The sequence below is a fragment of the Balaenoptera acutorostrata genome, chromosome 2, assembly GCF_949987535.1.
Source record: "Balaenoptera acutorostrata chromosome 2, mBalAcu1.1, whole genome shotgun sequence".
Taxonomy (NCBI): domain Eukaryota; kingdom Metazoa; phylum Chordata; class Mammalia; order Artiodactyla; family Balaenopteridae; genus Balaenoptera; species Balaenoptera acutorostrata.
Window position 1 is genome coordinate 174,185,269 of NC_080065.1, and position 141,456 is coordinate 174,326,724.

Below are 141,456 nucleotides of genomic sequence, written 5' to 3' on the forward strand. Positions count from 1 at the left end.
CCAGGGTGGACGGCCCCATCAGTTGACATTTAAGCCCCGGCTGGGGAGAGGCTAGGTGTGACAAGAGGCAGCTCCCAGGACAGCAGGCTCTCCTCACTGAATGTGGCTCTGCCAAGAGCTGCCTGCTTTCCCAGCTTTCTGGATCAATAAAAAGAACTTCCAGCAAAGCCCACGTCCCTTGTGTGAAAACTATGTGTGAAATTCCAGTAACAAACAGCAAAGTCAGTTGGAGGAACAAGGCAGCTCCTTCCAGGCAAGGGGCCCAATCCCTGCCCTGTACCCCTCTTGGCTGAGGCCACAGGGCTGACCCCCACCCGCCAACCCCTGCTCTTTCAGCCTGGAGCTGGCCTGAGTAGGAACTGCATGCAGACACCTCTCAGGCACTTTTTTTTTTTTTAATTTCACACGGCCTGTGGGTGCCTTTTGTTCCAGACCTGGGGCCATGTGTCCAGAGAGTGGGCTGAGCCTAAGAGGGGAGCCCCGCTCCGGAGATGCCAGATGTCCAGGCTGTCACTGTAGACTTGTAGGGACATACAACCCCAGGCCTTGCCCTCCCCACCCATGAGCGGTCCTGAGTTGCGGGCTCCTGTTCTGCCACATGGGGCGGGCAGTGCCAAGGGTGGCCGCCTCCAGCCTCCTGTGTCCAGGGCACAGTGGACCAAGGAGTGATGGCCACCTTCGAGTCTCCCTGGGATGTGAGGTCTGTGGTGCCTGGAGTGGAGGCTGCCTACAACCTCGTGTCCTGTCTCCAGCCAACAGTCTTGATCACCACGGAAGGCTCACTGTTCCCTCGAATGCACGTCGGCCAGGTGGCCACTGGCCGGGCCAGAATACGAGTCCAAGACAGACTTGGGGCAGTCAGGGGCCACAAGTGTTCAAACCCCTCGTGCAGGGTCCTAGCCCTCAGACTGTCCCCCGAGCTGTCCCTCAGCGTGGGTCTGAGCCTCCAAAGCTTCGCGGCTGTGTGGCCTTTACTCTGAAGACTCATGTCCAGGTTATAAGGGAGATGAAGGGCGTTAATATAAAAGTTTGTACATACACATATAAAAAAACAATTTGGTCTTCTGTTAAGGCTGTTACAGTTTAAAGTTATGTAAACCACGCCCAAAGAAACAGTGACCAGAAAAACGTACAAAAGGGGAGATGGGAGATGCCAGGCTGCCCGCCATGATTCGGTGCTCTGGGCGGGCGACTCCGTGCGATGTAGGGGCTCAGCAAGGGCAGCCGGGCCTCAGCCGGCCTCTCCCTGCCTGCACTCACTTGGAGTCGGTGCCCACCTCACATCGCTCTTGGAGCTTTTCATTCCGGATCCTTCTCAGACCACTGAATGCTGGCTCTGGAGCTCTGGCACCCAGCTCTGGCCCCGGGCCGTCCTTGGATATGCGGACTCTGACAGCTGTGGGCCCTCAGCCATTGGCCTGGCCCGAGGCAGGGGGCAGGCAGTAGGTTGGGGGATCCGAGTACCTCCGCTTGGTCCCGGGTGGCCGGTCGTCCTTGTCCAGGGGCTCCTGAGGGCCCTGAGTGGGCAGGTGGGTGCCGGGTGTGATATACACAGAGTGTACCTGGTCTGGGCGGCGAGCAGGTGGCTCTCGGCGCCTCACCGGGGTGGCAGCTTCCTGGGCACCTGGCGCCCGGCCAGGGAGATAGGAGGGCAGGCCGGGCGGGAGCTTGATGTTGGCCGTGGGCATGATGGGGGTCCGCCGGGGGGTCTTCACTCTAACCGTCATGAAGGACGACGGCCTTCGTCGAGGAGGGGCGGCCGCCTCGGGGAGGGGGCTCGGGGTGGGTGCGCTGGGGCAGGGGAGAGCAGGCGCGAGGGGCCCTTTTGAGAGACAGATGGCAGGGTTACTGCAGCTTCAGGGCCGGCAGATGGACCCTCGCCCGGGGGCCTGCTGGGTGTGGACATGGGAAGGAAAAAAGCAGATGCTACCTTAATACTGACCTTCCGAGGCCCCCCGCCCAGCCCGCTCTTCCAACAGGCTCTCGGTGCTAGCTGATGTCTCTGAGTCCAGGTTCTCCTCATCGGAGCCTCGAGGGTCCAGCTCTGGCAGCCGGTACGTGATGTCCTCCCTGGGGATGAGAGGGTCACAGTGTCCAAGGCTGTTCCATGGTGGAAGACCGCCCCACGGAAAAGTGCCAGGCCAGTAGGGGACAGAGTAGGTCATCCTGGTCCTGGAGGGGACTCCCTGCCCCCAGCACCCCAAACCCAACCCCCAAAGCACACCTGGCCCAAAATGCCCCTGACTCAGTGAAGCTCATGTGAGGAAGGTGTCAGGCTGCTGAGGGAAGCCAGGCATCTGGCCTAGTTAGTACTCAGCTAGTGAGGGGCTCCTGCCTCAGGACCTTTGCACATGTTGTTCCCTCTGCCTGGAGTGCCCTACCCTACTCCTAAGACTAGGATGCCCAGGGGGCCTGGATTACACCTGTTCTCCTGGCATAATTTTTAAACAGCATCTCCCTTCATACTTCCATCTTGACCGGACAACAAACTGGTGGATCGCCCTAGCTAAGGCCAACTTTAAGACAAAGCTCAGGCATCACCCCTCTGTTTCCCTTCTCTCCCTATGGGCCACCGTGATTCCCTGTGGTCAAGCAGGGGGTTTAACGAGCTTAGGCTGTGTTTTAGGACAGCAGCACCCCGTGAGGTGGGCACTGGACCACGGGACTGAGCCTAGCCCATCAGCTTCCTAACAGCCAGATCCCCTATAGTGGGGGGGCCAGTGGATGGGGGCTGGACAGGGCGGCCGAGTGTGGCAAGGGTTCGGAGAGACACTTGCTTCTCCTCCTTGATGGACTGGATCCGCTCAATTAGGATCTCTTTCTCGCGATCCTCTTCACCGCCGGCCACTTCCTCCTCTGGCAGCACCCCCAGCTCCTCCAGGCCACCGCTGCTGCTCATCCGGGACTTGGGGTTCTTGATCTACAAAGAGAAGCGGCAGGTCTGGCCAGCCCCTCTGGGTGGGTGGGGGTCAGTGCTTGTGGATGGAGAGAGGGTGGTGCGAGCAGCTCCGGGGGAGGTTAGTTCTGACATGGATGGCTAGGCTTAGAGAGGCTTCTCCGGGGATCATGCAGGGACCGAGTGGCCGGCACGTGGCTCATTAGTCATCTTCAGCACAGGCAATCAGCAGGCAATGGGTTTCCCCCAGCATGCACTTCCAGAAGGTTAGGACACGCTCGCTCTATCCTACGAGGACCCTAGGGGTTGAGAGGAACCCCAGCATGCACCGCACTGGGAGACATGCGAGGAGGACCCACCATACGTGTACATACCAGGACCCCCTCATAAGGAGACGAAAACCCCAGTTTGAGAGGCCAGGGCTGGGGGAGAGATGAAGAGTGGGTGATCACACAGGGCCATGACCAGGGCACAGGCGCTAGTCATGGGCATAAGGCCACGTCTGACTGTCGGGACAAGGACAGGACCCTCCCACAGGAGCCTGGGACTGGCCTCTTATCCCTCTACCCCCCCACTGTGAGGCCACTTCTGCTGCGGCAACGTTTCCCTGTGGGGGGGCCCAGGGCAGCCAGGGACATGGCTGGAGGATGACCAGGACCACCACCAAGTAGGTGACAGGACCCCCACTGCTGAGAGCGGCAGCTGGCCTTGAGGCTGAGCTAGGATGGTGGTCTTTTGGCCGAGGTGAGGAATCAGCCCCTAAACATGCTGCCGCGAGACCTCAGGTCAGGCTGTCGGTGGCCCAGGGTGTGCTGGGAGAGTGTGCTGGACGGATAAGTGAGACCCCGCCCAATGTCCAAACCCCGCCCACCGGTCCCCACTCCCACAAGGCCCCGCCCCCACCGAAGCCCCGCCCTGCGTTGCTCACAGCGTTTTGTCGCAGGAGAGAGAGCCTCCGGAAGGCGATGCTCTCGGCGGCCTCCAGCTGGGTGATCTCCTCCATCTTCACTTTGTACTTCCTCATCTGTTCTTTGATCAGCATCTCCACGCACCTGTGGAGAAGGCGACTCAGCTACCGCCTCGGGGGGTATGGTCAACATGGGGGCCTGCATCTAGGGAGATGCTGGCCCGAGACTCGGGGCATGGTGGCTGAGACAGAGACCCAGAGACCAGGCAGGGCCACGGACATGGCTGTGGCTCCCATCGTGGCCCCAGTTCACTCACTGTGTGACCTCGTGTAGCTCACCCCACCTCTCTGAGCCTGAATCCTTGTCTTAATAAGCCTCCTCGTTTGAAGGAGGAAGTACAGTACCATGGAGGTTGGGTGATTTGTCCCAGGGGCTGCAGGCAGCTGCCCCAAGGGCTCTAGAACTGTGCTGTGACCCAAGGCACATCTGCTCAGTGGTCAGGGCCAGCCTCAGTGGTCAGTACCGAGGCAGGGAGGGTGTGGTGGGACCGGACAGACTCAGCCTGGATGGAGAAGCAGTCATGACTCAGGTTTCCCATTGTCATGACCACATAAGAAAAAAAAAAAACGCAAGGAACATGCTGGAAGCAAATCCGTCAACAGCATACCGCTGCCCAGGTAGTGTCAGGGCCACACTGGACTCTCCTCCACTCTGCCTACCAGCAGCTGTTCATTGATCTCTTGAGTGTGGCCCGGGGTGTGGGGTGTGCAGTCAGGCGTAGCCCTCAGGCCTTCCTGTGTTTTGCCTCCTGAAACCGCCTTGGGTGACAGGTTCTTATTATTTTTTTTTAAAATTTATTTATTTTATTTATTATTTATTTTTGGCTGCGTTGGGTCTTCATTGCTGCGCGTGGGCTTTCTCTAGTTGCGGCGAGCGGGGGCTACTCTTTGTTGCGGTGTGTGGGCTTCAGTAGTTGTGGCTCGCGGGCTCCAGAGCGCAGACTCAGTAGTTGTGGCGCACGGGCCTAGTTGCTCCGCGGCATGTGGGATCTTCCCGGACCAGGGCTCGAACCTGTGTCCCCTGCATTGGCAGGCGGATTCTTAACCACTGCGCCACCAGGGAAGTCCCCAGGTTATTTTTACAACTCGAAGTCTAAACAATGTCCTTTTAGTGATGGATGTCTGCTGACCTCCTTCTGAGTTTTTTTTTTCCTCTTAATTAATTTTTATATTTCGGCTGTGCTGCGAGGCATGTGGGATCTTCATTTCCCAACCAGGGATCGAACCCGTGCCCCCTGCAGTGGACGCGTGGAGTCTTAACCACTGGACCACCAGGGAAGTCCCTTTCTGAGTTCTTTTGAGGCACTTTCTTTTTTTCGTGTGTGTGTTTTTAAAAAAAATATTTATTTATTTATTTGGCTGCGTCGGGTCTCAGTTGTGGCACGTGGGATCTTAGTTGTGGCATGCATGTGGGATCTAGTTCCCGGACCAGGGATCGAACCTGGGCCCCCTGCATTGGGAGCACTGAGTCCTAACCGCTGGACCACCAGGGAAGTCCTTTGAGGCGCTTTCTGAGAACTTTTTTTTTTTTTTGAAGCACTTTCTGAGAACTTTCGAAGATCGTTTGCAGGGAAGAAGGAACCTCGAGAAAACCGCTTCTGTTTGCTGCAGGCTCTCACTGCTCCCAGAGGCTGGGAATGTGGGGCTTCACCACCTGCCCCTCACCCTGGACAGAGGATGAGGGGTTTCGCCCCTTTTTTGGTTTTTCACCCTCAAGAGAACTCAGAAGTGATGCTCTTGCTGCTTGAGGAGATGCTGCCAGGTCTCCACCCGGGTCTGGGCACGTGTGAGCCCTACGATGCCACCATGAGGCCAGGCTGCTTCTTGTCCCTCGTCTGTCAGGAGAGCCCTGCTCGCCGCTCACAGCAGCCAGCACACACGCAGACTTTGTTAGAAGTTCGGTTTTAGTACAAAAGTCACGTGTGTTCGTTAGCAAAGAAAGAAGGGTGGACAGACCAAACGAAGTTTACCCAGGACCCCAGTGCTCAGGACACCTCCCGGGGCCGTTGTGATCGGGCTGTGTTCTTCTAGACTTTCCTCTGCAGGCACATTTACACACTACCGAGGCCAGGCCAGTCCTAGGATTCTGGAGAGGGCTCTCGTCTTTAGTTGTGGGATCCCTGGCTCGGCTGCCCTGAGCGCATGTTGGGGGGTGGGGGCCAGCCGGTCCTGGTACTCACGTGGTGATTTTGAGGACATCCTTCATGCTGGTCAGCGGGTCCGAGTTGTCGGGGCAGCGCAGGAGGCAGGGCGCAAAGATGATGGCCAGTGCGCTGGGTGACATTCGGTTCACGTCCTCAAGCAGGGCTACCCTGTGCAGCAAGCGGCAGTTAGGGGGTGGCCACAGGGAGCCCCAAGCCCAGAGTCCAGATGCCGGGAAAGTGCTGCCGCAGCCGGCAGGTGAGAAATGCTCGCCCCTGCAGGGTGGAGAGGCGCCACAAAGAAGCCGGGGGCCCCCCTCCTGGACCCCCCAGTATGGGCTCACATCCTGGTGTGGAGGCACCAGAGAACGCCAGCCCGGGGAACGCCGTGGCGGGGCTCTTGCTGGGACCCCACCCCCCAGAGGGCGGGGCAACAGGAGGGCAGGCACTTGCTTGACCAGGTGGAAGATGAGCCTCTCCAAGGAGTTGTGGTTGGCTTCTGGCAGGTGCTCCAGGACGGCGTAGATGGCGGCCAGCTGCTCCTGCTTCTCTGGCAGCTCTAGGAGGGTCCCGGGTGTCAGCTCCCTGCGGCCCTCACCCGACAGGCCCCAGGGCGCCGGGGAGCCTCCCACTGTCTGGGGCCCGGTTTCTCAGCTGGGGGCACAGGGGTCCCTCCTCCCTGACAGGCCACAGCACATGCTCGAGGCTCTGACCCCCGACCTCGACCACCTGCCGGCTCTCGCCACGGTGGGACTCACCGACGGCGCGGAGGAAGTCGCCGTACTGGGCGAAGGTCATGAGGGGCTCGGGCAGCTCCCGCAGCCACTGCTTGAGCACCCCGGTGATGGCGTGGATGGGAAAGTTCTCCAGTTTGACCGCCGTGGGGTCTGCGGGGAGGGCGCGGCGGCCGGTGAGCTCGGGGAAGGCAGGAGGGCTGAGCCTGGAGCCCCACGCGGCGCCCTCCTGCCCTTGACACCTACCCGTCCGCAGCACCCACCTGTCTGCAGCGCCTGCCGGAGCTCCCTCGTGCGGTTGGCGGCACCTGACTTGCGGTAGAGGCCCTCGGTGTACAAGCCGTGCATCTCCACGTGTTCCAGAAGCTTCTCCAGCACGACGGGCACTGAGACCTTGTCGCTGGTCAGGCTGTCCACGCACACGCCAAAGTGGCCCGGCTCAGTGCCTGGCTCGATCTGCGACGACGGGGATGGGGGTGAGGGTCGGGCCTGGGCTGGTTGTCCTCCCTGTCACCCACCGCCAGCCCGGCTTCCTCTGTGGCCGCCGTGCCCCCCTGCTCCTCGTCCTCTCTTGCACGGCTGCCAGAGGCGCCGGGCTGTGGAGGTCCCCGGATGGCTGCTGGCAGGGGGTCCCTGTGTGAGGTGCCACAGTCCCCTCCGCCCTGCTGATCCTGGCTTGTGCCAGCCCGTAGGACCCCGCCTCCCTCGTGCAGGGTAGGGGTTTCCTTCCACCTGGAGGAGGGAGGAGCAGGGCCAAGGCTTGGGGTGCACACACAAGCCTGGCCCCAGCTTTGGGGGGCCCTCTGGGGGCTCTGACAGGACCGGGTGCACTCCGCTTCGGGGCCAGCCCCTCCCACCAGCTCCGTGCTCCCACCTGACACCCAGCCTTGGCCTGGCACCTCGCACACCCTCTCCTCCACATCTCTCAGAACGGCCTCCCCCAGGTGTTCTGGTAAGTTCCCGGCCCCAGCGGGCTCACCTTCTTCCCACTTGTGTAAGAGCAGTAGGTCTGAATCTTGTGCACACACTTCTTGTGGCAGGTCATCTTGCACACTAGGAGGTCATGGTGGGGGAGGGGGAGAGGGTAGTCACTGACAGCGCATCAGGGACCCATGGGTCCCGTGGCCGCCTGTCCCCGTGTCTCAGGACAGTGACAACTGCTTGGGTGTTTACGATGGACACGGAGTGGCGGGCTGCTCCTCACAGGGGCCAAGGGGAGAGGTTACCCTGGCCCAAAAAGAAAGCCAACCCTGACTGGTCCTGGCAGGAAAACAGCAGTGCGAGAGGCCTGCCTGACCCAGCCTGGGCCCGGGGGGCTGACTGGCTTCCCACCCGGCCTTGGCCACCTCCTGGCTGCCTGACTGTGGGCCAGCTGGGTCACCCTGGGCTGCACCTGTCTCTCAGGGTCCCTGTGGGGACTGACTGGCCTCACCTGGCACATGGGGGAGGGGCCAGCACTTCAGGCAGCGAGAGCAGCATGAACAAAGACCCGGAGATAGGGCCCAGGGTGACTCGCCCAGGTAGGCGTGCAGAGGGGAGGCTGCGGAGTTGCGGGGGGGGGGCCTGGGGGTCAGTTGAGGACCGGCCTCTGCCCCAGCGTGACAGCGGGGGGTTTGAGTGGGTGAGGTGCGGCCTTACTGCCCCTGTGGTGAGGGGCAGTGCTCTGGGAGGATCGGCCCTGTAGCTGGGGTGAAGGCCTGGGTGCACCGTGAGGGGTTGGGGACATGGTGGGGGGTCAGGGGTTGTGCGGTGGGAGTCGGGGGGCCTCGGGGGGGTCAGGGGCGCAGTGGGCGAGGGGCACTCACCGCTGCAGAGCAGGGCCTTGTCCATGAGCCAGATGTAGGAGAGGCACTGCTCGCAGGACTGGGGGATGCTCACTTGGTAGCTGGCGAACACGTGCCCGTTGTGCTGCTGGACCTGGAGCAGTGGGGGTGGGGGGCCGAGTGGGAAGGTGGACCCCCAACGGGGTCGCCACGGGGCTGCACAGCGGGGATGCTGCCTGTGGCATCTCAGGACCGGGGTCCCTTAGGGCCGGGTAGAAAAACACACGCCCGCCCGCGTGCACATGCGCACACACAGACACACGCACACCCGTGCGCGTGCACGTGAGAACACACATACTCACAGCACGCTCCTGCTTCCGCTTCTTCTTCTGAGCTTTGCTCTGCTGTGAGGGAGCACAAAGGCCAGCTCTGTGTGGGGTCCCCTGGGGACACCCCGACCCCAGCAATGTCCTGGCGCCGGGACCCTCCCTCGCCCGGAGTGGTAGCACCCACCTTGGGAGGCTCGAAGTCGTTCTTGGTGTGCCCGCGGGTGAACTCGTCCAGCAGCGACTGGAAGAGATTGAGGACCAGGTTGGTGTCCTTCTCGCCGCGCTCGGCCGCCAGGTTGCTCACGACGATCTGGTAGTTCTCCATCAGGTCCTTGTAGCCGACATGGATCTTCCCGTTCTGCGGCAATGCAGGGTGTGACCCTCTGTGAGACAGACGGACGGGGGTGCCCGGGGGAGGGCATGGGGTCTGCCGCAGGGGCCCTCCCTGGGGCTGGGGGCTCCACGTACAGGGACGGAATACATGGTCTTGAGGTTGCTTCGGAACTTCTCGGTGGCTTCGATGAATAAGCTCTCGATGGGAGTCTTCTGGGAACGCAGGTCATTTATCTGGAGAGGAAGGGAGAGATGTGCTGACCCCACGTTTCCTCAGGCCGGGCATCTGGGCGGCCATAGCTCTGCCCTGTCCCAAGTCCTTCCCTGGCTCCCCTGGGCTTGCAGGGAAACATCCCGGCCCTCTTGGCAGCCCTGATGTCTCGGGGATCACTCACTGTGGGGGCTGAGCAGCACCCCTGGCCTCCCCCACCAGATGCCGGTAGCTCCTGGGGACCAAAAACATCTGCCGATGTTGCCAGGTGTCCCCTGGGGGCAGACTCACCCCTGGTTGAGAAACACTGGTTTAACTGGGGCCCTTCCTGCCGCCCCGCCCCGGCGCTCAATGCCCGGCTGTGCTCCAGGACGGGGGCTGCCTCAAATGGCCCGGTCATTTCACCATGCCTCCACCCCTCAACTGTCCCTGTCAGCTTGCTGTCTCCCTCTGAAGCTCTCAAATACCACACTGTTTGCTGTGGGATTGCCTGCAGCTGGGGCCATGAATACCCTGAGTGCAGGCTGTGATTTCTTCACCTCTGTCTCACACGCTAAGTGCTCAATCACTGCCTGGAACTGCATGCATTTTGTAAAAGTGGGTTCTAAATAAAATAATTTGTTCGCGGTCAGCTGCAGCTGAGCGGCAGGACAAAGAAAGGTTACATGACCTAGGAGCAGCCTGGCAGGACTCGGGTGTGTCAGGTGCCTTGCCTGGAAGATTATTCTGGATGCTAGTGCTTCCCTTTTCTCACATGTGTGAGAAAGTGGGCCACCGTCCCCAAGGGGCGCTCTGAGACAGCAAACCAAGTGTCTTTAAGCAGCGGATCTCAAACTTCCTGGGCAGGAACTGCAGGACAGAGTGCCTCTGCTGGGCGCCCAACCCATGTGTGCACATGCACGTGTGCTCTAGATGATTCCGGCAGGGGCGGGGGTCCCAGAATCAGATGATTCAGGTGTGACTCGCTTCCACACGTTCTGTGTAGCCCCCCATAGTAAGACACACATTTTGTAGCAAAATGTAAGCATCCCCACCAAGCAGGATGAATGTAGGCTATAAGCGATCTCTCGGGAACCCCTGCCAGGTTTTACAGAAAAGCAGCTGATGCCAAACTTAGGAACAAGCGTGTGGTTTCCAGAACTTTCTGTGTGTTGGAACCGTGGACCTGGACTTTCCAGTCCCGCCTGATAAAGGCTTTGGTGTGACGGTTTGCAAAACTGCCAGGTGGAGACGGCCTTCTGGGGAGGCCCAGGGCCCTGGCTGGCCCACCTTGTTGAGCAGGAACTCATCCAGGTACTTGAGCTCGTTGGCGTTGGTGATCTTGCGGAACACTGACTCTCGCCACTTCTCCGACACCGTGATTTTGCCAATCTTGAGGTTTCGGTTCTTCTTCCCTTTGCCTCCTGGCTCCTTGGCGTGCTTCTCGCCGGTGGCGTGGCGGTGCTGGTGGCTGGAGGGGGCTGGGGAGGGGGACGGGAGGCAGGAGAGGCTGGTAAGGGCAGTGGGTTCCTGGGGAGGACTGAGGTTGGCCTCTGGGGCATGGTCACGAGTGCAGAGAACCAGGGCCCTGTGCTGTCGCATACTGAGGTCCGCGGCCAGAGAGTGCCTCTGGGGATGGGGACCAGTCCCAAAGCCCCGCAACCAGGGCTTGGCCCACAGCTGACTCAAGGCCCCATCTGGGGACGGTCCTCAGGGGCCCCAGTGGCTCTGCTGTCCGTCCCTGAGGCTGCGGGAGACCAACCTTCTAGATTCTTCTTCATGGCGGCGGCTTCCAGTACGACTTGCCCGGGTACTGTGTTCTCTGTCTCCTCTGTGCCCTCCAGGTTGTATTTCTTATCCTTGTTCTTATGCAGGAAAAGTCTCTTAAACGTGGATCTGTAGGACAAAGTAAGGGATTCCGCTTAAGCCTCAGGAAATGAAGGCAGATGTGAGGCCAAAGCAAGGGTCCACTTACTGTAATGAGAAATAGCCCTTTTCTTGGTTATCATTGGAAGGGGATGCCACTAAAAATACGGTTGATCTGTGTGAACTGACAGGGGACTCGGGCAAAAGAGCGAGATGCTGAGCAGATGTCACAGCGTGACCCCATTTTCATATTAAAAAAAAATTACCCCCATCCCCTCCCCCAAGATTATTTTATAGGCACAAGGTTAGGGGAAAAAAACCTTAAAGAATAAATACCAAATCATGTACTATGGATACTGGGTACGTGATGGGATGAATGGTGGCCCCACCCAAGAGATATGTCCATGTGCTAACCCTCGGGGCCTATGAGCGTGATCTTATCTGGGAACATGGTCTTTGCAGATGTGACTAAATGCCATGGACTGAATATTTGTGTCCCCCCATATCTGTATGCTGAAGCCTAACTCCCAGTGTGATGGTTATCGGGAGGTGGGGCCTTTGGGAGCTGATTAGGTCACGAGGGTGGAGCCCTCATGAATGGGATTCATGCCCTTATAAGAGACACCAGAGAGCTCCCTCGCCACTTCCGCCATGTGAGGACACAGCAAGAAGAAGGTGTCTATGAACCAGATACCAAATCTGCTGGCACCTTGATCTTGGACTTCCAGGCTCCAGGTCAGTCTGTGGTGTTTTGTTACAGCAGCCCGAATGGACTAAGACACTAAATGAAGGATCTCAAGATTCTGAGTCATCCTGGATTACCCAGATGCGCTCTAAAGCCAATGACAAGTGTCTTTATAAGAGACAGAAAAAGAGAAGACACAGGGGAGAGACGAATGTCATGTGAAGACAGAGGCTGAGATTGGAGGGGGTGGTGATGCAGCCACAAGCCAACGAATGCCTGGAGCCCCCAGAAGCTGGAAGAGGCAAGGAAGGATCCTCCCCGAGATCCTTTGGAGGGAGACATGGCCCTGCCCACACCTTGATTTCACACTTCTGGCCTCCAGAACCACGAAGAGAGTAAACTCCTATTGTTTGAAGACACCCTGTTTGTGGTACTTTGTTTTGGTGGTGGGGTCTCCTGAAAGCAGGGGGCTCTCTCCTCCCACTGCAGCCCGTTCCTCACCGTCCTCAGGCTCCCGTCCTGAGTTTGGGTCAAAGCTCCCCTGACCCAGGGCCCATCCCCTCTGCTCTGTGAACCGCCTAGAGCACTGTGGCAGAGGCTTTCTGGGGACAGAGCCTTGGCCCAGTTTTTGCTATCTAAGGACCAAGGAGGGGTTCCCGGATGTGGGGACGGAGGAGCTGGGAGCTGGTTCTCATTCCATAAACAGCCAAATGGACACTGTCTGTCTGTGGCCTCAGAGGAGGTGACCCACACTGGCTCTAGGTTTCAACGGGAATCATTTCACCCCAATGTGGCCACAACCCGAGCTCCCGCATGGGTTTCTCCTCACGGAACTGCTAAGCGAACGTCTCCCCAAAAGAGCTTCATATAAGGTGCAATCGGCTTATGGGAATTTCCTGGTGGTTCAGTGGTTAGGACTCTGCGCTTTCACTGCCAGGGCCCAGGTTCAATCCTGGTCAGGGAACTAAGATCCTTCAAGCCATGTGGCCAAAAAAAAAAAAAAAAGTGAGAAAAGTGTGATCAGCTTAGGAGATCAGACTGCTCTGGGACTGGAGGACCCGGACACCCTGGGTGTCCTCTGGTGGCCTGAGCCCACCCCCAAAACCCCACACTTACTTAGAATCGACGGAGCCTGGGGACAGCCCAGCATCTGTCCCCAAGGATGCGTCACCCGACTTCTTCTTCTGGATGGCCAGCTTCTTCGTGCTGGGCTCCCCGTCCACGGTTTCTGCAGAAGGCTGTAGGGGAGGGGGGCTGGGTAAGCAAAGGCAGGCGGCCTCTCCGGAGGGAAGTTGGGGGTGCCAGTGCTCCCATGCATTCTATCCACCGTTCCCTTCTGGTGGCGCTTGGACCCTCAGGGGTGAGAGCTGCCGCCTAAAGCTTTACCTGAGTCTTGGTCTGGGACGGGGACGAGAGGAGCTTGGAGACGTCGCTCGTGGATAAGGAAATGCGCCTCTCCCTGCGAGATCACAGAAATGTGGCTTTTACTGATGAGGGTGAGTAGGAGACATTTGGGGTTGTCATGACTGAGACGGAGAGGGTAGTGCTACTGGCATCTGGTGGGCGAAAACCAGGGATGCTGCTCTGCCCCCCACGGTGCCCAGGACGGCCCCCACCACAGAGATCGAGACGGCCCCAGGGGTCCACTGTGCCAAGGCCGAAAAAGCCTGTCCTAGCAAAAGGCCTGCATCTTCCTGCATCTCTGTATTCCTTTGGACAGGCAGCCCTCTGGGACAAGGGGCTGGTGATTCGGAGTCACCGATATTTAGCCAACTGGGGTCCAAGTGTGTCGAGAGCTGCTCTTTCAGCCTCTGGGTGTGTGTAATCACTCCCACTGTTGATGAGGGAACTGAGGTCCAGGCAGGCTGGGGAGGGGGGTGGACCTCAACCCAAGGGGCCACCTTCCACAAGGCTGGAGGCTTTCTGTGTGAACTGGGCCCATTTGGACAGGGGCTTCAGGGTCCCCGGAAGGTGCCTCGTCTTCCCCGAGCCTTTCCCCGCCCCCTGGGCCCTTCTTCCTTGGGGCTCCCACCCACCTGGCGTCAGCTCTCAGGCACAGAGCCTCACACATTTCTGGGACGCATGGTGCTGCCCTGGTCCTGCTCCAGGCTTTGGCTATGTATCCCCCGACCCTGCCCGCCCACCCCAGCCCTTGGAGAAAGGAGGGTACAGGGCTTACTCTGTGGGCGTGAGGGCAACCCCCTCGGCCCGGTGCCGCTCGCTGAGGTCCAGGGACTGGCTCAGCATGGTGCTGGGGCCAGCTGTCATCAGCTTCTTGCCCCGCCACAGCTCCACGGCGCTGGCCAGCCGCTCGGCGTCCGGGTCCCTGTACCGCTGAATCTGGGTGGAGCCTCCTGGGCTCTCGGGCCTGTCCTGGGCCCTCGGGCCAACCCCAGGCTTGCTCTTGTCCTTGGGAGTCTCTGGGGTGGCACCGGGGGCCAGCAGGCCGACCCTGCTGTCCAGGGCCAGGCTGGTGGGTCGTTCCACGTGGCCGGGCCTGGGGCTCCCGCCCTGGGCTTCAGCTGAGACCGGGCTGCCCGGCGCGGGCTGCGGGGGCTCCTCGGGCTGCTTTTCAGGAGCCATCCCTGTGTCCGTCCTTGCGTCCCGAGGGCTTTCATCTTCTCTGTCCTCCTTTCTGTCTTCTGGGAGGTTCTCTTCTGGCTCTGGGACGGCCCTTCTGGAAGGTTCTCTGAGGGCGTGCTCTTCCTTACAGGACTGGATGTGCTTGTTCTGGAGTTTCACGTGCTCCAGCCCCCTTTGCCGGCGCGACTCGCGCTTCTCCCGGCTGCTGGGCACTTTCTCGTGACTTTCGGCTGCGTTTTTCTGGGCTGGGGGCGCCTTCTCCGGTTGGGAGCTCTCCACGGGGGACCCGTCACTGGGCCACACCTCGGGCTCCAGCTCCAAATGCTCGCCGTCCTTGGATGGTTCTGGGCCCTGCGCGGGTTCCTGCCCAGCTGCCCAGCCCAGCCCGGCCTCTGCGGTTTCCTCTCGGGCGGCTCGCTGGGCTTCCCTCTCCTTCTCCGCCGCCTTGTGCTTCTCTGCCACCATCTGGCTGAAGCTGGTGGGGGGAAAGTGAAGGCGGTGGTTTCAGGAACAAATCCACCCAGGGCGTCGGGGACCCCTTTTCTACCTGCAGGTGCACGGGTGGGGGGCCAGGTGGCATGTGGCGAGACCCTGGCCCTCAGAGATGCTTCTGGAAAGGCAGAGCCTCCTCAGCCAGGGAAGGGGGAGACACGGAGTGGCCTCTTGTTGTCATGGCCACGTCTGCCTGGCTGGTTCAGGGGGACCTTTATTAGGTCTGTTGTGGGAGGGATCTGAATTCCTTTGGAGTCCCTGGCCTGGTGGATTCCCAGGCTTCGTGTGTGAGCGGGGGTGAGGGGAGCCCCCGATGGCTGGTCCTGGTGGCCTGAACCCTCCAGCTCTGAATCCAGGTGCTCTGCCAACCTGCCTGGGGTGGGCAGGTGCAGTGGTGGTGTGGGGGTCCCTGGCAGAGACTGAGTACCGCCAATGGTGACCTGGGGTTTTGCCAGTAGGTGCCACCTACCAGCCCTGGAGCGTCTCTCTAGGGTCCTGTGTGCCCAGATGGCTAGATGCCTGCCAGCCTCTCCTCAGCCTCCCTGTGTCCAGACAGCTCCACTGGCCAGACGGTGTCTCAGGCAACCCTTGGGTGAGTGGCATGTTCTGGTGGGGGGTGCAGGGGGCTTGGTCCCATTCCGCTCACCTCCTGCGCTGTAGGTGCCCCCGGCAGAGGCTCTGCAGGCGGATGATGCTCTGTCTCTGCAATTGGTAGGCTGCCCGCTGCCGGCAGCCCCTCCACGCGGCCTGGAGGGACACCGCTGCCTGCGTCCTCTCCAGTGCCCGGCGGACGCGGTAGGACCGCCAGCAGGCCTGAGAGTGGAGGGGGCGTTCAGGGGCTGGGAGGGCGAGACCCCGGCCACCCCCGCCCCCGGCCCCACGGGCCCCCTCAGGACCTGGATGGTGACGGCCGCCCGCCTCATCTGTAGGAAGTGCCTGCGCTCCAGCACCATCCGGAACCAGCTCTGCAGGAGCAGGATCTTCCGCACGACCTCCCGGTGCAGTGTCTCCTGCAGGGCCTGCCGCTCCGTCTCCTTCAGGAAAACCTAGCAGGCACAGGAGGGGTCAACATGGCCTCCAGAACCCCTGTACCCGGCAGGTCTGCTTGGCCCACCCCGGGAGTGCGTGAGACCAAGCTGGTGTGCTGACTGACCTGACCAAGGGGAGTTTTTTGTAAAAAAAAAATATTGAGATAGAATTCCCGGAACATAAAATTAACCATTTAAAGTGAACGATTCAGTGACATTTAGTACATTCACAAGATTGTGCAGCCATCACCTCTATCTAGCTCTGAAACATTTCCATCACCCCAAAGGGAAACTCCGTGCCCATTAGCAGTCATTTCCTAATCCCCCTCCCCTAGCCCCTGGCAACCACTAATCTGCTTTCTGTCTCTATGGATTTACATGTTCTGGACATTTCATATTAATGAGATCACACAATCTGTGGCCTTTTGTGTCTGACTTCTTTCACTCAGCATGATGTTTTCAAGGTTCATCCACGTAAGCGTGTATCAGGGCTGAATAATACTCCACTAAGGGAATGACCCACGTTTTGTTTCTCTATCATCTGTTGATGGATACATGAATTATTTCTACCTTTTGGCAAGTGACTAGTGCCGCTATGAACATACATGTACAAGGATTTGTTTGCACATCTATTTTTAGTTCTTTTGGGTTGATACCTAGGAGCGGAATTGCCGGGCTACATGGTAACTCTATATGATTAACTCGTTGGGGCGCTGTGAGGGGACTTGTCACATCTGGTAGAGCCCTGTTGGGGAGCTGCCAGACATTAAAAAGTTCCTGAACATCCTGTTCTATGGTGTGATGGTCTGATGCCTGAGCCCCACACCTTAGGTCTGCCCCTCTGCCTTCCAGGAAGAAATAACGTGCTGGGCCCCAAAAAACGCACTTCCTCAGCAGAGCCCCTTATTTTTCAGTGAGTGGCTTGGGCCGTGGGAGGACCCTGTGTGTGGCAGAAGGTGGGGGACAGTTTGCAGCCACCCTGAGGGGTGCAAACACTGACCTTGGTCTTGCCGATCTGGTAGCTCCTCTTGTCTATGTCCATCTTCTCCAGCAGGGCAGAGATAACCTCCCTGCAGGGCTGGGCATTCTTGGGCAACAGTACCTGGAACTGCTCCGTGAAATCCTGGGTGGTTTTGGCCGAGAAAGGAGAATCTGCGTGAGTGTTTCTGCCACCCGACAAGAAGAGGGGGCTCCAGCAATTCCCTGGTCAAGCCGAGTTTCCGAAGGCAAAACTTGGTTTGATGTGAACAGTACTGACAAAGCTAAAATCTTGGACTTTCTGAAACAGTCTAAAGCTTAAGAAAGACTGTCGCAGACATAGAGCACCGATCTTTCAGTCAGTCGGCCAGTGACCATTGAGGACCTGCTGGGTGCTGGCGTTGTTGGGGGGCAGCCAGGAGATGGAGCTGCTCTTGGGGGGCCCACAGTCTGGCTCATTATAAGGCTGAATCGTAGCTGGAGGCATGTCCCCCCACTGCCCCAGTTTTTCTGGCCGCGTTGCACGGCATGCGGGATCTTAGTTCCCCAACCAGGGATAGAACCCTTGCCCTCTGCAGTGGAAGCACGGCATCCTAACCACTGCACCACCAGGGAAGTCCCAAGGTATGCCCTTTTTAAGTAAACAATTACGCCAAATTTTTAAGAGCCAAGCCATTAATGAGACACACCAGCATTTTCTTCCTTTTCGGTAATCTGCCTTTCCTATTTATGCAGGCTCAGAAAAATGATATTCCCATTCTGTGGATGAAAAGGGGAGGCATGCCACAATGAAGCCATGTCCCTGAGGCCATATGGGTAAAGCCTGAATGGGGACCAGGCGCTGCCACCTCTGGTTTCAGGCCCAGGGCTCACTCGAGCGCCACACAGCTGCTGCCAGCTCCCAGCATGAGCCAGGGGTTCTCAACCTGGGCCATGTTGACCCCTGGGGACATTCAGTGATACATGGAGACATCTTGGGTTGTCAGAACTCAGGGGAATAGTGTTCCTGGCATCTTGTGGGTGGAGGCCAGGGATGCTGCTCAACGCCCAATGGTGCACAGGGCGGCCCTCACCACAGAGAATGACCCAGCCCCAAGTGTCCATGGTGACGTGGTTGAGAAACTGCTGTAATTTGGTCTTCACCAGTTTGAGGTTACTGGTGATCTTCTGTGTTTCTAGAAAGCCCAGGGAGTAATCTCTGAAGTCATCACCTCCTTGGGCCTCAGTTTCCATACTGGGAAAATAGGAACCAGGGCCCCCTTGCTGCTGGTTGACAGAATAAAAGAGCTGGGTATAAAAGTGTGTATTACAGAAGATGCTAAATAAAGGGCCGAGCTGCACAGGGATCTGCTTGTGCAGTTCCCTTTTACCCACTTGGTTTAACACACCTCTTGCGAGGAACTATGTCCCCCACCGTGAGAATGATCTGGTACAAATGCCAACAGTGCCAGCCAGCATGGAGAAACCCTAATGGAAAGTAACCTGCCAGGCTCATGCTCCATAGAAGCACTCTTTCTGGAGGTGGTTAGTGTCCCAGGCAGCCACGCATGTGCAGGAGAGCATCCTACCTGGAACGTGTACTTGGCGCTGTAGCCCGACCTCCGGATCCGCACGGTCTCCAGCATGCCTGTGTAGCGCAGCTGCTGCAGCACCAGCTCATCATCGAAACACAGCTCTTTCTGAAACAGGATCGAGCAATCAGGGCAGATGCCTGCAGGTGGCTGGGGACGGGATCCCTGGGAAGAGGTGTCTATTCCCACGTGACTGCCTTCCCTCAGGACTCCAGATACGGATGCAGTCAGGGCACACCTGTGGGCTGGGGCTGATCCGGGAATGTCCCCAACCTGGCAGCCGTGGGCACCTGGAGGATCTGTTTTTTTTTTTCCTTGCTCCAGACATTTTTTTTTGGAATAAAGACATGGGGCCACTCAGCAGTGATGCCTAAGGCATTCATCTCTTCTAGAAAACTTGGCCATCTGATCTGCTCTATTCCCTGCTGTCCGGGAGACAGATGCCACTTCTCACTGCCTCACTCAAGATAATTTGCTGCAAAGAGTTATTTCCTAAAGGCCCCTTCCCAAACCTATTAAACTCATACCCTGTGCCACGTATCAGGGTGAGCAGTGGGGATTTGGCAGACAGAACACACTGCTGGGCCCCCTGTGGGAGGTGTCATAGGAGAGGGGACCCTGGGCTGAGTCCTGAGGGCCGAGTAGAGGACGGGCAGGGAGCATCTGGGTGAAGGCCCGAAGGAGGAAGGGGAAGCCGAGGGGTGGACAGGGATGCAGGGAGACGCTTGCTGCTGGAGGGGTGGGGGTGAGGGGGAGGAGGGGCTGAAAGGAGGCTGGATCAGTGAGCTTCCAGCCCAGAGCTCAGGGGCCTGGACTCCATGTTGGTGGGGGTTATTTTAAGTGGATGGAGGGGAGGGAATGGCATGAGGGGAGGGATGTCATGATTGGGTTGTGGGGGGGGGCTTCTGGTACGTGGTGGGCTCTTGGAGACTAGGGATTCTACTCAATACACTAAAAAGCATAGCATAGCGCCCCCTACAGCAAAGAATGATCTGCAGGCATGGCCCTTGTCCAAAGCAGGTGCTGATGGAGTGTTTCCCGAGTTGCCCAAAGCTGAGGCAAAATCCAAATGGGTGGAGAAGACAGGCCCGATTCTGCTGCTGGTGGAAGGTAGGGAAGGGGGACAGAAATCTCTGAGACGCCACTGGGGGACCAGGAATGGGAAGGGAGGGGAGACAGGGTGAGTCCAGGTCCTTGCCTGGGGACGGAAAGCCGTGGCACCTGGCAGGGCCAAGCTGGGCTCTGGACGTTAGCAGAGCGTCCCAGGAGCAGGGGAGAGGCAGGGAAACAGGAGGAGTGGAGACAGAGAGCGTGGGTGAACAGAGTGGCCAGGAGGCACTTGCTCGGAGATCGGTTTGTGCCTGGGAGGGAGCCCAGGTCCCAAATGGCCTCCAGCAAAGTCCCTGAGGGGATGGAGTGGCCAGTGGACCCCTGGGGAGAACGAAGCCTGGCTGCAAGGGCTGAGTCCGCCACTGTGGGCCCCCACTGGTGCTCTGTCTTTCCAGAAAGTTCAGGATGAGCAGCAGGCTCTGTGCTCCTGTTGCCTGACTTCAGCCTCTCCCTTCCAGCACATTCTCTGCACATATTGCCTTTGGGATATATCTGAAGAGCACCCCCGACCTGTCCCTCTTCAAACAAACTTTCTCTGGGGCCCCACCATGTTCCAGACGACGTCTCTATTCTTGGCTGGTCACCAGGTTGCCCTTGCTGCCTCCTGCTGACCCCCCTCTACCCCCAGCCGGCTACAGCACACGTTTACAGTTCCCGAAACCTGTGTGGACACTTGCTTCCTTGAGGATTCTCCTGACCAACCCTCCCCCCTCTCAGCACCGCCCCCCCCAACAGGAACACCCCCTGCCGAGCCACCAGACCTCGGCTTGGCTTTCACCTCCCCGGAGACGTGGGAGCCCCTCACCTTCTCGGCGTTGGAGCGGATGCAGCGGATGAAGAAGGGCTCTGCCTTCCCCAGTGCCTCCAGGAGCTTATTAAGGGACGTCTGGGGAGAGAGGGGGAAGGTGCTGAGCTGGGACCCCCAGGGGCACACTCCTCGGTGGGGGGGGAGCCAGGTTACCTGCCTGTATCGGCGGGGGGGCATCTGTGCTGATGTGGGACATGGGAGGTTGCAGCGGGACGTTCTGACCAGAGGCTGTGCTACCCCGGGGAGCCCCCAAGGGAGCTGAGGGGTCCCCATGGCTGAGAGCCACCATCTTCCCAGGGCCATCCAGCTCCTGTTTCTGCCTCAGGTGAAAAGTGAGGGGAAGGTGGTGGAACCAGATAGACTCTTTGTAGGGATTTAAAATACGGGTCAGCCTCAGAAGGGACCATGGATGCAGTGGTTTTAGTCTCTGGCCTGCGGTTTCCAAAAAGGATTTGTGGAAGTTCCTACATGAGGTAATTACAAAAAAAAAAAAAAAAAAAAGGGCCAGCGGCCATTGGACCCCACTGAAAAAAAGAAAGAAAGTGTCCCTGAGCTTCCTGGCAACCAGGTAAAAAAAAGGGAAACATGACCTAAGGACACAGTTCGGTGGTCACATCAACTCATGTGCTGATTCATGACTCTTTTAACTTGGTGGTTCTCAACCAGGGGTGATTCTGTTACCCCAGGGGAATTTGGCAAGATCCGGAGACTTTTTGGTTGTCATGACTGGATGACGCTACTGGCATCTGGTGGGTGGAGGCTAGAGACGCTGCTCAGCACCCCACAACTCACAGGACGGCCCCCACCACGGAGGATGACCCAACCCCAAATGTCGACCTGCGACGAGGTCAGGAGCCCCCGGGATAACAGTAGGCTGCCTGTGTTGGGTTCGTCTTGACCCAGCCACGTGAGTGTCAGGCTGAGTTCAGCACCGGCTCCTGCCCCCTTGGGCCACTTACCTGGAACTGGGCGCTGATGCTGGGCGGCTTCTTCTTCTTGTGCAGGTGCAGCAGGGACTTGGTGGTGCGGTCGTGCAGGGTCATACTGATGATGAGCTTCAGGGATTTGCAGTCCAGCAGGTTCTAGGATAGACACACAGGGTCCGGCCTGCCCTCCCAAAGCCCCAGTGGGCACTGGGAGAGGCCTCTCGGACGTCCCCGGAGCTACAACAATGCCCCTCCCGGGTGGCAGCTCTGAGGCTCAGTCTTGGGGCTGTGCTGTCAGAGACAGGGTGGGGGCAGGTGGGCCTGGTGGGGGTGACAGGGGGACTGAGCCTGGGCTGTGTCCTGTGGATGGCGCTGCCTCCGGGTGGGCTGATTACAGCCTCTTGTGGCCCGAGTGCCCAGAAGCCAAGAGCTACGGAGTGCTGGCTTCCTTCCTCGCAGCTCAAGGAATGCCAAGCACCCTGTGTTTCCACGTGCGCTTATCCGGCCAGCCCTCCCTCATGGGCCAACCCTTACTGTCGCTGACGAGGGGGACTAGCGCTGTCCCACCTGTTGGCCAGACTGAGGGGTTGCTTTTACTCTCCGTCTGCACGCTGTACGTAGAGGCTAGACAGAGCGTCTGGGTGCACTTGACCCAAGGCCGGCTGCTGGGGTCTTGGCTGCCAGCGGTGCACAGCTGCCCCCTTCCTGACAGGACCACCCTGGCTGAAGGGCCTCCTCTCCCTGGACGCCCACGAGGCGCTGCAGCCATCCCGCCCTCTGGAGGTGGCTCGCAGCTAAAGAGCCCTGATGTGGGGATATGACAGAAAGGTCCCATCGCCTCTTGGCGAGCTAAGCTCTGTGGTAAACACTCCTGGGCCCCCCGGGGGATCAGGCTGAGCCCACCTTCTGGCTCAGTCCAGACCCTGCCCAGACTGCTTCCCCCCTCCCTCCCTCCCCCACCTCGGGTTTCTCTTGGGAGCTCCCCCTTATAGACCACTTGTGCAAAGATCCCCATCACAGGCCCTGCCTCTAGGAAACCCAAAGACACCTCTGTATCATTTCAACAGGAGACACTGTTTTCTAGAGGGGACGGGGGAGATGATAGGAAAGGGAAGGAATCAAAGAAGCTTGAGATGTTAAAAGCCACCTCCCGCCCCCTGCCCCAGTTTTCCAGAAAAACTTGAGCCAGGCGCTCGCAAGGCGGTGTCGGACGGTGTCGCACGTGTTTACCTTTGGAATGATCTGCTTTTGTTTGATACCTTTACTTTTCCTGTCAAAATATTAAAAATGGTTTTGTGAACGGAAGGAACACGATGTCTGGATCTGGGTTAGTTCAGCAAGCCACACCTTGCGGGTTAGATGGAGCGAGAACAGAGGGAGGAAGAGAGTCCGGAGGCACAAGTGCAACGAGGCCGCCGCCTCGCCGGGGACCTGGTGGGCCGCCCTACACACGTGTGGGGGGCTGAGGCTCCTGTGACCGTGCACACCGGCCTCACTGGGCCAGCGGCTGCCCCTGGGGTGGCAGGAGCACCTGGTCTGGGGCCACTTGGACGTCTGGGAGAAGGGGCGGCTGGTCATCTACAGGGCAGAGCACAGGGCCGGCAATGGGGGAGCTGGGATCTCACAGAACGATGGTGGGATGCCCCAAATGGGGCTTCGGGGGATCCCGCGAAGCTCTGACGCCTACCAGGTGTCCCGGCTCTATTTGCTACACGTTGGCAAACATCAAGCCGGTCCACAGAGACCCTTCCGGACCCCCGCCCCGGCAGCAGGGCAGGGGTCTGTCTCGCAAAGAACTGAGATGGGGCCTGGGTAGCGGAGCCTTTGCACTCGAACTGGCAGAAGGTTAAAAATGAAAGCTGATCTTTTGGCCAAGGGAGGGGGGATGAACCCCACACTCTTAGACATTTATGGAATCTTGCAGAGGAGAGGAAGAGTTTTTAAAAAATTGCAGCTTGGCCTGTTTTTAAGACCTGCTGAGGAAATGGTTCCCCACAGATTTGCAAGATGCTCGGCTGTGAGGTTATGTGTGTGTCAGGTTTCATGTTAATCCCGGTGGGGTGGAATAAGGCATAATAAAAATGACTTTGCAAACAGGCTCCACGGCAGGCACAAGCTTTGCTCTCTGCTGGCCTGAGCCCCGAGCGGTTGCTTGTGCCCATCGGTTGAGGCTGCTGCCCACCTGGTATGTGGGTATGAAAATCATCACCCCTGCTTTGCAGACAGAGGCCAAATGCTCAGAGCACTCAGGTCATGCAGTGAGTTAGTGGGAGGTCCAAACCTAGTCTGTGTGGCTTCTGGCCCTTTTTATCACATCACGCCCACAAAACAGGGTCACGGGATGCGCGGAGGCCCGCAAAATCGCACACCCTGCTTCTGACGGCTTCTTTATAAGCTCACAGTGGCAAAGGCGGGGGTGGGGCGAGGGGAAGCAAGCCTTGCTCTGCACATTTGGGGGCAGAAAATCAGATGCTTCGTGGGGGACCATTCCTGTGAAGCTGTGCTGGGCACTGGGGAGCTGGCAAGGATTTGGGTCACAGCGCAGACACCGGGGAGGGAGTTACGAGGACCACTTAGCGACGGCCGGTGTGAGAACAGAACCACAAGGCAGCGCAGCGTTTAGAGCGGCTGATTCAGTGTTACAGGAAGCCCACGTGGGCCGGGCCGGGGGTCCGGAGCGGGGAGGCGGTCGTTGCACTTGTGGGGGAGCGGGGGGTGCCCACAGCCTCAGGGGGGACTCACAGGATGAAGGTGCGGGGTTTCTGGAGCCGACTGAGGGACTGGAGAAGCCTACGGGGGTCGTCACCCTGCCAGGGCAATCCTTTGATGGTCTTGATGATTTGGTCATGCAAATCGCTGGGTGGGGGGGAGGGGTGCAGTGATAGAGAGAAGACCAAGTTAGAGCAGCGGGCCCGCCACCTCGGGGTCCCTGGCACGGTCGGGACCGTCCCCAGGCCACTGGAGCCAAAACATGCAGCTGGGGGAAGCCTGAACACTGCTGCCACTCCCTCCTGCACCAAGAAGAGGGGTTCAGCCCTCCCGGGAGGCAGGGGGCTGGGGCCACTTCCGGCTGAACAGAGTTTGCAACATGGCATCTCGGATCGCTGGAAAAGGCCTCACGTTTAAGAGCCTCTTGGAGTCTGTAAAAAGTATCAAGGGGCTACTGAAAACAGAAGACCGGGGAGGTCTCTGTGGGAAGCAGCAGATTAGTTTCTCTTGGTGGTTCTGTGGGCTGCCTCCTTGTGGGCTTCAAGAAATGCCTTGGGAAGAATAAATTGGAATTCACACGCGGATTATCAACCGGGGGCCATGCCGCCCCCTGCCCCCATCCCCCACGCTTGGCTGTCCTGACTGGGGGAGGGGGCGCTACTGGCATCTGGAGGGTGGAGGCCAGGGGTGCCTCTCAATTCCTTGCAGTGCACAGGACGGCCCTACCACCGGGTGACCCGGCCGAGTGCCAAGGGTGAGAAACCCTAGCTGAAGATCCTTACCCCCCAAAATTCAACCTTATTAGCTTTCCTTTGTTCAGTCGCCGTGGGTTCAGGGCTGAGCATACGTTTTAGGTGTGAGGATGAGAATGGCTTAGAGACAAAAATTGAATGCTCTGAAAATGGACATTCGCCAAAAATGTCTAGATGACAAATGTTTTGGATAGAACGTCTAGAAATGAGGTAGGTAGTGATGGCTGCAGGATGAGCTGGGACTTTCTCTCTTTTGTAAAAATTCCTCGTTCCAGTTATTTTAAATACATGTTTAAGCTCTGAGCAGTTGGCCTGGGAAGACCCCGATCGGCAGCCCCTTGTCTGTGTTCCATGCACCATGCCCAGGGCCGGACTGGCCACACTTACCTCTGCTCCCTCACCCTCCAGGGAGGCACAGAGCAAAGACAACAGAGGGGTCACGTTTCACCTCCACACCCTGAGCGGTCAGTGCAGCGGCCAGAGCTCCTGATGACAACGAGGCCCTTGGCTTCAGCCCACACCTCCCCGACATGGCCAGAGCTGGCGAGAGTGCCCCTCGGCTCGTCGATCCCCTCTCTTGCTCTGGATGCTGCGCTGAGCACTTCGGATGACGGCTCCTCTGGGCGTGCCTCCCTGGTCTTGGGTTCGAAGGCCCTTGCTTCTACTTACTTCTTGCTTTCATAGAAAGCAATGATGTCCTCAAAAGCGTTAATATCGAACTCCTCAGAGCCGTCAAATGAGAAATCTAGCATTGAGCAGCTGAAAGGGAGAATCTGTATAAACTAAATGCGCTCTTGGGGCAGGACTCGCAGCCCGGGGGCCAGGCCCTGGGGAGACCAAGTGGGTCAGGGGCCACTTTCAAATACTGGGAAGTGGTTTTTTTTTCTCTCTTGCCTCCTTTTGGGTGAAAAAGCTGATTTAAAAATGCACCTTTTTAAAAGCAGGAAAATGACATGCTGCTTTCAGACAAACGACATGGGGTCACTTACCTAGGTGCTAGCTCTACCTCCACACATATGCGTTTGTGAATCTCCTGAGGGAGTTTTTATTATAAAGTGTTCAAAAATAAAATGACTTTTTCATGTTTCGAAATTTAGTGACTCGCTCCTGGGGAATTTGTTGAGTCTTGAGAAAGAGGTTGGGGACTCAGCTGCCCCAGGGCCTTTGCACATGCTGCCCCCACGGCTAGCACACCCTGCCTGCCTTGTCTGGCCCAAGTGGTCCCTTCTCAATGTAGCCTGCCTCTCTCAGGCTGCCAGAAGGTCCCTCCCCTGGCTTTGTCATGGCCTCAGATGTCTGTCCAGTGTAGCCTTTTTTAATCCTGGAAGCACAAGCCCGCTCACTTTTACACTCAGTAGCAACTGGGGTACGTGCAGGACCCTTGGCCATTGCTAGGTGGCCACAAGACACCCTGTGTCACCTTATAGGCAATGGTGCATCTGTGTTTCTGACTGAGAGTGAAGTAACTTAGCCGATCGGCTTTCGGGACACCCCAGGCAGGCTAAGGGCGGAAGTGCTCTTAAATCAAGCTTGTTGCTCTGTGAGACAAGCAGCCCTTTGGCCCCACCCGCCAACGGTCACGACCGGCCATGAAAAGATCCTTTGTAAACTGAGCCGCCCACATCCCCCTAACGCAGATGATGCACGAGGCCTGCCTCGCAGAAATGCGGCCACCAGATGCCGTTACTTCTGGGTCTTTCTGGTTCAAGCGGCTGCTGTGTTCCTTATTCTGGTCAGCCCCGACCTGGGTTCAGAGTGTCGGGTTTCTGGCGCCATTTTAAACAATGCCGCTGCCTACTGGCTTCACTTGGGATAAATCAAGGTCTCGCTCACCGGTACAGTTTTTCCGATGGGGTGCTGGCTCCTCTCTGCAGCTCTCCCAGGTGACCTCGGGCACCAGAGCTGCCCAGACCTGCTGGGGACACAGAGCAGATGAAGTTTGGGGGGTGGGGGTCGCCTGCAGCTGAAGGGCTTTGTAACTTTTCCATGGAGGCTGTGATCCTGACTTGAGCCCGTTTCAAAAAAAAAAAAAAAAAGGGCCTGACACTCAAATTTGGGCAGAACGGGGAACCGTGAAATGTTTCATTCCCCACAAAACAGCACCATCTATTTCCTGCTTCTCATAAAGGCTTTAACCTTTTGGTCCTCCTTTAGTCGACACCCTTCCTAAAACGGCATGCCGTGGCTGGTATCTGGAGCCGAGTGACCCTGGGGGAGGCACTCAGCTCTTCTGGGCCTCAGGTTATCCTCACAGAAAAGTGGTGACACACCTTCCTGCCTTGTGCGGATGAGGAGGTTAAATTATACACCCCGCTACAGACTTTCCATTTGGGACGATAAAAGACCTTGGGAGCTACTTTACAACAGCCAAGGCATGAAAGCAACCTAAATGTCCATCAACAGATGAATGGATAAAGAAGATGTGGTATATTTACACAATGGAATATTACTCAGCCATAAAAAAGAACGAAACAGGGGGCTTCCCTGGTGGCGCAGTGGTTGAGAATCTGCCTGCCAATGCAGGGGACACGGGTTCGAGCCCTGGTCTGGGAAGATCCCACATGCCGCGGAGCAACTAGGCCCGTGAGCCACAACTGCTGAGCCTGCGCGTCTGGAGCCTGTGCTCCGCAACAAGAGAGGCCGCGTGGGCTTCCCTGGTGGTGCAGTGGTTGAGAATCTGCCTGCTAATGCAGGGGACACGGGTTCGAGCCCTGGTCTGGGAAGATCCCACATGCCACGGAGCAGCTGGGCCCGTGAGCCACAACTACTGAGCCTGCGCGTCTGGAGCCTGTGCCCCGCAACGGGAGGGGCCGCGATAGTGAAAGGCCCGCGCACCGCGATGAAGAGCGGTCCCCGCACCGCGATGAAGAGTGGCCCCCACTTGCCGCAACTAGAGAAAGCCCTCGCACGAACCGAAGACCCAACACAGCCAAAAATAAATAAATAAATAAATAAAGTAGCTATACAATTAAAAAAAAAAAAAAAGAGAGGCCGCGATGGTGAAGAGGCCCGTGCACCGCGATGAAGAGTGGCCCCCGCTTGCCGCAACTAGAGAAAGCCCTCGCACAGAAACGAAGATCTAACACTGCCAAAAGTAAATACAAAAATAAATAAATAAATAAATAAAAGATTACCAAAAAAAAAAGAATGAAACAATGCCATTTGCAGAACATGGATGGACCTAGAAATTATCATACTAAATGAAGTGAGTCAGACAAAGACAAATTTTATATGCTATCACTTATATGTCGCATCTGAAAAATAGTACAAATGAACTTATTTACTAAACAGACTCATAGATACAGAAAACAAACCTATGGTTAACCGAAGGAAAAGGGTGGCGGGAGGGATAAATTAGGAGTTTGGGATTAGCAGATACAAACTATTATATATAAAATAAACAACAAAGTCCTACTGTATAGCACTGGGAACTATAGTCAATATCTTGCAAAAAACTATAATGGAAAAGAAAAAAAAGAGTTTGGGGAGCCAGACAGAAGTGCTGGTTGTACAACCTTGGGAATGTGCTAAAGGCAATGAAATTTTACACTTTGCAATGGACTATAAGCGTTCTCTTCTCAACAGTGACCTGGGGACCCTCCTACCTGCAGCCTTTTCAGCCCTCTCGGCCCGCAGACGCCCGGCCTCCCGGAGCACGGCCATGGCCTGGATGGCAGCCCGGAGCACCGCCCAGCGGAATACGGCCACGGGGTCCATGCCGATGAGCTCCCGCACGTAGGAGCTGTCGCTGCCCCGCAGGAGGGCCACTATGTCCGGCCGCATGTAGTCCATGTTCTTCTCCCGGAAGTCCTGGTGGGGGGGGGGGGGGTGGCAGGAGGGATGATGGAGGCGGGTGGTCCCTTGCCAGTGCCGGCCGAGGCCCTGGGGGCCAGCACGGGAAGGGCTAGTGGGCGGTGCATCTCAACAACAGAGAGGTGGTTCCTGCCCGTGGAGCCCTCGACAGTAGAGCCAGGGGTTTGACACTGGGTCCGAGAGCCCTGGAACCTCGCCCAGCAAAAGCAATAAAGAGGAGGGACGGAGCAAGTGCCAGAGGGAAGGGGCCTCCAGGGTACCCACGCGGTCCCCTTCCCGCCTCCCGGGCAGAGCGTGACTTGACTGATGATGGCAGCGGATGGCTGCGTACCTTGATCTGATATTTCACTTTCCCTGCGAAGTGCTGAATGATGAACGCCGGCTCCATGACGGGGGTGCCGAGGAAGTATCTGTTGTCCTCATGCTGCTGTTTGAACTTGGCCAGCAGGGTCTGGCTCGTGGCGTGGGGAAAGCTGGGAAGAGGATGTAAGACCTTTAACTGCAGGAACTGCGGCCGGTCACCCGCTCTGTGTTGCAGGTCGCGGGCCCTCCGTGGATGAGGGGGGCGGGTGCTTGGGCTGAGCACGGGGCCGAGGGCCGGGAACCTGCCACCTGGCTTGAAGAGGCCGCGAGCAAAGTGATGCACTTGGGGCTGCGGAGCAAACTTGGAACAGGCAGAGCAGCCCAGGGCTCACGCGAACGTGCGGTCCAGGCAAGACTGGGACCTGGGCCTACCAGGGGCAGCTCCTGGAATAATCCCAGGATGGGGTGACTTCTGGTCTCAGGCCCATCTGCACCTGGGTGCTGTGTCTTGGAGTGGGTCTTGCCCATGCTCCTCTGTTAGAGGGAGGGGCCGGGAGACCGGGATGAAGCAGGGAGGGGGGCTGGGGGCAGAATAAGGGAGCCGTTGTACCTGGCTATTTTGGCCTCCCTGGAAGGAAATGCCACAGCCAGCTCTGGCATCCCCAGCCTCTGCCCAGCCTCACCGCAAAACACGGGCAGCAAGACGTGCCTCCAAATCCCCGATGCTTGGCTCCATGGCTTAACAGGGGGCAGAGGAGGAGATTCTGTAGCTACAAGGCATGTCATTGCCAGGGCCAGGGTGTGGAGAGGGAGAGATCCATTCACTCAGTTGTGGAAATAAATAACATTTTAACGCACTATTTTAGAAAATTCAATTCAATGCCTTCTCCGCCCCTGCCCCCATTCCCCCAACTCCATGATGAACTAAAAGAGCAAGATTTTCTTTTTTTTTTTCTTTAAATAGCAAGATTTTAAACAAAGACAAATCCGACCCTGCTCAGCCCGGCCCTGTCTTGCACGCTTCCCCCAGGTTCGGCTCTGGGAGTTTCCTGGGAGTGATGATTTAGCCCTTCCTAGCACCCTGCCTCTTCCCGTGTCTAAACATTCTCTCCCCAGATCCCGGCCTAGGATGGATGTGTCCTGTCCTGGACGGGACTTGGTCTGAGACAAGAGGTACGCCTGATTCACACCAGCCCTGAGGGGACTTCTGCAGCAAACAAGGGGCCTGATAAAGTGGTTGATAAAAAGACTGTCCACATCCGGACCCCCAGAACCTGTGAATGTGACCTTAGATGTAATCAAGTTAAGATGAGGTCATCAGGGGGAAATTCCCTGGCAGTCCAGTGGTTGGGTCTCAGAGCTTTCACTACTGAGGGCCCAGGGTTCAACCCCTGGTCGGGGAACTAAGATCCCACAAGCTGCGTGGTGGTATGACCAAAAAAAAAAAAAAAAAAAGGGAGGTCATTAGGGTTGGCACTAATCTAATAGGACTGGAGTCCTTATAAGAGGGGATGAGACAGAAAGAGAGAAGATGATGTAACTACAGAGGCAGAGATTGATTGGAGTGATATGGCCACAAGCCAAGAACACCTGGACCCCCAGAAGCTGGAAGATGCAAAGAAACATCCTCCCCTAGAGCCTTTGGAGGGAGGGTGGCCCTTCCCACACTTTGATTTCAGCCCACCAATACTGATTTTGGACTTCTCCAAAACTGTGAGAGAATACATTTCTGTTGGTTTAGGCTGTCTGCGATTTCAGGAACTCTGGCTGGGTGACCAAGCATGAAGCACCTTAAAAATACCTTCAGCCTTCATCGTGTCCTGCAGACGAGGGGCGGCAGGCTTGGTGGAGAGTCTCGCATTTGGGCCCCTGATTCCATGCCCTGCCCTTTGCAAGGACGCACCAAGCCCGTGCCCAGTTTCTAGAGTCAGGTCCCACAATACTTTCCCGAGGACTCCCAGGAGGGTGTGTTTCCAAGTTTATAGCTATCTCGAGTGTTAATACTTCTGTGGTGGATGGTACTGTATTTTGCAAACGTGAGGTCAGGATTTGTGGCCGCATGAGTCTGAGCAACTTGGAAGTTCTTGGGATGGTATGGATTTGGGGTAAGGCTCTGGGGCTGCAGAGCCGGAATGAGTGCCAGCGGACGCACTGGGCCGTGGACACTCACTTGCTCTCTTCATCCAGGAGATAGAAGAGGCCAGTGGGCTTCTTGCTGATCAGATGGATGCAGCCAACGTTGTCCGTGTAGTCGATGTTGTGCCACGAGATCCCTTCGCTCTGGTACTCCTCCTGCAGGGTTCGAGGGGTATCCGGTAAGTTCATCATTTCATGGACAGGTTAATATTTACGTAGCACACGTCGCATAAAAAACATGTTTTATTTACGCATGCCTGTACATATTTAAATATAAATGTGCAAGTAACACAGAATGCACATTAATGTACCAACAGGAATATAACAATAAAAATAGAAAATTATTCAATAAATGAACAGTTAGCCACAGGGACGCACATTCTCAAACATCTACAGTAAGTCCACTACATACGAACCTTCAAGTTGCGAACTTGCAAAGATGCAAATGTGCATTTGCATGTCCAATCACTTAAGTTAGTTCACGTGTCTGGCGTACATTGTCACATGCGTGTGTCCTCTACAAGTGGTTGTGCAGCTTGCCCTCTGTCTCCTATTGCTGACGATCCTTCAGCTCTACCATCGCCCACCTCCTCTCCCTCCTCCAGTCACCCTTCTTTCCTGTTCACTCGATGCCAGTCTCTGTATGCCAGCTGTTGTACTGTACTACTGTACTTTTCAAGGTACTGTATTGTAAGATTAAAAATGTTTTCTTTATTTTTTGTGTTTGTTTGTTATTTTTTTTAAAATTAATTAATTAATTAATTTTTGGCTGCATTGGGTCTTTGTTGCTGTGTGCGGGCTTTCTCTAGTTGCAATGAGCAGGGGCTACTCTTCGGTGCAGTGCGCAGGCGTCTCATTGCGGTGGCTTCTCTTGTTGTGGAGCACGGGCTCTAGGCGCGTGGGCTTCAGTAGTTGTGGCACGTGGGCTCAGTAGTTGTGGCTCGTGGGCTCCAGAGCACAGGCTCGGTAGTTGTGGCGCACAGGCCTAGTTGCTCCGCGGCATGTGGGATCTTCCCAGACCAGGGCTCGAACCCGTGTCCCCTGCATTGGCAGGTGGATTCTTAACCACTGTGCCACCAGGGAAGTCCCTGTTTGTTTGTTTTTTATGTATTATTTGTGTGAAAAATATTATAAAACTATTACAGTACAGTACTATATAGCCAATGGTGTTAGTTGCATACCTAGGCTAACTTTGTTGGACTTACGAACAAATTGTACTTACAAATGCGCCCTTGGAACGGAACTCATTTGTAATGTAGGGGATTTACTGTATCACAGTAAAGTGCTGAAAATCACACGTAAAACCCCCCAGGGGTCAGCAAGCTTTCTTTGTAAAGGGCCAGATGGTAAATATGTTAGGCTTTACAAGTTAGATGGTGTCTACACGATGACTCAGCTTTGCTGTTGTATCGTGAAAGCAGCCACAGATGCTATGTCAACAAATGGGCGTGGCCATGTGCCAATAACTTTGGGCGGCCCCTGCTCTGGAACTGCAATGTCCGATAGTCATATAATGTGAGAGACCCATGTCACTTCGAATTTCTAACAGCCATGTTTAAAAATGTGAAAAGAAACAGGTGAAGTTAACTTTACCAATATACTTAATTTAACCCAACATACCCAAGGTGTATGATGTATGTCAACACGTAATTGACATAAAAAATTACCAATAAGGCATTTTACATTCGCTTTTTGCCCCCAAGCTATGTCTTTGCAATCTGCTATGTATTTTGCATTTCCTGCACAACTCAATTCGGACCAGCCATATTTCAAGTGAGAAATGTGAGTTTCAGCCAAAAGGCGTAATAGTAAAACTAGCTAAACATCTCTATAAACCCATCAGTTTTCTTTCCCCATCAGAATCAATCATGGGAAGGATGATACTTGGGTAAAGACGGCTGGTTATTTCTCAGTGAGAAGATGCGTAAGACGGTATATCTTTATTGTTGACTGAAGCAAATCCTTACAAGGCAACTCAGTTTCTCTCCCACCAAAAGGACTTTCATATCTGAGCAGACAGAAGGTACAAAATTGACCTGTGGCCCCAAATATTCCTGCCGTTTGCCTCATCCTGGGCTGGGTGGGAATGTTCCCAGACTGTCCCTTTTCTTGCAGAGAAAAATTCTGGGGTGGGTTTGATGACAAACCAGGTCCCAAGGGAGATCCTGGTTCTGGCTCATTCTGTTCCTCCTTGGGTGGAATGGGCAAATAAGATGGTATTTCCTTACCTGCTCCAGTTTGAAAATGTGCTGGTTGAAGTAATACTGGAGCTGCTCGTTGGCGTAGTTGATGCAGAACTGTTCAAAACTGTTCCTCTCAAAGTCTTCAAACCCAAAGATGTCGAGGACCCCGATGGACAAGCACTGGGGGAGACAGAGAGGATGGTTATTACTGGTGGGCCCTCCCTCAGGAGCAACCTGTCTGGTGGTGGGGGCCTTAGAACCTGTAATATTAAACAAGGAGCCCTATGGTTTTTTGGTTTTTGGTTTCTGTTTTGTTTTGGGCCACGCTGCATGGCATGCAGGATATTAGTTCCTCGACCAGGGATTGAACCGGTACCCCCTGCAGTGGAAGCCTGGAGTCCTGTGTTTTCATTCTGTGCTGGGCCCTGAGAATCACATCTCGTTGGTTCCCTGGCCCTGGCCTGGGAGGAACTGGCCCATGCCCGACTGACTGCAGCTGATGTCATGGGTTGCCTGCCGAGGGTGTGTAGTCCTCACCGAGACGGACTCTTCCATGTCCTTCTTGTTGAGGAGGGCGTGGTTGATCCGCAGCACGATCCAATCGAACAGGGCGCTGTATAGTGACTTGGCCATGGAGTCGCGGGCGGTGATGGCCTGTGGGCACAGAGGGGGTGTCACACCTTGGCAGGGCAGGCCCTGAGGTCTGTATGCACAGGGAGATTGAAGTGGTGACTTGAAACACCCAACTCATCTGACAAGCCCCCTTCTCACTTTGCATGCTGTCCTGTCAGCTTGGATGCCCTGGCCCACCCAAGCATGAAGCGTGAAGCCCTGACCTGGCAGCCTGCGGTTTGGCCAAGTCTTTCTCATGGGCCGGCTGGCCTCAAAGCACCCTGGGGACTGCTGGGGTGGGAACGCAGGCTCAGGGAGGGCACCGTGGGAGAACGAACCAGGAGGCTGGGCTGGGTTCAAAGCCAGGTCCCTTGTGGTTCTGGGAGCACCATGGGCCCCACCACTGGGTGCCTAAAAGCAGTGACGGTCTTTACCATTTTTTAAAAAGGCTTGTTGGGGTCTAATTTACAAACAAGGAATTCCTTCTCTGTGTGTTCTCAGATCTAAGTTGTGACGAGACTCACTTGGCCTGCTATCAAGATCTAGAGCGAGTCCCTCTGGTTTTGTGGAAATGGAGCCGTGTAGGACGCAGCCCTGTACCTGGTCTTTTTCTGCTCAGCTTGGCGCCTCTGGGGAGCAGCCGTGCTGCAGGCTCAGGTGACCTGCGGCACCTTTCACGTACCACGGCTGGGTGCCTTTGCCCACGGGGGCTCCAGCTGTCTGCAGTACCCATTTCAGATGCCTGAGCAGCTTCCACCACCAGCTAAAAATCCTTCCCCGCCCCCCGCCACCGTGGCTAGGTACTTTCCTGCTGCTCCCCAAGCTACAAGTCTAGAGGTGTAAAAACATAAGAAAAACACATCACAGAGAAAACATCGAGGCTGGGGCAAAGGCCAGGGAGAGGTGCCTTATCAAGATTTAGGGACCCACACAACGGTTGTAAAGGTCATGCTCAAGCCCTGGGGTCGGCAAGCTTTTTTGGGCAAGGGCCAGTGGGTCAATAGGATCAGCTTTGCAGGCCAGCTCTGTCGCTGCAGCAGGAGAGCAGCATGTGAATGAATGGGCGTGGCTGTATGAAAATAAAGCTTTATTGACAGAAGCAGGCAGTGGGCCGAGTTTGGCCTGTGGGCCGCAGGTGGCTATCCTCTGCTGGTGAGAACCAGCGTGCCCGCTGAGCAGCTGGACGTAGACACCAACACACGTGGCCCCGGCTCTGGCCTTCGAGCTGTATAGGCTGCTTTGCGCCACACCTGAGCTCACGTGAAAACCAGAGTGCCGCCAGGGTTCTCCTCTGTCACTTTAGGGACAGGAAAAAGACTACCCATGCCAGCTGTTCCCAAAGGACTCCCCCTCTGCCCTGAGCACTCATATTTCTGGGCCTGGGAAGCCCAGGGCAGCACTCACCTCGCTGAGACTATAGGGAAGGATGAGTTTGTCATTGGAGGTCACCGTTTTTCTTTTGGTCAGAACTTCCACTAAGATTTCTCGCTTCACCTGTTTCAGGGTCAAGGGGTGGGGGGGAGGGATAAATTAGAAGCTTGGGATTAACAGATACACACTACTTATTTTTATATAAAATAGATAAACAACGAGGTCCTACTGTATAGCACAGTGAACTATATTCAATATCTTGGAATAACCTATAATGGAAAAGAATCTAAAAAAGAATATATATATATATATATTCATACGCACACACAAACACATATATATGAATCACTTCGCTATACACCAGAAACTAACGCAGCATTGTAAACCAACTATGCTTCAATTAAAATAATTAATTAATTAATTTAAAAAAAAATGAGAGAGAGAGAGAAGGGGAGGAAAGTTGGAGAGCTCATGGACTGGATCCTTGTGTCACTGAAGCAAGGCGTGGGGAGGGAGGGAGAAGGACACCCAGCAGCTGGGCCGGGAAGTGGGCCCAAAGCCCACCCTCAGGGCTGCCAATCCACAGTGTGTGCTACGCCTGGTGTGTCTCAAAATTATCCCCACCCACAGGCTTGCTCAATGGCCCTGACAGTGTGGTCACACAGGCCTGGGTGTCACTGCGGGCCTCGGGCCCAGGTGCTGCCTGGCGACCTGTGTTAAAGCTGTCGCTGTTGGAGTGGGTTCCTGGCCTGGGTGCAGGGGCTGAGCAAGGGGCCTGGCTCTCCCTGACTGCCGAGTCCCATCCATGAGAAGTCAAGTGTTGGGGCAGCAGAGCAGCCCCCGGTCTCCCAGCAGACGTGCTCACTCATCCTCATGAGCACAACAGGAGCTGGGGCTCCCTGACGCAGGTGCACTTTAAGAGCCACAGATGGAATGCATGCTTAGAAGACAGACTCAGCACCACAGGTATTTGGGGCTGGGTCATTCTTTGCTGTAGGGGGACTGTCTTGTGCATTCCATTATGTCAAACAGCATCCCTGGCCTCCATCCACCAGATGACAGTAGTACCCCCCAAACGACTGCCCAGTGCTCCTGGGGTTGAGGACAAGCGGACGAGGGGATGGTCCAATCACAAAATGACCTCGCTGATCAAAAGATGATCGTTTTGGGCTTCCCTGGTGGCGCAGTGGTTGAGAATCTGCCTGCCAATGCAGGGGACACGGGTTCGAGCCCTGGTCTGGGAAGATCCCACATGCCGCGGAGCGGCTGGGCCCGTGAGCCATGATTACTGAGCCTGCGCGTCTGGAGCCTGTGCTCCGCAACAAGAGAGGCCGCGATAATAAGAGGCCCGCGCACCGCAATGAAGAGTGGTCCCCACTTGCCACAACTAGAGAAAGCCCTCGCACAGAAACGAAGACCCAACACAGCCAAAAATAAATAAATTAATTAAAACAAAACAAAACAAAACAAAAAAAACCCCCTCTACTTGTAAACTGCCTTCACTGATTAAGTCCCCTTAAAAAAAAAAAAAAAAAAAAGATGATCGTTTTAAGAAAATGAAGTATAGTTGATTTACAATATTATGTTAGTTACAGGTGTACAGCAAAGTGATTCAGTTTTATGCATATATATAAACGATAATTTTGAAGAGCCTTTCAAGTGAGGGGCTGAGATGGGAGAGCCCCAGAGGGAGTCCTTCTGAAATGAGGAAGGGTCAAAAAGATACCTGTACCCCAATGTTCGCAGCAGCACTATTTACAATAGCTGAGACACGGAAGCAATCCAAGTGTCTGTCAACAGATGAATGGATAAAGATGTGGCACATATATACAACTGAATATTACTCAGCCATAAAAAAGAATGAAATAATGCCATTTGCAGCAACATGGATGGACTTAGAGACTATCATTCTAAGTGAAGTAAGTCAGACAGAGAAAGATAAATATCATATGATATCGCTTATATGTGGAATCTAAAAAAAAAGGATACAGGGACTTCCCTGGTGGTCCAGTGGTAAAGAATCCGCCTTCCAATGCAGGAGATGCGGGTTCGATCCCTGGTCAGGGAACTAAGATCCCACATGCCATGGGGCAACTAAGCCCGTGAGCCACAACTAGAGAGAGAAAACCCACACGCCACAACTAGAGAGAAGCCCATGCGCCACAAGGAAGAACCCGCATGCCGCAATGAAGATCCCACGTGCCGCAACTAAAAACCGATGCAACCAAAAATAAAAAAACTTTTAAAATAATTTAAAAAATGATACAAACTTATTTACAAGAGAGAAACAGAATCACAGACATAGAAAACAAACTTATGGTTACCAAAGGGGAAAGGGTGGGGCGAGGGATAAATTAGGTGTTTGGGATTAAAGTATACACACTATGGGGCTTCCCTGGTGGTGCAGTGGTTCAGAATTCGCCTGCCAATGCAGGGGACACAGGTTCGAGCCCTGGTCTGGGAAAAGCCTACATGCTGCAGAACAACTAAGCCCGTGCACTACAACTACTGAGCCTGCGCTCTAGAGCCCACGAGCCACAACTAAAGCCCACGCGCCTAGAGCCCGTGCTCCGCAACAAGAGAAGCCACCGCAATGAGAAGCCCGTGCACCGCAACGAAGAGTAGCCCCCGCTCTCCGCAACCAGAGAAAAGCCCGTGTGCAGCAACGAAGACCCAACGCAGCCAAAATAAAAAAATAATAATAATAATGAAAAAATAAATTTATATAAAAAAATAAAGTATACACACTACTATATATAAAATACACAACCAACTGTACAGCATATAGCAAAGGGAACTATACTCAATGTCTTTTAATAAACTATAATGGAAAAAAATCTCTCACTTATATATGGAATTTTAAAAAACGAAAAGCAGCCCCCAACTCCCCCCCAAGCTCCTAGATACAGAGAAGAGAATGGTGGCTGCCAGAGATGGAGGATGGGCAAAATGTGTGAAGGTGGTCAAAAGGCACAAACTTCTGGTTATAAAATAAGTCATGGGGATGTAGTGTACAGCATGGCGACTGTGGCTAACATTACCGTATTGCATAATTGAAAGTTGCTAAGAGAGTAGACCTTAGAAGTTCTCATCACAAGAGAAAAGAAAACCCTGTTGCCACCTAGGGTGACAAATGTAACTAGACTTACTGCGGTGACCATTTTGCAACATATACAGATACCGAATCATTATGTTGTATACCTGAAACTAAAATAATGTCGTATGTTAATTATACCTTAATTAAAAAAAAAAAAAAAAAAAGAAATGAGGAAGGGACACAGCAGTGATGGTGGGGGGAGGAAGCAGGCAGACAGGCCCCAGTTTACAGAAGCGCAGTCCGTGAAGGAAGTTCTGGGCCTCGGTGGCCGCTGTGGCTGAGGACAGGGGGCAGTACCTTCAGGAGCTGTGACAGTGTGTCCAGCACCGCAGGGGGCCCCACCTCCAAGCCTTCGTCTCGGCCCGTGGCTTTCTTCTTGTAAGTGACGTTGCCCAGGTACAGGATGGCCGAGAGGATGGAAAAGATCCTGGAAGAGAAAAGGAACCTAGGTCGGGGTACCTTCCCCAATCATGAGACAGCAATAGTTTCCAGTGAACTGGGCCCAAGTTTCCAGTGAACAAGGCTGAATTCGTAAAACCAGCAATTCCAGTCAGAACACACGAAATCCGAAAGATGTCCAATTCTCCACTGGGGGCTCTTTGTGGAATAGGACTTGGGAGGCACATATCTCTATTTTTTTTTTTGGTGATAGTGGTGTTGGGGGGAGCTTAAAATTTTTCTTTTTATGGAGGCATAACATGCATACAAAAAAAAATATCCAAAAAAAAAAAAAAAAAGCACACAATTCCCCAAGTATAGAATTTTGATGAAGTGTCACAAAATGTACAGATACCTGTAACTGGCACTCAGAACAAGGAATAACACATTTTGGGCCCTGGAACCATCCCCCCGGCCCCACCAAGCCCACACAGAGGAACCACTGTCCTGACATCTGACACCGTCTGTGAACCTGACTTCGGTGAAATCATGTGTACTTGCATCTGGCCTCTTACTGAAAAGGTGTGAGATGGGAGCCAGGCGTGTTACCGTGTGTAGCACTGTCCCTTCTTAATGCTGCCGACCAGCACTTCTCAGCCTCCGCACTGCTGGCACCTGGCTTCTACCTACCCGGCCCCCCTCCCACCCCTGCAGTGTGACACTCTAAAATGTCTCCAGGCAAGCCCAAGTGTCCCCTGGGGGCGGAATTGGGGCCCCAGTGAGAACCACTGCTGTGTGTGGGGTTGTCCAGGTAGTCGGCAAACTGGGGTCCCATTTTTGTACAGCCCCTTAGCTAAGAACGGTTCTTAAGGGAATTCCTGGTGGTCTGCACTTTCACTGCCGAGGGCGCGAGTTCAATCCCTGGTCAGGGAACTAAGATCCCGCTGGGTGGGGTGGTGGGGCGGAACGGTTCTTCAATTTTTAAAGGGTCGTTAAGAAAGAAAACAGAACGCAAAGAAGAACATGCCACAGAGACCATGTGGCCCACGAAGCTGAGAATATTTACTATCTGCCTCTCTCCAGAAAGTTTGCTGACCCTCGCAGGGATATATCACAATGTGTTTTATTTAATCTCTGGTTGGTGGGCATTTGGGAGGGTTTCCAGGTTTGGGGGCCGTTATAAACAAGGCTGCTGTGTGCCTTCATGTGCGCGTCTCTGGGTGAGCAAATGTATGCATTTGGTTGTGTACATGCATCCGTAGTAGAAACTGCCAAATGGTTGTCCACAGCAGTTGGCCCCATTCGTGCCCCCCTAGCACCATGCTCGGCAGAGATGTTCCCTCTGGGTATCCTGGTCGCCCGGGCAGGTGTGGAGAACACCCTGTGTGGTTTTGAAGAATTAAAACAATTTTTAATTGTGCTCAAATACATATCATATAAAATTTGCTTTCTTGACCGTTTTTAAGTGTATGGCTCTGTACCGTGAAGTATACCCACACTGTTGGGCAAAAGCCCTGTGGTTTTTTGTTTTTTGGGTAAATATACCTGAGTAAATTTTATTTTATTAGATTTCTTTCTTCATCTACTGAGATAGTGTAGCTTTCTGCTAATTAACAGAATCTGTTAATTAGTCTGTTAATGTGGGGCTTAAGATTTTTAAATGATGGAGGAATTCCCTGGCGGTCCAGTGGTTAGGAGTCTGTGCTTTCACTGCCGAGGGCCCGGATTCAATCCCTGGTCGGGGAACTAAGATCCCACAAGCCAAGTGATGCAGCCAAAAAAAAAAAAAAGATTTTAAAATGATGAATGACCTTTGAAAAGCCCTGTGGTTTTAATTGGCGTCTCCCAATGGCTAATGACGAGCATCCCCTGTCACTGCGCTACTCTCCTTAGTGAGGCTCCTAAGAGGGGGTGGGTCACATCTCAGAGGGACTGGTAAGCCCCAGGGGTGCCTGTGTGGGAGATGGCAGAGCAGCTGGGCCCGCCCACTTACTGCTTCTTGGTGGCAGGGAGGAAGCCCACCATCTCCATGGCCTGCTTGAGTCTTTCAAAGTCGTGCTTGAGGTCCTCCCCATCTTCAATCTTCAAGTTATGCTGAAAAACAAAGTCGGCAGTGCTCTGGGTACTTCTGGGCTGGTGAGGGTGGTGCACGAGGATGATTTTGGCTGGAACTGATGGGGTATGGCCCAGGACGTGGGGAATGAATGGGGTCCTTTATGCCGCCCCCCTCTGGGCCTCCTTGGAGTCGGCTTGGGGGCTAGAGAGGGCCAAGGCGGACGGCCTCTGACCCCCCAGCAGCGCGTAAAGAGCCCGTGGGGAACAGAGGCTGCATTTGTGGTTGGGTCTCGGGGCTGTTTACCTGGTTGAGGTAGAAATAATCTTCAGGCTGCTTGAGCTGAAATTCCTGACGCTCTTCCTCGCTGACGCCAAGTAACAAATAATAAAACACATGGTAGTTCCTGTAGGTCAAAATTAGGAGAAAAAAGTTGTTTTTGGAGGCCGAGTGACAGCTACTCTTCAAACCACTACTAATATTGCTTTGGAGACCAGGCCAGGGAGGAAACAGCAGCTCGACTATGTACAAATTTGAGACAATAAGTCGATTCTTATAATGTCTTAAGAAAAAAAAAAAACAAAAACAAACCCAAAAATCAAACCAGGAGCTTCTCCAGCGAGTGGATTCCTCAGACGGTGGGCATATGTCTTGCTCACTGGTGGGTCAGAGGTGCTCCTAATCTAACCACATTCTGGCAGACATCTGAGCACCTACTCCAGTAAAAGCCCCGCGGAGGCACAAGAAGGTGGCAAAGCTCACACTCCCAGGAGATCCGCCATGGTCTCCTGTAGATTTCCCCCATCTCAGGACATCTGCTTCTCTCCTTCATAGGGAAGAAGGCAGATGTGATGGATCACCAAGGAAATATCCCCCTACCTCTCATCCTTCTCTTGAGAGACCAGGCGAGACTTTTCAAGCAGGTACTTTTCGACAACAGCTCTGTCATCAAGAGGAAAAAGAAGGACAAGTGTTACACGTTAATACTGTTTCCTTGAAGAACAAGAGTGATTTGTTACCATGGAAAAGCCAGCTGCAGATTAACGTCCCTGGACCCACGGTAAACACAGGGACCTAAAGGTAATCACCTTGAGTGTGGTAAACAAGCAACCTAAATGTTGAAAATCTTACTCTAAAGGTAAATACAATCATCATAAATGTGCCTCGCCCTACGACTACCATCTATAAAAATAAGGAACCTGGGCTGGCCACTTCTGCCCTCCAGACCAGATTTGGGATGACAGCTGTATGGAAGCCCAACCTGGCATCACGCAGGACGCCCCACAGGTGGCAGGAATTGAAACGATTGGACCCATGTGCCCACGAATAACACTGGAAGGTTGAACCCTGCTCCCACCATCTCCCCAGCCATGAAATGTTTCTCTAATTGAAAATCGAAATACAAGATAATGGATTCACTTTTCTATTCTTTTCGAAACAACTTTATTGATGATTGATACACGATAAACTGTACATACTCAAAGCGCGCAACGGGATGAGTTTTGACTGGGTCCTTTCACGTAATTTTCAAAAATAGCCTTATTAGGCATAATTGATGCACAATAGGCTTAGAGTGTGTGACTGGATGAGTTGTGACACATGCAAATCCCTGTGAGTCCACCGCCATGACCAAGATACTGAACACATCCATCACCCTGAGAAGTCTCTGTGGGCCCTTTGTCACTTCTCCCTGCCACCCACCCCCAAGCAGCCACTGACCAACCCCTAAAGATTAGTTTGGATGTTCTAGAATTAAAAAAAAAAAATAGGGGATTTCCCTGGTGGTCCAGTGGTTAGGACTCCGTGCTCCTAATGCAGGGGGCCCAGGTTCCATCCCTGGTCAGGGCACTAAGATCCCACATACCGCAACTAAGCTCCTGCACCACAACTACTGAGCCCGTGCGCTCTACAGCCCGCATGCCGCAACTAGAGAAGCTCGTGTGCGCAACAAAGAACCAGCACAGCCAAAATAAATAAATAAATAAATAAATAAATTTAAAAATCGACTCATTTAGTATGTACAGTACAGCTGACCCTTGAATAGCACAGGTTTGAACCGTGGGTCCGCTTATACATGGATTTTTTCAATAGTAAATGCTACAGTCCTACGTGATCTGAGGTTGGTTCAATCCATGGATGTGGAACCAGATACGCAGGAACCGTGGATTTGGAGGAACCTCAGATACAGAGGACCAACTCTAAGTAATCCTTGGATTTTCGACTAACCCCTGCATTGTTCAAGGGTCAACCGAATATTGTGTCTGCTTACTTTCACTCAACCCGATGATTCTGAGATTCAGCCACATTGTGGCGTGTATCAGAACTTCATACTTTTTTATGGCTGAATAATAGGCTGCACGTACAGACACACCACATTTTGCTTATCTGTTTATCAGTTGATGGACATTGAAGGACCTGGGTCCACGAGGCTATGTGGGCTCTGGGGCAGGAACAAGGCATGTCTGCGGCCACGTTCTCAATGCTAACGGAGACATCAAACACTCCTTGGAGATCTACTACGAGGTTCTAGGCACTGTTTTGCAGGGATTCAATGACCTGGATTTAAATGCCCCCGGGGATGGGCACTGTGGCTCCCACCGATGGATTGGATGAGGTGCTAAAAATTGGGAGAGGCCACACGTTGCTTGGGACCCCACAGGAGGGAGGTGGCCTGGCAGGGACCTGAGCCTGGCGGTGGCCCTGCCTCTCATGGGATCCACTATCACCACGTGTGTGAGCTGCACAGGTCTGCAGGTCACCCTCATCTGAACCCATCTTGTTACACAGAAGAGGAAGCTGGTGCCCGAGGGGTGGCAGGGTTGGGCCCCTGGTCCATGGCCTGCCGGATGCTGCCAGCCTCTCTCATAGGACGGCAGTCTTCTGTCTGCAGCCTTGCACAGACACATGCGCACACACAACCTGCACGGGTGGGTTTCCAAGGGCTCAGCCTGTGCTGTCTCTTCTTTCAAACCTGTATTTTCTTCCATTCCTTCCACTGGCCAGTAACTTGTAGTCCTCAGCAGTTTGTTTTCCTGGGGGAGAAGGCTGCGTCTGTTCCTAGACTCACGTTTTCACCTCAGTCTGTAGCCGATTCCCTGTACTGTGTCGGCATATGCGGGAGGACAGCGACCCCTCAGGGGCACCGAGCTGTCATTTTTTTTTTCTCCTTAAATTTTTATTTATTAATTAATTTATTTTTGGCTGTGTTGGGTCTTCGTTTCTGTGCGAGGGCTTTCTCTAGTTGCGGCGAGCGGGGGCCACTCTTCATCGTGGTGCGCGGGCCTCTCACTATCGCGGCCTCTCCCGTTGCGGAGCACAGGCTCCAGACGCGCAGACTCAGCAATGTGGCTCACGGGCCTAGTTGCTCCACGGTACGTGGGATCCTCCCAGACCAGGGCCCGAACCCATGTGCCCTGCACTGGCAGGCAGATTCTCAACCACCGCACCACCAGGGAAGCCCCCGAGCTGTCATTTAACTGGCTACAGCCCCTCCCCTTTGCTGATCATTCTGGGAGCCTAGGCCCCTATGGGGGTCTTGAGGGAGCCAGGGATCCCGCTGGCACTGAGCCCTTGAGCCCACAGGAAGACAAGGCCTTGCAAAATTGGGGAACCGCGGGAAGACTTGGACTGCCCCTGACCCTTGGCCTCAGCGGGAAGTGGCATCGAGAAGTGTCACCTGCCCAAAAGCAGAACCGGGTCTGGGCCTGCTCCTCGTGAGCTGCCGGCAGCTGCTCCCTGGATAGGAAGTGTACCTCCCTCCTCCGAGTGTGGGCAGGCCACAGTCGAGGGCCGAGGCAGGACTTCCTTTCCTGAATCTGACGCCATAGACAGGACTCTGAAGCTGGTCTATGAGATCCAGCCACCCAGGGCCACAGTGGCCCGGAGCCTGACAGGAGCTGAGGTGGGACCCGCTGGCCACTTAGCTGAGGGCCAGCCCTGCTGGTGTGCTGGATCGAATGGTGGCCCCCAGAAGACATGTCTAGCTGGAACATGTGACTGTGACTGTGAAAAAAGGTCTTTGCGGGTGTAATTCAGTGACGGATCTGGAGATCAGATCTTCCTCCATGGTCCAGATGGGCCCTAAATCCAAGGACAAGTGTCCCAAAAGACAGAAGAGGAGATCACAGAGAGACTCAGGGGAGAAGACCACGTGAAGACAGAGGCAGAGATTGGGGTGATGCGGCCACAAGCCAAGGATGCCTGGAGCCCCCAGAAGCTGCAAGACGCCAGGAGGGATCCACCCCTAGAGCCTCTGGAGGGAGCGTGGCCCTGCCCACACCTTGTTCTTGGACTTCTGACCTCCAGAACTGTGAGAGAATAAACTATTGTTTTGAGCCAATCGGTCTGTGGTACTTTGTTTCAGCAGCCACAGGACATGAAATGGAGAATGCAGGAAGGAGCGATCTGGGCGGAGAAGGTGGGGAGCGGTGCCCACTGGCAGCAAAGGCTCTGGCTTCTGGCCTGCAGAGCCAGCCTGGGACCCAGGAAAACATGTGGCAGCCTTTTGGTGTCTCTGCTCCCAAGGAGCCACTGGAACTAAAGAAACAGTTTGTTTCTGTGTCCTCTACCCAGTAAGATACGCCGGGCTTTTCCTGCTGGTCAGAGGGTCTGCAATGTGGCAGATACAACTGTGCAAAATATGGACCCATGGGAGAAAAGCAGATTTAAAATAAGGAGTGAGGGGGAACTCCCTGGCGGTCCAGTGGTCAGGACTCAGCACTTTCACTGCCGGGGCCCGGGTTCAATCCCTGGTCGGAGAACTAAGATCCTGCAAGCCACGCAGCGCAGCACAGAGTAGATTAGAGTAGACTAGAATAGGATAAAATAAAATAAAACGAGTAAGGGTCTTTGTGGAGAAAGGGCTGAGACCTGTGGGGCAGGTGGGAAGAGGTGGCTCCGCCCATGCAGATGCCAAGCTGGGCCCAGCAGTAGTCGGGAAGGGACCACTGGACAGCCCATGGGGGGCTGAGGCCCACTTCCAAGTGTCCCTGAGGGCTAAGGGGCCAGAGCAGATGCTGCGTTTATTGAGGGTCTCTCTCCTGCGCTACTGCCCAAAAAGGAAAGAATCCAGAGGCTAAAGGATTTGGGAAAATAACATTTCTGTCCTCGTCTTGAACAGGCATCATCAACTGAAATGATCGTCAGTTAGGTTTAGATGGACAGAAGAACCTGGATACTTTGAAGTCCTGGAGGACCTCTCCTGTCCTGAAACACCGGTGCCTTCTCACGGCCTCCAGGGGCCTGTTGCTCGGGTCTCCCCACGTCTAACATTTAAGGCTTCTTATCCTGCTGCTCAGAACATCACCTGGAGCCTTCGCAAATCCCACTGCCACCGCAGACCCTCACGTCAGAATGTGGAGGGGGTGGGTTCCTTCGAGTCACCAGGCAATGGACTGTGCCGAAAAGCCTTTTTTTTTTCCCACTGTGAAATAGTTTTATTGGCTCCTAAGACCTTTGCCTGTTAGAAAAATATCCAAAACCGTATGCAGTATTAAATCACAATTACATTTTTTTTTTTAAACTGTTGAGAATGATGTATGGGACAAAGATTTCAAATTGTATACCTTTAGTTTTGTTTGTTTGTTTTTTTAAATTTTTATTTATTTATTTATTTATGGCTGTGTTGGGTCTTCGTTTCTGTGCGAGGGCTTTCTCTGGTTGTGGCAAGCGGGGGTCACTCTTCATTGCGGTGCGCGGGCCCCTCACTATTGCGGCCTCTCTTGTTGCAGAGCACAGGCTCCAGACGCACAGGCTCAGTAATTGTGGCTCACGGGCCCAGTTACTCCGTGGCATGTGGGATCTTCCCAGACCAGGGCTCGAACCCGTGTCCCCTGAATTGGCAGGCAGATTCTCAACCACTGCGCCACCAGGGAAGCCCACAATTACATTTTTTTAACTACTTGAAATTACCCAGAATATAATTTTTTTAAAGAAAAAAAAAATCCTATAGTATTAAATTCTGAAATGACGTTATGACAAAATAGATAATTCCTTGTAACATTAACTCATTGCATAAAGCTGCCAGATATTTTCATTAGTATAACCATTGCACAGAGTGCAAATGAACACAATTTCTTTCTTTCTTTCTTTTTTTTTTGAACACAATTTCAACGTTACACATTTAGTTGAATTTAACTGTGCCCTCACCTAAGGAACTCACATTTCTGGCACAAAATGTAGACCTGTTTTAACTTCCACCAGGCAGTCAACTTCACAGTCCAGTTACCACCTATGGACTCACCCACCTACTCATCCGTCTGTCCATCCAAATCCATCAATCTACCCACCATCCTCTCATGAATCTACCCACCCATCCATCCATCAATCTATCCATTTTTTCACCCATCCATCCATCCACCCACCCACCCATGAATCCATCCATCAATCTACATACCCTCCCTCCCGCCCACCCACCTCCTTTGCGTACTTCCCTGGACAACTGCCTCACCTTGCTACCCAGCGTCACGTCTCCTTCTAGCTAAAGGGGCATGTTTGGCAAATGCCAGAGTCCACATCAACTCTCCCTGTGGCATCCTTAGACCCACTGAATTAGAAACATCAACACGAGGGCACCTGTGGCGTGCCCTTGTCTGTTCTTGGCAAACTATCGTGCTAGGACCTCTAGCTCATTGTACTTACTCTGTGGGTGCCTGGGCCCACGGGGCTGCCCTGGGGAAGGTAGGGTTGGTTACGAAGGTGCCGCCCCTCCCCCACCCACACTCCCACCTGGACCCACCGCTCAGACTTTCACATCAACGACTGAAAATCACACTTGCTTCCCTGTACGATTCACAAATGCCTGCCAGCCCACGCTTTCAGCACCCAGCTCTCTGCTGGCTCAGTCCTGGCACCGCGCCGCAGGTAAGCTCAGGACCTCAGACCGAGGGCTGAGTGCACAGCGTGGGTGGCTACAGACTCACCCTCTCACGATGCCGCTCTCCAGGTAGTTGACCTGGATGAATTTCCCAAATCGGCTGGAATTGTTGTTGTGAGCCGTTTTAGCATTCCCGAAGGCCTGGGAGGAAAACAAAAGCAGGTTTTCAGGTTGCGAGGATGAAGTTTCTACAGGCCTCAGCCTGGAGCCTGGGGGCTCCCTGGAAGTCACGCAGAGACTCCAGGTGAGACCTGGAGAACAGAAAGGTAAGTAGCCCCAGCGCATCCCACGGGCTTACTCTTTATCTCTGTGTTTGGGGGTGTGGGAGGGGTTCAAGTTTTAAGTCCTGGACGTTAGAAATGCCAATCGTCAGAATTCTTTTTCAGTAATAATTGTTCACGCAGCAAACTCCGGCCTGTGGGCCAAATCCAGTCCACTGCATGTTTTTGTATTGCCTGTCAGCCAAGAGTGCTTTTTACATTTGTAAATGGTTTCAAAAAAAACCCCCCCAAAACCCAAAAAAACCGAAAAACCCCAAGATGAGTAATATTCCCTGCCATGTAAAAATCCTATTCCCATGTCAGCATCTGTAAATGAAGTGTGAAGGGCACACGGTCAGGACCGTTCATTTACTGACTGTCCACAACTGCCTTTGTGCCGTGATGGCAGGGTAGCTGTGACAGAGACCATCTGGCCCGCAAAGCCGAAAATATTTATTATCCAGAATATTTACTTCCAGAAGGAGTCTGCTAGGCCCTGGGTTGATACGGGGTCCAGGCTGGACACCTGCCATGTGAGGGAGCAGACGTGGGGACAGGTCCCAGGCTGGAGGGGTCCTGCAATTCCATGGGATGACAAGCTGGTTCACTGCAAATTTTTTTTTTTTTTAATTGGGGTAAAACTGGCATAACATAAAACTGAGTTTTTAAAAGTGAACACTTCAGTGACATTTAGTACCTTCATAATGTTGTGCACCCATCACCTCTATCTAGTTCCAGAACATTTCCGTCACCCCAAAAGGAGACCCGTCCCCGTGAGCACTCACTCCCCATCCTCCCTCCCCCAGCCCCTGGTAACCACGAATCTGCTTTCTGTCTCTGGATTTGCCTGTTCTGGACATTTCACATAAGTGAGGGCATACACTAGGTGGCCTTTTGCGTCCGGCTTCTTTCCCTCAGCCTGATGTTTTCGGGGTTCAACCGCATTGTGGTAAGAATCAGGGCTTCATTCCCAGTATGTAGAGGAAAGTCTGCATAGTGCTCAGAGCCTGTGGCTTGGTGAAGTTCCCATGGGGTCTCCCATGTGACCACCATCCAGATTACAACAGAGAACACCCTCTGTCCCCCACCCAGGTTCCTGGGGTACCTCCTTTCCACATGGTACCCAGACAGGGAGAACAGCCAGGGAGAGGGTGTGGTGGAGCCTTGGGGGGGACTCAGGGCAGGAAAGGTATCTGAGGAGTGGGGTTCCCTGTTTTGGGGGAGTGAGAGGCCAGCAGAACAGGGGGTGGTGAGGCTGGGCAGAGGAAGGGAAGAGGCAGAGATGGCATGGGGGAGCGTGACACCCCGAAGGCACACGCGAAAAGGGAAGCTTGGCAGAAACGAAAAAGGTGTCAGGCTCACACGGCTCCCGTTTGAGGAGGCTGAGCCGGGCAGAGGAGGTTGGAGGGAGGAAGGCCGCAGCTGGAAGGAGGTGGGAGGGCCACTGCCAAGGTCTGCTATGGGATATGTGTGTGGGGGGCGGGGGACAAGGGCAGGGTGCAGAGAAGTGGCCAGGCTCTCAGGGGAGCCAGGAACAGGGAGACCCCGAGAGGAGCCGGGATTTTCTTGAAGCCCTCATTCTGCAGGGGGGATGGATGCAGGTCCCTCATTGATCGGAGCTTCTGGTGCGACCGCCTGAAGGCAGAAGCCCCATAAAAAAGCATCTGCTGGAAGGCCTGGGGTACTTCCTCGGAAAATGGTTCCGTTCAGCAGAGCTTGCGATCAGGGCTGAGGCCCCGGTTGAGCCCATGCGCCTGTCACGCTCTTGGCTGATCAGGTCACAGGATGAGTGACTTCCTGCCCGGCTGCCCCTGGGGCTCCAGACCCCAGAAACGGGCCTCGCTGTAAAACCTGGACCAACCGTCAAGTTGCCAAGCAGGGGAGTGACAGACGAGGAGGCGGCCCCAGAGAGGCAACCCGGCCCCGACTGCAAAGGGGGTACCTTCAGGGTGGGGCCGTTGCTCTGTGCACTGAAGGGTGTTGAACAGCATCCCTGGTCTCCACCCACCAGATGCCGGTAGCATCTGGGACAACCCAGAACATCCCCAGAGAGAGCTCAGTTGCCCGAGCTGAGAAGCACTGCTGTGTACACATGGAGGTAAAAGGGGTTTTGCAGGGTCGGGTTGTCTGGGGCTCCCTTCTGTCATGAGGGTCCCCACGTGCACTGCAGGCGTTGATGGGCTCCCTGATGAAGAAAACTGTCTTTCCAGGTTTAACCTCCTGTTCCCTCTAAGTTCAGCTTTTAAAGGGGGTAAAGCCCATGGGGTAAAGCCACAGCTCTGAGAAAAGCAGACAGCAGATCTGTCTCCTCCTTTCCTTCCAGACCCTGCAGGGTGGTGTCTGAGCTGAGGACAGACCTGCTTTGTGGTAAAACGAGCTCCCACGAGCGAGCATGCCAAGTCCTGCCTGTCCTAACTTCAAACAGATGGCAGAGGGGTGCCCGACACCGAGTGGGCTCCCTCCAGGGGCAAGTCCTAAGTCCCTGCAGCGCCTGTGTTCAGGGCCTCCGCAGAGACAGCCCAGAAATGCACATTTGCATCCAGAAGAGCCATAGTGGTCCCTTCTGAACTCGGGACAAGCCTCTGTGGCGATTTCTAAGGAAACAACCAGGCCTGGCGTCCTGGGGATAAGCGGGAATGTCTTCGGGATGTGAGGGCCCACCATCTCTCTGGTTCTGCGATTACCAGCGCGGGGCCTAGTGACCTCATGCGTCTGGTATGCGGTCTCAACACACTGCGACTTTTCAAAGCTGATCTAAAAATATCCGGTTGGTGCTATTATACGTCCCTTAGAGGAGGAGGAAATGCTGGCCTGGCACCCGAAGCCAGGGGAGCTATTGTGTAGCTGTTCCCGGGGCCGTGCACTGCCTCCCAGCACAAGGGTGGCTGGTGTGCCCGGTGGATCATGTGGGGCTGCGGATGGATGGAAGGGATGAAGCGGGACCTGGGTGCCAGCAGTGATGCGATATGATCTGGCACTGGGGCAGGCGTGGCCACGTGCTCGTGCTGTCTTCCCATCACGTCAGACGATCCACGGCTCTGGCAAAACGCTATTCGAGAAAGGCCTCTACTTTCTTTGAAATGCTTTTTTTCCCTTTTATAATATAAAAGACATGTTTCTAATATAAGCTGTACACTTGGAAAAAAAGATAGAACCATGCTCAAAGTTTACCTAACGAAAGGAAAAAACCATAAAGGGATGACCCATTAAATCAACCCCGCCCCCAAGCACGGTTTCTAGGTAAAATGAACGAAGCAGCCGTACCCCGACTTCCTCAGATCGTATGCCCCCTCCAGGTGGCCCCCCCAACCCCGACAAGGATGCCAAGAGCCAGGGGATGTCTGGCTGTCTTCTAACTGCCTCTGTCTTTGAGGTGCTTCTTTGGGGAGACTGAAAAAGCTTTTTTAAATCAAAGACATCCAGGGTTGGGGACTTCCCTGGTGGTCCAGTGGTTAAGAATCTGTCTTCCAATGCAGGCGACACCGGTTCAATCCCTGGTCGGGGAACTAAGATCCCACATGCTGTGGGGCAACTAAGCCTGCGCGCCAGAACTAGAGAGAAGCCCATGCACCTCAATGAAGCGAAGAGTCTGTGCACCACAACGAAAGATTCTGCGCGCCGCAACTAAGACCCAACATCCAGGGTTGAGCAGCCTACATAGCCAGACATTTCTAGACAGTGCATTTTCTATCTAAACAGGATGGCTCTTCTCTCTGTTGGAATGCGCAGTAAGTATTTTAGGAAGAACGGCGATATAACGTCAAAGAATGACCTGTGGTGTATACCAGCCCCACGCCAGGAGTGCTGCGGGCTTGTGACTCTTTCCTTTGTTCGAATTCCTCTAAGGGACAGACCTGCCTTCCCCATTTCCGATGAGGAAACTGAGGGACAGAGAGGTCAACTGACCTCCCCGAAGTCTGAGAGCAGGTGGCTGACATGGCCCCGGGTTGGAACCCAGTGCCCCGACTCCCAACCCACACCATGCCCGTAGCCGCTCAGTCCCTGGTCCCGGCTGGTTCTCAGAGCTGGGAGCCAGGTGAGCAGGCCTGAGACTTTTCGGGGCGTCTGCCTGCCCCGGCAGCCCGGCAGGCGGATTCCCGAGCCTTGAGTTCACACCTGGTCTCTTGTGCATCCCACGTGGAAACCGGACAAGCCTGGAGACGGACTGCATTAGGCAAACAGTGTTTTGCTTTCAGATTTCAAAACTGAGAAGCCCCACGGAATGAGCTCACCAAGGCAAACGTGCTTGCTATCTCCTGTGTTGACAGTTGACCCCAGAATAGGGGTTTCCCTGGAGAGAAGCCCCTCAGCCTCACCTTGCAGGGTGGTGGTCCTTCCAGCCAGGCGGAGGTGGCCTGAACTGGGATAACTCCTCTGCCCTCAGATACACCTGCAGCCGTCCTCACTTGCTGCGGTGGTTTCGTCTTGGTCGTGGGGTTGGCCTTCTGTTTCCCTGATCTAGCCGCAGGGACCTCCCTTCCCAAGTGTGTGGTGCTTTTGTACATGTGGTTTCATTCATTCACTTGACAACAACGTATTGGTCGGCTGCCGTTGTGTCTGGCACCGTTCTGGCCTCAGAGAGCCCCCTCCCTGGTGGTGCTCCGACAGGGACGCCCCCCTCCACGTCCACCTTGGCCATGGCTTTGATGTCACCACCTCCCGACACCCTGGAGGCTGCCCACTGCCTCTCGTGACCTTGACACTGCCCCTCCCCCTGCGATGCCACATCTGGGCAGAGCCTCTGTTCCCCACCCCGGGACCACAAGCCATGCCATACAGGACTTCCGAATCTCTTGTGTCCAGTCAAGGCCAGGGAGGAGTGACCACAGTTGCCGGGAGAGGCTGCGAATGGTAAGAGAACACTAGCAAATATTAGGCCACTGTGAAGCCTAAAAATGGGGCTGAAAGGGAGACTGCCTCCCTCCTGCTCACCGGCCTGCAGGAGCCCTCTTGTCCCAGCCCTGGGTGTGGGTGCAGAAAGGCAACACCCAAGGGTGACTGAGAACCAGCCCGGGCACGGCAGCCCCACCGCTGGAACTCGGGTTATTTTATTTTCCCAAGTGCTCTCCAAGTTCCAGGCGTACCTTTCTACGTGAAACAGCACTCAGCCCATGCCCAGATCGTGTCCATCTGGGGACACAGGCGACTGTCGGACCCGCAGGAGGAGAGCTGGGAGGCGTCCCACGGCCCGTGGACCGAGGCGCCCTGGAGATCTGCTCTGCTGTGTCCGCTGAGCAAACATCCCCGGGGGGCATCCAGTCAGGCTGGGGCTTTCCTGTGTGGAAATGCCAGGAAAATAACCCCCAGGTGTGTGCGGGGTGGAGGGCTACTTCTGGTGAGGAGCCCGGAAGAACAGCTCTGCATTGGCAGGGGATTCGGACAAATTAGTTCACTGCTCTCGAGTTTCAAGTTCCTCTCCTGTAAAATGAAGGGGTAAACCCTTGTCTTCTCACGTTGTTTGAGGACGAAACAGGACCATCTGTGTGAACCAGGTCGGGGGCAACTTGTTCCATGAAGGGCCAGCTAATAAATATTTGGGGCTCTGCTGCAACTACTCAACTCTGCTGTGGGAGTGTGAAGCAGCCACAGATGACCCGTACATGAGTGGACGTGGCCGTGGGGAGGACACCTACATGATGCCCGGGATGGGGGGAATGCGGGGTGGGTGGCAGGCTTAGACATTGACCTCTACCGGGGTCAGCAAATTACGGCCAGCCACCTGTTTCTGTGTGGTCTGTGAGCTAAGAATGGTTGTCACATTTTTAAACGCTTGGAAAAAAAAATCAAAAGAATATGTCACAACACATGAAAGTGATATGAAATTCAACTTGCAGTCACCATGAATAAAGTTCTGTTGGCGCACAGCCATGTCTGTTTACGGACGGTCTGTGTCTGCTTTTGGACTATGGCAGAGTTGAGTCGTGGTGGTGAAGACTGGTCCAGCAGAGCTGACCATACTGACCCTTGGGCCCTTTACAGGGTAGGTGTGCCAGCCACTGTTCTAGAGGCTCTCGGTTAAACGTCTCCTTCTCCCAAAGGGGGCCAGGGCAGTGCTGGGGCCGGGAGAAGACTCCAACACTCAGACATGCAAGGTGAGCATGACAGGGTGTGAGTGTTGCCTGGGCTGACTGGTCTCCCCCCAAAGCACAGTAGGGACACAGAGAAGCAGGACCAGGAAGCATGGAGGGCAGAATGGGCCAGTGGAGTCACAGGCTCAGAGGGGCTGTGTGGAGAGACAGAAAAGCTCCCTGGGAGCTGGGAGCGGAGCGGGTGGAAGGTGGGGAAGGGAGAAGCACGGCTGATGTGATTTCCACAGAGCTGCTGTGCAGAGAACAGATGGAGGGAGATGGATCCAGGGAGGGTGAGGACAAGGATGACGGTGGGAAGGGGGTGGCGATGATGGTGGTGAGAGGCGGTGGCTGTGGGGAGGAAGATGGGACCCCCGACCCCCTGCCAGCCCACGTAGGTGATAGCTGCAGGCTCAGTGGGCCTGTGGATGCCGGGCAGGAAGTGGAGGAATCACCCCCAACCTCATGGCTCCCCAAATCACAGATGAGGAAGTGGAAACTTTCCAGGGCCTGGCTGACATTCAGCCTTAGCCCGGGTTCTGTTCTCTTCCTGTTGCCCACGGGGCTTGGGACACCTGGCAGGCTGGATGGACGGACAGACGGGCGGATGGAGGCACGTAGAGAAAGCTGAGTGCCGACAGGACATAAGACTCACCCCATCTCCGTGCCCCCAGTTTCTAACAGGCTCTGTTACTCTTATTCGGAAGGGCACTGACTGTCAGCCACAGATATGGACAGAAACGCTGAAAACAAGGGCTCCTGGGGCCAGAACAAGGCCCTTTGAAATGGACAGATTCCTACCAGGGGCTGAAGTTTCATGGTAAACTGTGCCGTGGAGTGAGTGGCGGGGAGGTGGGGTGATAGAATCTTAGAAAAAAAAGAAAAAAGAAATCAAGTATGAAACAAGTTATTGTATCTCATACTTCACTGAATTTTGTTTTAGGTTATAAATGAAACCACGTGTAGATCACAGAAAGAATAAAGAATAAATTAAGCTTTTATTGGGGAGGGTCTTGCTTGGTTCTTACTGTACCAAAAATATTTGAGGGATTCAACAAGATCCCTGAGGGTTCATCTTATCCATTTGATACCCAAATCATTCTCTTTGGGGTTTACTTGGTTCTTTTTCTCAGGTTTTAGAGTAGGGAAATTAATTTGCTTACTTTCATTTGTTCATATTTATGGATATAAAGTGTTTACGGCTACGAATTGTCCTCTCATTACTGCTTTAAACACATCTCATGGATTCTGCTAATATACAGTTTTGGTCACTGATTTTCAGAAAATCTTCAATTTTGGTTTATAACTCCCCCTTCATCCAAGACTTAACAGAAGGCTTTTTCTTAAAAAATTTTTTTTTCCGTATGGAAGGGCTTTAAAAAAATTAATTTCTAGTTTTATTGCATTGTTAAGAGCATTGACTGTAATATTTCCCATTTTGGAAATTCTAGATGCTTTCTCTGTGACGTGATATAGGGATGAGTTTTGTGAACATTCCATGAATACTTAAGACTTATTCTCATATTGGAGTGAAGGGTTTGCAACACGGCCACAAGATCTGCCTAAATGTGTGGTTTGGGCATCTTACATCCCTGCTTATTTGCTGTCCACTCAATGAGCCTTATGTTTGTGTTTGTAACTATTTCTCCCAGTATCTTTTACAATTTCTGCTTTGTAAAAGCAGCTGCTGTGTTGTATGATGCATAGATATTGACAACTATTATACCTTGAGATTAAGTTGAGGATTTTGGCATTATGATGAATCTTCTTCATCATGCGATGTTGAGGCCTGAGCTCTACCTTTTACAGGTCAGAATTGCAGCTGTGTTCTATCCTGTTTCTATCTACCTGATACATCTGTGCCTGTCCCTTTACTTTTAGCTTCCTGAACTACTTTGGTTTAGTTGTGTCTTGTTCATAAAGCATGGAGTTGAACTTTGCTTTGTGAGCCAAGCTGAAAATTCTCTCCGTTTAGGCAGAATGAACCTGTTTAGATTTAGCAACACGATGGACTCATTCCCTCCTGAAATTCAGGCTTCCATCACTAGCTCTCTTCCCCGTCTGCTGCTTGTGAGTGTGGCTGAGTAACTAGAAGTCAGAGCAATTCTCCAGGTCACTTTTGATGACTTCCTGAAATCATGCACCTTTTGCTGAGCCAAGTGGGGAGTGTGAGTGGAGGGCTTGTTCCGTAAGTGGGTGGCTCATTATGGAAGGTTTCATTTTAGGATGATGTTTGTCTCCCTACACAAATCCCAAACTGCATGGTGCTGCTGATGAGAACAGCAAGGACTTCTGATACTTTCCATGCAGCAAAACTAAGCACTGGCATATGTGAGGAAAGTTGAGCTCCCAGGGGTGGGCTGGAGGGACAGTCTGTGGTCTCCAGAGCTCCCTCCACCCTCCCTACAGGTGCTGTAGCCTCTCTCCAAACTCTTGGGGAGGGGGATGCCCCTTGGGGCCCCAGGGTCCCCTTGGGCCCACCCTCCATACCTGGGGTGAGCAAACCGGTCATCCTGGGGCTCCCCTGCTTACAACAGTGGGGAAGGAGAGTCAGAATTGTCAAGATTCCCCCGCCCCCCACCATGAGTCACCACTACCTTGCTGCTCTGGTAGGTTACGGTGAGGGAGGGAAAAGGTTGAGAATCCAAGTATGAGCTGTGGGGACTTGTTAAAGATACAGACTTGGGCCTCAACCCAGACTTGCAGAATTTCTGGAAAGGCTAAGGAGTCAAAATTCCTAAACCAGAGCCTGAGGCTATTCTGATTCCTGGAAGGGTGAGAACTACTGCCCTAGGGTTTATTATGAGAATGAAGTATCTCTAGGGAGAAATAAAGCAAGAGGATGTCTACTTACACCCCTCCCTCTTTCTTGAACACCTGGAGTAGGGGTCTTGCTAGTCAAGAGCGGGACAGAGCAAAGAGCTTCGTACTCAGTATGCTTAGTTTAATTAGACAGCTTTCCTCACGCTTAGCCCCGAGAGACAGGAAACTTTCATATTCCAGGGTTTCACCGAGATCAGCCACTCCCCACCAGCACCCCAACCCCAGATGCGTCCAATTCACATCCTGACTGCCACTCGGTAGCCTTGTTCAGCCAGGCACTGTAAAGTGGAGGGGAGAGGGAGAAGAAATCAGGCCCCCGTGATGATGAAGGAACAGGAACAGCAAGAAAAATCATTGTCCAGAGCCACCTCTCAGCTGTGATTCCTCACAGCCCCGAGAAGCAAGGGATTATCTGGGAAACTGGGCTCAGCGGCTTGGCCCCAGTCCTGACAAGAGGTTGTGCTTTGTTCTGATGCAGGCCCGGCTGGGAAGTCAGTACCGCGGACACCACCCCGGCTTCTGGACACTGTCACCTGTACACACCAGCGGGGCCACCAGCTGGAGCCCGGGCAGTGGTAGGAAATATTTCAGAGGAAGAGACAACAGGATATGGTGATAGCGGGCATGCAGGCGATAGAGGAAAGCACCAAAGACCAGTGGTGATGGCTCAGCCGACCGAAATGGAGGAGGAGGAGAGGGCAGAGGTGCGTGGGGTCAAAGTTCAGTTTGCCAGGACCTCACCTGAGATTTGCTTTGCACATCTCATGGATGTGGTGGGATTTTGTCTAAGTGTGTGTGTGTGTGTGTGTGTGTGTGTGTGTGTGTGTGTGTGTGTGTGTGTGTGTGTGTGTGTGTGTTGGCGGGGGGGGGGTGGTCCACAGACTATGCCCCACAGGCCAAATCTGGCTTGATACCTTTTTTTTCTTTGATAACTTTTTAAATTTTAGCACAGTTTTAGACTTACAGGAAATTTCTAAGAATATGACAGAGAACTCCCAAGTACTCCACACTCAGTTTCTCCTACTGTTAATATTATGGTGGCACATTTGTCACAACGAACAAATGAACCAATATTGACTGATATATTATTATTAAACTAAGTTAGCATTTCATTCGGATGTCCTCATTTCCCCCCCTAATGTCCCTTTTCTGTCCCAGGATCCCACGTTACATTCGGTCCTCACATCTCCTTGACGGCTCCACGCCAAGTCTCTCGGACTCGTTTTTTGAGACCTTGACAGTTTTAAGGAGGACAGGTTGAGTATATTGTAGAATGTCCTTCAATCTGGGTATCTTTGATGCTTCTCTCCCACTGCCTGTTTTTGCAAATAAAGTTTTACTGGCAAACGACCCCACCCGTTTGTTTACGTATTGCTTTTGCTCTACGATGCAGAGTGAGTAGCTGCGAGCTAAGTAGTGACAGAGACTGCGTGGCACTAAAATCTGGAAATGCTAATTAATGTGGCCTTTTACAGAAACAGTTTGCAGATCCCTGGTATAAACTACTATGTCAGGGCTTAAGCTTAAACTGCTTGATCCAGGATACACTCCACGGGAGGAGCCACTGCAAACCCGCTCTGGCCAATTTTATTGTCACTCAACCTTGGGGGAGGGTTTTGCCAATTAGCATAATGAATGTTCCACTTCGAACATTCATGGGTGGAACTGGTGACGTTCAAGACAAGTGGCTGGATGAAATATTCTGGAGGCACTTCCCACACTTGCTTGAGAAATTCCACCTAAGGGGGCCTGTTCCGTAGGGACGGGGCTCAGGCCTGACTTCAAGCCAGTCCCACATCCTGCTGCTGGATCAGGGGCTGGGGCAAGGCCCTGGGAGATGGAGCTCAGGTACACCTGGGGCCACCCCAGAGGCCACAGCTGATAGGACCGCCTCTAGCATGGCTGGGCTCCTGTCTGCCCATTGCAAGATCGATGGGAAGGAATCTGAGGGGTGGATGTTGTGGACCTGACGGGGAGTGTTCCGGAAGTGTACAGCTCGCTCTGCATTTCTGTTTTAATTGTGCTAAAATTCATATAACATAAAATTCACCATTTTAACGTACGATTCGGTGGCATTTGACATGTGCGCTATGTTGTGCAACTGTCACCTCTATCAAGTTCCAGAACGTTTCATCACCCCAAAAGGAAACGCTGTCCCCGTGAGCAGCCACTCCCCATCCCCCCTCCTCCAGCCCCCTGGCAACCGCTAATCTGCTTTCTGTCTCCTTGGATTTGCCTGTTCCGGACACTTCATGTAGATGGGATCATAAATATGTAGCCTTTTGTGTCTGGCTTCTTTCACTCAGCATAACATTTTCGAGGTTCATCCACGTTGTAGCATGTGTCAGTGTTTCATTCCTCTTTATGGCTGAGTGATCTCCATTGTATCCACTCTTTGAAAAGGGGTAGTAGGAGCAATGGCCAGGCCTGCCTTGGCGGGTTACTCCGTCTTCCTTGGGTCTGGGGAAGCCACGGCTGGTGCTGGCCTGAGTCCAGGAGGATCACTGGGTCCAAAGGCCCTTTGATGTCCCCAGTGCTCTGGGGTAAAGTGCTTCCAGTCACCTCTTTTTCGGGTGGATGCGATCCTCCCTTCGACCTTCCATCACAGGCCTGCCCCAGCCTTCGCTTCTCTCGTGGGGGGCCCCTCCTTGGCATCTCCCATCTTCTTTATGGGGCAGCTCTGGAACGGGGGCAGAAGGCTGCCCATGCACAGGAGGGCTGGATCCCCATGAGGTGTCCCCCCAACCTCAGCACTGCCAGGACCTCATCCCAGGGCGCACTCACTCCCTGCTCTGTCATAGCTGAAATCTGGGGCTGCTAAGCTAGGCTAGCTCCTGCAGGAAACAAATGGGCCCTGAACACCAAAGGGCCCCTCAGAGCCTCAGGGTGTGGGGCAGGGAGCCACGCTGTGCTGCTTCTGTGCTAGGACTCTGCTGGCCTCGTGACCTTCTGGAGCTCTCCTCTGCCTCTCCCAGGAGGCTTCAGGGTGGCCTTTAGGTGATGACGCAGGCGGGTGCAGCACGTGTAAAGGCCCTGGGGCAGGAGAGATCAGCAGGCAGAGCAGAGAGGTCAACTTGCCGTAGGTCACACAGCACATGCACTGCTGAGTCGGGCTTCCTGGCAGAGGTGGCTCTTGGCCCAGAGGACCTGGAGGTGGTAAATTCCGAGGGGAGGGACACAGTCACATGCTGAGGGGAAAGAACTGGTCCAGGCACTTTGGCAGAACTGGAGAAGTTCCCTCTGGGGCTGCAGGTCCCTGTAATCTTCTCTCTCCCCCTCCCCACAATCTCACCAATATTCACACCTCCAATAAGCAGCTCTGTCACTGCAGTGGCTCCTGGATCCACACAGCTCCCTGCAGACTCTGTCCAGAGCCCCAGGCCTGATTTTCAACTGTACATCCTAAAGGCCCCTAAACTAGAGCGGGTTTCTCGGCCTCAGCACTACTGGCATTTGGAGACGTACCATCCTTTGCAGAGGGGCTGTTCTGTGTACTGTACGATGTTGAGCATCATCCTTGGCCAACCAAAAAACATCTCCAGACGTTTCCAAATGTCCCCTGATGGCAGAATCACCCCTGGCTAAGAACCGAGCGTAATTCAAAAAGATACATGCACCCTTACGTCCATAGCAGCACTATTCACAATAGCCAAAACCTGGAAACAACCTAAATGTCCATTGACAGATGAATGGATAAAGAAGATGTGGTACACATATACAATGGAATACAACTCAGCCAAAGAAAAGAAAAAAATAATGCCATTTGCAGCAACATGGATGCAACTAGAGACTATCATACTAAGTGAAGTAAGTCAGAAAGAGAAAGAGAAATACCATATGATATCACTTATATGTGGAATCTAAAATATAGCACAAATGAACCTATCTACAAAACAGAAACAGACTCACAGACATAGAGAACAGACTTGTGGTTGCCAAGGGGGAGTGGGGTCGGGGAGGGAAAGGCTGGGAGTTTGGGATTAGCAGGTGTAAACTATTATATACAGGATGAATAAACAACAAGGTCCTACTATAGAGCACAGGGAACTATATTCGACATCCCGTGATAAACCATAATGGAAAAGAATATGAAAAAAAAAGAACGTCTGTATGTGTATAACTGAGTCACTTTGCTGTACAGCAGAGATTGGCACAGCATTGTAAATCAACTATACTTCAATTAAAAAAAATTTTTTTTTTTTAATTGGCTTCCCTGGAGATTCCTGGCCCCTCAGGAAGGGCTAAGTGGAAGTGTGTAAATACTCACAGGTTGCTGTGACTTACTCTCCGTTAAAAGGGTGAGGATACCATCTAGCGTATCCTGATAGCTCACATCATGGAAGGCTTTGGGTCCGGGCGCCTGACCACTGCCAGCGGGTGACCGTTTCGCCCTCCACTCAGGAGGAGCCGGTCTACAGCCATGAGCTGGGGTCACAGGGCTGGTCAGTGGCTGGGCGGTTGACCGAGAGCCTTGGGCTTGACCCCTTGGCCTTTCCAAAAGACAGATCACTTCTGGGCCTCAGGTAACTGAGGTCTTGCTGGGCCTGGCCTTGGGAACTGGCTGCAGCCAGCAGCGGCTGAATGACACAGAAGGAAACTTCCAGAGGGAAACTCCCCAGTGATGCTGGAGACAGGGCCCTGAAGCCACTCCATCCTGGATAATCGCTAGGAAACAAATCGGCTGCCAGGCCCTGTGGTCACTCGACGCCCGGCTGCATCCAAACAGCGAGGCAGATGTAGCTGATAGACGATGGACGGACATCCCCACCCACCACCCAGCCCTGGTGCAGCAAAGTGCCCAGAATATTCTGAAAGGGCGGCAGCCATGGCAGGGGTGTCCTGGGCCCGGAGCTATGCTTTGCCTTTTAATCAACTCTTTTTGCAAATTCCAAGGAAGCCTTTCTGGTTGCTTAAAATACACCCATAATTTCACTCTTCTCTTAGATGCAACGTTCCCAAAAATATAACTTCCACTTTGGTCCAAAATAGCCTTAGATTACTGCAATGCGTCAGGGCTCTGCCCTTTTAGGCAGCAGGCCAGAAAGGCAGCCTCGCGGGTCTTCAGGGCACGGGAGGGGTAGAGAATGCCGGTGGGCCTCGGCTTCCAGGTGGCCGTCCCCTCCCTAACGCTTCCAAGGTCCCCTTGATCAAAGGCCTAGGCACTCACGGCTGTAGGGCACCCCGATCCTCTCCACACCCCCAAAGACAACCTCTCACCCTTCTGTACCCCCATCCTGCTCTGGTGTGGCCCTACTTCTCAGCTGGGCAGTCTCTGGGCTGTGTGTCACTCTGCCCCCGTTCCCTCCTTCTGATCCACGTGGCTCCTTGTAGCGGCTCCCACCATTTTCCACATCTTGTAACATCCTTGTGGTGAGCTGGGAACACCCATGCCTGCTAGTACGTACTGAGCACCAGGGCTGGCAACATGGCCACCCCACCCCAGGCTACGAGAAGCTTGTCCGTATGCTCATATCCCTCTGGCTGAATTCTCCCTCTGCCGTGAGCTCCAGCACATCCTCCTGGGCACACATCTGGCACCCCAGACGGTAGCTTCCTCCAGGGGTGCTGTGGCCCTGAGTGTGCACCTCTGGCCTGGCCCCATCAGCCCCAGCGAGTTCATGCTGCCTCTCCTGGCAGCTTGTGGAGGGAGGTTCCAGGGGTTGGAGTTGCGGGGGGGGGGGGAGGGTGGGTCCGGGAGGCACTGGGGTCTTGCTTGGTGTCCTCATCCTGCTGTGCCCCGGCAGACCGTGTTGCCCTGCAGGCAGGATGCAGGTGGTCTTAGGGCCCAGGGTGCGGCTGGAAACCCTCCGAGGGCCCCTCCTGGATATGCGAGATCGGGAGGGGCCCCACACACAGCTCCCACTACCCCCAGCCAGAGCTCAAACACCCTGGCTGCACAAGCGCTCCCAGCTGCCTGTGGAACACAGAGCTCTCGAGCAGGAGAGGGAGAGCTGAAAGGTGAACTTATGAGATGAACTTCTGGGACATCTACATCCAAGTCCTTCTTTTCTGACCCCCCCAAGACCGCTTTCAGACTCCCCTGTAGAGAGATGTATGTTTATGAATATATGAATACACATGTGGCTCAGACCAACGCAGAAAATTTGAGCTGGTGACAGGAGTCATCCGGAACGAGGGTGGGAACCTGGTTTCCTTATGTTTGGGAAGGGAGAGCAGAGCAGAAGACAGAAGTGTGCACAGAGAAAGTAACTGGAATGTTCTAGCATGTTCCACGTGCACAAAGTACAAGGGGTCGGCAAACCTTTCCTGTAATGGGCCAGGGGTTCAATATTTTTGGCTCTGGGGGCCATACAGTGTCTCTGTCACAACTGCCCCACTCTGCCTTGAGAGCCACCACAGACAATATGTAAATGAGCAGGCGTGGCTGAGTACTAATAAAACTTTATGTGTAGAAACAAGCAGATTTAACCTGTGGGCTGTAGTGGGCCAATCCCTGGTACACGCAAAAAGAAATTATACGTCAAATAGGGAAAAAGATACTAAAAAAATGAACCGTTATCTGAACAAAGCAAAGCAAAGCACCAAGGTGCAACCAAAAGCTATAACAAAATAATGTCACAATTTTACCGAAGTGGGGCATATAACCATGCGTGCTCCCCAGCAGCAAAAACCACCATGACAGCCCTGGTTTGTTTCCTGTTGGGGAGACACTTAAAGAAGAGCTGAACCACAGTCAGCACCTGGCGTGAGGTTCAGAAAGTCACCCCGCAGGACGACAGGGGTGGAGGGGATGACAAAATTCCAGTGCATAGGAACCAGCATGAACCACACCCAAAATCCACTAAAGCTCTTTCATGACGTTCGCCTGCAAGAAAACCCACAGGGAGTGTGTGACTTCTCAGCTCTGGGGGTCACCACGTGAGTGACTGCATTTTTTTTTTTTGTATTGATGAGCAGCTTTTCAAATAACACTTGAAGATTTCGCCCCAAGTGCGCTTGGAAGACCAAACTTGGATGGAAAACCTGACCCTTGCATCCGAACATGCTTCGTTGTTGGTGAGAAAGACGTGAGGAGGTTTCTGGTGGTGGGTGGGCAGTGGCCGTTCTCCTGGCCATCGCTGGCCACAGGGCAGGAAAAAGCACCAGCCACCCGTTCCCGGAAACGAAGCAGATCGCCAGCCAGAAACTGCATCCCCACCCGCCAGCCACCCCTTGTTAAGCTGGTGAGACAGAACTCAGCACAGCTGGGTTGACGTGTAAGTACAACAGCTCGATGTTCACCCCCAAATTTGAACCTATTTGGGCACAGGACATCTGTAACACTGAAATCATTCTTTGCCTGCAGTCGGCCTAAAAATTCTTCTCAACGGGGGTGATTCTGCCCCTTGGGGGACACTTGGTGATGTCTGGGGACATTTATGATTGTCCTGAGAGAGGGGGCGCTACTGGCATCTGGTGGGTGGAGGCCAGGGGTGCTGCTTAACATCCCACAGTGCACGGGACGGTCCTCACCCCAGAGAAGGATCTGGGCCCAGGTGTCAGCAGCGCGGAAGCACAGCCTTGGCCCCTCTGCGTTTCTGTCGGCGAGGCCTGAAGCTGACCCCACACGAGGCCTCATTCACCCTGTCATCCTCTGTGGGATCGGCCCTCCTGCTGTCCCCCTCCTACCCTGGATTCCAGCCTCAGCTCCTGCCCTCCCTCGGGCTGCTCTGCCAACCCAGGGCCCCCCAACGACTTCCCCAAACATCCTGGGGAAGCCACTCGGGGCACAGAAGCAGCCAGTAATTCGAGTCCTCCCTCCCTGCAGCTGCCCTGGTGGGACAACCCTCCGAGGCTCTCAGCCATCAGCCTCCAGGCCCCACGGCGTCCTCTCCTCCATCCTTTTGCCTGTCTCCCTATAATGCTTATTCTCCCGGGAGCCCACCCTGGCCTGGCTCTCACTCCCCTCCTTCCCCTGCGTAGAGTGTTGACCCCGATGTTCACAGTGCCGACGTTCCAGCCACCCAGCCTCGAGGACAGCCCAGGTCCAGCTGAGCCTTGACCACTGGCTGGGGGTCGGGGGATGTCTGGCTGGCACACCTCTCCCTGCAGCGCCCCATGCTGCTGCCCCAGCCTCTCCCGAGCCTAATCCCGCTGCCTCCCCACCCAGCTGCCTGCTGACGCCTGACGTTCCCATCAACAGACCAGAGAAACACCCCAAAACGCAAAGCAGACACAATCTGGGCCTCTGGGGCCCTAGGACCCTGGAGACAGACAGACAAGCCCCAGATAAAGGCTCCCAGCCCAGATACCCCTCTTGCTGTGAATGCTTTGGCCCCCTTTGCGGGTTGGGCGTGGGGATAGAGGTGCGACTTCAGTAACTTCCCTCCTTCTGACCTGATCCTGAGTCTCCTCTCTGCCGGGGCCCATGTCCCCAGAATGGTCCCCAGAGGCCTGTCCGTGGCCCCATGCCCTTTTCTCAACATTCACTCCTCCTGGCAAACTTACCTCCTCCCGTAGCTAACGAGCAAGGCCGGGAGATGCCCCAGCTTGCCGCTTGCTCCCGCGTGACTGGACAACCTCTAAGGCCTGACAAGGCTGGGGTCAAGGGGGTCTTTGTGCTGCCGGCGCATCCCTTGGATGAAGCACCCCAGACCGCGGTCCCCGCAAGCGTCCGGGGAGCAGGTCCTGACAGCGCTGTGCAGCTGTCTCTGAGCCCGCCTCCTCCTCCCCCTCGGACTCTGTCTGCTCTGATCTGATACCCTGGCTCGGGGAGCCCGGTCTGCTTTCCGAGGCTTCGGGTGGCTTGCGCCACACATTCACTTCTCACTGCTCCCGAACACCAGCCCCCTTCTGGCCACCAGCCTCTTCGCAGGTGTGGCAGGCCCATGTAGATGGATGACACAGACGGAGGGACCTAGGTGTGTCCGCCCGCCCCCGGCCCGCCCTCGTCACGCCCGGGAGGCCCGCACACCCGGAGCAGGCTGCTGGCCAGGGCTCCGCCCTCCTCCCCGGATCGGCTCAGTCCATCCCGAGAGTCTCCAGTGGCATCACCTCCACTTCCGCCCCACACCCTCCACCCTCCCGTTGTTGACGGCGGGGGACACTGATGGGGGGACGCGGGCCTGGGTGGGGCAGGGAGGGGGTCAGGACTGAGGAGGAAACTCAGCTGCAGAGTCAGCCATACAAAGGACTGAAATCCTGAGAAAACTGGTGAGAGGTAAAAAAAAATGTGGTCTTATCCATACAGTGGACTGTTAGCCAGAAGAAGGAATGAAGCACTGACACACGCTACAGTGCGCATAAACCTGGAAAAAACCAAGCTGAGCGCCAGGAGCCAGACACAAAAGGCCACATGTTGTGTGATCCCATGAAATGTCCAGAACAGGCAAACCCACAGAGGCAGAAAGCAGATCAGTGGTTGTCAGGGGCTGGGGCAAGGGCGACGGGGAGTGACTGCTCATGGGGTCTCCTTTTGAGGGTGATGAAAATGTTCTAGTGCTAGATAGAGGTGAAGGTTGCACAACATTGTGAATCTGCTAAAAAAAATACTGAATTGTTCATTCGAAATGGGTGAATTATACCTCAACAAAGCTCTTAAACAGAAAACCTAACTGCAGAGGCACACCCCTGGTTCTGGAACCTTGTGTCACACCGGTTGAGTGGCTTTGCCCGTGTGTCCCCAGTGATGGGCAGAGGCTGGCCCATCCTCACCCTGTGGGAGGGAAAGACATGTTCTGGGCAGGTGTCCCTGCGGGTCAAGGTCAAGGTGAACGATGGCATGTTGGTTCAGGGTGACCTGCTCGGGTAGGCCGGCCAGTGCTGACAGAGGGTAGTGGGAACAGACCCAGTGGCCTGAGGGGTGGGTGGAGACTGGGGGAGTCTGGGATCATGTGACACTGGGTCTGTGGGGCCCTCAGTCGGGGCTGGTGCTCAGGACCAAGGCCGGCACACATCCCAGTCCCAGGACAGGCTCCTTCAGGGCCCCCGAGGTGGGTCAGGGGCAGCAGAGAGCTCCAGGACACCCTCGGCCCCACGCCCTGCTGTCCTGGTCACCAGCCTCCTGTGGGTGTGCCAGGCAGCTCGGGGTGCCACCGTCTCCCAGCCTTCTCTCTCTGCGTGGGCCGGGACACAGTGGCTACGTGGAGGTCCCGAAACCCCGGCCTCTGGCCGCTTGGGAAAATGGCCCAGCCAGCAAGGATCCTCGTTTCATTTCTGCTTTCGAAATTAAAACCCTGTGCGCGTTGGCAAATGTCAGTGGCGTGCGTTACGGTTCAGGAAGGACAAAGAGAACCCTGGCCTAAGCACCCTCCACCCTCAGCCCTGATGTCGAGGCAGAGGGGCACGTCTTGGGTGGGCTTTGTGGCCAGCCCGGTGGCTGATGCCGGGGCGGCTGCATCACGATGTCGCCAGGTCCTCAGAGGGCACCCGGCATGGGTCACGGACCCCGGACTGCACTGCCCTGGTGAGCCTGCCTTCTGCACCTTCCGTATTTCTGAGCTAAGGCAACACTCCTGCACAAACGTCGCGTTTCTGGGGGTGGTTCAGGGGGCAGGCTGCAGGGTGGCCGAGCGACATCGTGTGAAACAGTGACAGTAACAGTTAACTGCAGCGGGTGGGCAGATCAGCTGATTGGAACCGGCTTTCCACAGTGCCGCCTTCCTGTTTTCTGGTCAGAATTGCACAGCAAGTTTGCAACCCTTGCCTGGGGGGGTGCCCGGCGATACCCAAACCTCAAAACAACTCAACTTCTCCTTTCAGGGAGCTGAGAAAAAAGTCCCGATCGGCTTCCTGCGGCCCCAGCCGAGCTGAGAGAGGAAATCTTTCACGAAGGTGCAGAGGGGTACCGTGAACTTAGACTCAGGCTGGGTTCTAACGGTGGTCTGGCTGTGGCTACCTGCAGTGTGGCCTGGGGTACCCAGACTGTACTGGGTCGACTTGTGTCCCTCAAAAAGATATGTCCAAGTCCTGATCTCTGGAACCTGTGAGTGGGACCTTCTTTGGAAATAGGGTCTTTGCAGATGGAATTAACGTAAGGATCTTGAGGTGAGATCATCTTGGATTTAGGGTAGGCCCTAAATCTAATGACGGTGTTCTTGTAAGAGAAAGGAGATTCGAGATACAGAGGCAGAGGGGGGAGAAGGCCATATGGACACAGAGACAGAGCCTGGAGTGATGAGGCCACAAGCCAAGGAATGCCAAAGGGCTGCTGGCAGCCACCAGAAACCAGGAGAGAGACACGGGATGGCTTCTCCCTCGGAGCCTCCAGAAGGAGCCAGCCCTGCCTACACCTTGATTTCAGACTTCTGGCCCCCAGAACTGTGAGAGAAAAAATTCCTGTTGTTTTAAGCCCTCCACCTCCACCCTCTCCCATTTACAGTACTCTGTGATGGCAGCCCCAGGACATTTACACACCAGCACACCTCTCTGGGGCTCTGTTTTCTCGTCTTTAAAATGAGCAGAGCTGTTGTGAGTCCTCAGAGAGACGATGGATGAAGACCGTGGCACCCAAAGCCTGACACACAGTGGGCCCAAAGGCACGGTAGCTAGTTATTCCTGTTATTAGAAAGTAACTCTCAAGTTAGCTCAGAATGGTTGGGACTTACTTATGGACAATTTCTTAACCATCAACACTTGAAAGAAACGGTGACTGGGTCTTGTGGGATTACAAGCTGTGACTAAGGCAGCTGTTCTCACCCAGGGGAGATTCTGCTCCCAGGGGACACTTGGTGATGTCTGGGGACATTTTTCGGTTGTTGCCACTGGGGGGAGGGGGTGCTACTGGCATCAGGTGGGTGGAGGCCAGGGGTGCTGCTCAACACCCCACAGCGTACACGACGGCCCCCAGCCCAGAGACTGACCTGGCCCCAGACGTCAGTGGTGCTCTGGCTGCAAAGCCTGGCTCTAAACGAAAACAACCTTCTCCCTTTTCCAAATGGTCGCCTCAGGAAGCACATTTATGGCTGTGACGTGGATCTGGCTCAAGCCTGTTTTGGAAGCTGGCATGGGCACCGCCCTCCAGCAGCTCCTAACCCCTGGGGAAATTTGGCCTTGCCGGCTCCCACTGCTGAGGCTCGAGGGAGGCAGCCGGGCAAGGTCAGAGGCATCTGACTCACGGGGTGCAGACACCCGCCACGGAGGTGACTAACGGCCCTCGTAGAATGTGCCAGAATCCTTCGGGGCAACGGCAGGGGAGGAGCATGGAGGCCAGCAGGAGGACGGATGGGCCCCCAGGATCACCAGTGGCGGCCCTTGGGGAAGAAGGCACAAGACACGTCCAGCTGTCGCTCGGCGGGGGACTGCTGAGGGCTGACTTGTGTCCCCCCCCCGCAAAAGGCTCGTCTATATTGTCCTGACGCTGGAACCTGTGAACGTGGCCTGATGTGGAAATGGGTCTTTGCTGACGTAATTAGTTAGGATGAGGTCATCCTGGATTGGGGCGGCCGCTAAACCCAATGATGACCGGTGTCTTTATAGGAAGAGAAGGCAATGTGATGACAGAGGCTGGGATCGGAGCAACACAAGCCAAGGAGCGCCTGACTGGAGCCCCCGGAAGTGCGAAGAGGCAAGAAAGCATCTGCCCCTAGAGCCTTCCGAGGGAGTGTGGCCCTGCCCACACCTAGACTTCAGACCTCGGGCCTCCAGAACTGTGAGAGAGAGTAAATTCCTCTCTCTGACGCCACCCAGTCTGTGGTACTTTGTTAGGGCAGCGCCAGGAACCTCATCCCGGTGCCCTGGATGGTCCTCAGCTAGAAAAGGAAGCTGCACCGCGGGGCCAAACCTGCCTCCTTGTTGTGGTGCACTGAAACCCTGGGGCTCGGCATCCTCATCAAACCTTGCCACACCCACCCGCCCGCCCGGTTCTGTGAGGGGTGAAGGGCCCACTTGGCAAAATGCCCTGCTCGGTAAATGCTGGGTCCGTCCTCTTGTTCCTGTCCCCGACTTCTAAAGTCACTCAGGGCCTGCATTGCTTTATCCTGTCCTAGAGCACCTGTTATGGGCCCCGGCCATTGCTGGGAGGACAGTGGGGCCGTTGGTGGTTTCACGGCAGCTGAGTTCCAGAGCTGGGATGGAGCCAGATTGAACCTGGGACACCCTCCGTAGCTCCCACATCACACAGTGCCCACCCCGTGATCCTGCAAGGCCCTGAATGATCTGCTGTCACCTCCCTGTCCCCACCGCCTCCTGCTCTGCCCCTTGCTCACCCCACTCCGGCTGCTTCCCGTGCCCTCCAGGGCCCCTGACTTTCTTCAACACGCCAGGCACGGTCCAGCCTTCCGGCTTTTTGCACTGGCCGTGTCCCCCTCCCAGACGCCGCATCGCTCGCCCCACCCGCTTCCGGGCCCGGCTCGGCATCACCTTCTCGCCTCCTGCCCCCTTACCCCTTCTTCCACGAGCCCACCCACTGTTCTCATCGGCTCTTAGCTCACACGCGAGGCCGTTGTCTGTCTCGCTGCCTGCCTCCTCGTCACCAGGCGGCAGCTCCCTGTGGGCAGGCCTCTGTGTTGATTTTGGCCACTGCATAGCCCGGTGCCAAGAACGGTGCCTGCACGCGGAATATTTGCAGAATGAATGGACGATTAGAGGAGGGAACGCATGCAGGGTACACAGCACTGAAGAGAAAAGCGTCCGTTCTGCGGCTGGATCACTAGGTAGTCTTTGAAATGCTTGCGCAAAAAATGACAATGAATCTTTACATTACATGTATAGGAGAAGACAGATATAGGCCCTGCGTGCTGGCACGGGGCCAGGCTGTACAGCCCCAGCTAATTTCTTGCTCATGATCTCAGAGATCGTCAGAGAGGAAGAGGAACTGAAGCGTATTCAGCCGGCACAGCTCAGATGGGATTTCAGTGAATTTCAGTAAGAAGCTGGAGGTCAGTGTTTCAGGGCGAGTGGGACCCCTGAACCTACCCCCGCCCCCACCCCACCCTGAGCCTACTCCTCGGATAGAGGGTCTGGGGTCCTGCGGATGGACAGACTGCAGCACATCCAGCGGGTGTTACTCAGCAACGTGAAGATATGAGGTCTCGAGCCGAGAAAAGATGCAGAGGAACCTTAGTACTAGTATTTAGTACTAAGTGAAAGAAGCCGGTCTGAAAAGACTACAGACGGTATGATTCCAGCCATCCAGCATCCTGGAAAAGGCAAAACTATGGAGACAGTAAAAGGATCAGTGGTTTCCGGGAGCTGGAGGGAGGGAGGGGGGTGACGTGACATTGTGCATTTGTCCAAACAAACGCGCCGCAGATGCAACACTGAGTGAATCCTAATGTACACCGTGGACTTTAGTTAATAATGATAATGTCAATACTGGCTCACCAATTGTTAACAAATACAACATGTTAATGACAGGGGGAAGAGCAGAAGCGGCAGGAGAATACGGGAACTCTCCGTACTGTCTGTTCAGTATTTCTATAAACCTAAAACTGCTCGAAGAAATAGAGTGACTTATGTCATTATACTTAATAAAATTTAACTATTTAAGTTACATACTTAAAATCATTTAATCACTGCAAAATCTTATTAAAAGCAGAAAGCAAGCAAGCAGAGTCTTAGACCCCAAACCCAGAGGCGCACACCCCAGGCCCATACGCGGCCCTGGCCCTCACCAGGTGACGACGGTTAAGTTATGTTCTGAGACGTGGATGCATCTTGTCCTAAGACCCTGAGAGTGAGTGATCACTGCGATCGCTTCCACTGCCCCCGTGTCCAGAAGGCTCACCCACAGTGACACATCCGTGACTCCTGTGGGGTCTGGCCAATGGGAACACTGGAGAGAGTGCAGGAAGCTGGGGCATTTCCTCCCCCGCTGACCCTTTGGCACTGCCAAGCAGCCCCTCCTCTAGCCCGTCCCCAGCCCCCAGGCCTGAACTCACCTTGCTGGCTTCCTTCTAGCCCACGGTCCCACCCCCGCCAGAAATACCCCACCATGAACTATTCAGTTTGGACACGCCATCCTTTTCTTTCTGGGACCCGGAGTGCAGATTGCCGCCCCTCCAGACATTGGGAGTACATTAAGAGGACATCAAGGCGTTGATCAGGCCTTGCTATTTTCTCTATTCTGATGCTTTGACACTTGGGGCCTGGCTGATCCTGGAGGGACTGCCCCCGCCAGGGCTGGCCGAGTCCTAGAGAGAGCAAAGGACTCTCCTACAAACACGCCCTCCAAATACAAACCAACCACTTCAGAGCCTACGCCCGCCCCCCACCATTATCACGTTCTCACACTCCGGGCTACTCTCTCCCTGCCCTGCTCACCCCAGGGCCAAGTACCAGACAACCAGGGCAGCCCTTATGCTCCCAAACCCTGAAATTATTCAAACTAGCCACCCTAAGCCTGCTTACCCTGCCTCACCGGACCCTTCCCGCGAAAACCACGACAGACACCTGCCTACACCCTCCCCTGGCTCCTGCTGCCTCCTGATGAGCCCTGGTGCCCCCCCTGTGTGGCCCTGCATGGCATGCCATGCCTCCTGTTTCTGGAAAACGTGCGTATAACTGTTTCCTCCACGGCCGTTATCTGAACGACAACCAAACCCACGTGTTAAGGCCCCTCCCGCCGAGCGGTCCCGCTCACCTCCAGCACCGGACCAGCACCGAGGATGGTCCTCTCGACGCCGCTGGCGTAGCCCTTCTGGCTCAGGGCGGTGAGGCAGTGGATCAGGAAGTTGGTGCTCTGCGTCTTGCCGGAGCCGCTCTCGCCTGAGATGACGATGCACTGGTTGACGTGCTTCCGGAGCATGGCGTAGTAGGTGACGTCGGCCAGCGCGAACACGTGCGGCTCCAGCTTGCCCAGCTGCTGGTTCTCGTACATCTTCACGTACTTGGGGTTGTAGATGGGCAGGAACTTGAAGGGGTTGACGGCCACGAGGATGCTCCCGGCATACGTGTAGATCTTCTGCTGCAGGAAGCGGTGTTTGAGGTTCTTCAGGAGGTTCTCCTCGGTCAGTTCGGGGAGGTTGCACAGGTCATCAAAGTCCGCCTGCGGCCGGGGCAGGAGGCCACGCTCCACCAGGCGCCGGGTGGCCGTGGCCTGGGACATGAGCTGCATGTGCACGTACTTGATGGTCCCGTCTGCGTTGCGCTCCTGCAGCAGGAAGTAGTAGCCGTCCTCCTGGGGGTGCTCGTCCTGCGCCCGCCGTGGCCACAGCAGCACACGGTGCACAGGCGAGTCGTTGGCATCCAGCACCCACTCCTCCCCGCCCGTCTCCTTGACCTCCACCAGCACGTAGCGCTTGCTGCCGTCCAGCTGCAGGCTGGTGATGGCGTCCTGGATGACGTCGGACGTGGTGCTGTCCTTGGTGGCTGTCACGCGGCACGAGGCCTGGCACGGGGTCTGGCTCTCGCTGGTGGCCAGCTGCGGGTAGATGTGCAGGTGGTAGGCCGCCTGCCCCCGGTGGCCGGAGCTGCCCGCCTCTTTCACACTCATCCTGCCGGCGGCCTGGCCTCAGCATGCCTCCCGGGCTCGGGGCGCGCGTCCTGGAGCTGGAAGGGAGGGGGGTGGCAAAATCAGAAGGGTGAAGGTGGGGGTGGGGCGACACTGACATCCACCTCTGGACAGACGGCCTCAGACCCATGGCCTGAATCCGTGGGCTCTCCTGAAGAGCCAGAAGGGCCGAAGAGCCTTATCTGTCCTTAAACGTGACACTCACCTAAGGTTTGTGGCTCCTGCAGGGCGACATCACCAGGCCCCTCCTGCCAAGATCAAACCCGTCCCCTGGAGTTTGCTCCGTCCCAGGCCCCGTCCCTCCCCACCAGCCTCTCAACCCTCAAGTCCAATGGCCACAACCATCTCAGAGCTCAGCCCTTCCTGGACTCTCCTCTCTGGCAAAGCCTCCCCTGGCAGATCCCTAAGCGGACGAAGACGCGGCCCCATGGGCCTTGGTTATGTCCCCAAAACACATGAGGAAGGTTGGGATGAGCAAGACTGAACCTGCCCCGAAACTCAGGGACCTTGAAACCCCCGGGTACCTGAAATCCCACTGAGGAGGATGAAGTCAGGGAGGGCCCCCAAAAACTCGCTCGAGAGAACTGCTCAGAGTACATTTGCTTCTAGAACCCACAACCCCATTCCAATCATGACAAGAACATCAGCCCCAAATTAGGGGCATCCTGTGGGACGCCTGCAGTCCTCCCCAAGATTGTGAAGGTCATGAGCAACAAGGAAAGACCAAGGAGTCATCCCAGGCAGAGGAAACTGGGGAGACATGATGACAATGTAACAGGGTTCCCTGGACCAAATGCATTTGCTCCTAAAGACATTTCGGGAAAGAGAGAAAAGGCAGCCAATGCTGGCAACAGCTCATTTTGTGTCTTGGAGCAAAAGGCAGAAAGGCAGTGTGGGTCACGTGGGGGCCCACTGTGTGCCACCCAAGCGTGGCTGAAGATACAAAGATGAACCAGACCTTGGCTCAAAGCCCAGCGGGAGAAGCTGATATGCAAACAAATTTGAGAGAATATCAACCATGAGCGTGAGAAGTTACTGTTCCCAAGAGCCAGAGAAGGCTTTAGGCGAATGGTAACATCTCAGAGGGGTTCTGAAGGATGAAGAGGAGTTCACAACGAAGCTCTGCCCATTCATGTACATATTGTCCACAGCTGCCTTTCTTATATCAGCATAAGTGAATAGTCACGACACAGATTAGTAACCTTAAGAACTGGAAAGTTGAACATACTTATTTTCCAGTCTTTTATAGAAACAGTATGCAGACCTCTGCCCTGGGCAGAAGCATGACTCAGAGGCTGAGATGATCTGGGTTCTGGGAAACTGAGTCCCACAGCAGTGTTAGGAGGGTGGGGGACGGGTGAGGCTGAACAAAACCAGACATTATGAAGCTGCTACAAACAGGTAGGTAGGTAGTGGCAACAGGTAGGAAGGTTGGGGGAGATGGGAATATTTAATTTTCTAAACTCTCCCCCAAATTATTAAGTAACTTTGGTATATTTCCTTCCAGTTTAATAGATGTTACATGTTTTAATAGAACCTGAATTGCTCGTAATGTGGTATGTTGGTACAGATGAACATTTCTCTGTGTCATGAAATACGCTTTGAAACATGATTTCTGAGTTCTTGGACACACATCTTCATGTCCAAGTCTGAGCATTTCCTTGGGATCAGTTCACTCATGTAGAATTAGCAGATAAATGGATGTGAACATTGATAAGTGTCTTTATTCAAAAAGCCACAGTATCCTGCAGAAAAATTCTATGAAACGGTGGGGCTCATCTACTCTGGAAACACTTTGGCAATTTCTTTAAAAGTTAATTATACGCCTAGCATGTGACCCACTCCTAGGAGCCACTCCTAGGACTTAAGAGAAATGAAGCAGATGTTCATACAGAGATTGTACATGAATGTTCTTTTTTTCTAAAATTAATTAATTAATTAATTTATGGCTGCGTTGGGTCTTTGTTGCTGCATGTGGGCTTTCTCTAGTTGCGGTGAGCGGGGGCTACTCTTTGCTGCGGTGCGCGGGCTTCTCATTGTGGTGGCTTCTCTTGTTGTGGAGCACGGGCTCTAGGTGCGCGGGCTTCAGTAGTTGTGGCTCATGGGCTCTAGAGCGCAGGCTCAGTTGCTCTGCGGCACCTGGGATCTTCCTGGACCAGGGCTTGAACCCGTGTCCCCTGCATTGGCAGGCGGATTCTTAACCACTGCACCACCAGGGAAGTCCCTACATGAATGTTCTTAATGGCATTGTTTCTAAAAGTCCCAGACTAGAAACAACCTGAACATACACAAACCGGTGAATGGACGAATAAACCAGCCACACAATGGAACATGACTCAGCTGTGAGAAGGGACACAACACAATCCTCACAACAGCATGGAACAACACGGAACAATCTCAGAATCTGTGTGCTGAGTGAAAGACAGAAGACGAAAAAGAGTACCTGTAGACCCAGCAATTCCACTCCTAGGTATGGACCCAAAAAGACTTAAAAACAGGGATTCAAACAGATACTTGGACACACACGTTCACAGCAACCCTATTCACAATAGCCAAAAGGTGGAAACAACCCAAATTTCCATCAGCTGATGAATGGATGAACAGAATGTGGTCCATCCACACAATGGAATGTTACTGATTCATGCTACAATGTGGATGAACTCTGAAAACATTATGCTGAATGAAAGAAGACAGAGACCAAAGGCCACATGTTGTATGAGCCCATTTATATGAAATGTCCAGAACAGGCAAATCCATAGAAATAGAAAGTACACCAGTGGTTCCCAGGGGCTGGGAAGTGAAGAGGCGGGGGAATGGGGAGAGATTCCTGATGGACACAGGGTTTCCTTTTGGGGTGATGGAAAAGTTCTGGAGCTAGATAGAGGTGATGGTTGCAAAACATTACAAATATGCTAAATACCATTGAATTGTTCACTTTAAGTGGTTAATTTAATGTTATACAAATTTCATCTCAATAAAATTTTCAAGAGTACATATTATATGATTCCACATACACGTGACCCTTGAACAACATGGGTTTGTACTCCGTGGGTTCACTTATATGCAGATTTTTTTCACTAAATATGTACTTTAGTAGTACATAATCTGTGGTTGGTTGAACCCCAGGATGGAGAGCCACAGATACGGAGAGCCAACTGTAAAGTTATACACGGATTTAATTCTAATTTTTTTTTTTTTTTTAAAGGATTTTCTTATTTATTTATTTATTTATTTATTTTTGGCTGTGTTGGGTCTTCGGTTCGTGCGAGGGCTTTCTCCAGTTGCGGCAAGCGGGGACCACTCTTCATCGCGGTGCGGGGACCGCTCTTCATCGCGGTGCGCGGGCCTTTCTCTATCGCGGCCCCTCCCGTCGCGGGGCACAGGCTCCAGACGCGCAGGCTCAGCAATTGTGGCTCACGGGCCCAGCCGCTCCGCGGCATGTGGGATCTTCCCAGACCAGGGCTCGAACCCGTGTCCCCTGCATTAGCAGGCAGATTCTCAACCACTGCGCCACCAGGGAAGCCCCTAATTTTTTTTAATAATTATTTATTTGGCTGAGACTGGTCTTAGTTGCAGCACACAGGATTTTTTTTTTTTTTTCCAATTGCGGCATGTGGGATCTTTTTTAGTTGCGGCATGCGGGCTCTTTCAATTGCACATGCGGGCTCTTAAGTGGCACGCAGGATCTAGTTCCCTGACCCGGGATTGATCCCGGGTCCCCTGCAATGGGAGCATGGAGTCTTAACCGCTGGACCACCAGGGAAGTCCTTATACATGGATTTTTGACTGCGTGTGTATATGAGGGTCAGCGTCCTTAACCCCTGTGTTGTTCAAGGGTCAACTGTACGTAAATTTCTAAAAAGTGTAAACTAATTAGAGACAGAAAACTGATTGTTGGCTGCTTGGAGGAGGGGGACAGGGCGGGAGGACAAAGGAGCCAGGGAGAATTTTTGGGTGATGGATGTGCTCACTATCTTGATCGTGGTCGTGGGCTCCTGGGTGCTTGCATGTGTCACAACTCATCCAATCACACACTTCAAATAAGTGCCATTTATAGTGTATCGATTATACCCAATAAAGCTGTTTAAAACAAAGCATGTGGATTATGAAAGGACCCAATTCCCCAGGAGTGCAACTTTTAAAAACCTCTTGCTTACTTTTCAAAATGCCCAATCCTCGAGCCCAGCCACCGAGTTCCTCAGATGCCACTGCAAGGAAATGGCTGGGAATCTCTGAACTTGTCTGTGTTCAGAGGTGCCAGGTGGTGCTGCCCACCTGACCGTCCCCTGGAAACTCTGAGAGCTAACTGCAGGATGTTCCTGGGCAGCCCCAGAAGGCTGTGGAGGGCGGGTAGTTTATGCGCTTCCAAGCCTGGTGAGAGAGGCAGGAGCCCAAACTGTAGATCTGCACCTTAATCACGGCCACATGAACGCACGTGTGTGCTTGTGAACATACATGTACGAATGTGAGCACACGTGCAGACATGGACATGCGTGGTTGAATACACACTCTCATACGACCGTGCTCACACACGCACGCACAGAAAAGTGGACACACATGCACAAACAGAATTTCATTTGAACACACCCACACTCACGTGCGTGCACACACAGACACACGCGTGCACACACACACACGTGCGCAGACCCAGGGCTTCAGGCAGAGCCTGAACCTCTGTGACACGCACTCGTGGAGACACGGCTCACGAGCGCCACAACTTCTGGGGGCACGTTCCAGCTCAAGGACCAGGGGCTTTGGATGGTCTCACGCCCAAGCTGCCTGGAAGCAGGCGGCAGAAAGGTCACATGGATGCGCCTGCTTTCTCCCCCCAGCGGACACCGAGCTGGGCTGAGCGAGGAGAAGCCATCAGGGCCCAACCACGTGATCTTGCCCGCGGGGCCTCTGTCACCTGCCCTGACAAGGGTCTGGTTGACGCTGGGACAGGCTGAAGGCTGTGTGGCCCGCTGAGCTCTGTGCTGTCCCACATCCTCCAGGGCTCGCTGATCATGAGGCACCCTCGGAGCCCACGGGGCACTTTTACAGCTCTGGGCCCCTTGGTGGGAGGAGCAGGGGACTCCATACTCTGAGACTGGGGGCCACGCGGGCAGTCACAGGTCCAGCCAATGCACACCCCAGCCCCAGGCCAGGAGGAAGTATTAATAGATAAGCCTTGCTCAAGGGGCCTGCTGACCGCTGGAGCTGCAGGGAACGGGCCGGCCAAAGAGAAGGGGTGGGGCAGGGTGGACACCAGCTGGGGGCCCTCACGGGAGTCCCCGCAGGGCCCACCTGACCCACCCTGCAGCAGCTGCCCCTCCAGCCATCATAGCCCACCCAGGCCCACCACATCTGCATCCTGGGAAACTCCACCCTGCACCTGCCTGTGGGGCCCTCCCCACGCCCAGCCAGCCTCACCTGGTCCTGCTCCCCAGGAAGCCTGCACTCTCCTCTCAGAGAGGCTCCCTTTTCCCCCTTCCTGGGGGAGGACCCTCCCACTGAAATAGCTCATGGCTCTGAAAACCGGAGACACTAGTAAATCCTTCTCCAGCCCAGGGTCGAGTTCCCTCCTGGCTTCCACGCAGCCTGGAGCTGGCCCTTCCTGCTCCCACCCGTCCCTCGGTCCGCTATGCCCCCGTGCAGTAGAAACCACTGCTCCCCTCTCCAAAGATGCCACCAAGCTCCTGCCAATCACGCCTTTCCTGGTCCTGCTCACTTGCTCTGCAGCCGTGGGGACCAGGTGTCACCTGGACCTCCCCCTGGAGCCCATCCACTCTGTTGCACTCCCCCATCAGGGGCTGAGCTCGCGCCCAGGGATGCCCACCCCACCTCCAGCCCCAAACACCCAGGGTGTTTGTTCCCTGCTCCTCCCACTGACCACATCCTGTCTGCTGTCCCCAGAACAGCCTTCTCTTCTCACCAGGAGGTCAGGAGGGCCCCTGAGGGACCGCTGTCTCCATCCTCTGGGCTACTGCAGGGCAGTGCCTGGAAGCATCGGTCTAGGTGTGGGTGTCCCAACACAGAGCCCCTCGGGGACCCCCTCTGGCCAGTTCTTAGCCCCTGGCCATCAAGGCCCATATAGCACAGCCCCCCTCTGGTAGATTGGCTGCTGCAGCGAGCAGTTCTTGGACATACTCTGGCCGTTCCCCACCCAGCCAGGCCCAGGCTTGCAGGCCCCCTCCAGTCACGGAGAAGCTGCCCAAAGCCCCCAACCCACAGGGGGAAGTCTGCTTCCCCCAGCCCGGGCTGCATCCCCGTGAGACACTGACCAGGCCATCACCACGGGCCTGGCACCCTGCCCTCCCCTTCCCTCCCCTGCATCTCAGATGGGGGCCGGCCCCACACTGCTGCCTCCTTCCAGTGCCATCCGTGTCCCCTGTCCTCGTCCTCAGGTTGGAATGCCCCTCGGACCCCTCCACCAGATCCCAGGCAGTTCTGTTCCCAATGCGGATGTACCCTCTTAGACCCAGAGACTCCTCATTCTACAGGTGGCACCACTTGAACCTAAACACTGGGCTGATCTGATCGGCTCTACATCCTCACTATGAAGGCCCCTGACCCCTTCTGCCAAAGTGACTTCCGGAGAGGCCCACCCAAGTGAGAGGTCTGCCCGGAGCAGCCTGAGAAGTGCTGCCTCAAAGCATCCTCACTGGCACCGACGATCAATATTTTTCTCAACCCATGGCCATCAGTGGGCACAAAAGAGCATTTTGTCACTTATAATCCTCTGTCAGGCTGGGTTTTTTGAGAATTCACTGTATTCAGCAACGATTTTTCTGTTTCTGGAAGCTGTTCATGTCAGTTGCCCTTTTTTCCCCACTGAACCATGCCTACCTAGCTCATTGATTTGGAGGCGCTCTTTGTATAGGAAGGGTATTAACTCTTTGCGACGTCTGCTGAATCTAATTCATACAGATTTACTTTTGCGTATGGTGTATTTTGATACAAATACTACATTTTCCAGGCAGTCAGATCTGTGGGTCATTTCTTTCAAGATGTCTATCACTCATTCCCCTCCCAGAGCTGATGAACATGGAACCATACTCTGTACTCCTCTCCCTCCCTGGACTTACTCTTTACATTTCAGTCTTTATCTATCTGGAAATTATACTGGAGGGTGTGAGAGTTTCCTAGGGCTGCTGTGACAGAGTACTATAAACCAGGTGGCTTAAAACAAGAGAAATGTACTGTCTTGCATTTCTGGATGAGTCCAAAATCAAGGTGTGGGCAGGGCTGGCTCCTTCTGGAGGCTCTGAGGGAGAAACCGTCCCATGACTCTCCTGGCTTCCGGTGACCCTTGGCTTGTAGGTGCATCACTCCGATTTCCTGGCCCAACATCACGTGGAAGCCTTCTCTGTCTCAGTGTCCTCCCCTCTTCTTATAAAGACACCAGGTATTGGATTCAGGATGAAGCCACCTTGAGACCTTTACATCCTCGGACACCTTATTTCTAATCAAGGTCACATTCTGAGGCTCCGGGTGGAATGAATTTTGGGGGACACCAGTCAACCCGGTCCAGTATGGGAAGTGCAAGGAGAATCCAGATGGTCTCCAAAGAGTGAAGCAATCGTTGTAATGCTTTTTCTTAAAGAACCTATCCCTCCCCAGACCAGGGAGGCTCCTTTGTTAAAGATCATACGTTAAGTTATGTTACACACGCGGGTCTGCCTCTGGGCTGTTGCTACCTGCGTGGTGCTACGGGATGTCCTTAAACAGTGCCATCTCTCTTGGAGGAGCTCAGCTGTTTTCTCTGGCTTCTAAGCACACCTTCCTCACGGAGTCTTAACAGAGCCTGAGACCTGGAAGCCAGTCATGTTGTGGCTTAAGGTCCTTTCCACAAGTGGATGTGAAACCTGCGCCCCAAGAATCCCCAGACTGTGTCTGGAATGAAAGGAAGCAGGTCTGGGGCTGAGGAACTGGGGGCCCTGGGTCCCCAGGGGGGATAGCTCGGCGAAGTGGCAATTGCATGCTGTGGCCATGTGTTGGGGGCAGCAGGTCCTGAAAACCCGTGTGTCTGTCTTTGAGCCAAACCGCCTCTTCAAATGCCCCGAAGTTAAAATGCCTGTTCTGCCTTCTGACTAATGCTCACAGAAGCACACGCAATGTGAACAGGAAGCAAAACCCATCCCTAAACTGATAGGATCCGTCTACCTGGAACTCATCGGAGAACTATGCCCTCATCACAAAATGGAAACCAAACTGGCAGACTACAAAATTCCTGGATGAAAGAGCCAAAAAGGTGGAAGGGAAATGCCCATCAAAGGATGAGTGGATATGGGACTTTCCTGCTGGTCCAGTGGTTAAGACTCCGAGCTCCCAATGCAGGGGGCCCGGGTTCGATCCCTGGTCAGGGAGCTAGATCCCACATGCATGCTGCAACTAAGAGTTCGCATGCTGCAACTAAGAGATCCCACATGCCGCAAAGAAGATTCTGCACATGGCAACAAAGATCCCGAGTGCCGCCACTAAGACCCGGAGCAGCCAAAAAAAAAAGGATGAGTGGATAAACAAAATATGGTCCACCGACCCAGTGGAATATTACTCAGCCATAAAATGGAATGAAGCGGTGACACACCCTACAATGTGGATGAACCTCCAAAACATCATGCTGAGTGAAAGAAGCCAGATACTAAGTATGATCCCATTGACGTGAAACGTCCAGAATACGCAAATCCACAGAGACAGAAGGGAGATTAGTGGTTGCCAGGGGCTGGGGGAGGGGCAATGCGAGAGACTGTTGATGGGGACAGGGTTTCCTTTTGGGGTGATGGGAATGTTCTGGAACTAGATAGAAGTGGTGGCTGCAGATCACTGTGAATCTAAATGTTACTAATGGCCAATCTTCTGCGCACGATAAAATGAATTCCCGCTGAAAAACCTGAACATTGAAAAATTAAAAAGGCTTTTGCAAACGCCATACTGGTGTCCTTTCAGCGCTTGGAGGGGATGTGAGCCTCAGTTCAGGGCCTTTCTCTCATGCTCTCAGAGAAAGGAGGCACAGGGAAGAGGGGGAGGCAACCAAAAATTCGGCCCTCGGGGTGAGTGGACAAATGTGAATGAACCGCTCTCAAGGCCCGGCCAAGGTCTCATGCGTGAAAAAGTGAGGTTCTGCTGAACAGCTCGGGGAATGACTTGGAATTGACTGGAAAATAAGGAGGACGGGGGCCTCCAAAAAGTGTAGCATAGCCGCTTCGTTTATATAAGGCCATAATTTGAAGCCACATGTTTATCGGATGAAATCATCCTCAAGTTAAAAGGAGAAGGCCGGCGTTACAGCAGAATCAGTTAGGAAACACCGTTTAGAAGTCAGCGCATTTCCACTTTTCCACACGTGTTTCCTTGAGCCTGTTGGGATTTTTTTAAGGAAACGATCACATGAAGTTATTCGAAAGATGGACATGCTGAGAAATAGCTACAAAAGAAGTATGTTTCTCAGTCTTGGCAGCTCAGAGCTGGAGAACAGCTTAGGGTTTAGGTTGGGTGAGGGGGGATGCGGCCACAGGCCACGGAACGTCCGGAGCCCCCAGAAGCTGGAAGGGGCAAGGAGGGGTCTCCCCCTGGAGTCTCTGGAGAGTCACAGCCCTGCTGATGCCTTGGTTTTGGACTTCTGGCCTCCAGAGCTGCAAGGGAATCAATTTCTATTGTTTAAGCCACTCAGTTTGTGGTACCAATTTACGGCAGCCCCAGGACACGAATCCAGGGGTCTGGTGCAGAAGATACTGGATGCTCTGACTGAGGCCATGGTCAGGAACGGCCACCACCTCTCCTTTGCCTTACTTAAATATCCCTGGAGAAGCCCATCCCAAACACCCTCTCATGACTGTCCCTTACTTCCCTAATTCGTCCCCCTAGGCTTTCCAGTCTGGCCCAACCGGTCTGAGTCCTAGAGAAAGCTCTTCCTCCAGGCAAGTGCTGGGGCAGCCTGGTCCATTCACCTGTCCCTGAGGCTGATCCCTCTCCTTGGGGTCTGCGGCTATGTCCCCAACGAGGCTGTCTTCTTTCAAAGTCTGTCCAGTCAACAAATGTTTCTCCACTGCCCACACCCCACCCCGGGCCAGGCCAGGCTGACAGCAAAATAGAGTAAGAATGTGGCAGTGTCTGGTCTTCAGGGAACTTGACAAATCAACCCACCAGAGAAGAGGCATTTCCAACAGCAATAGTGCTTTGGACAGGAAAAATGCAGTGTGTTCAAGCAGCAGCTCTCAACGGGGTGGGGATTGGGGGGGAGCAATTCTGTCCTACCCCATGGGACAGTTGGCAATGGCTGGAGACGTATTTGGTTGTCACCACGGGGAGGGGGAGGGGAGATACTTCTGGCATCTGGTGGGTGGAGGCCAGGGATGCCGCTCAACACCCTACAATGTGCAGGACAGGCCCCCACAGCAGAGAATGATCTGGCCCTGGACGTCAGCAGTGCCGTCATGGGGACAGAAACTGACCAGAGCAGGGCGGTCACTTTGGATTAACCAGGAGGCAGGGAGGCGCTCAGAGGAGATAGTTGCCGAGGCCTGCGCAGTGAGACAGGATGGACGGGCTGAGCTTGGCGATGGCGGCCCAGGCGAGGGCGGTGAGCGCCATGGGCAGGGGCAGCTGGGGCTGGCCTTAGAACAAGGGGACCAGTGTGGCCGGCAGGAGGGGGAAGGGCCGAGGTCAGGAAGGTCAGATCCCACAGGGCCTTGTGAACATGGGAAGGAGTCCGGATTTTCATGCAAGCCTGATGGGGAACCCTGGCTAGCTGGAGACAGGGAGGACCGAGACATGAGTGACATCAGGAAGGGATCAGCCAAGCCTAGTGTGGCAGGCAGACTGGGGTGGGGGGCAGGTATTCAGCGGCTCCTGCAGGTGTGGGTTGTGGGGACTGATGGTGGTTCGGGTCAGGCCCATGGGACACAGGTGGGTTCCGGTTACAAGGGGAAGGCAGAGCCGCAAGGCCCTGTGGGGGGCTGGGCTCCGGGTCCTTCCCTGTTGACCGGTAGGCTCATAAAGACATGGAAAGTAGCCTGGGAAGTGGGTCTGGGCGGGCAGAGGAGAACCCTTTGGGACCCTCCTCTCCAATGACATGGTCCACCTGTCATCATGCCCTGGTGGAAAGCCACCTTGAGAAACTTATACGGGCAGAGCTGCGGTGACAACACACAAAAGCCCTGCCTGAGACCAGATTGAGCAGCTCCCGGAGAACAAGGGAACCCCGCTTGGCTTTTAAAGGCAGTTCAGATCCCCGGGTAGGGCTCTGGAGGCTGCCGTGCCAGCCCGGTCACCGGGGGCTGGGTGTGACTCTTCTCCTAGGGGACACCTGGCAATGTCTGGAGACAGTTTTGGTTGTGACAACTTGGGGGGCGGGTGCTACTGGCATCTGGTGGGTGGAGGCCAGGGACGCTGCTCAACACCCTACAATGCACAGGACGGTCCCCACCACAGAGCATGATCCAGCCCCAGACGTCACCAATGCCAAGGCTGAGAAAGCATGCTTTAAATAAATAAGAAAAATGTTTGCACACTTCAGGGTCTCCCCAGGGCCTCACAGGCACACAAGATGTTAGCATGATTCCAAGCCCATGTTCACCCGACTACACAATATTTAGAAGGAGGGATCAAGAGAGGGAGCTGGCTTTGTGGGGTGACTGCCCCAGCTGTTGGGGCCTAGGGCCACCTGCCCCCGTTCAGGTCACTTTCTCCACTCCAGATACCCTGTTCCTTAGCTTCCCCACCTTCATCCTCTCCTCTCCCTGCTAAACCAGGGGGCAGACTTCCTCGAGACCACCAGGAGGAAAGGGACCAGCCCCTTGAGGGTCTATGGGCCAGCCTACGCTCTTACACTTTCTTTGTGTCACGCGTTCTGATAAACAGCATCTCCGCGTGACAGCCAAGGACTCTGGTGATCTTCCCAAGCAGTGGCCTGGGACCCTGGCATGCTTGCCAGGAAATGAAAGCCCCAGGTGCGTACCCAGGATCTGAGAAGCAAAATCTCAAAGTCTCCTCTGGGCTCACCAGGTTCCGTCCACCCTCGAATGGGATGGACAGGCTCTGAGAGATGAGTAGGAAGATAGTGGCAAAGCCCCAGGCGGTCCTGATGCTGACACTGTCCTGCTTTTGTTTGCGAGGAAGCAGCAGCAGTAACAGCGGCCTTGGAGGCAGATGACCACGCCAGGGCCCTTGGGCCTTCCTCTTCCTCCATCAGCCAGCTCAAGCCAGGCCCAGGCTCCCGTTCCAAGCTCGCTGGTGCCGGGTACTTCACGGCCCTCACCGGGCTGGTAAACTGACTTCCGTGGACATGACTGCTGGCCGGACATCTGTGCTCTGAGCAGAGAGATGAGGGCTATTCCCGCTCCCTCAGTATCTCTGAGAGCCAAATCTGCACCTGGCTTGTTAACGCTTTTTGCGGAATGACTTTCAGATTTTCCAGAAACTTCTTTTGTCTCAACACCTGTGACAGCAGCCGGTCCCAAAGTCACTTTGTTCCATGAATGGGTTGTTTTTGGACTCCCCTCTTGACCCTGGCAATACTGAGGACAGGGACCCCCGTACACCCCAATTATGAACCTTGGCCGGCCCCTGGGCGGGCACACACTGTCTCCCAGGCCTGGCTCTAAACACACCCCTTGTAAAGTCCCACGAGGTCTGCTCCCCCCGAGTCCTGTTCTTGCCTCTCTACTGTCACCCCAAGTATAAGGACCTGTGCAAGATCTGGAAAATTCCCTAACAGGGCACTTCCAAAGTTGACATGGCCAACCTGCCTAGCTACCCTAAAATGTTTATTTAAATAAATGAGACAAAACTAAATGAGCTTATTCTCTATAAGTACCATTATTTATTGAAAATTCCCTCACTAAATAAAAATGAAATCTGTCTCTTACCCAGTGTTACAGCCTGAATTGTGTGCCTGCCCCCTACGTCCCCAATTCATTATGTTGAAGTCCTACTTCCCAGGACCTGAGAATGTGACTGTATTTGGAGACAGGGCCTTTAAAGAGGTGATTTGGTTAAAAGGAGGTCATTAGGGTGGGCCCTGATCCAAAGGGACAATCAGGACACGGACTCACACAGAAGTAAGGTGAAGACTCACATAGAGGTGAAGACTCAGAGAGAAGATAGCTGTCGACAAGCCAAGGAGGGAGGCCTGAATGCATCCTTCCCTCGTGGCCTTTGGAAGGAACCAACCCTGCCCACATCCTGATTTGGACTTCTGGCCCCCAGATCCATGAGACAATACATTTCTGTTGCTTAAGCCACCTAGCCTGTGGTACTTTGCTACGGCAGCCCCAGGAAACTTGCACACGCGGTAGTGACAGTCATGAAATGCTTGGAGCTGGCTCCCCTCTCGCACACACAACCCTAAGAAACGGGGCAGAGCTGGGATGTAAACGAATGAGTCAGCCCAGGACAGCTTATTCATTGCTCCGACTAAGCCACAGGCCGAACCCTTGAATCACTACTTTATTTATCATCGGGGCTCGGGCTCAGAGTCTCAACGAGGAAATGAGTAGAACCCAAACTCATCGGCTTAGTTTCTGAGACATGCCTAATCTCCAAGGCCCTTTCTGGGCCAACGTGAAAAAAAGTAAAGAGGTGAAGTGATGGGCTCTGCACCTCGGCCGGCAGTGCGCTGGCTCGTCGGGGGCCCGGCGGTGCTCAGACAGAGCCCTTTGTTCTGTCCCTCCGTCTCCGGGACGAGGGCAGAGAGAAGGGCCTGTCTTGCTCGGCGGGGAGGCCGAGCAGGGGCTGCCTGGCACAGTTTGTTGGGGATGCTGGGTGCACAAAGGGCTGGTGGATGGGGACTGGGGGGAGGGCAGCATCCAGAAGGGGTCAGACGGCCCCAGAATGTGCGGTTTCCTCCCCTGGAGTTAAAGCAGCAATGTCATGGTCGGGGAACAAGCAGAGGAGGACACATGAAGAGCAAAGCTTAGTCTGTGCTTGAGGACGGACTGGTGTCTGGAGCCAAGAGGGCAAATGGGAGAAGATAACATGGCTTCAAGAGCCACAAGTGATCTGGGGCTACCTCCAAAGTAGCTCTTTGAGAGGAGAATCTGATACCTCTAATCTCGGAAGAAAAGCAACAATTTGTTCCGAGACGAGGACAGTTCCTGCAGAAATCCAGGTTAGTGGGAAGACAAAGAAGAGACAGACAATGGCATCTGCTGTGCCAGCGAGTGATGACGGCCCCAGCTCACCTCCTCTTCCTCCTCTGCTGAACATTCTCGGGGCACGTTCTCTAACTCCCCCTCAGTCCATTCCCAGTGGTGTCTCCTTTTTATCAGGACTCCAGATTTAAGAACCAAGCGGATGGCAGAATTCAATTGCTGGCTTCTTTTCCCCACGCCTGCCCTTGGCAGCAATTTGCTGGGAGCCCACCAAACACCAAAGACCCACTGAGGCAATGGTGGGCCTGGAGCGGGAACCCGATTTTACTGCAGAGCAGTGCTCCTGTCCCCCAGGGGACACACAGCCATGTCTGGGGACATTTTTGGTTGTCACAACTTGGGGTGGGTGTGTAGTATTGGCATCTCGTGTGTGAAGGCCAGGGATGCTGCTCGACATCCTATAATGCACGGGGTGGCCCCCACAGCAAAGAATGACCCGGCCCCCGATGTCAATGGTGCTGCAGTTGAGAAACTGCTGTAGCAATTTGGTCTTCGCCAAAGTGAGGTTACTAATGATCCTTCGTACTTCTAGAAAGCACAGGGAGCCATCTCTGAAGTCGTCACCTGCCTGAGCCTAGTTTCTATATCGAGAAAATAGGAACTGCAATCCCCTTGCTGCTGGTTGGCAGAATAAGAGTTGGGTATAAAAGCGCCTATCACAGAAGATGCTCAATAAAGAGCTGCACATGGATGTGCTTATGGTGGTTCCCTCTTCCCCACTTGGTTTAACACCTCTGTATCCTTCAAGGCTTGGCTTAGGGCCAGCCACCTCTCCTGAGGAAACTTGCTGGAATCCCCCATGCCCTGAAACTTGTGCTGGTCGTTCCTGATTCTGTCCCCACAACTTCTTGTGCCACCTGTGTTGCTGCACTGACCAACTACTCTGAACTCCATTATTCCTGGTGGGGAGGGCAGCCCACTAGAATGTCCCTCCCCCGGGGCACAAGGGCTCATCTCTGCCCCTGGGACCCAGCCCACAGCACTTTGCGTGATCAGCCCTTGCTTCACTGAACTCTGGGTCCACCCAAGACACACAACTTCAGGGACACAAGGAAAGGGAAGCGGCAAGTTAACAAGCCTCTGTTGGGGATAGAAGATGGATCCTACAGTGAAACAGAATGGGGAGATTCCCAAGTCCCCACCTGCTTCACCAAGTCACAGGCCTGGACCTGAGAGAGGGTCTCACCCAGGGATTTCCAGCCAGAAGGATGCAGCTGAAACCCTGGGAACAGGTATGATGTGCAAAAAGCACATTTGGCACTGCAATTTCCCACGTGAAAGATAAGGAAGCAGTAAGATAATCATATTCGGATATAAACTGTAGGATGGAAAGCCCAACAAAAGTGGGATCACCGCGGTGGGGATTCACCTGTTGGGGGCTCCATAAAACTAGACAGGGCTGTGTGCTGGAGACACCAAGGTTGGGTTTCAAAGTTGCAGAACGCTGATTAGGCCAATCCATTCATTTTGCAAGTAAAGAAACAGACAAAGAGACTTGACGGAGGTTAGGACCCCCAACACAAGACCCTCCATGACAGCCTGCCTGGCCACGCTCCCGGAGGAAGGAGACAACAGCAGGGCTGTGGAACCAGAAGATTCTGGTCCAGTTCATGGGGGTGGGGAGAGGGGGAGTGGGAGTGTCCCAGCCAGGGCAGGCCCATACTCAGAACCATGCACGAGGCATGACTGTGGGCTCTAATCATGTGTTCTGGGGCAAGCGAGGCTGAGGGTCTCGCTTACGGAAGCTTCCATAAGGGCCAGAACATTCTAGAAGTGAACGGGGTGGTTATCTTTCTGTGGCCCTCTTTACATTCAAGCTATCCAGACTCGTGTCCTGAACGCACTATAAACCCAGGCTCCCTGGCCCTTCTAGCAGGTCCCAGACAAGGATCCCCAGGGTCGGGAAAGAAGAGAAATTAATGCTGATCAAAACTGTTTAGAGCAAGGCCCTCCCCAGAGCCAGGCCCATCAGACAACGTTCCAGCTGCCCATGTCACCTCCCACTGCTCCTGGATGCCTTAAGCGTTTGGAGACTCCAAGACCAGAACATACCTCAGGAAGGTAGGAGCTGGGACCCTCCAACTGTAAGGCACAATGTGCCCACCAGCTCCCACCTCAGACAAAGAGGTGTGGGAGAGGCTTTCCCTTAAAGACTCCTGGCCTACAAGGCGCCTGCCTGCGGCTACCGTGCCTCTCCCAGGCTGAGCTCACAGCCACCGGGGGACAGATTTCCTGTATGTCGTTTTACCCATTTAAGTCCAAGGATGCAACTCGGAGGAGGTGGTGACAGCCTAGCACATGCGGGTGTGTGCGCACCCCCCGCCCGAAACCCAGTTCCGGCCCCACAGCTGGGGTGGGGGGGGGCCCAAGAGCTCCTTCCTTGCTCCCTAGAACCCCCAGGCTCTAGCCAGTCCGCTCTTAGGAGGACAGTGTTGGGTTTTCAAGTCCTGAATACTGCCCAGAAGGCGCTGAAACTAGCCTGGGTCACCCAGCAGTTGGGGGTGAAGTCAGGGATAAGATGAATCAAGAGGGTAAGACGGGCCCCCAAATCTCCATGGTCTGCACCCCAGTGTCTGAACGGGGCCATTCTAGTCCTTTCCTTTCCTCCCCTCCTCCCCAGGCTCTCCCTGGACCAGACCTCACTTCTTGCCATGGCTTCTACCCCCCTTCTGCCTCCCCTCCCATCCCCCATTTCCCCTCTTACCAATTCGGCCGGCCACCGCACCAGTGGGTTTAGAGCCCCTCACATTTACTGAGCACCCACTGAGTCCCAGGCGCTGCCCTCCCTCAGGCACCATTCCTCTACCTCTTCACCGTAGGCAGACGCCCCCAGGCCGTCCTGCACCGTTCCCCCCCAATCGCACCCCGGCTGTTCCCCCACCGGCCTTGCTCCTCTCAACCCCCAGCCTGGGCCTCTCAACCCCGCCTCCTTGCTTCTCCCCCTCCCAGCCCCGTTTCCTGCGACCCCCCAACTACCACTTAAGCCACGTCCTCTTCAGAGAAGCTGCTCAAAGCCACAAGATCTGCCTCCACACTCGCCCAAAAACTCCCTCACCAGGCCCATCACATCAACTTTCTCCTTCATCGTCCCGTTCCCACTCCGTCTCCTGCAAACTCTCCACGACCCCCCAAGCTCGTTCCCGCCTCCTCGACCCCTGCTTTCGCGCCCCTCGCAACTAACCCTTAACCCCGTCCCTCTACAAGGCAGCCCGCCGCTGCGAGCTTCGAGATCAAACACTCGACCCGCGGCCGCCCGGCACTCACCTGGGCCTTGGCCGTCGCGCGCCGCCGGTCCCGGCCCGGGTCCCCGCCCGGCAGCCAGCCCGCTGCTCTTCGGGCGCTCCGCCCCACCGCGCCCGCCGCTCCCGCCGCTCCCCCGCGCGCTCCCGCTTCCGGGTTCCGGAGGGGCGGGCCCGGGGGGGCGTGACGCCAGGGCGCCAAGGGGGCGGAGAAACACGAATCCCCGCCCATCACTTCCGACCCGGCCTCGTCACCGCCCCCTGCCGCTCCTGGGAGAAACCAAGTGTGAGGGGAGGACAGAGAGACGCGCGCGCAGGAGGCGCCCGCTCCGCCCACAGCCACGCGCTACACGGCCCGCGGCCACCCCTCTTGTAGCTTCGCAATATGGCCTGGTCGGGGCGGGGGCGGGGGGATTCGACTTGAAGACCCGGCCTTTGAGTTGAAGGCGGGAAAATGGCGGATACCTCGGGGCGTGGTGCTGGGTGAGTCGAGGCGCCGTGGGTCTGGATTTATGGGTGCCAGCTGGAGGGCCTTGGTCAAGGGCTGGGGACAGAGGGGCAGCAGAGTTGGGGTGGGAGGGTCCTTGGGGTGAGTCCGGATCTGACTCCTCCAAAAACCACCGAAGATGCGCAAGTTCTGGGAGATGGGATGCGGCCTTGCGCATGCTCGGGAGCGTGGGCTCAGGACGTTAGGGCGCGTTCGGGTCCCTGGTCAGCCGTTTCGATCCGGGGCGATTTCCGGCGAGTGGCTTAACCTCTCCGTGCCTCGCTTTCCTCCGTCGCGAAACCGGGCTGATGACGCCGCCGTTCAGTTTTGTAGGCCTCGTGTGAGGCTTAAGAGCGTTTAGAATAGTGTCTGGCCCCTAAGTGTGGTCCGTCGCTATTACGATTACCGTTTTGTAGTGGATAACTGCTGGACCACTGAAGTATCTCCTTTCATTCTCCCACACGCTTTTTTCTATTCTCCCCATTTACAAATGAGATGATGGAGGCCTAGGGAGGGAAGGTCATTTGCCCAGGCTCACACAGCAAGAACAAAGGAGACAGACGTCGAACAATGACCTGGTGCCGGGCGTGATTCCTGGGCTCTGTTCATTCTGCCGATGTTTATTGTGCCTGTGCGAATTAAAATTTAGTGGGCCATCTGAAATCACTTGTTTACTCCACAGCCCCTTGTCCTAACTGTGAGATTGACGTTAGCCTCTCCGAGGTTCAGGGGAAGTACTTGAGGCTGGAATATGTGTAGTGACACCCCTCCCCCACCCCGTGTCCCTGCAGGTTTGGCCTAAGTCCATTTGGTTTGGCTCCAGAGCCCTGGCTCAGACCCCAGAGGGAATCCTTGCTCTGTCTCTTTCCAGCTCTGAGACTCCCCAGGGGTGATCTGTATAAGCTTTGGGTCCTTGTCTGGAAAACAAAGATAAAGCAGGCGAACAGTTAGGTATTTGTAGGGTTGGGAGGATTCCATGAAGGAGCAGAGCAGCTGGCACCCAGCCAGCATTTGTTAAGTTGCCTCTCCCCACTGTGGCTTGGAGGTGCCTCCCAGCATGGCCTGGGTCTCACGTTGGAGTCCCCAGAGCCCACTACACAGGTGGCTACAGTGAGCTGAGCAAGGGGACCACCACTGCTGTCACCAGTGGAGCCCATCTTGTGACGACAGCAGGATTTACAGCGCCCAGACCCCTGCCTGGCATCCCGCTCGCCCACACTGGACACCTGGGAGGCATCCCTGACTCTCCCACACCCACCAGCTGATTAGTCAGTGATTCCTACTTCATGGGACCCTCTCCTCTACCATGTCAGGCTTCATTCTTTTTTTAAATTGAGGCAAAATGCACATAACGTCAAATTAACCACTGTAAAGCGAGCAATTCGATGGCATTAAGACATTTACAACGTTGTGCAATCACCACCTCTACCTAGTTCTAGAACATTTTCATCAGCCCAGAAGGAAACCCTGTGTCCATTTGCAGTCACCCCCCCCATCCTTCATGCTCGTCAGTTTGCTCCTGGTAACCACCAGTCTGCTTTCTGTCTCTGTGGATTTGCCTGTTCTGGACGTTTCATATCCATGGAATCATACACCACGTGGCCTTAGTGCCTGGCTTGTTTGACTCAGGATAACATTTTTGAGATTAATTCGTTTCAGCGTTATCAGTACTTCATTCCTTTTTAGGACTTAATAGTATTCAGGGTCATTATTTCTTTTTTATTTATTTATTTATTTTTGGCTGCATTGGGTCTTCGTTGCTGTGCGCGGGCTTTCTCTAGTTGAGGCGAGCAGGGGCTACTCTTCGTTGTGGTGCGCAGGCTTCTTATTGCGGTGGCTTCTCTTGTTGCGGAGCACGGACTCTAGGCGTGCGGGCTTCAGTAGGTGTGGCTCGCGGGCTCTAGAGCGCAGGCTTAGTTAGTTGTGGCACACGGGCTTCGTTGCTCCGCGACATGTGGGATCTTCCCGGACCAGGGCTCGAACCCGTCCGTGTCCCTTGCATTGGCAGGCGGATTCCCAACCACTGCACCACCAGGGAAGCCCCAGGGTTCATTATTTCTTTTTTTTTTTTTAAACAAATTTTATTTATTTATGTATTTATCTATGTCTGTGTTGGGTCTTCGTTTCTGTGCGAGGGCTTTCTCCAGTTGCAGCGAGTGGGGGCCACTCTTCATCGCGGTGCGTGGGCCTCTCACCATCGCGGCCTCTCTTGTTGCGGAGCACAGGCTCCACACGTGCAGGCTCAGTAGTTGTGGCTCACGGGCCTAGTTGCTCCGCGGCATGTGGGATCCTCCCAGACCAGGGCTCGAACCCGTGTCCCCTGCATTGGCAGGCGGATTCTCAACCACTGCGCCACCAGGGAAGCCCTCATTATTTCTTGACAGGAGTTTTGCAGCAGACTTCCGTCCCGCGCTCCCGATCACTCTTTCACCATGCCAGGGGTCCCCCAACCTTGACAGTGTTGACATCTGGGGTGCGATCATCTCTGTGATGGGGGCCGTCCTGTGCCTTGTAGGGTGTTGAGCAGCATCCCTGGTCTCTACCCACTGAGCCGATAGCAGCCCCCTCTGTTGTGACAATCACAGGTGTCTTCACACATCGCCAAATGTCTCCTAAGAGTCAGAATTGCCCTCAAGTGAGCAGCCCTGAGTTATTTGTCTGACAAATATTTATCAAGTGCCTCCTGTCTGCCAGGCTGTTAGGGACTGAATGTGTGTATCATCCCTCACCCCCTCCTCAAATTCAGTCTTCTCCAGCTAAGCCATAGGGCTGATCAGTTCCAATTCCGCATCATTCTCCTCTGCGCCTGTGCCCTTGGTCTTGGTGATCCCTGTCTGGGAATATCCATCCTCATGTACCTGAGCAAATGGTTCTTTGTCACTCACCCCCAATCCCCACCCGTTTACTTGTCTGGAGTGCTCCCTCTTCACGCTTGCCTGATAGGAAAATGCTGGTCATCCCTCTCAGGGAAGGAGCTTTGTCTGCTGTTCACCTTGTATCCTCAGTGGTATACAGCTGACACACAAACGCCCGACGAATTAATGAGATCGAGACCTTTGAGGTTCGGCAAAAATGCTCGCTCTTCTCACTTAGGTGTTGTCCCCAGGTGACGGGGCTGGGGCTCCGTTTTCCTCCTGCCATGGAGGCGGCCCCACCTCGCAGAGATGGGCATGGGTGGTGGGTGCTGGGACTGGGCTGTCCCGAGGAAGCCCAGGTTCCTGGCTGGCTTCCCTGAGCTTTCTATCCAACTGCATTAACAAGACCCCCGTTTCCCTCTTTTAGGAAGCCTTCTGCAGGGGGTCCCAGTACTCCTAGCGGTGCTAAGATGAGAGGAAGAAGAATACAAGGTGAGTAAGATTGGAATCTACCTTTTGAAATGGAATCCACTGGAATAAAAACTGATTTTTTCTTCCCCCCCAGTAAGTGCTTTTGGGGAAGAGAAAAACAGGCCAAAGCAGGGGAGCTGGGGCTTTACCCCCTTCTAGTCACACCTTTGGGGACCCCAAGTCTGGTTACCCAGCCCTACAGCCAGGACCTGGTGGGGGTCATCTAGGGCAGTGGGCCCTTCCGGCCATGGGGGTCACGGGTTGTACCCAGGACTCATCACTTGGAAGTGTGGGTGAGGAGAGTGTGAGCTGAATTCGTTAGGAAACATCAAAGTCTGTTTCTTCTCAGTAAGCGCGTCAGACCCTTGGGGGTGCCCACACATCCGATGTCCACCTGTGGGTCCGGGGTCACTGTCAACAGCCCCCCCTTGACTCTTGGCAGTGCCCAGTTTGGGGCTGTAGACCCAAGGATCTCCCATGTTGGCTCTCAAGCCTCTGTTAATGATGAAGTATTTTTTTGTGCCTGTGCACTAGTGCAGGTCTCAGAGAACTTGGAGCAGAATTCCAGTTCCAAATGACTGGAGGTTTATATGTTATAGCATCACAGCATCGCTGGATGATCTGGTCTGTAACAACTGTTATATTTACACAGGGTCTAGTTCTTGGACACAAATTATATCCTTCATTGTAACATGCTTCTGTGGAAAATCCACCACTCTTGACAACAAACAGGTGCATTCTAGTTTTCCAGAAACTTGAAACTGCTTTTCAACTGTGCAAGGAACCCAGAGCCTCCTTCCTACCCTTTGCTGATGGTATTAGAAAGATCCAATGCAGGATGGTGTCCCCCTCTTGGAACTGGGGGTGTCCTTCGCCCCAATCCTTCACTGGACATCCAGTGGCAGACCCTAGGTGTGGCTCGATTCTCTCCCCTGGACCCCGCCTGGTCCTGGCGTCAACCCTTAGGTGCCTCCTGCCTGAATGTCTGAGCCACTTGCCCTGCAGGCACGGCTCATCCCTGCCTGGGGCACGCCCGGGGCAACCAACACCTCTGTGTCCAGCTCCAGGCAGCCTGTTAACTGTGGTTGTACCTCTTTTCCACTCAAGCTTGCGGCTGCAACCCCCATCTAAAGAAGGATGCAAATTAGGGCATGAAGATAATGTAGTTGAAATCCCAGTCTCGGGACTGAACTGTCGAGGCAGGTGACACTGACCACATCACTCTCTCTAGTAAAAAGGGAGAGCCCTGAGCTCTGGGGGCACCTAGGAAAAGCGCAGAATCATGCATTTGACACATTGCTGAGCACCTCCTCCCTGTGAGGTGGTGGAACGTAGCAGCAAGCAAAACAGACAAGAATCCCTGCCCTCAGGGGGCTTGCCACCTGGACACAGGCGGTGAATCAGGAGACATAAGGAGATACAGGGTGTATTGGACAATGACAGTGGCTGTGGATAAAACAGCAGGATGGGGGTAGCTTCCGGCCTAAGGGAGGGGCTGGGCCGAGCAGAGTCGTGAAGGCGGCAGGGGTGGCATGTGCCCGCTGGCTGGAGGAACAGGTGACACGGGACCTGCAAGGTGTCTGGAGGCACTCACCCTTCACCAGCTAATGGACCTGGAAGACAGCCTGCTGCAGCTGCCAGAGGGCCAGTCAGCCTGAAGGACAGAGCGTCTCAAGAGGGAGGGTGCAGGGCTTCCCTGGTGGCACAGTGGTTGAGAATCCGCCTGCCAATGCAGTGGACATGGGTTCGAGCCCTGGTCCGGGAAGATCCCACATGCCGCGGAGCAGCTGGGCCCGTGTGCCACAACTGCTGAGCCTGCGCTCTGGAGCCCACGAGCCACAACTGCTGAGCCCGTGGGCCACAACTACTGAAGCCCATGCACCTAGACCCCGTGCTCTGCAACAGAAGCCACTGCAATAAGACCGCGCACCACAGCGAGGAGTGGCCCCCGCTCACTGCAACTAGAGAGGGCCCGCATGCAGCAACGAAGACCCAGTGCAGCCAAAAATAAATAAATAAAATAAATTTAGGGCTTCCCTGGTGGCGCAGTGGTTGAGAGTCTGCCTGCCAATGCAGGGGACGCGTGTTCGAGCCCTGGTCTGGGAGGATCCCGCATGCCGCGGAGCAACTGGGCCCGTGAGCCACAATTACTGAGCCTGCGCGTCTGGAGCCTGTGCTCCGCAACAAGAGAGGCCGCGATAGTGAGAGGCCTGCGCACCGCGATGAAGAGTGGCCCCCGCTTGCCACAACTGGAGAAAGCCCTCGCACAGAAACGAAGACCCAACACAGCCATAAATTTAAATAAATAAATAAATAAATAAATAAATAAATAAATTTAAAAAAAGAAAAAGAAAAAGAAGGAGGGTGCGAGTGAGCGCTGTGTGCAGCGCTGCCGCTGGCTCAGAACGAGGACTGAGAAGGGGCGGGTGGGCATCAGAGCAGGGAGGTCTCCGTGGTCTGGGTGAAAGGAGTCTCTCTGGTGCTGTGGTGACTGTGAGAGCCAGGCTGGGGTGCGGGGGGATTCAAGGGAAGGAGAGAGGAGAAGAAGAGGGTCCTGCATGGCAAAGGGGAGCAGAGAAGTGGGGGGGGGGATGAGCAGTGTGACCACTGGAGAGAGGAAGTGGGGTGATACAGGGTGGGGCAGGGGGAGAGGGGTTGCCAGGGCAGTTTCCTAATGGAGTGAGGGCTGGGCTCTAGCACCCAGAGTGGGGGGTTTGTTTTACCCTGAAGCACAGAGGTCGCTCCACATGGGGGGCCCAGGATATGGCCCTGAGGTTGGGAGGCAGCTAGATGCCCAGGTGGGAGGATCTCCTGGGGCTGCTTTTGTCTTCCCAATGAAGTAGGAAACAGGTTACCAGCTGACCAGAGGGATGGCCCGGTGTAGGAAGTGGGCAGGAGGGTCTGGGAGAGGGTTCCGGGGGATCAGAACAGAGGACTGTGGATGATCACAGGGGCTGCAGCGAGAGCCCCTGGAGGTTGGGGGGACACATGGGTTTCCTTCACACACCTTCAGTGCCCCAGTGTCAGGGTGGAAGGGCACCTGGGGCTGGGCTGTCACCAAGGGATACAGACATGACCAAGAAGAGCATCGGTGCCTAGTGTGTCTCAGGAGAGCGGTCCTGAGCTAGGTGAGGGATGTGGGGGATGTGAGAGGCAGTACCATGAGTGGGTCATAGATGGGCTTGGGTGGGAGAAGGGCAGTTGGGGTCATGACCACAGGGAGTGAGTTGGGGAGGGAAGAGGAGGAGAGCAGGTGGCCATCTTTGGAAGATCTTTCTTCTTTTCCCTGCCCTGCCCCTGAGTCCACTTTCTTTTTTGATCTTTGGCACATATTCCTGATCTTCCTCGATCGTAGCTCCTGTGGGTCTGTGTGTCTCCGACTCTAGCCCTGGTGCTTGTATACAGCAGGTATCCCATAAATGTTCTTGCATACAGTAGGTGTTCCATATATGTTCTTTTTAAAAAGTTTTTAAAAGAGAATTTATTATTTACTTCTTTTAATTTATTTTTGGCTGTGCTGGGTCTTTGTTGCTCCGTGCGGGCTTTTCTGTAGTTGCGGCGAGCGGGGGCTACTCTTTGTTGCGGTGTGTGGGCTTCTCATTGCGGTGGCTTCTCTTGTTGCGGAGCATGGGCTCTAGGTGCACAGGCTTCAGTAGTTGTGGCATGAGGGCTCAGTAGTTGTGGCTTGTGGGCTCTAGAGCACAGGCTCAGTAGTTGTGGTGCATGGGCTTAGTTGCTTCCCGGACGAGGGATCGAACCTGTGTCCCCTGCATTGGCAGTCAGATTCTTAACCGCTGCACCACCAGGGAACTCCCTCCATATATGTTCTTGCATATAGTAGGTGTCCCATACATGCTTGAGGCTGAGCGGGGAGGGCTGATAGCACTCAGCTCTCGGGGTGGGGGGCGGGCATCCTAGGTGCATGGTGGGTACCTCACAGTCTATGTCATAGTTTTATTAGAAACCAACAGTGTGTCCCCCACAGGTGGAAGAGTGGTCGAGTCCCGGTACTTGCAGTATGAGAAGAAAACCACCAAAAAGGTAACATACAATGTACGTTTGAAACAGTTCTGAACAGAGTTCGACGAACTTGGAATTCTGAGACAAGTCACGCCGGCCAGACACAGCCTGGTCCTGAAAGAAGCATTTTGGGGACTTGGTCCAGTTGCCTTTGGGGCTGTCATGCCCTTCGTGCCAAGGCAGGGATCTCTGTCGTGGGTGGCTGATCACTTTGAGAATCTCTTTTGCAAAGCCATGATCTCTAGTGAATCATAAAACTATTCCTGTCTCTCAACCCGGTAATTCCTTTCTGGATTCTGTCCTGAAACAATTCTGCCTAATGCCTGGCACGTGGTTACCTGGCCTTGGCTGGTATTGTAAAAAAATACCCGTAGGGTTTTAGAGAAAGGGTTTTAGGGGAAAAAAGACATGGCTGAATCACCCAGTGTTACAGGAAGAGTTCAGTGAACTAGCCACACCACAGAAATGATGAAACCATTGAAAATGATGGCATGAAACACTTAACAACTTGGGAACCTGCTTTGTGTGATGTTTAATGAAAATAATCATTAGATTACCCAATGACATATTTTGTTTCAGTGTGTATGTACTGATAGTGTGGTGAGGTTGTGTTATTCCATTTTCCAAATCTTTGTTTATGATAAAGTTTAGTTAAATATTAATTTCTGCTGCCTTTCTTTTACTCTGGTAGGGTGAATGGCAGGTTAATGTGGCTTAAGATTTGGCTTGAAGAAAAAGGATACCTTTACACAAACTGATATGCTTCTTGGAGTGATTTTTTTTTAATGGACTTAGTTTTTTTAGAGCAGTTTTAGGTTCAAAGCAAAACTGAGTGGAAAGTACAGAGATTTCTCACACACCCCCCCGCCCACCCCCTCACATGCGTAGCTTCCCTGTTGTCAACATCCCGCACCAGAGTGGGGCATATTTACAGTCGATGAACCTACATTGACACATCCTTACCCAGAGTCCGTGGTTTACAGTATTGAAATGATTCTCAACAGAGGATACTAGTCCACACTTCATAATTTTAACGTTGCCTGGCAGACTTGGTTACAGCACCCCCATGTGTTTGCATGCTCTAGTATTTTAGATCTTTAAGAGCTTCTCCGTTTTCTTTTTTTTTCCATCTTTTAAATTAAGGTGTAATTTACATAGAGGAAGTGTCACTCTTCAGCGTGCAGTTCTCTGAGTTTTGACAAACACATCCAGTCACAGACCCACCACAGTCAAGATAGGGAACACTCTGTCACCACCCCCACCCCCCCACCCCCCACAAAGTCCCCTTGTGCTTCCATGGGACCAGCCCCTCCCCACCCCAGGCAACCATGATCTGTTTTCTGTCCCTGTAGCTTTGCCTTTGCAGTAGGCTCATTTAAAAGGTGCCACCCAGGATGCAGACTCTTGCAGTCTGGTTGCTTTCATATAAAGATCCCTCCCTGTCGTTGCCTTTTACAGTTAGTGCTAGTTCCTTCTGATGGCTGAAGAATATTCCAGTGTACGGATGGACCACAGTGTGCACAGCCATTCCCTGGCAAAGGACATTTGGTTTGTTTCCCGATTTTGGCAATTATGAATAAAGCCACCTTAAACATTCCTGTGCAGAATTCTGTGTGGAAGTGTTTTCATTTCTCCCAGGAGGGGAATTGTAGGGTAAATGTCTGTTTGACTTTGTAAGTAACTGCACAGCTGTTACCCAAAGTGGCTGCCCCTTTTTACATTCCCATGAGCCACAGAGGAGAGTCAGTACTTTAGGACTGAAACCATTCTAGTGGGTGTGAAGTGGTATCTTATTGTGGTTTTAAATTGCATTTCCATAACAACTAATGATATTGAGCATCTTTTCATGTGCTTATTGGCCAGTCCTATATCTTTGGTGATGTGTCCTTTCAAATCTTTTGCGCATTAAAAAAAAATGGGGTTGTTTGTTTTCTCATTATTGAGTTTTGAGGGCTCTTTCTATATCTTAGATACCAACTCTTTACGGTGATTTGCAAATATTTTCTCCCAGTGTGTGGCTTGGCTTTCCATTCTCTTAAGTGTCTGGTGAGGAGCAGAAGTTCTCGATTTTGATGAGGTCCAATTTATCGATTTCTGCTTTTATGAAATGTGCTTTTGGTGTCCTCTCTAAGAAATCTTTGCTTTACCTAAGACCATAAAGATTTTCTCCCATGTTCTCTTCTATATGAGTTTAGGTCTGTGGTCCAGTTTGAATTAATTTTTGTATCTGGTGTGATGATGGAATTAAAGTTCGTTTTTAAGTGTATGGATGTCCTCTTGTTCCAACACCATTCGTTGAAATGACTTTCCTTTCCCTGTTGTATTGTCTCATCACCTCTGCTGGAAAGCAATGGACTATATATGTATGCATCATTTCTGGACTCTATTCTTTTCCATTGTTCTACATGTCTATCTTCAGTCCATCTCCATACTGCCCAGGTTACTGTAGCTTTGTATTATAGTAAGTCTTGAAATTGGGTTGTGTGAATTTTCCCACTCTGTTCTTTTCCAAAACTGACTCTTCTAGTTCCTTTGCCTTTCCATATGAATTTTAGCCTTAGCTTGCCATTTCCTACCAAAACTTCAGGGATTTTAATTGTATTGAATCTATGCATTAGTTCAGGGAGAATAACATCCTAAAAACACCCAAGTCTTTCAATCCATGAACATGGTATACCTCTCCCTTTATTTGATCTTAGATTTTTTTCATCAGTGTTTTTGTAATTTCCGGCATACAGACCTTCCCCATGTTTGCTTAGGTTTACACCTAAGTATTTGGTGTTTTTTTAGTGCTATCATGCAAGGTACTATCTTTTTTTTTCTTTCTTTCTTGAAGAAATTTTATTTGTTTGTTTAGAAATAATTCACATATAACATTATATTAGTTTTAATTTTATTTATTTATTTTTAGTTTTTGGCTGCATTGGGTCTTCGTTGCTGTGTGCAGGCTTTCTCTAGTTGTGGGGAGTGCGGGCTACACTCCGATGTGGTGCTTGAGCTTCTCATTGCGGTGGCTTCTCTTGTTGCCGAGCACTGGCTCTAGGCACTCGGGCTTCAGTAGTTGTAGCTCACGGGCTCTAGAGCACAGGCTCCGTAGTTGTGGCACACGGGCTTAGTTGCTCTGCGGCATGTGGGATCTTCCCAGACCAGGAATCAAACCCGTGTCCCCTGCATTGGCAGGTGGATTCTTAACCACTATACCACCAGGGAAGTCCCGATATTAGTTTTAGATGTACAACATAATGATTCAATCTTTGCAAATATTGCAAAATGATCATCACAGTAAGTCTAGTTAACATCCATCACCGCACATAGTTACAAAATTTTTTTCTTTGCTCAGAACTTTTACATGGTACTTTTTTTTTTTTTAATATTTATTTATTTAGGCTGCTCCAGGTCCTAGTTGCGGCATGTAGGATCTTCGTGTGGCACGTGGGATCTTTAGTTGTGGCATGCGGACTCTTAGTTGCGGCGTGCAGATTTCTTAGTTGTGGCATGCAGACTTCTTAGGTGCGGCATGCGAACTCTTAGTTGCGGCATGCGTGTGGGATCTAGTTCCCTGACCAGGGATTGAACCTGGGTCCCCTGCATTGGGAGCTCAGAGTCTTACCCACTGGACCACCAGGGAAGTCCCTTGGTGCTGTCTTTTAATTTCAATTTCCAAAGTTGTTCATTGCTAGAAATATCTTTTTATATTGACCCTGTATCCTGCAACCTTGCTAAACTTGTTAGTTTTAGTAGTGTTTTTTAGTACATTTTGAGATTTTTTATATGAAGAGTCATGTCTGCAAGAAGAGAGTTTTATTTCTTCTTTTGTAACCTGTTTGCCTTTTATTTCTTATTCCTGGACTTCCAATGGGAGGTTGAATAGGAGTGGTGTCTGTACATCAAAATATTCTCACTCTTTATAAGGTCCTTTTTGCTTTTTTTTATTTTATTTTTTGGCAGCGCCACGTGGCTTGTGGGATCATAGTTCCTTGACCGGGGATTGAACCTGGGCCTTGGCAGTGAAAGTGCCGAGTCCTAACTACTGGACCACCAGGGAATTCCCTCTTTTTGCTTTTATATTGTTATAATGGCTTGCTAGCTCCATGCATTGCTTGCTTTTTTTATAACTTTTGAAGATTAATACCTGTACAAAAGTTTTGTTTTTTCTGACAACTGAAGTAATATGTTCTCTTTCCTAAACTGGCCAGTACTAAAAATTATACAGAAAATCAGTCATCTGTAATCTGCCATGTCAGAGGTCATCACCAGCAAACATTTTGGTGGTTTCCTGTGTTCTATGCATGTGAGGGTATCCTTTTGACAAAATTAGTTCATCCTGTATGTATGCAATTAAATGTCAGAACTCCTTGAATCTATCCCTTGCCTCAAGGTAAGAGCAGATGCAGACCTTGCAAACTGCAGAGGGGCCCCTTCTTGTGGAAGGAAAGTGTCTTGTCCCCTGAATGTCATGTATTCCCCTAACAGGCTCCTGCAGTGGATGCATTAAAGGCCAGTGGGAAGATGCCTGAAGGTGGAAGAAAACCCAACCCACTCCAGAAGAGCAAAGGTACGTAAAGATGGAAGGAGGGTGTGAAACAGCACCGAGGTTTAGGAAGTGTTGAGCGTGGTGGTGAATTTTGTTTTTAAGTATGCAAGTTTAAAACTCCCTTTCGTTTCTGGGAAGTATGAGGAAAAGGAGCTTGGCAGAGAGTTTCAGCGTAAAGACAGATTTCGGGCATATGAAGATCCGAAGGGGGATGGCAGGGGAATGGGGGGGGAGTCATTTCCTTTCTGTGTGACCCCAGAGAAGAGCCACATTGCCATCATGGTGCTCCCTTGGGGCACCAGTTCCTTGATCATGTGACTGTTTCCCCACCAGAGCTCTGAGAGCAGGACTTTCAGAGAGGGTATGAGACCTCATTTTCCTGCCTCTCACTACCTTGGGTTGGGTCTTCCTCGTAATGGTCTCCCCATACCCCTTCTACTAGAAGCTTTCACCAAAGTGATATGAAAAACTTTCAGTTTTTCTGGTGGTAGACATGATATGTGTTTGTTATTAAACAAAATTGGAGAATGTAGCCCAGAAGGGCGGACTCTCACTTATGATCTACCACTCGGACCATCGCTGTTGGTATATTTGCTCTTCATTCCTAGTCAGTGTGCCTCAATTCTAGAAGTCTGGGAAGGCACCTCTCCAGAGTAGCACTTCATCCAACTCCTCCGGTGCCTGCTTCACCAGCAGTGGTGGGCAACTCTTCTCTTGCATAAGAGCAAGTCACAAAAAGCAAAACTGTTTCTCGGCCTGCAAACCCTCATTCAAAATGGTGACAACTTTGAGTCCCATAGTAGAATACTAAGTATGTTCTTTTACAGCTTAGATTTCCTGCTTTATTGTTCAGATCAAGGGTCAGCAAAACTTTTCTGAGCCAGTGGTTAATATTTTAGGCTTCGCAGGCCAGGCGGTCTCTGTCATAGAAACTTAACTCTGCCTTATCGCAGCGTGAAAGCAGCCACAGACAATGTGTACACAAATGGGTGTGTCTGTGCCCCAGTTATTTACAAACACAGGAAGTGGGCCGGATCTGGCCTACATGCTGGAGCTCGCTGATCCTGGCTTGGATGTTTGTCAGAAGTTGTGCTGTTCCTTGACCCAGGCATGACTGAGAAGCAAGCATGTGGAGCTGGAGCCGGCCTTCTAGTCTTCTCTCATGCAGTGGGGTTGAAGGCCATGTGTGAAGCTGGGAAAGCTGGCATGGCCAGAGGGGTCAAAAACTGGGCCTGCCACGTTTAAAAATCAGGGTTCTCAGGGCTTCCCTGGTGGCACAGTGGTTAAGAGTCCGCCTGCCAATGCAGGGGACACGGGTTCAATCCCTGGTCCGGGAAGATCCCACATGCTGCAGAGCAACTAAGCCCGTGTGCCCCAACGACTGAGCCTGCGCTCTAGAGCCCGCGAGCCACAAGTACTGAGCCCGCGTGCTGCAGCTACTGAGCCCCGCTCCCCTAGAGCCCATGCTCTGCAGCAAGAGAAGCCACCGCAGTGAGAAGCCCACGCACTGCAAAGGAGTAGCCCCCACTCGCCGCAACTAGAGAAAGCCCACGTGCAGCAACAAAGACCCAACACAGCCATAAATAAATAAATAAATAATCAATCAATCAATCAATCAAGGTTCTCAGCTGTGGGTTATTGAGGGGGGAGGTATGGGATGCTGGTGTGTGGAGGCCAGGGATGCTGCTTGACACCCAGCAGTGCACAGGACTGCCCGCAGCAAACAATGATCTGGTCCCTGATGTCAGTAGTACCAAGGCTGAGAAACCATAATTTAAATATAGTCATGATAATTTAGAGGGACTGCTTGTTTGAGTTCCATTGTATGGTTTGATAGGAAATTACTTTTCTTAATGGAAATGCTATACATGGAGATGACAGAACATTCAAACCAGTGGAAATGCAATAAAAAGTCATCATCTCCCATCTCTAGTTCCCATTTCTCACCTAGGAGGCAACCACTCTTGATAGATTTTTATTTATCTACCTAGCATTTTTTAAAAATTCTAACACAAATGGTACCGTAACTTATACGTATTGTGAGTTCACTCTTTTCATTTCCACATATTCGTTTCCTCAACTGCATAGTTGTTCATTAAATAGTTTTCTGTTTACTTGCTAACACAACAGTGCGTTTTACATACCATTTGCTCTTTCTGCAGCCTTCTGGAACCCTTGTTTAATTGAAGCGTGCAGTACACTAAGTGCCCATTTTAGATGATACAAGGAATAGTTTCACATTTCTAAATAGAAGCTAAAGGATGAAGGGAACTCCCAGGGAAGACGAACAGTCCAGAAGCTACAGGAGAAGGAAAAAAGAGCAGAGGGCAGAACAAGTATATCATGTGTTATTAGATTCTTATATCCTGAACACAGCATCTTTTATTTTATTTTATTTTATTTTTAATTGAAGTATAGTTGATTTACAGTGTTGTGTTAGTTTCAGGTATTACAGCAGCGTGGTTCAGTTATACATACATATATATATATTTTTTATACACACACACACACACACACACACACACACAGATATATATATTTTCAGATTCTTTTCCCTTATGGGTTATTACAAAACATTGAGTAGAGTTCCCTATGCTATACAGTAGGTCCTTGTTTATATGTTTTATACATAGTAGTGTGTATATGTTAATCCCAAACTCCTTATTTATCCCCCCCTTCTCCTTTGGTAACCATAAATTTGTTTTCTATGTCTCTGGGTCTATTTCTGTTTTGTAAATAAGTTCATTTGTATACAGCATCTTGTACTTAAACTAAGCAGAAAGGCTTATTTGTATCTTTCAGTTGTAAAGACTGCATCTCTTTTCTAGTTCTACTTTAAAATATATTCAAATTGATGGGTGGGAATTTCCAAAGGTTTTTCAGCCTTCTCTACTGCTCCCTCGTAAGAAACTGAGTTTTTAGAAGTAGGTGATATTGTACAGAAAAGTTACCTGCTCCCGGGCTGAAGTATAGAGTATCTTGCTGACTGTGCTGACTTCTGGGGATTCTCATTGGGCCCACAGACAGTAGTGGAATTGGCAAAGGCGACCTGCAGTCTACCTTGCTGGAAGGGCACGGCACTGCCCCACCTGACCTGGATCTCTCGGCCATTAATGGTAAGTCATTGGCTGTACCTGTCCTTTCCCCAGCTGGGGGTTGCAATGCATGTCTGAGGGCTCCCAAAATATGCTCTTCTCACCTTAAAAACACTTTTCTTTTTTTTTTATTGAAGCATAGTTGATTTACAATGTTGTATTAGTTTCAGGTGTACAGCAAATTGATTCAGTTATACATATATATATCTATTCTTTTTCAGATTCTTTTCCCTTATAGGTTATTACAAAATATTGAGTATAGTTCCCTGTGCTATACAGTAGGTCCTTGTTGGCTATCTATTTTATATACAGTAGTGTGTATATGTTAATCCCAACCTCCTAATTAACCCCCCCCACACCCTTTGGTAACCATAAGTTTGTTTTCTGTCTGTAGGTCTGTTTCTGTTTTTTATAAGTTCATTTGTATCATTTTTTTTTACGATTCCACATATAAGCGATATCATACGATATTTGTCTTTCTCTGTCTCACTTGTTTCACTTAGTATGATAATCTCTAGGTCCATCCGTGTTGCTGCAAATGGCATTATTTCATTCTTTTATATGGCTGAGTAATATTCTGTTGTGTATATATACCACATCATCTTTATTCGTTCATCTGTTGATGGACATTTAAGTTGCTTCCATGTCTTGGGTATTGTAAATAGTGCTGCTATGAACACTGGGGTGCATGTATCTTTTCAAATTATGGATAAAACGCTTTTCTTGATCTTAGACAAAAGTGTGGTCCGAAAGACTCCACAATTAGAAAAAACGATGTCAAAGAAAGCTGAGTCATCATCATTTTCTGCCTCGAGGAAAAAGAGCCCAGTAAGTCTCTGAAATGAGAGGGAAGCCGCTATAGCAGGTTGGCTAAATGTGCCCTGTGCCACGTGCCCCTCGAAACCCTGGGGCTCCGAGAATGAACAAGCCAGCTGTGCCTTTTAGAACAAAACCCTCACCCATCCTTAGAGGATTTGCAGAGTTTCAGTTTCCCCAGCTACACGTACAGGAGGGGATACAAATGCAGGATCATGTGAAAAACGAGATTGAGGCCTTGTTTGCCAGTGCCACGCTAGGGAAGGCACGAGGCCAGGCCCTGTTCACGGCAGGGAGGGCGGCCAGGCTGTGGTCTCACCCAGGTGGGAACCCCAAGTCCTGGTTCTGGCAAGGCAACAAGTTGGTGGGTGCCCTTCAGCTCGCGCTTGACGGCCCAGCTTGCAGGAAGGGACCAAACCACCTTCCTTTTCACAGAGGACTGGAAAGACTAAATGAGGAAATAGAAACGAGTCGATACACAGTCTAGAATTGTTGAATTACTGATTGAAAAAAAGTACAGACGGGTTAGGATTCTGCCCCTCCCCGGGGAAGAGAGCTGGCTTTATACCAGTTCGCGGGGAACCAGGAGTATCTTTTTCTTCTCCTGAAGGATCTCTCCGAAGCGATGGAAATGATGGAATCCCAAACACTACTCCTGACTCTGCTGACCCTGAAGGTGAGGACGGAGCCTCCTGCACGCATGTCGTGGGTGGAAGGGCGGCCACTCTCGGCCGCGGAGGTGAGCTCCCCTCTGGCCTGAGCTTTTGTTTTGCATTTCCCAGATGGAAAGCGGTCTTGCTGCATTCGAAGAAAAGGCAGAAAATAATTTATTAATTATGTGCAAAGAGAAGGAGAAGCTCCAGGAAAAAGCCCACGAGCTGAAGCGCCAATTTCTCCTGTGTCAGAGGAAGCGGGAGCTGGCGGGTGTCCTGGACGCGCAGGTCAGGGGTGACCGCAGCCTCCAAGAGGCGCATCCCGGCAGCGTCGTCCCATGGGGGTGGTGGTGGGGTGGTTGGAGGGAGCCTTTATTGTGAGCGTCGCGCCTTGCCTCGCTCTAACTCTGTGCCCGGCTTTTGACACCACTGGGTGTTGCTGTGTGACAGTTTATCAGAGGACAAGGTGGTAATGTCAGAACCAACCAGCAAGAGGGCTCTGTCCCTTCAACAAACATGGGCATGTATTCTTGTGACTTGTATCCTGAGACTTGTGCCCAGTGACACAGATGTACTCCAGACCTGCCCAGTTGGGCCAGGGTGCTGGTGGGAGACTTGGGCTTGGTGCTGTGTGGTCAGTGCTGGGACGGGAGTGTCCACGCCAGGGAAGGTCACAGCGAACCCTGCGAGCCTAGAAAGGGCCGATCAGGGAATGGGGCTCCTCACCCAGTAAGTATGTATCCTGGGGCCGCCATAACAAAGGACCACAGAGTGCGCGGCGGCTTAAACAATTGACATTTATTCTCTCTCAGTTCTGGAGGCTGTAAGTCTGAGATCAAGATGTCTGCAGGGTTGGTTCCTTCCAAGGGCCATGAGAGAAGGATGTGTCCCAGCTTCTCTCCTAGGCTTGTCGATGGCATCTTCTCCCTGTGTCTTGTCACCTGGCTCTCTCCCTCTGAGTGTCTGTCTCCACATTTCCCCCTTTTGTAAGGGCACCTGTCATACTGATCAAGGCCCAGCTTAATGACCCCACCTTAACTGAATTACCTCTGTAAAGTCTCCAAATCAGGTCACATTCTGAGGTGCTGGAGGCTGGGATGTCAACAGGAATTTGTGGGGACACAGTTCAGCCCGTAACACCCAGCATGTACACATGAGTGTGCCCGGCGGCCTGGCCCTGAGCTGAGAACAGGCTCCCCGTCCTCGTGGAACTCACAATGGAAGGGAAAGGAAAGACAGTCAAACAAATGAATCCTTACAACCCCCAGACGGCGTGTACAAGGGGAAAGGGGGTTGCCGGGCATGGCCTTGGTGGGGGCAGGCATGTCAGCTCAGTGCTCTGAAGCAGGAGGGCCCAGCCTTCTGGGCCCTCCTCACTGTGATCCCAGTTGAGGGCCCAGCCCTGGAACAAGCTGGAAGGCGGACACATGTTCCTGGTGAGGAGGTCCAAGCCACCTTGCTACTGGCCGGGTCATCTTGGGGGCACCTGGGAGTGAGAGGAGAGCCCACCGCACTTTGGAAGTTTCTCTGGGAGACCTGGCAGAACAGTGCTGTGTGTTAACCTCACAGGTGCCATCTGGTAAACTTCTGGGGAGGTGAGTGCAGGGCCTCGTCCCACAGGCTCCTTCCCTTCTGCCTGCAGATCGAGATGCTGAGCCCCTGTGAGGCCATAGCTGGCTGCTTTAAGGAACGATACAAGACGCTTGCGACGGCCCTGGACACCACGAGGCATGAACTGCCCGTGAGATCGGTCCACCTGGATGGAGACGGGCAGTGCTTCTTAGGTAGGAAACGGGGCGACTGCCCGGCAAGGGGTGGGACGAACCTCCCAGTGCGTGTTGGCACCTCCTGTGTCCTGGGCACCTTTATCCCTTCGTGTCAGGTCATAGGCCTCCTCTCAGGTCGACGGCGCGTACCCCATCAAATGGCAGAGGACACAGGGGGCCGGCAAGGCTGCCGTTTGTCTGGGGTCATGCCCTGAGTAAGGACTGCGTTGGGATTTGAACCTAGGTCTATAGGACCCCCGCAGTGATTTCCCGTCCTGCTGAAAGGCATCCTGGGGAGCCTGCAGTCTCTACAAAGGTGCTTTGGCGGCTGGGGAACAACAGGGCCACCGACCCCAACCCTGTCCTGCCTTCTAAGCAGAGCTGAGAGGGTCCCTTTCCTGTATAGCATTCCCACCTAATACTTCACTTGAAGAAGGCGGCAAGTGTGAAGAGTGTCATCCTCTATCCTAAAATTCTCTTTAGAACAAGTATCTTCCCCAAACAAGTCTACAGCTGCCCTACAGTTTGGTCCTCCCTCCCCCACACCCCACCCTCCCTTCCTCCCTTTCTTTCTCTGAAGTATAGTTGATTTACCAATACAATGTTGTGGTAGTTTCTGCTGTACTGAAAAGTGACTTAGTTATACACATACAGACATTCTCTTTTTTTTGTATTCTTTTCCATTATGGTTTATCACAAGATACTGAATATAGTTCCCTGTGCTATATAGTGGGTCCTTGTTGTTTATCCATCCTATATATACTAGTTTGCATCTGCTAACCCCAGACTCCCACTCCATCCCTCCCCCTGCCCCTTGGCAACCACAGGTCTGTTCTCTGTGTCTGTGAGTCTGTTTCTGTTTCGTAGATAAGTTCATTTATGTCATATTTTAGATTCCACATATAAGTGATGTGATATGATATTTGTCTTTTTCCGGCTTACGGCACTTACTATGATAATCTCTAGGTCCATCTGTGTTGCTGCAAATGGCATTATTTCGTTCTTTCTTATGGCTGAGTAGTATTCCATTGTATATACATACCACATATTCTTTATCCATTCATCTGTCCATGGACATTTAGGTTGCTTCCATGTCTTGGCTATTGTGAATAGTGCTGCTATGAACATAGGGATGCATGTATCTTTTTGAATTATAGTTTTGTCCGGATATATGCCCAGGAGTGGGATTGCTGGATCATATGACGTAGAGTTTGGTTATTTCTAAGCAAAGTTCTCATGAGCCACCTGAACATGTTTAGCTTGATTTTACTGCTGTAAAATCAAGCCTTTTCTAACGTGAAATAGTATATGTATGAAACGGGACCTTGAAAACTGAGCTGTGTTGAACCATCATCTGTGTCCGGGTTTCTAATTTTATAATTATGGCAACCAACTGCACGTCTATATCTCTTGGTCTCCATCTCTGATAAATGCCCTAGATAGTTGCCAGGAGTTGGGATTGGGGACTGTTTGAGTTTCCTAGGGCTTCTGTAACAAAATACCACAAACCAGGTGGCTTAAAACAACAGAAATTTATTCCCTCCCAGTTTAGGGGGCTAGAAGTCCGAAATCAAGGCGTCATTGGGGTTGGATTCTTCTGGAGGCTCTAGGGGAGAATGCATCCCATGCCTCTCTCCTGGCTTTTAGTGTTCTGGCAATCTTGGCTCATGGAGCATTCCTTCAAACTCTGCCTCTGTCTTTTTTTTTTTATTATTGTTTTTATTAAGCTTTTAAAAAATATTTATTTATTTGTTTATTTTTGGCTGTGTCGGGTCTTAGTTGTGGCATGCGGGATCTTTTCGTAGCAGCGCGTGGGCTCTTCATTGCGGCGTGCAGGCTCCAGAGTGTGTGGGCTCCGTAGTTGTGGCTCTCTAGTTGTGGCTTGTGTGCTCCGTTGCTGCGGCGTGTGGGCTCAGTTGCCCCGCGGCACGTGGGATCCAGGGATCAAACCTGCGTCCCCTTCGTTGGAAGGAGCATTCTTAACCACTGGACCACCAGGGAAGTCACCAAGCTTTATTTTATTTTATTTTATTTTATTTTGGTTTTGTTTTTTGTTTTTTAAAATTTTTATTGCAGTATATATAGTTGATTTACAGTGTTGTGCTGCTGCCTCTGTCTTCACATGGCCTTGTTTCTGAGCGCCTCTGTGTCTAAACTGCCCTTTTCTTAGAAGGACACCAGCTATTGGATTAGGCCCCTCCCTAATGACCTCATTCTAACTCCGTTACATCTACAAAGACCTCATTTCCAGTTAGGTCACGTTCACAGGTACTTGAGATTAGGACCTGAACATGTCTTTTTGGGAGGACACAGTTCAGTCCCCTGGCAAAGAAGGTATGTGTTTGTAAGAACACTTACAAGGTTCCCCAAGTGTTATAATTTACAGCTGGGACATGTGCTGGCCTCGGAGAGATGCTGGTTTTGTTAGAGCCGGGGGCACCCAGCGCAGTTGCAGGCGGCTCTCTGCTGGGGGGGCGTTGGGGGCAGAAGTGCTGGGAACCGGGAGTGGGAACCGTGGGTTTGTTCTTAAGTTACTCCTAGCCCAGATCTTCTCTGTCTTTTGGATTTGCTTCTGTTGAGGACACCAGTGCACCATTCCAGGTGTGTTCCGATGACTGCCTGGACGGCAGACACACATGGCCCACCATCTCGGAGCCCCGTGGTCTCAGGCAAAGGGGCACAACGGCAGTACCAGTGCACGAATATTTTCCTTCACGACCCTTTCTGCCTTTAAGTTCATCACAATTCCTGCATAACATGAGAGCATTCCAGCAAAAGGAGAAAAATACAGTCAGCCAGCCAGCTCGTGCATCCATTGCTTGGGGCACCTTGAAACCATGGCTGACAGCCCCTTTCCCCCTCCAGACAAGTTGCAGGGGGAATTGACGACCACATGCCATCTGCTGGGAGAACTTGGCATCAGCAGCTCAGAAGAAAACGCGACGGCCTTGGACCTGCTGAGGGAACTCAAGGAAATGACCCAAGAGAAGGATCTGGAGCTCCAAAGGTATTACAGAAAATATTTTTAAAAAAAGATAGCGCCCCTCTCCCCGCATCTCCTCGTCGGGCAGAGATGGGCTGTTGGCGGCTGCCCTGTGGAAGGTGTGCTGTGTTCCGGAGGGCGGGCAGCTCTGGTGTTTGCAGGGGCCGAGGGTATGAGGGTCCAGCCAGGCAGGGAGAGGGGAATGGGCAAGACGCCTTCAACCCAACCAAAACTCCTGTGTGCGTTCTTGAGCAGCCAAAATAGAAGGGGGCGATCACTTCCTTGGGGTAACACAGCAGTTCGGGGGCCCTCAGATAGTTTTTTGATGCTCTGTGTGGCTCGTGAGGTCTTAGTTCCCCAGCCAGGGATCAAACCCAGGCCACAGCAGTGAAAGCACAGGGTCCTAACCACTGGACCGCCAGGGAATTCCCTGGAACTTCTTATTGATGTATAAATACATATAGAAAAGCCACAGATTGAAAGGGTACAGCTCAATGGCTTTCACTACTGGGCATCCTTGTGTAACCAGTGCCCAGGTCCATTCAGTCCATGTCCAGCCCCCGAAAGACACCCGGTCCCCTTCTCTCTCTCCAGGACATTTCTAACCATGAGGCTTTCCTCCACCTCTTCCAAAAAAGAATGTAGTTTTCTTCTCCTTTACAATGCCAAATGTACTTCCCGAGGTGCCTGAGAGGTTTGAAAGGTACTCATGATAAACACCACCTGCTATGGCATCCCCTTCATTACTATGTGCCCCGGGATGAAATCAGACACACCAAAGTGTTCTAGATGGCCAGGGTCACAGGAGTGAATGGGGAAACACGCTCGTTTTGTGCTGATTTCCCCACTGCCATTTATTTTGTGTGGTTGCTGGGACGGTCCCCCGTTCATGGCTCTGCCTCCCGCTCTTAGGATGGTTCCTGTCAAAGTGTTGATATTCCCTAAATATTTGTCGAGTAAACAACTCTTTTCTTTCACACCTGCCCGGTCCTGCTCTCAGGGCTTCCCTGTATGAGTCCTGTTCAGACAAAACTTATTCACCGCCGCTTTCCCACGAGCCCAAGGAGGGTCACCCTGAACCTGCCCCCCGCACCCCAACATCGCAGCTGCGAAGGTGCTCGGGCACAGAGGGTGAAAAGCTTTCATCATCGTCTTGTTTCCGCAGGAGCTTTACCCACGTTATGGAACTCTCCGCCGAGGCGAGTAAAGAGGCAGCCTTAATCAACCAGGAGGCCTGGGAAAAGGCGCAGGGCCCCAAGGCCCCCAGCCAGTGGTATTTCAATCCTGAGGAGGCCATTGGTGGGGAAACTTGGGGAGAGCTAAGGAGCCTGCCCCTTTCGGGCCACGACGAGCCGTGAATCCACACGCAGGCTGTGTCCCCGACCGGAGGGGGGCCCTTCCCGCACACCATGGGGAAGGAAGCACGTCCTGTGCCCCGTGTTTGGGGTGGGGAGAGGGGGTGGACCTGCAGTGACCCACATATGATGTTCTGGAAACTTGAGCACTTTATACACTTAGCCTAGTCGTATAGTTATTGTTTCGTATGATAATCTCGTTTGATAATTTAACAAATAAAAGTGTTCTGCAATTGAGCCTTGGTTTCTCTGTAAGGGGCAGTGATGTTCTGGAAACTTGAGCACTTTATACACTTAGCCTAGTCGTATAGTTATTGTTTCGTATGATAATCTCGTTTGATAATTTAACAAATAAAAGTGTTCTGCAGTTGAGCCTTGGTTTCTCTGTAAGGGGAAGTGGAAGGCGCGTGTTGTCCCAACTTATTCCAAAGAGCTGGTCCTGAGCCTCAGAACCTCACAGACATTATGAGTCCAGTTGACCCTTGAACACTGTGGGTTTGAATTGCAGGTCCACTTATACGTGGATCTTTTTCAGTAGTAAATAGTGTAGCACGACACGATCCGTGGTTGGTTGAATCCACGATTTATAACTGCGGATACGGAGGGCAGACTGTAAGTTCTATGCAGATTTTCCACCGCACAGCGCCTAACCCCGTGTTGTTCAAGGGTAAACTGTATTTCACTTTCAAGATGATTTCATGTCCTTCAGTCACAGGGCAGTTCTGTTCAATAACCCACAGCAAGTTCAGAGTTGGCCCTCAAATGGAAATTCCCCATCCAGTCCAAAGTCCCAGTGGCCATCCTTGGGGGACGCCTACACGGTTTTGCCATAGCTGCGATCTACACCCCACTCGGGACTATGGTCCAGCCCACGCTTGGGCTTCTGTCTACACCACGTGGGCCCTGGCAGTCTTCCTGGTTCCCATGGAGCCTGCCTCTGTTGACAGCTACCAGTTCCCATCTACAAGCAACTTTTTGACACTACACCCCATCCCACCATCAGTAGTTTCTTGGTTCGCCCGTCCGCATGTCATGTGGATTACCTTCCTGGTGACCAGAGGCCTAAGAGGCACTCTGTTGTCCTCACATAACTTTTCCCTTCTTGGGCTGGTGGCCAAAGCTCAGATCTATAGAAATCTGACCTTGCTCTGGCAGGAAGGTGTGACCCAACATTCTCTTTACTTTCATTAGAGCTACTGCTTATAACAATAGCCAGAGGTTAGACTTCACCATTTTTCTTGTTTATTTGCATATCCCTAAGCACCAGTGGAGTTGGATCCAGCTCTACATTTCAATGGTAAATTTTATCTTTAACTGATGGCAGCTAAGCTGACGTTCACCCAAGAATCCAAGGTTCCTCACCCCCAACACTTTCATCCTTTATCTTCCCAACCCCCATGTTTCCATGAGCCAGGGCCATTCTAGCAAATCCCACATTCTCTGACCTTGGTTATACTGCGGTTTCTGAGTTAGGGTTTAATGGGGACAGAGTCTCAGTTTTGCAAGATGAAAAGTCTGAAAAAGTCTCAGTTTTGCAAGATGGTGCTGATGGTTGCACACCCATGTGAATATACTTAACACCAGTGACCTGTATGCTTAGAAATGGTTACTACGGTAAATTTTATGTATTTCTTACCACAATACAAAAATTTAAACAATGGGGGGAGAGTAATTATTCACAATCCAGGAACAGGATAGAAAACAATAGCAGAAGAAACTCTTCAATACATGTGTATGGTGAAGAACTAACCTTGCCTAAGAGAAATTGGGCCTTTGCTCTCAGCTCTTAGGAGGTGACTTCTAGGCCCCTGGAATGTTCTGCTGGATAGAAGTATCTGTGTGCATGAGGACTTTGGGCCATGGGGGGCTTGAGTACTGCCTTTGGAAGAGACTGGAGACTGAAAGTCAGCCATGCAGCTGTACATGACCATGCCCCAACAACAACTCTGAGTACTGAGGCTTGGGTGAGATTCCCTAGTGAACAACATTGGTGTGTGTTGTCACACAGTGTGGCTGGGAGGGGGAATTGCCGTCTGTGAGTCTCCAGGGAGAGAGCAACTGGAAGCCCCATGTTTGGACCCCTCCTGGACCCTGCCCCATGCATCTCTTTCTTGGGTTGGTTTTAATTGTATCTTACCACTGTAATAAATTGTAACCGTGAGTATAACAGCTTCCAATGAGTTCTGTGAGTCCTTCTGGTGAATTATTGATTAACTATTGATTAACTAACCAATAATTAACTATCAGTTAATTATTAACTGATAGCTAACTATTGATTAACCAATAATTATGAACTAACCAATAATTGACTATCGGTTAATTATTAATTAACCATCTCAAATCCACCTGAGATGGTTTTGGGAACCCTCCAGTTTGCAATAGGTGTCAGAAGCGTGGGCAGTGGTCCTGCCTCTGGAAATGTGATGGTTCCTCAAAAAGTTAAACGTAGGGCTTCGCTGGTGGCACAGTGGTTGAGAGTCTGCCTGCCAATGCAGGGGACATGGGTTCGAGCCCTGGTCTGGGAGGATCCCACATGCCGCGGAGCAACTGGGCCCGTGAGCCACAACTACTGAGCCTGTGTGTCTGGAGCCTGTGCTTCACAACAAGAGAGGCCGTTATAGTGAGAGGCCCACGCACCGCGATGAAGAGTGGCCCCCCCTTGCCGCAACTGGAGAAAGCCCTCGCACAGAAACGAGGACCCAACATAGCTAAAAAATAAATAAATTTATTAAAAAAAAAAAGTTAAACGTAGAATTACCATGTGATTCAGCCATTTCACTCCTAGGTATGGACCTTAAAAAAATTGAACCCAGAGACTCAAATAGATACTTGAGTACCAATGCTTATAGCAGCACTATTCACAATTGCCAAAAGGTGGAAACAACCCAAATGTCCATCAGTGGGTGAATGGAAGAACAGAATGTAGTGCATCTATGCAATGGAATATTACACAGTCATAAAAAAGAGTGAAACTCTGATTCGTGCTACAACATGGATAAACCTTGAAAACATGCTGAATGAAGAAGCCAGACATAAAAGGCCAAGTGTTTTATGATTTCATTTACGTGAAATGTCCAGAATAGGTAAATCCATAGAGATAGAAAGCAGATCAGTGGTTGCCAGTGGCTGGGGGAAGAGAGGAATGGGAGTGACTGCTAATTGGTGTGGGGTTTCCTGTAGGGTGATGAAATATTCTGGAACTAGATAGAGGTATTGGTTGCACAACTCTGAATATATTAAAAACCACTTGTAGTGGGTCAAATTGTGACCCCCAGAATATACATCCATCTGGAACCTCAGAATGAGATCGAATTTGGAATAAGGATTTTTGCAGATGTAATTAACACAAGGATCTCAAGGTGAGATCATCTTGGATTGGCAGTGGGCCCTAAGTCCAATAACAGGTGACCTTATAAGAAAAGATCAGGGAAAACAGACATAAGACACAGAGAAAAGAAGGCCATGTGATGACAGAGGCAGAGATTGGAGCCATGTAGCTACAAGCTGAGGAAGGCCAAGCATTGCCAGCAGCCACCAGAAGCTAGGAGAGAGGCATGGGAAGGATTCTCCTGTAGAGCCTCCAGAAGGAACCATCCCTGCCCACACCTTGATTTTAGTTTTCTGGCCACCAGAATGGTTAGAATAAATTTCCATAGTTTTAAGCCTCCCAGATTGTGTTAATTTGTTATGACAGACCCAGGAAAAAATACACCACTGAATGGTACACTTTACAATGATAAGCACACACATGCACACATACACAACCCTCCTTCTGCAGCCTTCCCCATCTCCACCAATGACAGTCCAAACTTCTAGCACTTAGGCCAAACCCTCCTGTTGCCCTATATTCAGGATATAAGTGTCTGATAATCTGCCATATGCTTGTTTTTCCCTCTGTTCTTTTTTCTTCTTTCTCCAGCAGCTTTTAGACTATTCATCTTCCCTGTAGTTCCCATCATCTTTTGGCCTCTATTAACAATTGCGAAATTATGCCACCCACCGTCTAAAATGGGCAGTGGTGTACTGCATGCTTCAATTAAACAAGGGCTCCAGAGGGCTGCAGAATGAACAGATGGTATGTAAAATACACTCTGTCATGTTAGGAACTAAACTTAAAACTATTTAAGAAAAAACTATTCATTGTGAAGATGAATCACATGGAAAGATTGCCATGATTTTTTAAATGAAAACTGGTCAAAATAATGTGTAGGGTGTGGAACAATTTGTGTTAACATTTCTAAAAATCTGGAAAGATAAACAAAAATGTATTGAGAGAAGCTGTGTCCAGGGTGGGGGCACTGGGGACCCTGAGGTTAGAGGGATGCTTGCTTGTGATTCTTGTTGCATTTTGTGTTGCTTTGGTCAAGTATTTTCTCATCTGCATGTATCACATTTCCACAAGAAATTCATGCATGGAATTCAAGCAAACAGGCTTTCTAAATTGCCATGCTTACGTTCAAGTTATTGTGTCTCAGCCTCAGCACTGTTGATGTTTGGAGCCAGATCATTTTTTTGCAGCGGAAGCCATCCTGCACATTTTATTTTATTTTATTTTTTTATTTATTTGGTTGCACCAGGTCTTAGTTGTGGCACGTGGGCTCCTTAGTTGCCGCATGCGAACTCTTAGTTGCAGCATGCATGTGGGATCTAGTTCCCTAACCAGGGATTGAACCTGGGCCCCCTGCATTGGGAGTGCGGAGTCTTAACCACTGCACCACCAGGGGAGTCCCCATCCCGCACATTGAGGGATGTTGAGCCTCATCCCTGACCTTCATTCACCAGATGCCAGTAGCATTCCCCCAACCAAAAACGTGTCTGGACATTGCGCAGTGACCCCCAAGGGTTGGAATTGCTCTGTGTGGTAACCCCTATGATGGGGCAGGCCCATTCCCTGTGCCTGCCCCCACCCCCACCCCATCAGCCACACCGTCTTCATTCATTGACCTCATTCATTCATTGCAGAAGAAAAGACGAGAATGCAGCTCTGTGTGACTGCTTGTCGACCATGACTGGGCTGAGAATTAACACAAAGTCTGGCAAAAATCTCGACAAGGGTTGGCAAACTACAGACTTCAAGCCAAATCTGAACTTCCTCTCGTGCCTTCACATAACGTTTTATTGAAACATAGCCACACCCATTTGTGTACATATGGTCTGTGGCTGCTTTCACTCTATAATGGCAGAGTTGAGTCTTTGTGACAGAGACCATCTGGCCTGCAAAGCCTAAAGTACTTTCCATCTGACCTAGTAAAAGTTTGCTGACCCCAATCGAAACAGTAAAGTAGGAAATCTAAGGTGTAAAAGAACATAGCTGTTTCCTGTGGAACTCAAAAGTTGTCACCATTTTTGAATGACGGTTTGTGGGCCAAGCAAGAGTTTTGCTTTTTGTGAATTGCTCCCATGCAAAAGAAAAGCTGTCCACTATTGCTGGAGAAGCAGGCATGCAAGGAGTCGGACAAAGTGCTGCTCTGGTGAGGGACCTTCCAAGACTTCTTATAGAATGAGCACACTGACTAGAATTGAACACCAAATATGCTAACAGTGATGGTCTGAGTGACAGATCATGAGTGAGCTTCCGCCCTCCTGGTTTACGTTTTCCATATTTTTGGTAATGATCACATGTCAGGTCTACAATCAGAAAAACTGGTTTCATATCAATTTGGTGACTGCTTCTAGAAGGAGGGGTTGGGGAGGCAATCATAGCAGATGGGAGATAAGAAGACACAACTCAAGGCAGTACTCAAATCCTCTCTGAAAATCCTGCTGTCAGAGCACTGCGGGGGAAACAATCACAAAACAAAGAAATAATGCAAAGAAGCAGTGCCACCATGGTGACACAGCTCTTCTCTGGGGGCACACAGGGAAGGAAGTGACCATCTCTGTGGGGGAGTTATAAACTCCCCCCACTTCCCCACATCCTCCCTAACCCCGCAATACCCCCCAAATCTGCCACGCACCTAAGGCCCACGCACCACAACTACTGAGCCTGTGTGTTGCAACTACTGAAGCCTGCGTGCTGGAGCCCACGCTCTGCAACAAGAGAAGCCACCGCAATAAGAAACCCCTTTTTATAGCTGTATAATATTCAATTGTATGGATGTACCACATTTTGCTTATCCATTTGTCTGTTGATGGTATTTAGGTTGTTTCCACTTTTTGGCTGTTACAGTAAAGTTGAAGTGACTATTCAAGAATAAATTTTGTGTGGACATATGTTTCCATTTCATTTGGGTATATATACTTAAATGTGGAATTGCTAGGTCATATGGGAACTCTATGGTGAACTTCTTCAGGAATTGCCAAACTGTTTTCCAAAGTTGCTGCACAATTTGCATTTCCACCAGCAATTAAGAGATTTCCAATTTTTAATTCATCCTCATCAAAATTTGTTATTATCTGACTTTTGATTGTAACCATTCTAGTGCATTCCAGGTGGTATCTCATTTTGGGTTTGATTTGTATTTCCTTAATGATTGGTGATGTTGAGCACATTTTCAAGTGCATATGGACCACTTGTATATCTTCTTTGGAGAAATGTTGTCTCAGTTTGTGGTGCTATAACAAATTTACCATAAACTGAGTGGCTTAAACAACGAACTTATTTCTCACAGTTCTGGAGGCTGATGGAGTCTGACATCATGGTTGGGTTCTTGGTGACAGCCCTCTTTCTGATTTATAGATGGCCATCTTCTTTCTGTATCCTCACATGGCAGAAAAGAAAGAGAGAGAGAGAGATCATTTCCTCTTTCATATCTCTTCTTATAAGGGCACTAATCCCATTCATGGGGACTCCACCCTCATGACCTAATCATTCCCAAAGTCCCAACCTCCTAATACCATCACACTGGGGATTTAAATTTCAGACTATGAATTTAGGGGGGACACAAATATTCAGTCCATAACAAATATCTATTCAAATCCTTTGTCCATGTTTTAAAAGATTCCACCTCTAAATGAGATCATATAGTACTTGTCTTTCTCTATCTGACTTATTTCATTTAGCATACTGCCCTCAAGTTCCACCCATATTGTCACAAATGGCAACATTTCCTTCTTTTTATGGCTGAATAATATTCCATTACATATATACATATCTCACATTTTCTTTATCCATGGGCACTTAGGTTGCTTCTGTCTTGGCTATTGTAAATAATGCTGCAGTGAACATGAGGGTGCATATATCTTGTTGAGTTAGTGATTTTGTTTCCTTTGGATAAGTACCCCGAAGTGGAACTGCTGGGCCACATGTTGGAACCTCTAGTCCACACAGAATGGACTGAACTAGACAGAGGAGATGAGACCAGAAGGAAGAGGCCACAGAGATGCAGTCCTGAGGTCACTTGTGCCTCCAATTATCTTTGAGGTGCCCACTCTGGCCAGGCGCCCAGGCTGGGAGGTGAGATAGGGCACCCACTCTCTGCAATGTCCTCAGCTGGGTGGCAGTTCTGTCGAGGGGACGGAACTCAGGTCAGCTGAGAAGTAAACTGGGGGCCCAAAGTGGACAGCGCCCCTGCTCGTGGGTGCGGGTGGGGGAGCAAAGCACCCCTGAGGGGCCACTGCCAGGCCAGGTCTTCAAGGAGGAGATAAGGAAGGGGGGCTTGCAGGCATCAGAACACTGTGCAGAGGGGTCTTACACAGCCTTTCTGCCTGACTTCAATGCCCTTCCATCTTCCCTCTTCTGGTCCTGGTGCTGAGGTTCTCCAGACGGACTCTAGGGGGCAGCAAGTCCCTGGCTTGCCAGCATCCACCTTTATCAGCCCTCTGGCCAGTTCCGTCCTGCCCAGGCCATCACCCATCAATTCAGATGAAATTGCTCATGTCTTTTCACGCTTTAAAAAAATAAAGCCTCGACGTTCACAGATTGTATTCGTGTTTCAGTATTTCTTATATCTTAGAGGAATTCTTTTGACAGGTTCATTGCAGAAAATTGAGATCATCAAGCAGAGAGTCGCAAATCATCCAGAATTGTCACCAGTGAGAGATAAGCACAACTCACATTCTGAAGCATAAAACTCCACTCGAATTTCAGACAAAAATGAAGTGGAAATATACACTGGTAACCTGCCATCTGCAATAGCATGGGCATCTTTTTGTTTCAAGTGTCCTTGAATGTCATCACTCTTTATGGCTTTGTTTCATGTGTTGGTGCTGCACCCGCATCGTCAGGGTGGGGTATGAGCCCCAGCTCTCTCCTGGAACCTCTCAGCTCTGCACCCTGGATGGTTGCCTGGCCTTGTGTAGCCTGTCTGACTACGTCACGTGGAGCACTCGAGTGGTGGTGAACTGTGGTGGAGGTTTTTTTTTGGCTGCGCTGTGGGGCAGGCTGGATCTTAGTTCCGCAACCGGGGATGCAACCCACGCTCCCTGCAGTGAAAGCACGGAGTCTTAACCGCTGGACTGCCAGGGGATTCACGTGATGGAGGTTTCAATACTGGGGTTGTTGGTCTTCAAAGAAAATTCTGCATCAGGAGAAGGTTGGGTCTGTTTTGGGCACTACCTGGGAGGGAGATAAAAAGAAGGAGATTTGCCCAAAGATCTGGTGAGGCTCAGGCAGACACCTGGCCTTCACGGAGAATGCACTTGGGGGCCGTAGTAGGGAGAATGTTGGCGCCCCCAAAAGTTACGTCCGAATCCTGACCCCCGGAACCTGTGACTGTGAATTTATTTGGAAAAGGATTTTTGTAGATGTAATTAAGTGAAGGATCTTGAGATGAGATCATCTGGTTTATCTGGGTGGGCCCTAAATCTGGTGATAAGTGTCCTTATAAGAGAAAGGCAGAGGGAGATTTGAGACAGAGAAAAAAGAAAGTCGTGTGAAGACAGAGATTGAAGTGATGCGGCCATAAGCCAAGGAATGCTGGGAGCTCCCAGAAGCTGGAAGAAACAAGAAGACTCCTCCCCTGGAGCCTTAGGAGGGTGCATGACCCTGCTGATACCTTTTTTTCTTTTATCTTTTTTCTTTAAATTGAAAAAAATTTTATAGTTAATTTACAATGTTGTGTTAGTTTTTGGTGTACAGGAAAGTGATTCAGTCATATATATATATATATATATATATATATATATATATATAGAATATATATATATTCTTTTTCATATTCTTTTCCATTATCGATTATTACAAGATATTGAATATAGTTCCCTATGCTATACAGTAGGACCTTGTTGTTTATCTATTTTATATATAGTAGTTTGTATCTGCTAGTCCCAAACTCCTAATTTATCCCTCCGCACCCACCTTCCTCTTTGGTAACCATAAATTGCTGACACCTTCATTTCAGACTTCTGGCCTTCAGAGCTTCAAGAGAATAAATTTCTGTGGTTTTAAGCCACCGAGTCTGTGGCTGTTTGTTGCAGTAGCCCTAGGAAACTAACACAGGGTTCAATCAGATACATGAAGGGGTTTCTGTAGGAAAAAGAGGGTGCCTCGGCTTTGCTGCCAGGGGACCACCTCTGTCTCCTGGGCTGACCCTCTCACTGCACAGATTGGGGCGTGGTCCTCTGGCCTAAGATTGTTTAGTGAGTCTGGACAAGAAGCAGCTTTCAAACTCCTCCCTAGGCTGCCTGGATCCGAGGCAGAAGCTGTGGCCACCATGTGTATGCGCTGGAGTGAGCGAGGAGGAATCCACCCGGATGAGTGAGAAAGCCTTGAATTAACTGGTGAGAGCTGGTTGGGCCGTTATCAGAACAAGGCAGAACAATCTGGATCTGGACCATCTCACTGCCATAACTCAAGTTCAGACACTCCTTTCCAAGGACCTGCCATAGCCAGGGGCTGGGATGGGCTCACGCAGGCGAATTGCAGACTCCACTTGACCTCGAGGAATGACAGTGAACATGGGTGGGGGTGAGGGACTGTGGAGCCAGAGGCTGCACTTGAATCCCGCCCCATGGTGCACCAGGTGACCGTGGAATAGACGGAGCTATCTCCCTGGACCGCACATCCGTCCCCTGCAAACAGGGACGGTGACGGCCACTTCCAAGGAAGCTGGCTTCTATGCACAAGACGGTTTGTTTTTTGTTTTCTTTGCCTTGAATGAATGCAGTGTGATAGACTCTACACATAACATAATATTTATCATTTTTACCATTTGTAAGTGCACAATTAGGAATAAAATGCATTCACCATGTTGTGTAACCATCACCACTATCTATACCCAGAAGCTTTTTGTCAGCCCCGTCATAAACTCTTTGCTCATTAACACTAAATTCCCCTTCCCCCTCGCACCCCCAAACCCCCAGGTCCTGGTTGTCTCAATACTACTTTCCATCTCTAAGGATTTGCCTATTCCAGGGACCTCATATAAGTGGAGTCGTGCAATATTTGTCCTTCTCTGTCTAGCTTACTGAAACGTGGCTTTTAAATGATCAAATTAACTATAAAGGGTAGTGTTGCTTGATCCCATGGCCTGGCAGCCCCACCAAACAGGGAGACCCCACTGACCATGAAACCCGGGTTCCTTCCCTTCCTCCTCTGGTTGTGGCCGGAGCCCACGCCTATTTCCACGAGGCAGCCCCTGGGCCAGACTTCCTCTCCTGCTGGGAAGCCCTTTCATCCCGGCTCCATCCACAGCCCACATTCCTGCCTCTTCGGCTAATTGGAACTGATTGGGTTCCAGGGAGTTCCGGAAGCCCCCCTCAGCGGTTGCAGAGACCTCTGCTATCGTGAGGATTAGCTCAGTGAACCGCTGACCCTAAGCAATTAGGAGCATTTGCTGACACAGTGAGCACCGCCGCTGTGGACGCAGAACTCAGGCCAGGACGCCGTCGCTGCGGACCCAGGTGGGATTTGGCTTGTGCTTGGCGAATCCTGGCGTCCTGCTAATCCCATCACAGGGGGCTCGGGCGGGCATTTGTCCTTCCTCTTCCTTTGTGGTTCTCTTTCCTTCTCCCTGTGCTGAGTCAGAATGTTCTGGTTCATACCGTGGGAGAGATTCATTTTCCTCTCTTTTTTTTTTTTTTTTTTTTGGTTTGGCCACGCCATGGGACTTGCAGGATCTTAGTTCCCCAGCCAGGGATTGAACCTGGGCCACCACAGTGAAAGCTCTGAGTCCTGACCACTGGACCACCAGGGAATTCCCTCCTCTCACTTTTAACATTTTAGCAAAATAAGACTCTTTGAGAATGCTGTTTTCTCCCTCCAGTAATTGCCCTATAGCCATGACGGGTGCCCTTCTGATAAGCATGTGATGGGCATGATACTCCGGGTAACAGTTTATTCACAGTGGAAGCCTGTTCTGTCTCCTGCCTCCAGCGGGTTAGCTCACCTGGCCAGAGGCTACTGGGAGGTAGAGAAGAGAGGTGAGCATTTCTCCAGGACCCGTGGCTGCAGGATGAGAGTCTACCTGGCAGGCCTGGCACACATAGCCCTCAGCCGTCCCCGACAGACAGACAGACAGACACCTATCATCTCTTGGTGCCCTGTGAAGAGGACACGGCCTCTGTTACCAGTTGAATCATGTCCCCTAAAACAGACATGTTGGAATCCTAACTCCCAGTACTTCACAATGTGGCCTTATTTGGAAATAGGGTCTTGTAGACTTAAGCAAGTTAAGATGATGTCATTAGGGCCAGCCCTAATCTAACACGACTGGTGTTCTTATAAGAAGGGGAAATTTGGACACAGAGACAAGCATAGAGGAAAGACAGTGTGAAGATACGGAAGGAGGAAGCCGTGTGAAGACGGAGGCAGAGATTGGAGAGATGCGGCCACAGGCCAAGGATACCTAGAGCCCCCAGAAGCTGGAGGAAACAAGGAAGTTCCTCCCCTAGGGCCTTCAGAGGGAGCATGGCCCTGCCAACGCCTTGATTTCAGACTTCAGGCCTCCAGAACTATAAGAGAAGAAATCCCTGTTGTTCAATGCCACCCAGTTTGAGGTACTTTGCTATGGCAGCCCCGGGACATTCATCCAGCTGGTAAAAGCGCACCTGAAGTAGCTGAACTTTCAGGTCTCCCTGTGCAGCCCCCTCCCATCTGGGGTGCAACACTGACTCTGGGTGGCACCCCCAGCCCAGGGCCTGCCCCATTGGAGTCCAGATATGTCTGTTCCTCCCACTTCCCACGCTGAGATCTGCCCATTTGTTTCATCAGGGCATTTTAACACATGGCTTCATCACAACGTGAACTCTAACACCCGAAACAGATTATGAAGAGACCCTGGCTATTTTGTCCATTTTCACTCAGAAATCCTGGGTTTTTTTCCTCACTAAAAGGTATGCCCAAATTAAGTGTTTTCCCTTTATACATTTTCTATTGGTTCCAGGCTCTTATAAAGTATGTGAGATAAAAAGAGAGAATCTCTCCCTAGTTTCTCTCCAATAGTTTGGCGTGGACTTTTCCTGATACGTGTATGTATCTTTATGAACACTCATGCATGCATACACACACACACACACGTGCGTGCGCGTGTGCACGCACGCAGAACTGTCACTCATTCAACCAAAAGGTATTCATATGTAGAAAATTGATCCAAAGATCCCTGCTCTGGTGGGGTTTACCCTCTAGTGAGGGGAGAAAGCCAAGACATGATAAACACAATAAATAAGTTATATAGTATATCAGAAAGGAGTAAGCACAGGCATACCTTGGAGGTATTGTGGGTTTGGTTCCAGACCACTGCAATAAAGCAAATAACGCAATAAAGCCAGTCACACAAATTTTTTGGTCTCCCAGTGCATATAAAATTATGTTCACACTATACTGTAGTCTATTAAGAGTGTAATGGCATGATGCCTAAAAAACAATGTACATACCTTAATTTAAAAATATTTTATTGCTAAAAAATGCCCACCATCATCTGAGCCTTCAGTGAGTCATAGTAGTAAAGTCAAAGATCACTGATCACAGATCCTCATAGCAAATATAATAATGATGAAAAAGTTTGATGGACTTCCCTGGTGGCGCAGTGGTTAAGAACCCGCCTGCCAATGCAGGGGACACAGGTTCGATCCCTGGTCCGGGACGATCCCACGTGCTATGGAGCAGCTAAGCCCGTGTGCCACAACTACTGAGCCTGCGCTGTAGAGCCCACGAGCCACAACTACTGAGCCCATGTGCTGCAACTACTGAAGCACGCACACCTAGAGCCCGTGCTCTGCAGCAAGAGAAGCCACCGCAATGAGAAGCCCATGCACCGCAATGAAGAGTAGCCCCTGCTCGCTGCAACTAGAGAGAGCCCAGGTGCAGCAACAAAGACCCAACACAGCCAAAAAATATTTTGAAATATTTCGAGAATTACCAAAATGTGACAGAGACATGAAGTGAGCAAATGCTATTGGAAAAATGGCGCCGATAGACTTGCTTGATGCAGAGTTGCTGCAAACCTTCGATTTGTGAAAAACACAGTATCTTCGAAGCACAATGAAATGAGGTATTCCTGCATAGTTGTCCCTCAGTATCCACGGGGTATTGGTTCCAGGACCCCCTGCAGATACCAAAATCTGCAGATGCTCAAGTTCCTTATATAGAATTGTGTAGTATAGTAAGCCTTCTGTATTGGTGGGCTCCACATCCTCAGATACAGAGGACTAACTATATTATGAAAAAGTAAAAAAACAAAAACAAAAAACAACAACAACTGAGAAGGCTAGGAGGGTGAGGAGATCAAGGTGTCAGAACAGCAATTGTACCTCTTACTGAGGAGGTGGTGAGGAGTTTTGCCATGGGAGTATCCAGGTGAAGTATATTACACACAGAGGGAACAGCCAGTGCAAAGGCCCTGGGGCAAGAGTGCTCTGGCCAGACCAGGAGCCTCCAGGGGGTTTGGAGCAGAAAAGTGAGGGCTATGCCATTTGTTTGCATTGTTTGGTGTGGTATCACCCAGAGGTGGCAAACTACAGCCCCCAGGCCAAATCCAGCCTGCAGCCTGTTTTTATAAATAAAGTTTTATTGGCACAAGGCCATGCTCATTCATTTACATATCGTCTGTGGCTGCTTTCATTCTCCAGTGGCAGAGTTGAGTTGTTGTGGATTTCCTGTATTAAACCCCTTTCTGTTAAAAGATCTCAAGTGGCTTCTGTTTCCCGCCTTGATCCCTGACTGATACACTATGTTATGACACATAATAAATTGTGATATGTCAGTAGAACTAGACACAATTTCAGCCACCCTCAAGGATGAATGTGGTAGGCTGAATAATATCCTCCCCCCTCCCAAAGATATTTGTGTCCTTATCCTCAAAACCTGTAAATATCATGGTTACGACAAAAAGGACTTTGCAGATGTGATTATGTTAAAGATCTTGAGACGATAGTGAGATTATTCTGCATTTGCAAGGGTGTCTTAAATGTAGTCACAAGCAAGTGTCTTTATGAGAGGGAAGCAGAGCAGAAGGCAGTCTCACACAGAAATAGGAGATGTGGCAACAGAAGCAAGAGGTGGGTGCCCTCAAGGAAAGGGTCACTCGACGAGGAGCTCCGGCAGCCTAAGATGCCTGGAAAGTCAAGGGCAAAGATTCTCCCCTTGAGGGACTTCCCTGATGGTCCAGTGGCTGACTCCGTGCTCCCAATGCTGGGGGCCAGTGTTCGATCCCTGGTCAGGGAACTAGATCCCACATGCTGCAACTGAAGACCCCAAGTGCCGCAACTACAAAAAAAAAATCCTGCATGCCGCAGTGAAGATCCCACACACAGCAACGAAGATCCCACTTGCCGCAACTAAGACCTGGCTCAGCCAAATAAATATTTTCAAAAAAGATTCTCCCCTTGAGCTTCCAGAAGGAACTAGCCCTGCCGACACCTTGACTTAGCCTGATGACACTGGTTTCAGACTGCCGGCCTCCAGAACTGTAAGAGAATAAGTGTATGCTGTTTTAAGCCACTAGGCTGGTGGTAATTTGTTACAGCAGCTGTAGGAATACAGACTGTTTTGCAGATTGTTCTTTCATTGAACAATATGTCATATATCTTTCCGTGTCAGCATACATAGCTCTCCTTTGCTCTTTTTATCAACTCCCTGATATCTCATTGTGGGGAGGTAACCTTATTTACTTAGCCATTCTCCCTTCTGATGGACATTTAAGCTGTCTCCAAGGTTTTACAATGTTGCCCATCCGACTTCTGGAAGTTTCATCACAGCATGGTATGCGAGCCTTCATTAACTGCATTTGGTCTCTTTTCTTTGATTGATTAAAAATGACTCATGTGTGTTCCTGATGAAAAGGGCCCTTGAGATTATCTGCCCCGCATCCCACACTCCGCTCCCTCCATGACCTTGGCCTGGGACCAGTTCCCAAACAGCTCACTCAGCAGATGTCTGATGATTTCAGAAAGCGAAAGGGTCGAGGGTCATGTCCGTCAACTCTCTGCAGAGCCCCCTAGGGCCATGCCCGCGACGTTGCCCATCAAAGCCAAGTTCAGAGCCTTGACCACACCATGACCACAAGGGTTTCCATCTTTATTATCCCTTCCATCACTTCCACAGTGGGCTGGCTCGGCTTACAAACCAAACAAAGATTTTCCTGCTGGTACCACACTTGCCCGCAGAGAGCTAGAAGCTCCTGGCCTTCGGGTCCAGAGCTGACCTGGCCACGGGCCAGCGATTTGTGCAGTCACACGGCGGCGTCTGCATCAGCCCCCCTGAGCTGTCTTGAGAGGCCCGGGAACACGAGGCCGTTGGGATCAACATCCACAGATTTAGTGTCAGGGACAAACAGGGAGGGGGGCAGATCTGCGGAGTTGCAAGGCGGGCCCAGGCAATGGCTGAGCCAAAGCAATTTGCAATTATTCTGCAGTTATGAAGCAGAATAGGACATGTCTTGAAGAATTCTGAAGATGTTTTATGCAAAATGACTTGTGAAATTACATGATGACCCTCGAACAGACAAACATTTATGAGCTATACTTTCTAACCGCCTGTGATCTAATCACTGCCTGTAATCTATAGCTACTTTATTTATTTATTTATTTATTTATTTATTTATTTATTTATTTATGGCTGTGTTGGGTCTTCGGTTCGTACGAGGGCTTTCTCTAGTTGCGGCAAGCGGGGGCCACTCTTCATCGCGGTGCGGGGACCGCTCGCTCTTCATCGCGGTGCGCGGGCCTTTCACTATCGCGGCCCCTCCCATTGCGGGCACAGGCTCCAGACGCGCAGGCTCAGTAGTCGTGGCTCACGGGCCCAGCTGCTCCGCGGCATGTGGGACCTTCCCAGACCAGGGCTTGAACCCGTGTCCCCCGCATCAGCAGGCAGACTCTCAACCACTGCGCCACCAGGGAAGCCCTCACTGCCTGTAATCTAGTCACACAGGGGAAAAGTGATTTGGGGCGCATCCCACTCTTCGTGAGCTCTTTCCTGTAACCCTTTTAAACCCCCGTCCCATGCAATGTCTTTGCGTCTCCTGTCTCCCTGCGTCTCCTTTGACAGCTGGAGACCCAAAGACCCTATTTCCAAATAAGATCACATTCACAAGTTCCAGGGCAAGAAGTAGGACTAAGGATATAATTTTCTGCCAGGGGATACATTTCAACTCGCTTACAGGGGTCAAGCTCTTTTTCTCCTTCAATTCTAACAGCACTTACTTTTTTACTGACAAAATTTTCCTAACAGCAAATTAATCTCAATACTGTGAAACAAATCATTTGTGGATTAACGGTAAATAAGAGATTTTCTCTTAGAGACTTGTATCTTAATGGAAGTAGTGTAGATTTAAGTTGGAAACTCAGTTCTATTTGGTTGGCCAAAAAGTTCGTTCGGGGTTTTCCAGCCCTGCCAAACCCGAACGAACTTTTTGGCCAAGCCAACGCTATTCTGGTATAGTAAATTATCAGCAGGTGACAAACTACGATACGCAATGCAGAGTTTAGTCCATGCACTAATACCAGCAGAGGATTCTAAAAATTTTTTTTAAGATGCTCACGGATTTGTGCAATACATCTGACTGAAAAACAGCTCCTTGTTGATCTTTTTTTTTTTCTTTCTTTCAATGAGAACATTTAAGTTGGGGCCAAGTTCTCTGCCTGGTGCCTAGTCTCCAGACTGCCATCCCGGGGAACCCTTGTAGGTGCAGGGGGCTGCAGGGCTCCACCCCCCCAAGGAAGGAATGGGCCACGCAAAGGCTGCTGGGAACAGCCTTTCAGGCTGAGTGCCCAGAGCAGGGCGCAGGAGGGAAGCACCTGGCTGCGGTATGTGGGTGAGGGAGAGAGGAGGGCGGTGAGATTCTGGGACAGCCACCATCTCCCGGACGCAGCCTTCTCATGCGAGGACTGCAGGGAACGGTCATCCTTACTCGAGGTGGTTATGAGAAAAAAGAAAAAAGAAAAATGACGTGATTCATACCCAGTATGTGGTGTATGATGAACCACAATCATAAAGGCCAACCATTATTATTATTATTATTATTATTGATGCTATTATTATTGTTGACGGTCTTTTTCACATCAGGGACTTTGTGGGGCCCTTTCCAGTCCTCAGCAGAACCATGGTTGGTTTTCTCCACCAACTTTGATAAGCTGTGAAGGGTGCCTCAGGAAGGAACCTGGAAAACATCATGCTGAGTGAGAGAAGCCAGGCCCGAAAGTCCACATGTTGTATGATTCGGTTTACATGAAATCTTCAAAGCAGGCAAATGTATAGAGACAGCAGATTAGTGGTTGCCAGGGGCTGCAGGGGGATTAGAGAGTGACTGCTAATGGGGATGGGGGTCTCCTTTTGGGGTGATGGAAATGTCCTAGAATAGGTTATGGTGATGGTTGCACAACTCTGTAAAATACTAAAAACAGTTGAATTGTACAGTTTAAATGGGTTAACTTTCTTATTTTTTTAAAATTTTATTTATTTATTTTTATTAAAGTTTAGTTGATTTACAAGGTTGTGTTAGTTTCAGGTGTACAGCAAAGTGATTCAGTTATACATACATATATATCTATTTTTTTTCTTTTTTTCAGATTCTTTTCCCTTACAGGTTATTACAAAATACTGAGTATAGTTCTCTGTTATATACAGTAGGTCCTTGTTGGTTATTTTATATACAGTAGTGTGCATATGTTAATCCCAAACTCCTAATTTATCCCTCCCCCCCTTTGCCTTTTGGTACCCCTACTGCCTTTTGTTTTCTATGTCTGTGGATTGATTTCTGTTTTGTATATGAGTTCATGTGTATCATTTTTTTTAGATACCACATATAAGCGATATCATATATTTGTCTTTCTCTGTCTCGCTTATTTCACTTAGTATGATAATCTCTAGATCCATCCATGTTGCTGTAAATGGCATTATCTCATTCTTTTTCATGACTGAGTAATATTCCACTGTATAAATATACCACATCTTCTTTATCCATTCATCTGTCGATGGACATTTAAGTTGCTTCCATGTCTTGGCTATTGTAAATAGTGCTGCAGTGAACATTGAGTTGCATGTATCTTTTCGAATTATGGTTTTCCCCAGATATATGCCAGGAGTGGGATTGCTGGATCATACGGTAGCTCTATTTTTGTTTTTTTAAGGAACCACCATACTGTTCTCCATAGTGGCTGCACCAATTAACATTCCCACCAACAGTGTAGGAGGGTTCCTTTTTCTCCACACCCTCTCCAGCATATATTATTGTAGACTTTTTGATGATGGCCACTCTGACCTATGTGAGGTGATACCTCATTGTAGTTTTGATTTGCATTTCTCTAATAATTAGCACATCTTTTCATGTGCCTACTGGCCATCTGTATGTCTTCTTTGGAGAAAAGTCTATTTAGATTTCCTGCCCATTTAAAAAAAATTTATTTTCATTTATTTATTTATTTTATTTTTGGCTGCATTGGGTCTTCCTTGCTGCATGTGGGCTTTCTCTAGTTGTGGTGAGTGGGGGCTACTCTTCGTTGCTGTGCACGGGCTTCTCATTGCAGTGGCTTCTCTTGTTGCGGAGCATGGGCTCTAGGTGCACGGGCTTCAGTAGTTGTGGCACGCAGGCTCAGGAGTTGTGGCACACAGGCTTAGTTGATCCACGGCATGTGGGATCTTCCCAGACCAGGGCTCGAACCCGTATCCCCTGCATTGGCAGGCGGATTCTTAACCACTGTGCCACCAGGAAAGCCCTTTCTGCCCATTTTTTGATTGGGTTGTTTGCTTTTTTGATATTGAGCTGTATGAGCTGTTTGTATGTTTTGGAGATTAATTCCTTGTTGGTTGCATCATTTGCAAATATTTTCTCCCATTCTGTAGGTTGTCTTTTTGTCTTTTTTTTTTTTCGGTCTTGTTTATAGTTTCCTTTGCCGTGCAAATCTTTTAAGTTTAATTAGGTCCCATTTGCTTATTTTTATTTCCATTACTCTAGGAGAAAGATCCAAAGACATATTGCTGCCATTTATGTCAAAGAGTGTTCTGCCTATGTTTTCCTCTAGGAGTTTTATAGTATCTGGTCTTATATTTAGGTCTTTAATCCATTTTGAGTTTATTTTTGTGTGTGGTGTTAGATAATGTTCTCATTTTATTCTTTACATGTATCTATCCAGTTGAGTGAACTTTCTAGGAAGTGAACTATATCTCCATATAGAGGTAGGAGAGGGGTGAGGCCTGTCCCAGAGCTGAAGCCCATAGGAGATGTGGCAGGTGAGGAGGGATGAGCTGGGGGAGGTGGGCATGAGCCTTTCTGTCTCACAGGGCAGCGGGAGGCCGAGTGCCGGTGGAGGGGGGGCATGGGCTTGGGGAGCCAGGATGATGAGGGCGCCTCGGACGGTTTGCAAAAAGGAGCCGTGAACTGTCTCCTCCTGCAAAGCAGCTGCCTTGGGAGGTGGTCTGTCTTGCTCCCGGGCTGCAAGGTGTCACACCTGGGAGGCCACCCACCTGCGCTGTGGGAAGAGTTGTCCTCTACGGACCATGGACTATGCCCTGTGCTTGGGGCTGGCTTTATATCCCGGTTTTCGGTCCCCACTGATGCCCTGGGATGTGAGCCCTGCTCTCAGAGGTTCTGGAACTCACCTGTTAGAACTGATCTTCTTGAATATTGTGAGTTGCTGAGGGCTGGGCCAGCCTGGTCCGTCTTTGAGCATGTGGTTCACTGGCCTTGTGGGCGGTTTCCATAGTACTCGGTGAGGGAAGGGGAGAAGGGGAAGAAGTGGTCACCTCACCTGGGAGCTATCTACACCTGCCCACCACACCTGGGAGATTATCTACCCCGGCCCACCTCACCTGGGGGGCTGTCTACACTTGCCCACATCACCTGGGAGCTGTCTACACCTACCTACCTCATCCGGGGGGGCCTGTCCCTGTCCCCCTGCGAGTGGGTCAGCGGTACTGTTGGCCCAGTGGCCATCTCAGGCCCTGCCTGCTATAGACCCAGTCTCCTGCAGAGCCAGCTGAGCCCACCCACAGAGCAGAGGGTGCTTGGAGCTGCTGGTGGCCTAGTGACTCTTTAGTTCTCTCCTGGCCCAGGGCGTGTCCAGAACATTCCTGGCACTGAGCTGGCATCTTCCCCAGGACAGAAACAGCCTGGCTGGCAGAGCCAGAGCGCTCACTGTGGCACTTTTATTTCCAGCCTGTTTGCCCAGAAGGCAGAACCAGCCAGGACGCCCCTGTGGGACTGAATTGTCTGGCCCTCGGTTTTCTCCTCCATCAGATCTCAGAACTGGCATGCCATCTGAGGCAGGTTCCTGCTCTCTCACCTCTCGGGAGACTCCAAGAATGAATGATCGAGGCCAGGTTGAAGCCCAAGGGACAGGCAAAGGTGCCGACCCCCCAGACGCCGGTGCCTGGAGGTGTCTGACTCTGAGCCATGCTGAGGGCTCTGGTGCGGGTAAGAAGGGCCTCAGATGGCACTCTCCCTGAAGGTTTACGGCCCTGGGTGATGTAGATGGGTGTAGACAGCCCTCAGGTCAGGTGGGCGGGTAGAGACAGCCCCCAGGTCAGGTGGGCAGGTGCAGACAGCGCATGTTAGGGGGACTCACTTTGAGGCACAGTCACCCAGCTGAGGGAGCACCCCAGGGGGGGCTTCACGATGATGAAGCACCGGACAGGACCTGAAAGCTGAGAAGGAGCCGCAGGGGTGCAGAGGGTGCATCACTGAGTGGTCCCCCAAGGGTGGCCTGCCGGGGATGCCTGGGGTCTGTCCCAGCGACGACGTGGCTGTTTGGGGGCCCCAAGGGAGACAAGCTGACCAGCGGTCTGGGGTCTGATGATCACGGAGGGTGTGTCTTTTGCCCTGAAGGAGAAAACCCGGCAAACTGGGGTTTCAGGGAAGTGATTCTGGGGACATCCTATCAGATGTTTCTGCTGTCAAGTGTGGAATAGCAAGGCTGGTGCATGCGCTTAGAAGTGCAGGCAAGGCACCTGCAGGCCTTCAGGGCCACGCTGACACTGCCCCGGGGCCCGTATCTGACCTGAGAACTGACGGGCTGGACATGGCTGGCCCGGGGACCGCCTGCCCATCACTGCCCTCACCGGGCTTGTGTGCACTCCCAGCCCCGAGGAGATGGGATGGGCCCCATGGGGCCAAGAGAGGAGCCTGGCTTGATCTCTGGGTACCCCCATTCCAAGACGGTCCACAGCAGCCAGACTCAACCCTCCCCACTTCCCCATGCTCCTTGGAGCAGGCATGAACTCCTTCCTGTCGACGGCACTGTGTGACATCGCTGTGCTCAGAGGGGCATCTGGGGACTGCTGGCTTCTCCCAGACCCAGGCAGGGCAGAGTCCAAGAGAATGTTTCAGACCCATTTGTCCCACTCGGCAGAGTTCTCAGATGTCGCCCCCTCCTTGAAAGCCTTGGTCCTGTGTCCCATTCTCCTGCGTCTCCATTTAAAAAAAAAAAAATGTAGGGGAATATGGCCAGTATTTTGTAGTAAGTGTAAACAGAGAGTGACCTTTAAAAATTTATTAGAGAAGCAGCTGCGTCATCGCATTACTGGGCTGGGCGGCCGCCCGCGGAAACTTGAAATGGATGACGGGTTGCTGGCAGGTGGTGGGCTGGCGTCGGAGGCTATGTCGCCGGACCCCGAGCGCACCGGCTGAGCTGCAGAAGAGGAGCCGGGGCCCCTCGAGAAAGGTTTGTTCGAAGATGAAGATTCCTGCAGTGATTGTAGCAATCATGATAAACCAGAACCACTGAAGAAATGACTTTTCGTGCCAGAAAGTCAACTTTTGTTCTATGAGTGATTCAGCGCTTATCGAGATTACATTTTAGCTGACTGCAAGGCCTCTGAGGTAAAAGAATTCACAGCTGAGTTCTTAGAGCAGGTCCTTGAATCATCTGGATGGCGGGCAATCGGGCACACTAATGTGTTCGCGGTGCTGGTTGCAGTCACAGATGTGGACTTTGCAGCCTTGAAGGCAGTGGTGAGGCTTGCTGACCCGGACCCGTACCTCTGTGAATCTCAAGTGAGCACTTTTACTTTGGAGTGTGTGAAAGAGCTCCTTGATCTGAAGGAACACTGGTTGCAGGAGCTGTGGGTGGTGTTTGATGATTCTGGAGTATTTGACCAGACAGCACTTGCAATTGTGCATGTCAGGTTTTCTTATCAGAACATTTGGAGGAGTTGGGCTGAAGAAGAAGAGGAGGAGTATGATTATTTTGTTAGAGGTGTTGAACCTCGACTGAGATTGCATTATGACATTCTTGAAGACCAAGTTCCTTCAGGACTTATTGTTGACTATCAAAATCTGTTGACTCGGGCTTCCCTGGTGGCGCAGTGGTTGAGAATCTGCCTGCTAATGCAGGGGACACGGGTTCGAGCCCTGGTCTGGGAAGATCCCACATGCTGCGTAGCAACTAGGCCCGTGAGCCACAACTACTGAGCCTGCGCATCTGGAGCCTGTGCTCCGCAACAAGAGAGGCCGCGATAATGAGAGGCCCGCGCACCGCGATGAAGAGTGGCCCCCGCTTGCCGCAACTAGAGAAAACCCTCGCACAGAAACGAAGACCCAACACAGCCAAAAATAAAAAAAAATAAAAAAAAAAATCTGTTGACTCAATGTGAGGTGAGTTACAGGAAATTTTTAAATCTGAGAAGCTGTTTGTCAAATTGTAACTCTGATTCTGAGCAGGAAAACGTCTCCATGCTGGAAGAGTTAAAATTGTATTCAGAGATCGAACAGTTGAAGCGAAAGCTAAAACTCATTGAGAATCCTTTGTTGAGATATGTGTTTGGTTATCAGAAGAATGCTAATATACAAGCAAAGGGCATCCGTCCAAATGGCCAGAAGGTCACCCATGTGGTCTCCTCCACCATGACGACTAGTCTGCTGTAGTCCCTGCTCAGGGATAAGCTTTGTCCAGAGCCTTGTAAGGAGGAAATAGAAATTCAGTCCCATAGTGATCCATTGTCTGCTGTAAATGCCTGCTATGAGGGTGACACTGTTGTTGTTTGTCCTGGCCATTACGTGGTGCATGGTACATTCTCCACTGCTGACTCCATTGAGTTGGAAGGGTATGGTCCACCAGATGATATTGGGATAGAAAAGGGAGGCAAAGGAGACACTTTTGTGGATTGTACGGGTGCGGATATTAAAATCTCAAGCATAAAATTTGTTCAGCATGATGCCGTGGAAGGAATCTTAATTATTCACCGTGGCAAGACTACATTGGAAAACTACAGTGTGAAACTACAGGAGTCACAGTACGAACACCAGCAGAATTTTTTTTTTTTTTTTAAAGGATTTTCTTATTTATTTATTTATTTATTTATTTATTTATTTTTGGCTGTGTTGGGTCTTCGGTTCGTGCGAGGGCTTTCTCCAGTTGCGGCAAGCGGGGGCCACTCTTCATCGCGGTGCGGGGACCGCTCTTCATCGCGGTGCGCGGGCCTTTCTCTATCGCGGCCCCTCCCGTCGCGGGGCACAGGCTCCAGACGCGCAGGCTCAGCAATTGTGGCTCACGGGCCCAGCTGCTCCGTGGCATGTGGGATCTTCCCAGACCAGGGCTCGAACCCGCGTCCCCCGCATTAGCAGGCAGATTCTCAACCACTGCGCCACCAGGGAAGCCCACCAGCAGAATTTTTAATGAAGAACTCAGATTTATATGGTGCCAAGGGTGCAGGTATAGAAATATATCCCGGGAGTAAGTGCACCCTGAGTGACGATCGGATCCATCACTGCAAGGAAGGGATCACTGCCAAGAAGGGATCCTCATTAAGAACTTCTTAGATGAACATTATGACATTCCCAAAATATCCGTGGTGAATAATGTCATACATAATAACGAAGGTTATGGTGTTGTCTTGGTGAAACCTACAATTTTCTCTGACCTGCAAGAAAATGCCCAAGACGAAACTGAAGAAAATAAAGCACTTAAAGTTCAGACAAGTGGAGAGACAGATGTAGCTGAAAGAGTGGATCTAGAAGAGCTGATTCAACGTGCAACTGGTAAAATGGAGCTTTATGTGAGAGCTGACCTTTCTGAGCAAGTTGAAAGCAATTGCGAAATTGTAAATGAACTAGTTGCTGCCTCCACACAAAAAAGGCCAGATGAAGAAGAAAAGGTTGAGTGAACTGGGGATCACGAAAGCTGATGACAACTTAATGTCACAGGAGATGTTTGTTTCAATTGTGGGGAACCAGTTCAAGTGGAATGGGAAAGGGAGTTTCGGCACGTTTCTGTTCTGACCGCTGTGATGTAAATAGATAGCAAAAGATTGGATTGTGCACATGCTGTCCCCAAGAATCACTGCTGCTATCATACTTTGTTTCATGTCTATATTTTGTATCTGATATATTCGATTGGAATTGAGTGAAATGTAGATTTATTTCTGTCTGCAGGTGTTGCACATAAAACACTTTATAAAGAAGGTCATAAAAACATAAAATAGAAAATATTTGGAGATTTCTTATCTAGAAAGTCTTGCTTTTTCAAACACATAGTTCTCCTATTAAGTCTATTAGTAACTTTCTAGTATAAATACACTTTAGCACTTCAAAGAGGAGGAAGAAGGGCAGGGAATGCAAGGTGAGTGCACAAAAACACAATAGGCCTCAATGTGCAGTATTCTTATAGTTGTCTTTTTAATCCCAATTATAGTGAGTTTCATATCCATGCTTTATTTGCATAATACTTGTCTTAAAAGCTTTTATGTTTGGGAGGTTATCTGCCTCATCAGGCTTATTATTGAGAATCTGAGTGGGAATGCCTTTTTATGTTGAACTATGTAATCATCAAAACAGTAATAGCATAGCAAGTTTGAAACAGAAATGAAACGTGTTATTCAGAGCCAATGCATACATAGAGCATTTTCACTATTGCTGAATATGAATGATTAAAAAGAAGGTGCTTTTCTTTCACCATAACAGTATTCTGATCAGATTTCTTACATAGTCAAAATGATTACCTATACAAACTGTATCAGCTCTGTGTTCTTGATATCATATTGTAAAATACAGCTTTTAAAAGTCTTTATATTTTTATTTATTTATTTATTTATTTATTTATTTATTTATTTATTTTTAATTTTTGGCTGTGTTGGGTCTTCGTTTCTGTGCAAGGGCTTTCTCCAGTTGCGGCGAGTGGGGGCCACTCTTCATCGCGGTGCGCGGGCCTCTCACTGTCGCGGCCTCTCTTGTTGCGGAGCACAGGCTCCAGACGCGCAGGCTCAGTAGTTGTGGCTCACGAGCTTAGTTGCTCCGCGGCATGTGGGATCCTCCCAGACCAGGGCTCGAACCCGTGTGCCCTGCATTGGCAGGCAGTTTCTCAACCACTGCGCCACCAGGGAAGCCCCAAGTCTTTATATTTTTAAAAAGTATATGTGACATTAAAATTCCTACTGATTAAAATTATAATGATGAAATCAAAAACATTTATTAAAAAATTAAAAATTAAACAAAAACCCAAACAGAAAATGAAACAGCAACAAATAAAATTATGTGCACTCTAAACATCAGAAAAGTATGTTTTTTATAAACAGATTGATTGAGGTATAGCCGACATACAATAAACTGCACATATGTATTCAACTGGCTAAGTTTTGACACATGTATCCACCCGTGAAACCACCACCGCAATCGAGAGAGTGGACACAACCGTCACCCCCCCAAAAGTCCCTCAGGACCTAAAAGAAAACTGTTTGCTGTCTTCTACCCGCAGCACTTCTGACACCAGACGTGTGGGTTTTCCACACCAAGGAATTCTGACACTAGCCCCCCTGGAGTTAGCGCAAACCCCACACGTGGAGCGCTCAGGTGAAGTGCTCAGTCCCACAAGACTGGCCCCATTTCCAGTGCCAGTCGCAAGGCTAGGCCTCCAGGATTTCTGAAAGACCAGTTATACATCATGGGTTCCAAAGACCCCCTTCTTGGGTTCAACAATTTGCTAGAATGGCTCACAGAACTCAGGAAAACACTTTACAATTACTTTTTTGTTGCTGTTGTTTGTTTTTTGTTTTTTTAAATAAAGGATACAGGAACAGCCAGATGGAGGAGATGCACAGGACAAGGTATGTGGGAAGGAGCACAGAACTTCCGTGCCCTCTCTGGACAAGGTCACCCTCCCAGCACCTCCACGTGTTCACCAACTCAGAAGCTCTCTGACCCCACCCTTCTGGGTTTCTATGGAGGCTTCACGACATAGGCACCACTGATTAAATCATTGGTTATTAGTGATTCAGTATCAACCTCCAGCCCCTCTGCTCTCCCTGGAGGTTCAGGGGGTAGAACTGAAAGGTCCAACCCTCTAATTGTGTGGTTAGTTCCTCGGGCAACCAGCCCTCATCTTTAGGTGCTTTCTGGAAGTCACCTTAGTACCAGAAGCTCAGGTGTGGTTGAAAGTGGCTTGTTATGAACAACAAAAGACACTCCTATTTCAGAAACTGGGGACGGAAACCAAATATTTTAGCAAAAGATACTCCTGTTGCTCTTATCACTTAGGAGATGACAGGGGTTTTAGGAGCTCTATGCCAGGAGCTGGGGATGAAGACCAGATATAGATTTCTTGTTACATCACAATAACAAGACAATAACAGGACACTTCCTAATCCCTCCCACCTGCCCCTCCCCTTCTTTCTCAAGCATCCACTTTGGGTCACTCTAGATTAGTACGCACTTTCTAGAATTTTCTATAAGTGGAACTGTACAGTAAGTACTCTTTGTCTTCTTTCAATTAGCATCATTGTTTTGAGATCTGTCCATATCGTTGCACGTGTCAGTATTTCTTTCCTTTTCATTGCTTCATGGATTGTGTTCCATTGGATGGACATGATTCCTTTCTATCAAGTGCTTTTTATATGCCAGGCACTGTCCCAGTTAGTTGAATCTCCAAATTGAGTTTTTAAAAAAATTTTTTTAATTAATTAATTAATTACTTTTTGGCTGCATTGGGTCTTCGTTGCTGCACATGGGCTTTCTCTAGTTGTGGCGAGCGGGGGCTACTCTTCATCATGGTACGCGGGTTTCTCATTGTGGTGGCTTCTCTTGTTGCGGAGCATGGTCTCTAGGCGCGTGGGCTTCAGTAGCTGTGGCACGCGGGCTCAGTAGTTGTGGCACACGGGCTTAGGTGCTCCGCGGCATGTGGGATCCTCTCGGACCAGGGATCGAACCTGTGTCCCCTGCATTGGCAGGCGGATTCTCAACCACTGTGCCACAGGGGAAGTCCCTCCAAATTGAGTTTTAATCCCCAAACTGGTCTTCAAGGAAGTGTTGTGATCTCCCCTTGACAGCCGAGGCAATTAGAAGGCTTGACTTCTTACACGTCACACAGCTGGTAAATGCAAGAGTCAGAATTTGAACTTACATCTGGCTCCAAAACTCACTTGCTCCACTGGATGGCTGCCCTATACAGGGGTCTGTTATCAATAAACAATCTATAACAAGAATAGAAAAGACTTTTATTTGAGCCAAACTAAGGACTAGCTCGGAAGCCATCTCCCCAGCTTACTCTGAGAAGCTGGTCCGGAGCAGCGGCGTTTTCAGCACAGTTTTC

At 52.0% G+C, this 141,456-nt stretch overlaps 2 protein-coding genes and 1 pseudogene across 12 annotated transcripts; 2 read left to right on the top strand and 1 right to left on the bottom strand.

Annotated features, from left to right (window-relative positions):
- Nucleotides 1-376: 376 nt before the first annotated feature.
- MYO9B (myosin IXB) lies at nt 377-90,757 on the bottom strand. 9 transcript variants are annotated; one of them, XM_057540108.1, is made up of 42 exons: nt 90,619-90,757; nt 72,353-73,260; nt 47,728-47,822; nt 41,687-41,749; nt 41,114-41,213; nt 40,748-40,848; nt 38,674-38,803; nt 35,313-35,402; nt 33,834-33,950; nt 33,342-33,476; nt 31,148-31,269; nt 29,006-29,147; nt 28,467-28,671; nt 26,695-26,773; nt 25,531-25,620; nt 24,143-24,256; nt 22,631-22,670; nt 21,434-21,556; nt 20,472-20,552; nt 18,554-18,664; nt 17,008-17,130; nt 15,876-16,025; nt 15,626-15,792; nt 14,084-14,962; nt 13,291-13,363; nt 13,021-13,142; nt 11,116-11,249; nt 10,644-10,834; nt 9,299-9,397; nt 9,015-9,188; nt 8,864-8,905; nt 8,544-8,655; nt 7,718-7,791; nt 7,002-7,194; nt 6,763-6,891; nt 6,458-6,563; nt 6,044-6,175; nt 3,825-3,948; nt 3,271-3,318; nt 2,778-2,920; nt 1,943-2,070; nt 377-1,822 (listed from the first exon to the last, which is right to left on the bottom strand). In XM_057540108.1, exons 2-42 carry the CDS (start codon nt 73,202-73,204, stop codon nt 1,407-1,409), a joined length of 6,549 nt encoding a protein of 2,182 aa, XP_057396091.1. In that variant the 5' UTR covers nt 73,205-73,260; nt 90,619-90,757; the 3' UTR covers nt 377-1,406. The 9 variants fall into 9 exon arrangements, with proteins under 9 accessions (XP_057396091.1, XP_057396092.1, XP_057396090.1 ...); XM_057540109.1 differs by having other exon boundaries at nt 8,864-8,902; nt 26,695-26,776; XM_057540107.1 differs by having other exon boundaries at nt 26,695-26,776.
- Nucleotides 90,758-90,835: 78 nt separating this feature from the next.
- Nucleotides 90,836-113,865, top strand: HAUS8 (HAUS augmin like complex subunit 8). Of its 3 annotated transcripts, none has more exons than XM_007195516.2 (11): nt 90,840-91,076; nt 94,363-94,427; nt 98,392-98,459; nt 102,900-102,981; nt 105,984-106,076; nt 106,789-106,883; nt 107,482-107,547; nt 107,654-107,812; nt 109,167-109,308; nt 112,156-112,297; nt 113,439-113,865. In XM_007195516.2, exons 1-11 carry the CDS (start codon nt 91,048-91,050, stop codon nt 113,629-113,631), a joined length of 1,134 nt encoding a protein of 377 aa, XP_007195578.2. In that variant the 5' UTR covers nt 90,840-91,047; the 3' UTR covers nt 113,632-113,865. The 3 variants fall into 3 exon arrangements, with proteins under 3 accessions (XP_007195580.2, XP_007195578.2, XP_007195579.2); XM_007195517.2 differs by having other exon boundaries at nt 90,842-91,076; nt 98,392-98,447; XM_007195518.2 differs by lacking the exon at nt 107,654-107,812 and having other exon boundaries at nt 90,836-91,076; nt 107,482-107,610.
- Nucleotides 113,866-135,491: 21,626 nt separating this feature from the next.
- Nucleotides 135,492-138,155, top strand: LOC102998594 (SHC SH2 domain-binding protein 1-like; annotated as a pseudogene).
- Nucleotides 138,156-141,456: the final 3,301 nt, after the last annotated feature.

Bases quoted from the DNA above. Each gene is read 5' to 3' on its own strand.
- MYO9B (XM_057540107.1), bottom strand. From the start codon at position 73,204: ATGAGTGTGAAAGAGGCGGGCAGCTCCGGCCACCGGGGGCAGGCGGCC. The intron at 38,804-40,747 runs GTAAGTGGGCGG...TTTCTCTTCCAG, and splicing joins CTCCCTGCCACCAAGAAGCA to GATCTTTTCCATCCTCTCGG. The intron at 17,131-18,553 runs GTAGGATGCTCT...AAAACCACCCAG, and splicing joins GCGCCAAGTACACGTTCCAG to GATTTCACGGAGCAGTTCCA.
- HAUS8 (XM_007195516.2), top strand. From the start codon at position 91,048: ATGGCGGATACCTCGGGGCGTGGTGCTGG. The intron at 106,884-107,481 runs GTAAGTCTCTGA...CTTCTCCTGAAG, and splicing joins CCTCGAGGAAAAAGAGCCCA to GATCTCTCCGAAGCGATGGA. The intron at 107,548-107,653 runs GTGAGGACGGAG...TGCATTTCCCAG, and splicing joins TGACTCTGCTGACCCTGAAG to ATGGAAAGCGGTCTTGCTGC.